At 33.1% G+C, this 115,010-nt stretch overlaps 10 protein-coding genes, 1 non-coding gene and 2 pseudogenes across 19 annotated transcripts; 3 read left to right on the top strand and 10 right to left on the bottom strand.

Moving 5' to 3' along the window:
• Positions 1-4,812: 4,812 nt before the first annotated feature.
• LOC7491380 (G-type lectin S-receptor-like serine/threonine-protein kinase CES101) lies at positions 4,813-50,995 on the bottom strand. 8 transcript variants are annotated; one of them, XM_052450882.1, is made up of 9 exons: positions 49,990-50,995; positions 38,770-39,044; positions 14,743-14,844; positions 14,474-14,652; positions 14,169-14,379; positions 13,819-14,056; positions 13,584-13,737; positions 10,223-10,533; positions 8,655-8,751 (listed from the first exon to the last, which is right to left on the bottom strand). In XM_052450882.1, exons 1-8 carry the CDS (start codon positions 50,889-50,891, stop codon positions 10,225-10,227), a joined length of 2,370 nt encoding a protein of 789 aa, XP_052306842.1. In that variant the 5' UTR covers positions 50,892-50,995; the 3' UTR covers positions 8,655-8,751; positions 10,223-10,224. The 8 variants fall into 8 exon arrangements, with proteins under 8 accessions (XP_052306523.1, XP_052306350.1, XP_052306229.1 ...); XM_052450717.1 differs by lacking the exon at positions 13,584-13,737 and adding an exon at positions 10,621-10,774 and having other exon boundaries at positions 49,990-50,994; XM_052451104.1 differs by lacking the exons at positions 8,655-8,751; positions 10,223-10,533 and adding exons at positions 10,967-11,093; positions 13,189-13,496 and having other exon boundaries at positions 49,990-50,978.
• Positions 47,761-49,433, bottom strand: LOC112328409 (G-type lectin S-receptor-like serine/threonine-protein kinase B120; annotated as a pseudogene).
• Positions 50,996-53,463: 2,468 nt separating the features above from the next.
• On the bottom strand, positions 53,464-54,579 carry LOC18095784 (uncharacterized). The gene is made up of 2 exons (XR_008059653.1): positions 54,230-54,579; positions 53,464-54,149 (listed from the first exon to the last, which is right to left on the bottom strand). It is a non-coding gene; the product is annotated as an uncharacterized LOC18095784 (transcript).
• Positions 54,580-54,830: 251 nt separating this feature from the next.
• Positions 54,831-55,975, bottom strand: LOC18095779 (G-type lectin S-receptor-like serine/threonine-protein kinase CES101; annotated as a pseudogene).
• A 169-nt stretch (positions 55,976-56,144) lies between these two features.
• Positions 56,145-58,214, bottom strand: LOC112326295 (S-locus-specific glycoprotein S13). Its single transcript, XM_024593885.1, has 2 exons — positions 57,768-58,214; positions 56,145-56,360 (listed from the first exon to the last, which is right to left on the bottom strand). The coding sequence occupies exons 1-2, from the start codon at positions 58,212-58,214 to the stop codon at positions 56,145-56,147; spliced, it is 663 nt and encodes a 220-aa protein (XP_024449653.1).
• Positions 58,215-64,657: 6,443 nt separating this feature from the next.
• On the top strand, positions 64,658-71,358 carry LOC18095778 (lysine-specific demethylase JMJ18). 2 transcript variants are annotated; one of them, XM_052449953.1, is made up of 12 exons: positions 64,659-65,137; positions 65,795-65,866; positions 66,237-66,314; positions 66,389-66,895; positions 66,992-67,216; positions 67,550-67,711; positions 68,178-68,546; positions 68,701-69,622; positions 69,863-69,979; positions 70,086-70,189; positions 70,301-70,492; positions 70,725-71,358. In XM_052449953.1, the coding sequence occupies exons 1-12, from the start codon at positions 65,096-65,098 to the stop codon at positions 71,079-71,081; spliced, it is 3,147 nt and encodes a 1,048-aa protein (XP_052305913.1). In that variant the 5' UTR covers positions 64,659-65,095; the 3' UTR covers positions 71,082-71,358. The 2 variants fall into 2 exon arrangements, with proteins under 2 accessions (XP_024454603.1, XP_052305913.1); XM_024598835.2 differs by having other exon boundaries at positions 64,658-65,137; positions 68,701-69,979.
• Positions 71,359-72,816: 1,458 nt separating this feature from the next.
• Positions 72,817-74,726, bottom strand: LOC112325871 (uncharacterized). Its single transcript, XM_024593001.2, has one exon. The coding sequence runs from the start codon at positions 74,412-74,414 to the stop codon at positions 73,203-73,205; it is 1,212 nt and encodes a 403-aa protein (XP_024448769.2). The 5' UTR covers positions 74,415-74,726; the 3' UTR covers positions 72,817-73,202.
• Positions 74,724-76,418, bottom strand: LOC18095776 (tetrahydroberberine oxidase). Its single transcript, XM_006370420.3, has one exon. The coding sequence runs from the start codon at positions 76,391-76,393 to the stop codon at positions 74,786-74,788; it is 1,608 nt and encodes a 535-aa protein (XP_006370482.2). The 5' UTR covers positions 76,394-76,418; the 3' UTR covers positions 74,724-74,785.
• Positions 76,419-77,259: 841 nt separating this feature from the next.
• Positions 77,260-81,462, bottom strand: LOC18095775 (gamma-soluble NSF attachment protein). The gene is made up of 9 exons (XM_006370419.3): positions 81,296-81,462; positions 80,839-80,906; positions 80,650-80,734; positions 80,379-80,537; positions 79,615-79,752; positions 79,426-79,504; positions 79,052-79,131; positions 78,089-78,218; positions 77,260-77,727 (listed from the first exon to the last, which is right to left on the bottom strand). The coding sequence occupies exons 1-9, from the start codon at positions 81,340-81,342 to the stop codon at positions 77,623-77,625; spliced, it is 891 nt and encodes a 296-aa protein (XP_006370481.1). The 5' UTR covers positions 81,343-81,462; the 3' UTR covers positions 77,260-77,622.
• Positions 81,463-86,809: 5,347 nt separating this feature from the next.
• LOC18095774 (uncharacterized) lies at positions 86,810-87,268 on the top strand. The gene has a single exon (XM_024593876.1). It carries the CDS (start codon positions 86,810-86,812, stop codon positions 87,266-87,268), a length of 459 nt encoding a protein of 152 aa, XP_024449644.1.
• Positions 87,269-87,768: 500 nt separating this feature from the next.
• On the bottom strand, positions 87,769-88,104 carry LOC18095773 (protein PELPK2). Its single transcript, XM_006370417.2, has one exon. The coding sequence runs from the start codon at positions 88,102-88,104 to the stop codon at positions 87,769-87,771; it is 336 nt and encodes a 111-aa protein (XP_006370479.1).
• Positions 88,105-90,834: 2,730 nt separating this feature from the next.
• LOC18095772 (subtilisin-like protease SBT2.2) lies at positions 90,835-97,355 on the bottom strand. Its single transcript, XM_006370416.3, has 10 exons — positions 96,745-97,355; positions 95,941-96,094; positions 95,345-95,742; positions 95,118-95,213; positions 94,726-94,798; positions 93,953-94,235; positions 93,438-93,769; positions 93,057-93,327; positions 92,674-92,955; positions 90,835-91,675 (listed from the first exon to the last, which is right to left on the bottom strand). Exons 1-10 carry the CDS (start codon positions 96,969-96,971, stop codon positions 91,245-91,247), a joined length of 2,547 nt encoding a protein of 848 aa, XP_006370478.1. The 5' UTR covers positions 96,972-97,355; the 3' UTR covers positions 90,835-91,244.
• Positions 97,356-108,715: 11,360 nt separating this feature from the next.
• On the top strand, positions 108,716-110,801 carry LOC18095771 (beta-amyrin 28-monooxygenase). Its single transcript, XM_006370415.3, has 3 exons — positions 108,716-109,828; positions 109,972-110,159; positions 110,264-110,801. The coding sequence occupies exons 1-3, from the start codon at positions 108,889-108,891 to the stop codon at positions 110,558-110,560; spliced, it is 1,425 nt and encodes a 474-aa protein (XP_006370477.3). The 5' UTR covers positions 108,716-108,888; the 3' UTR covers positions 110,561-110,801.
• The last annotated feature ends 4,209 nt before the right edge of the window (positions 110,802-115,010 follow it).

Here is a 115,010-nt window from a genome sequence, read left to right as displayed (position 1 = left end):
TGTAAAATCATGCAAGAATTTTGCCTTCCACGCGATGAATTTGTTGCTCAACGGACACCACGTGTCGTTATCGTGTTCTTCTAATTAAGTCTCATGTTGCAGTTTAAAAGAAACTTGACTTGTTCCCCTATATTATTTGTTTTCTTTCCTTAATTTTTCTTACACGTGGTTTGGTTTGGTAATCTTCTCTGACATTTCAGTCTTTGAATAATCCATGAATTGTATTAATCAAGATGATTTTGGCCTGCCTGTTTCTTTGGAAAATATTAATACTTGTACAGTGTCAATGTTTAGAAGTTAATTACTTGTCTGAAAATATTATCTGATCACTGCACAAAAAATTTGTTTCATTTTTTCGATTTGTTTACTGATTATGGACATGCTCACAGATAATTTATTCAAAAACAACTGTAGATGTCAATTAATATATCAGGATTTAGCGTTTCCAGAAATTTGTTGGCATGGAAAAAAAATTATAACCAGCTCTTTTACGGGTTTTGCCGAGTTTCTCGACTCATGAGGTGACCGACAGAGCAGGCCAACTACTAGAAGAAATTTGCAGCTCATCCGACCCCACGTATCGTTATCCTGTTCTTCTCATTAAGTCTCACGTTGGAGTTTAGAAGAAATTTGACTTGTTCTCCTATATTATATGTTTTGTTTCCTTAATTTTTCTTACTTGGTGGTTTGGTTTGGTGATTTCCTCTGACATTTCAGTCTTTGAATGATCCTGCATGCATGAATTGTATTAATCAAAATGTTTTTGGCCTGCCTGTTGCTTTGGAAAAGATGAATACTTGTACAGTGTCAATGTTTATAAGTTAGTTACTTGTCTGAAAATATTATCTGGCCATTATACAAGAAGTTAAAAGAGAAAAAAGGAAAGGAAACGAGCAATTTTGTAGTCGAGCAATTTTGATCTACTAGTTTCGTTATATATATATATATATATTTTTTTTTTTTCATTTTTATTAAAATAGTAATGAAAAGGGTCTGTAAATCTCAATTTCATCTCCAAAATTAAAGGAATATATCATATTGAATTGAGATTCGTTGATCACGTAGACGATTATGCAGCAACTAAAAATCAGACCAAATCTCAGCTAGCAGAAAAGACATAACAACAATCCTGAACCTTTATTTTCGATTCTATTAAATATTTTGATTTACATCATCAAATTCAACTTTTGAGTTTTGTATAGTAAATTAGTAGAAGTGATTTACTCACAGCTGTATTATAAATACTTAGACTCTGTAGACAACAAACACAACAGAAAAATAAGAAAACCATTCTACCTCTTCTGTCTCTGTTAAATTCTACATGGTATCAGAGCCAACAACTTATGTCCTTTCATAAAGATTCTTCTCAGTCCATTCCTTTCATCTCTTCCTTTTGAACTCCTTTCTCAGATTCCTCTTAGCCACCATGGCTGCCTCTCCCCATTCTTCCTTTACTTTTGACAACACTCTACCTGTCTTCAATTCTTCTTCCAGCATCAATATCACCAAACTTACCTGCATCAATTTTCCAAATTGGAAAGCGACCATGCTTCTCTGTCTCGAAGGTCAAAAAGTGTTTGGCTATGTTGATGGCGCTATTAAAATGCTCGCAAAGAAAATTCCTCATAGTGATGGCACCATGCAACCAAACCCAGCCTTTGATATATGGGAAATCCAAGACAATCTTCTTCTCAGTTGTATTAATGCCTCTCTTACCAATGATATACTGACAATGCACTACTTCTCGTTTGGACATCTCTTCACACTACTTTTGCTGCACAATCAAAAGCTAAGGCCATCCAAATTCGTTTGCTACTGCTCGTAAAACTACTCGGTCTGTTACAGAATATTTCTTGTATGTAAAAAAAGCTCTCTGATGAACTTGCTATGACAGGTCAGGCACTCAAATGTGATGAAATTATCACATACTTACTCCCTGGTCTCGGACCCGAGTATGATTCTCTTATCAACACCATTTCAATTAAAGAAAATGTCACCTTAGAAGAGGTGTACTAGATCCATGCCACTCACTTGTAAGGCATGTGTGCAGCATCATCAGCAAGCTCTCTTGTCTGTATTATAAATACTTAAGACTCTATACACAACAAACACAACAGAAAAATAAGAAAACCATTCTACCTCACCTGTCTCTGTTAAAGTCTACATATCAAAATAATGAAAAATTAAAATTAAAAAATTCATTTTAAAAGATATTTTTTCAATCATTTGACTGTTAGTACAAGAATAACATCAAGCTAAAAATAAATATAATAAGAAGATTAATATTTTATATTCAATATTAACCATCACAATTGTTGTCTATCGTACGCTTTCTCACTAGGATATCATATCTATATATTTTATTCAATTTTTCTTTTCAATTCCGAGTTGGGCAATATTTTTTATTTTCTGAATTTTTTTGAAATAGGAATATGACTCGGTTCTTAACAAAATTATAGTGATCTTTTCAAAATATATCAAGTCATATTTTAAACACAAATAGCACATAATTAGCTGATGTGTGACTTTTAGTCTCCATGAGGGGAAAAAATCAAAGAAAAACACTCCTTGCTCTTTGATTTTAAATTCTTAGTTTTGTTATTTATTATATTATATTATAAATTATCACTTTCTTTATTAAAAAAATAAAAAATATTATGGTGCTTCACAGTTTATATGAACAGTGAAGCACCTTATTTTTGTTTTTAATTTTTCAATTTTCCCCCTTTTAATTTCTTTTCAGTTTTTTTTATAAAAATTATACATTCCAATTTTTTTTTCAATTTCATGCTTTAATATTTTACTAATTTTGAATTGATCATAATAATTTGTTCTAATTTTCTTTCTATAAGGTTATTAAAGTCTCAAATAAATATCTATGTATTTGATTGATATTCAATTTTTACAAATGTCTGTTTTTGTTATCATATCATTAAATAAAAAATAATTTTTTAAAACTCAATGGAGTCCATGATCCGTATCATGGATTTTTAAAGCTAAGTTGCAAAAGCCCGGGTTAATCTAATATGTCGTTATCTCAATATTCAAAAAATAAATGTCATCTTGAAATATTTTTAAAGTCAAAACCATGTTTTTATTGATGTTTATGTTGCTTTTAGACCCATTAAGTCAACTGGATCACCCATGCAAGTTAATTTTAAACCCGAGTTTGGAAATGAGTTGGGTTGAGAAGTTTTAAAGTTAACATGTTGGGTCTGGTTTAATAACAATGCTAAATAGTTTTTTTTTAAAAAAAATTCATGAATCCTTTGTTTTTTTTTTTTTTTTTTTTTATCAATTTCATTCTTCAATATGGATTGATTTTGAATTGGTCTTCATAATTTGTTTCGATTTGCTTTCTATAAGATTATTGTAGACTCAAACAAACATTGTGATATTTGGTTGATGCTTAATTTTGTGAGCGTCTGTCTTTGTTATCATATTATTTAGTAAAACATAGTTTCAAAATACAAATTTGTTAAACTCAATGGAGTTCATTACTTGAGTCATGGGTTAACACACGAAGCCCGAGATGATCTAATATGTTGTCATCTCAATATTAAAAAAAGATATCATCTTGATTTCTTTTTAAAGCCAAACCATACTTTTTACCGATCATCCGATTTATCTTTGAACCCATCAAGTCAATTGAATCATGTTAGGAAAAATCTCATGGGGTTAATTTTAATCTCACTTGGTTAATTTTAAATCAAGTCAATTGGGGCCAAATTTTTTTTTAAGTTCAATTGTTTTTTTTTATCTAATAGTATGGTCCATAAAACTAGTTAACAAAAACTCTAAAAGGCATTAAAGAAACCTTTTAGCAAATACTATGGACACACACTAATTTATATCGGATAGCGAGGGTATTTAGGGTGCTTCCGCCATGTTGATGGAAATGTCACCATGTTCTTATCCTCCTAGTGCGGCGTGTGTTGGAGGAGATGCGATGAATTGTCATTGGCAAGCGTTTCTTTCTTCTTTTCTCTTCCTCCCACAAAAAAGCACAACTTAGTTATCTTTGTTTTTGTTATTTCAATTTAGTCCTTATTCCTTTGATTTCTAATTTTTATTCATTGATCCTATTATACAAGTTTTATTTGTTTTCAATTTAGTCATTCAATTTTAATTTGTCATGTTTTATTTTTTCCATTCAAGTTCTTATTCTTTTGATTTCTAAACTTCTTCTATGGTCTTTTTGTAAAAGTTTTATCGGTTTTCAATTTCATACTTCAATCCAAGTTTATGGTCCATTGTTTTTTTTCAATTTGGTCCTCATTCTTTTGATTTTTTTTCTTTTCAATTTAACCCTCCAATGAAAAATTTTGGTTTCCCTCTAATTTATTTTTTATTTTGATTTTAACCATCATTATTTTAATTGTCATTTTTTTTAAGCTTATATCTTTTTGTGTAATTGATTGTTTTTTTTTTCAATTTTATCCTTTAACGATGATTTTTTGACGATTGAGAAAAAAAAAACACAAATTAAGTGAAGAGGAGAGAGAGAGAGAGAGAGGGAAAAAAAAAACGTGTTCATCTGAAAGAGTTAGTAGGTGAGGGTTTTATCTATAATTTTTATAAGATATGGTCTAACGTGTTAATCTGTCTTGCTCGTATCAAAACAAGTAAGTTTTGATTGATTTTAGAGTTTAATAAAAAAATTATTTTAGTAAGTTTTGATTATAAATATTTCCATAAGGTTTTACCTATATGATATTATATATGTATGAAATATATTTTAAAAAACAACTATGATTTATAAATAAAAAAATTAAATATTATTGAAGCAATGTGATCAAACATAATTCGAGGTTTAAATTCAATCATCTACTGTGTTATTAGTATTGCATCTATCACATTAGAATTTATTATACAAAATACTGATGGAGAATGAGTCCGCTCCAAAACGACAGAAGACATGCAAAATCTGAGGAGGAATAAACCATCTAACGCTCTAACCGCTATCTCGCATCCATAGTTGACAACGAAACATAATTTATGGAACCAGTCTCTTCTGAACCACTTTCTGCAGGCTTGCTGAAGCTCTTTTCTTCCGCAATACTTCTTGCATTGGAAAATGCAGGCTGTTTGGGAAGAGGTAATTGTGCTTCACTTGTTAGCATAGATATAACATCTGACATAATCGGCCTATCCACTGCATTGTCTTCTACACATAGCAAGCCCACATGAATGCATCTCAAGACTTGGTCTTTAGAGCAAGATTCTCTTAGTATTGGATCCACCAGCTCAATTGGGCTACCTGCTTTCCATAGCTCCCATGCCTGAATCAAGTTTACGTTTAATGTTAAAATTAAAAGCTATGCAGCTAGCAATGTATAATTTATGAGGTTGCATGAAATGAACTTACATATCCCACAAGATTGAGAGGTTGGCCGTCTATGTCAAGGAGGCCTTGGATCCTTCTACCACTCACAATTTCCAGCAGTAGAACTCCAAAACTGAAGACATCAGATTTCACAGAGAAAATGCCCTTCATGAAATACTCAGGGGATATATAACCACTGTATGGACAAAGTGAATGTTATGTTATTTTTAAGCACTTAACAGAGTAATGACACATAGAACTGTAAATCTATACTTACCGCGTCCCAACAATTTGGTTTGTATTTCCTTCTAAATCATTGATCTTGAAAATTCTTGCCATGCCAAAATCAGAAATTTTGGGGTTCAAATTTCCATCAAGTAGTATGTTGCTAGCCTTCAAATCTCGGTGAATTATCCTCACTCTCGAGTACTTATGAAGGTAAAGGAGCCCTTGAGCTATCCCTTCAATGATTTCAAATCGCTTCTTCCAGTCTATGAGCTCCCTTTTTGATTGATCTGCATTTAAAACATACCAGTGAATATTCCAGCAATGTTATTCATCCAAGTCCAAACCTTTCAAGAACAGAGATCCATTCACTTTATAGTATGATGGCATAATTAACTTACCAAATATAAATGTATCCAGGCTTTTATTAGGCATGTATTCGTACACTAACATTTTCTCTTCCCCTTGAATGCAGCAGCCTAGGAGCCTGACAAGATTCATGTGTTGCAATTTAGCTATGAGTATAAGCTCGTTTTTGAATTCCACCAGCCCTTGTCCTGAACTTCTAGACAGTCTTTTTACCGCTATCTCTCGCCCATCCGGCAATTTCCCCTGAAGTAAAACAGCTCTCAATTCAATACTTGGTCTGAGATATAAGTTAATAAGTTCTTCAATCCTTTTCTTGAAGTAATTTTTAACAAACTACCTTGTAAACTGGTCCAAAACCACCTTGTCCAAGTTTATTGTCTGCAGAAAAGGAATTTGTAGCAGCCATAATTGTTGCTGCACTATATACCTTTAAATTATGGCCCTTGTTTCCGTCATTTTCGAGTTCAAGCGTATCGTTCGTTGAATCCAATGTCAGCAACTCATTGAGATACTTCTCTGCTCAGATTGATATGATAAAGTAAGCTAATCCCGGAATTCAACAAGTCTTAATGCTTGGTCTGTTCATCATCATTAAAAAAAAAAATTTAAGGCCGAACAACATGTTATTTAACCACTGTTCATCATCATTCCCAGAAAAAAACCTGAAAAGTGTGGTTGAATTGTGACCTTTCAAGAACTGTTTGACCGTCATCCAACCATCAGAATTCATTTCCTTCCCCCTAAGCCTCTCTCAATAGACAACAAAACACATACCCAACCAGCTATATCTACCAAAAATAACAGAAACAACTGGTGTCCTCCTCCCTTGCGAGCTCTCTTACAATATATGCAAAGGCTGATCCCTAGCCTCAATGAATGATTATGCTCATGGCCTCTAGATTTTTCCCAATATTGTTCTATAAAACTCCCACCAAATATTAACCAAAGTGGGGGAGGATAATTAAGCTGTGACACAAAAAAGCAAGAGCCTGAAAAGGAGGGCCGATAACCACACTGTCGTTACTTATTTCAAGCCCTAGTTCCTAATTTTGGAAAACCTTTACATCCTTCAGCACCCACTCCAGATCACTGAACACCAGTGCACACCACAGCCTCCATTGTTAGCTCCCCCTAAACACTTCACGCCATATATTTAACTTCACTCACGGGGAGGGCACTTCAGACGTATAGTCGGGACCAAAGAGAAGTTAAGTGTTAGTAACAAGGAGAAAAACGAAGTGTTGTCATTACAAAGCAGAAAACATTCATTATTTCCAGTCTCGTGAGTTTAGCAAGGGTATCAAGCTGGTCTCATGTTTTTCCATTTTTCCATTCAAACCAGAAACCTCCCTGTCAGCTGCCATAGGTATATAGTTTTTCCTTCTTCTCTTTGTTCCTGTTCGAGTTTTCCACTGTGAAGTTGGTTTTTGCATATTCTTGCATGCATCTCTGCCATTTGTCAAGATGATGGTGTAGGGAGCATGCTTTGCTTTAAATCGTATGAGACTTCCTAGGATTTGCATATGAAATATCTTCTTTTTTTCACATTGAGCAGTAGGAAATGATGTAGGTGATGGGTAAGGTTAATGTAAAATGTTGGTTTTGATCCTTGAAACGTGAAGCTCTTTTTTTGTTCTTTTGTTTATGGATTGGGTTTCTGAAATTCCTCTGTTTTGAAAGAAAAAGAAGGTTGGGCTATTTAGTTTTCTTTACACCCATTCATTTCCTTCGGACCAGGCTTCTGCTAGTTTTGGACTTGGCCAGGGAGCCCAGCTCGTGTGGCTGGGCGGAGCCTTTAAAAACCTTAAGGCTGTGTTCGGCCTACTACAAATTTACCAAACAAAAAATGTTTTTTTTGGATCTTAAGATGAGTTCGGCAAACACAATCTCAAGATAAGTTTTTAGTATGCTTTTTTTAGCCAAGGCTGTGTTTAGCAAATATATCATAACCTATTTTTTATAATTTTTACTTATTTATTTATTTTTTATGTTTTTTCAAACACATCTTATTTTAATTTTAATTATTTTTAAAATTTTGAAGAACCATTTTACAATTAATTTGGAGTTTTCCACGTTATTGTTGCAATTAAGCAGGAAAAAAACAAAAATTCAATGCAAAAGATAAACATTTACTATTATTATCAAAATATATCTTCACAATACTCCAAAAATATCTTAATAATCTTATTTGTTAACAAAGTAAAAATTAAATGAGAATAGGATAATTTCATAAAAAAAACAAATAAAAAAATAAGATAAAAAAATCAATTACTGTTAACTTTTTATACAATGACCTTGGATATAAAGCGAGAGTGACTAGAGAAATGATAAGTCAGTCTCATTCTATTCCCTGAAAGAGTACCCTCTGGCTCAGGGCAGACCAAAAGCACTATGTATTCAAAAACCGTAAGGTTAAAATAAAAAAAAAACACAAAAATATCTAAAATAAAAAAAAATCAATGTTAAAATTGCAATAAAAAATATAAATGATAAGAATAAGCATCCAATCTTAAACATCAAAACATAATTAAAAAAAAACTAAATATACAAAATTCTTTACCATGTTTTTCACACTAAAAACAACTCCTAAATGTAGATAAAAAAAATTTATATACTCATATAATTCTCTTCATTGTTTTATTGGATATCATAACGAATAATGGTACATATAATATAAAATACAACCTTGTTAATAACTTCTATGCATATTCCGAATGAAATTTGAAATTTTGAGAGCACCAAAAAAGACTAAGCATTGAAAAAGCAAAATATTGATGGAGAATGACATACAAAATGTGAGGAGAAATAAACCATTTAACGCTCTAATTAACCTAAAGCCATAATTGTATTTTGATTTTCTGACGAGTTTTACCATATGATCTTTTTGTTATGGCCTATTTGAGAAATCTTTCCATAAAAACCTAAAGCCATAATTGTACATATATTCATCCTTGTTATATTACCTCGTGTGTGTATATTGAATGTTATTTACTCACTGAGTTGTTGAATTCATCTTTTTTTATTCTTTTGTTTATGGATTGGGTTTCCGAAATTCCTTTGTTTTGAAAGAAAAAGAAGGTTGGGCTATTTAGTTTTCTTTACACCCATTCATTTCCTTCGAACCAGGCTTCTGCTAGTTTTCGACTTGGCCAGGGAGCCCAGCTTGTGTGGCTGGGCTGAGCCTTTAAAAACCTTAAGGCTGTGTTCGGCCTCATAGAGATTTACCAAACAAAAATTTTTTTTTTTTATCTTAAAGATGAGTTTGGCAAACACAATCTCAACATAAGTTTTTAGTATGTATTTTTTAGCCAAGGGTGTGTTTAGCAAATATGGCACCAACTTTTTTTCAGAATTTTTATTTATTTATTTATTTTTTATGTTTTGTCAAATACGTCTTATTTTAATTTTAATTATTTTTAAAATTTTGAAGAACTATTTTGTAATTAATTTGGAGTTTTCCATGTTATTGTTGCAATTAAGTAGGAAAAAAAAACAAAAATTCAATGTAAAAGATAAACGGCCATTATTATCAAAATATATCTTTACAATACTCTAAAAACATCTCAATGATCTTATTTGTTAACAAAATAAAAATTAAATGAGTATATAATAATTTCATAGAAAAATAAATAAAAAAATAAAACAAAAAAATCAATTACTGTTAACTTTTTAAACTATGACCTTGGTTATAAGACCAAAAGCACTATGTATGAAAAACCCATGAGGTTAAAATCATAAAAAAAACAATAAATGTTAAAATTGCAATTAAAAAATGAAAAAAAACATCCAATCCTAAACATCAAAACATAATTAAAAAAAAAAACTGAATATACAGAATTCTTTAACATGTTTTTCACACTAAAAACAACTCCTAAATGTAAATAAAAAAACTTATAATAACCTTTTATTTAGGATTATGTACATTATCTGTCAAAGAACCTTCCCAACTCAATAGCTTAAGCTATTAGGTGAAGTCCCAGGATATGGTTTATATTATTCTCTAACACACCCTCTCAAGTGAAAGCCTTTTGAGCTTGAAACTTGCACATGCCCATATTACATTGTGCTTAATTTTTTATCAAATAAATGAAGATGGTGAGATTCGAACTCGTGACTGCTTGGTCATTAAGACTCTGATACCATGTCAAAGAAACATTTCAACATAATAGCTTAAGTGCTTAAGTTGTTAGGTGAGGTCCCAGGATATTTATATTATTATGTAAGCATTGAAAAAGCAAAAAATTGATGGAGAATGTTATACAAAATATGAGGAGAAATAAATCATCTAACGCTCTAATTAACCTCTATCTCGCATCCATGGTTGACAGAGATACATAATTTATGGAAGTATCAATCTCTGCTGGCTTGCTGAGGCTCTTTTCTTCCACAATACTTCTTGCACTGGAAAATGCAGGCTGTTTGGGAAGACGTAATTGTGCTTCACTTGTTAGCATTAATATAACATCTGACATAATCGGCCTATCCACTGCATTGTCTTCTACACATAGCAAGCCCACATGAATGCATCTCAAGACTTGGTCTTTAGAGCAAGATTCTCTTAGTACTGGATCCACCAGCTCAAATGGGCTACCGGCTTTCCATAGCTCCCATGCCTGAACCAAGTTTACGTTTAATGTTAAAATTAAAAGCTTATGCAGCTAGCAATGTATAATTTATGAGGATGCATGAAATGAACTTACATATCCCACAAGATTAAGAGGGCTGCCGTCTATTTCAAGGAGGCCTTGGATCCTTCTACCACTCACAATTTCCAACAGTAGAACTCCAAAACTAAACACATCAGATTTCACAGAGAAAATGCCCTCCATGACATACTCAGGGGACATATAACCACTGTATGGACAAAGTGAATGTTATGTTACTTTTAAGCACTTAACAGGGTAATGATACATAGAATTGTAAATCTATACTTACCGCGTCCCAACAATTTGATTTGTATTTCCTTCTAAATCATTGATCTTGAAAATTCTTGCCATGCCAAAATCAGAAATTTTGGGGTTCAGATTTTCATCAAGTAGTATGTTCCCAGCCTTCAAATCTCGGTGAATTATCCTCAATCTCGAGTACTTGTGAAGGTAAAGTAGCCCTTGAGCTATCCCTTCAATGATTTCAAATCGCTTCTTCCAGTCTATGAGCTCCCTTTTTGATTGAACTGCATTTAAAACATAACAGTAAATATCCCAGCAATGTTATTCATCCAAGTCCACAACCTTTCAAGAACAGAGATCCATTCACTTTATAGCATGATGGCATAATTAACTTACCAAATATAAATGAATCCAAGCTTTTATTAGGCATGTATTCGTACACTAACATTTTCTCTTCCCCTTGAATGCGACTTGCACATGACATGGCTATCCTAGATGACTAGTTCCAAGTTACTCTGTATATTCTGCACATGTTCCTTGGGTCTGTGAGACCATTAATTATCCAAGGCCATTTTAGTATAAATATAGTCCTTGAGTATACGAGCATACAATACTTGTCTTGATAAAAAAGAGTCTCTAATCTAATAGGGGATGTAGATGTCTTCCTGCGTATACTGATCATTTTCTAGCTATTTTCCACTCCTATGCCTATAGGATTCTAGAGAGCCTGAGGTTTCTAGCATGGAGTGGCAGGATTTATAGATGGTCTCCTTCCTGTATTGGCCAAATAGACATAAAAAATATCCACTATATGCTCGAGAGTCATAAGGGTGGGTATGCTAATATTATTAAACTATTTGAAAAGAATACTTAGTAATTATAATTATGCATGTTTAAAAGATGGATACATGTTAATGTAATAATTGGTTCAATATGAATCTTTTGAGTTTATAATTGTTTGTAGTTAATGTTTTATTTGTTGATGATGTAAGGTTGAGAAAATACAATGAAATATAGTTATGTGAAATATTGTATGATGAGATGAGATATGATCCAGAATAGTTGGATCAATGTGGAAGTTTTGAGGATTGTGATTGAATGAAGTCTAGTAGATAATTTGATAACATCAGAAAACAAAGAAAACTCTGCCGAAATTAAAAACAAAATCTCATAAATCTTAGTCATATTATTCAATACTTGACATTAGTAAAAAAATATTTGAGATTTCATGACATTATAATTTGAGGGTGTTGCACCTCATGTGCTGCCCAAATGGTCTCCCACCCACACGCGCCAATTCTTTTTTTAAAATAATATTTATATTTATTAAAATATTAAATTGTCCTTTTATCAACTTGATTATAACCAAAAACCAAGTTGAAAATAAAAAAAAGCCCTTGCACGCTAGCTTATGACTAATGGATCATGTGACAAAAACCATATTACCCTATCATCAAGGTCATTGTTTTTTTATTGAGAATGGCAAAAAGGTCAAAATATTATTTCAATCCACACTATTTCGTGTTTTTATCTACAATGTTTTACTATTTAGATGGCCTACATAATAAAAATTGATAATGCAAAATCCTTTAACATGCTTTTTACACTAAAAAAACTCTTAGATGTTGAAATTTTTTTTATTTGCATCTAATTAAACAATCCAATAATCATTATATAAATAACATTTTTCTTGACTTATCTTGAATTTTAGGATATCATCAAATATATATATATATATATATATATATATATATATATATAACTAATTCTCTTCATTATTTTATTAGATATCATAGCGAATAATGTTACATATAATATGAAATACAACCTTGTTAAGAATTTCTAATCATATTCCGAATGACTTAAATTTTGAGAGCACCAAAAAAGACTAATCATTGAAAAAGCAAAATACTGATGGAGAATGTGTCTGCTCCAGTAAGACATATGACGAACAAAATTTGAGGAGAAATAAACCTTATCCAAAACGCTGTATCCACGTTCTACTCAATTAATTCTTTAAATTGATTAGCGGTAACATTCTGAATGAGGATTTTGTCTAACGTGTAAATCTGTCTTGCTCATATAAAAACAAGTGAGTTTTGATAAAAATTTTATTGATTTTAGAGTTTAATAAAAAAATATTATAGTAGGTTTTGATTATAAATTTTACCATAAGGTTTTACCTATAAGATATTATATATGATTGAAGCAATGTGATCAAACATATAGAGGTATAAACTCAATTATCTATTGTGTTATTAGTATTGTATCTATTATATTAGAATTTATTATACAAAATACTGATGGAGAATGTGTCTGCTCCAAAAAGACATAAGACATGCAAAATTTGAGAAGAAATAAACCATCTAACGCTCTAACCTCTATCTCGCATCCATTGTTGACACCGAAACATAATTTTTGGAACCAGTCTCTGCAGGATTGCTGAAGCTCTTTCCTTCCATAACACTTCTTGCACTGGAAAATGCAGGCTGTTTGGGAAGTGGTAATTGTGCTTCACTTGTTAGCATTGATATAACATCTGACATAATCGGCCTATCCACTGCATTGTCTTCTACACATAGCAAGCCCACATGAATGCATCTCAAGACTTGGTCTTTGGAGCAAGATTCTCTTAGTATTGGATCCACCAGCTCAAATGGGCTACCTGCTTTCCATAGCTCCCATGCCTGAACCAAGTTTACCTTTAATGTTAAAATTAAAAGCTTATGCAGCTAGCAATGTATAATTTATGAGGTTGCATGAAATGAACTTACATATCCCACAAGATTGAGAGGGCGGCCGTCTATTTCAAGAAGGCCTTGGATCCTTCTACCACTCACAATTTCCAGTAGTAGAACTCCAAAACTGAAGACATCAGATTTCACAGAGAAAATGCCCTCCATAACATACTCAGGGGACATATATCCACTGTAAGGACAAAGTGAATATTATGTTATTTTTAAGCACTTACCAGAGTAAAGACACATAGAACAGTAAATCTATACTTACCGCGTCCCAACAATTTGGTTTGTATTTCCTTCTAAATCATTGATCTTGAAAATTCTTGCCATGCCAAAATCAGAAATTTTGGGGTTCAGATTTTCATCAAGTAGTATGTTGCTAGCCTTCAAATCTCGGTGAATTATCCTCAATCTTGAATACTTATGAAGGTAAAGGAGCCCTTGAGCTATCCCTTCAATGATTTCAAATCGCTTCTTCCAGTCTATGAGCTCCCTTTTTGATTGATCTGCATTTAAAACATAACAGTGAATATTCCAGCAATGTTATTAATCCAAGTCCAAAACCTTTCAAGAACAGAGATCCATTCACTTTATAGTTTGATGTCATAATTAACTTACCAAATATAAATGTATCCAAGCTTTTATTAGGCATGTATTCGTACACTAACATTTTCTCTTCCCCTTGAATGCAGCAGCCTAGGAGCCTGACAAGATTCATGTGTTGCAATTTAGCTATGAGTATAAGCTCGTTTTTGAATTCCACCAGTCCTTGTCCTGAATTTCTAGACAATCTTTTTACCGCTATCTCTCGCCCATCCGGCAATTTCCCCTGAAGTAAAACAGCTCTCAATTCAATACTTGGCCTGAGATATAAGTTAATAAGTTCTTCAATCCTTTTCTTGAAGTAATTTTTAACAAACTACCTTGTAAACTGGTCCAAAGCCACCTTGTCCAAGTTTATTGTCTGCAGAAAAGGAATTTGTAGCAGCCATAATTGTTGCTGCAGTATATACCTTTAAATTATGGCCCTTGTTTCCGTCATTTTCGAGTTCAAGCGTATCGTTCGTTGAATCCAATGTCAGCAACTCATTGAGATACTTCTCTGCTAAGATTGATATGATAAAGTAAGCTAATCCCGGAATTCAACAAGTCTTAAAATCAGTAAATTTGTTTGTTATTTAGAAAATGTTACCTCTAAGTCTTCTCCTTCTCAGATACCACAAGAGTCCCGCGAGCCCCATCAGTGAAACAAATCCCACAGAAGCTAAAATAATCCATATCCAATTCCTTTTCCCTACATCCAATTGGAATTTATTTAAAATTAATTACATTGTTGGGTTATAAACTGGTAATCAGAAAACGAAAGAACAGCTTACCTGTAGAGCCTTGAACAATGATGTGGTATTGAATTGCATTTCCACTCAGGTCTTGTGTAAAGCTTCCATAATAAAACGTGCATCCAGTATCGTTGGCATTATTGCCTACGGTAGGAACACCAACACATTGACAATCTTTCCAGCAGATGTCCATGCAATCACTAATACTAAGACTAGAATTATCGTCGACCTTAATAGGAACTGTGTTAACAAAGTATCCTCGTCTCAGTTCAAAACTGTTCCTATTGCTCCTGCATGCCGGTCCTGACCACCTCTCGCAACCACCATCTGTGTTATTTCCTTTACATGTTGATCCCCCATATGTTCGACTAGTAGTGTTATCTACTATGCTCCCATCATATTCCAACTGCCACATTGAAAAATTCCTTTGACCCTGAGGAGTAAATTGATTTGCAGAAACTGTGAACATAAAGTAATCCTCGTCTGCGTTAGAATCATTAATAAAACTGAAATCAAGAACCGCTGCATCCAGAAAAGGAATTTCGAAACTAGTATTGCTCCTCAATGGTCCAGTAGTCCAATAAATTACATCTCGCCGCTTAATGACCAACTCCTTTCCATTAGTATCCCATTCAAAAGTGAAAGCACCAGCGGGAGTGGGTGCTAAGTCGCTCAACCACGACATGAGGGACCAGGTTTGGCCAGTTCTATGGTTGATCCCTAACTTCATTCCAGGCAAGAATGTGTCAGTAGGAAAGTCAAAGCTTTGCCATAAGACCTGTTGGCTGCCAGAATTTTCATCTTTGAGAACAAAATTGCCTGAATCTTCTAAAATAGCTGTTATATTGGTTGCAGAAGATTGACTTGAATAGAACTCAACAGGATCACCTCCAGAGTAGATGAGTTTCATATTTCCCGATCCATCTATTGCAAGAACCCCTGAAGTGTCTGATATGGGTTTGTCTCTGTTGGCTAGCCAAAAAGGGTGGCTTGTGTCATTGTTGTACCATATTCCCAAGTAGCTAGCATTCGACTCGGCAGAGCCGAGTCTTGTGAATCCTAAAGTGAAGAGCCCATTTTTGGAAACTAGAGTACTGGAAGAATTGAGGGAATCACCACCTTGGTACAGTGTGTCTGCTGCCAAAACGTGAGAGGCACAGAAGCAAAACAAAAGGAACCGGTAGATCCTTCTAGCCATGGAAGATAACATTCATGAACAAGGAAGAAAAAAGTAAGAAGCATTTTGTAGACGATGAGCTATGTGTCATGATCTACCTAAAATGAAATAAAAAATGTAGCCAACAATTTTGACCTGCCGGCCGTTCGTTAATCATTGAAATTGTCCAACAACTTTTCTCTTTCCTAATTTCATAAGAAAAATAAAAAATAATAAAGAAAAGAAGGCAAACAAGAAATGGTTTTGTTGTAAATGGTCAACAGAGGGAACGCGTTTGTACAATGAGAAACTATATATATATATATATATATATATCCTCGAACCATCTTTACAAATAACAGAGTCCAGTGTTCTGAATGTGATCAAAGAAAGTCTTATTAAGAACAACGCAATAAGTTTTAGGTTCTCGTAAATAAAAACTACTCTAAAAAACGTGGCAAAAATATCCTTTTCCACGCAACTGTTCAAGAGAGACAAATTATTGTAAATTACCACAGTGATTTTTATTTTTTATTCTTTTAGTCTTTTTCTTTCATGATTATACCCTTAAAGATCCAAATCGGTGGTCAATTATAACATATTTATTGAGAAAGGATAAGATACAAAAATAGGAGACTACACTCAAAAATTAGGTAAAAAGAGGTGGTTTTTTTAAACTTGGAGCTAAACATATATTTTGGTTCTCTAGCTTTTCAAATCATAAACTTTAAGTCCCTAAAAATTCATGAAATTCAATTTTGATCCCAAATTTTATTTTATTTTTATTTTTTGGTTTCTTGGTTTGATAGAGAAAAGAGAAAGTAGCTATCAGAAATTCGCTAAATAGCAACGGATTTACCGATGGAATATGTTTATCGGTAATTTGAGGTCGAAATTACCGACGGACACTATTCTGTTCGTAATTCAGTCGGTAACTACCGACGACAAATTTCCATCGGTAGTTACCGACTGAATTACAGACGAAAAAGTGTCCGTCGTAAAAAAAAGGCGGGTAGCTACGTGGAGGTTTTGGCAGGTTATTTTTTCCGACGGAATCACCGATGGATTCAAAAAGACAGCCCGTACAGCGACGTGAACGGTTCGCCGTTTAAATTGCCGACGGAATCACCGAGGGATTTGAAATGGCAGATCCGTACGGTGACATGTCGATTGTTCCGTCAAAATCACTGACGGTTCACCGATAGAGGTTCCGTCGGTGAAACCGTCGGGAAAAGTTAATATATGTCCACTCTGCCGACCCTCTCCTCCCCTATTTCTCCTTCTTCTGCCTAATCCCAACTCTCCCCATCTACAAACAACCAGCCCCCCCTCCCCCCCAAACAAAAATCTCCCTCATATCAGCACAACAAGTTATATTTCTTGAAGTTTTGTGGTCACAACATCCGTGTTCTGATTTACCGACGGATTTTATCAATTTTTGTAAGTAATTCTATCTTTTAAAATTTTAACATTTAATTAAATGTCAATTTTATTGTTTTTTTAGTATATGTATTTTATTAGTAGATGTACATGTTTTATTGTTATTTCTCAAACAAACTTGTAGTATATGAATGTATAATTCTATACCTGTTATGGTTTGTTTTAGATTTTGTAAGATTGTATTTGTTTGTAAATTGTTAAAACTTTATGGAACTACCGAAGTACATGTGCTGTTTTGAAATAATTAATAGCTTGCTTAATGGGTCCGTTTAAAGTTTTATCAATGGTATTGCAGAGTGGTAATTTCTGTAAATTTATATATTTTAATTTGTATGGACGTTGATAAATGATAATGAATATTTAATATTTATGAGAAGTTGTGATTGGTTTGTTGGATAATCTCGAGGTAAAGTAATATTTTTGCAAGTTTATTTACCTAACTTAGTTAATTAATACATGATGTCATCATAATTATGATATATAGAGGAAACAAAATTTCCTTATGAGGGCGGCTTTGATGTGGACTATCAATGATTTTCCAGCTTATGGAATGCTTTCTGGTTGGAGCACGCATGGGAAACTCGCATGTCCATACTGCATGGAAAACAACAAGGCATTCACGCTAGCAAACGAAGGTAAAGCTTCTTTTTTTGACTGTCACCGTCGCTTCTTGCCACTTAATCACAGGTACAGAAAGAACAGAAAAGATTTCTTTGTTGGCAGAGTTGAAAAAGATGTTGCATCCCCGCGTCTTTCTGGTGAAGAATTGCATGATGTTGTCTCAGAGTATGGTGACATTGTGTTTGGCCTTCAATCAGGTAAGCAAAAGTTTCCTGGTTTTGGTTTGACCCATAATTGGGTAAAGCGAAGTATGTTTTGGGAGCTTCCTTATTGGAAGACCAATATGCTCCGCCATAACCTTGACGTCATGCACATCGAAAAGAACATGTTTGAGAACATTTTCAACACCGGTATGGATGTCAAGGGGAAGACAAAGGACAACATCAAGGCTAGATTGGATATAGTGCTATACTGTAACCGTAAAAATATGGAGTTGGTTTATGATGAGTCACGAGTCGCAAAACCAAGAGCAAGCTTCGTGTTAGAGCAAAACGCACAACTGCTAGTCTACAAATGGCTTAAGAGTCTGCGTTTTCCGGATGGACATGCATCGAACATATCAAGGCTGGTTAATATAGAGGATTGCAGATTGTATGGAATGAAGAGTCATGACTGCCACGTGTTTATACAAACACTCATCCCATTAGCTTTTCGTGATTTGTTGCCAAAGGGAATATGGGATGCACTCACGGAGATCAGTCATTTCTTCAGAGATATATGCTCCAGCAAGTTGAATGTTGATCACATTGAGAGGCTTCAAACGAATATCGTCGAGACACTATGCAAACTTGAGATGATATTCCCTCCATCATTTTTTGACTCAATGGATCATCTCCCTATACATCTACCGTTCGAGGCAAAAGTTGGAGGACCGGTCCAATATAGATGGATGTACCCATTTGAACGGTTAGATATTACAGTTGCAATGTAATTCATATATAAAAGTATTTTATATGTTTTTCTTAATTGAAAATACTTGATTAATATTTCAATGCAGGTACTTGTTTAATCTCAAGAAAAAGGTTAAGAACAAGGTGCATGTTGAGGCTTCGATATGTGAGGCCTATATTGTTGAGGAGATCTCAACATTTATCTCGTACTATTTCGAACCTCATCTGAGAACGAGAATCAATTGCGTTCCACGACATGATGATGGCGGTGAAGTGCCTTCCAGTGGGAACTTGTCAATATTCTCCAATACTGGACGACCCACACCTAAAAATGCCATAAGAGGAAGATATTTGTCGGAAATAGAGTTCAAACAAGCACACAACTATGTTCTATTTAACTGTGATGAGCTGAGACCTTTTATTCAGTAAGTTTATACTAATTAAACTTTGTTAGTAATATACTGTTAATTATATATTATAATATCATACACTCAGCATCACTTGTAGGCAACATCGACAATATTTGCTCTCCAATAACTCACAACTGACCGAATTCCAGATCTTTCAATTATAAGATGAACAGTTTGCCACGTGGTTCAGAACACATGTAAGCACTATCACAAACTCATTGTAACTTGCAAAATTACTGTACGTATGCATGTCATTACGAGATTCTCGTTCATTTACTGTTTATTGATGTACATTACATACAAGGTTGATCAAATGGGAAGGAGTGCGCCTAAGTCATTGTCTTCACTAAGCCTGGGGCTTGAAAGAAAATGTAAGTGCTACAACGGGTATTTTGTCAATGGATATGTTTTCCATACTGAAGAATACGAGCAAGGAAGAAAGACATACAACAGCGGTGTTTGTGTTAAGGGATCCACTAGTAGTGAGTTAGAAGTTGACTACTATGGTAGATTAGAAGAGGTCGTCGAACTGGAATATCATAACGAGCAGAATAAAGTGTTTTTATTCAAATGCTATTGGTATGACACGACTGACAGAGAAATCAGAGTTGATCCGCACTATGGTCTGGTCGAAATCAACTTAAAAGCTAGACTTCGCAACATAAACGATGTCTTTGTTTTCGCAAAGCAATGTCAACAAGTTTATTACACATACACCCCTTCATTTAGAAAGGATCGATCAAGAGTGGATTGGTTGCCCGTTTTAAAAACAAAACCCCAGAGTTGTGTCGAGGTTGTTCAGGATGAGAACGAAGACACAAGTGTGCGAGATGAAGTCTTTCAAGTTAGTGAGTTAGTTGAACCATATCGAGTTGCGCCTTCGATTGAATTGGAAGAAAATTCAAATTTTCATGTTTTTGATGATAGTCTTGTTGATGTTGACGCAAAAGAGTTGAATTCTGACTAACTACCAAAATGAAGCCCTGTGTAAAACCCTTTTTTTCATGTAATTTAGATTATGGATGATATATTTTGTAACACAAAATCTTTATTACTTGAAATAATTACTTGAAATGCCACCACAATCACGAAATAATTATAGATCATGGATGATATATTTTGTAACACGAAATAATTACTTGAAATGCCACAATCACCGACGTCCTTACCGACGGATATAAATCCATTGGCATTTCACAGAGAATTCGAAAATAATTACTTGAAATGCCATAATCACCGACACACATACCAACGGATATACATCCGTCGGCATTTCACAGAGAGTTCGAAAATAATTACTTGAAATGCCACAATCACCAACGTCCCTCCCGACAGATATACATCTGTCGGTACTTTGTCGGCGGGTCAATTTTACCAACACAATTACCGACGGACCGTGCGAATTCCAAAGGGTTGTGCATTAAATGCATATCTGACCGCGTCAGATTGCCGACGGAATTACTGACGGACCACGAAAAAAATGGAGGGTCATTAAAAATTTTGGTGCGAAATTCAAAATTTACCGACGGATTTTTGACACTTCACCAACGGAATAAATTAAAATAATAATTAATTTTATATCCGTCGGTGAATCCGTCAGTAAAACTGCCATATAAGCCCCCCAACCGCCTCTTCAGTTTATTTTTTCTTCTCCTCAGTTTTTCACCGATACTTTTCCTCTCCATTCTTCAAAGGTTTCACCAGCAATCTCTAGCAACTTTTCTCGTGAATCTCTATCAGTTTAAAAGGTATGTGTTTCTTCTATTTCATTTTACTTTAAGGGTTTTTTTTTTGTTATGTTTTTTGTTTTGGTGTATTTTTTGTAATGTAGATAAAGTCTATAGGTTTTTTTGCATAATTCATTGCTAAAGTTTATAATTTTTTTTTGAATTTATTGAATATTTTTTATTGTTGTATTGGCATAATTATTATTAGTTAATTTGTTGAATATTTATTGTTAATGTTGAATTTACCATAGAATTAGTAATTGAATATGTTGGAATAATTATTAATTTTACTCTATTATTGCATGATTTGTGTTTAGATTTTTCCATCTATTTTGATTGTTATTCTAGAGTTTTTTTTTAATTTATTGTTTTGTTGTATTGGCATAATTATTGAATAATTTTTTGAATTGTAATTGTTAATGTTGAATTTACCTTAGTATTAGTAATTGAATATTTTGGAATAATTGTTAATTTTACTCTATTATTGCATGATTTATGTTTAATTTTTTTCATTAATTTTAATTGTTAGTCTACAATTTTGTTTTAATTTATTGAATATATTTTATTGTTGTATTGGCATAATTATTGAATAATTTGTTGAATTGTAATTCTTAATGTTGAATTTACCTTAGGATTAGTAATTGAATATGTTGGAATAATTAGTATAGATTGGGTCAATTGGTTGTGGCTTTTGTTAATATGTGCAGGTTTGTGGATTTGGGTAGTATCCAGTATAGGGCAGGTGCTGTCGAATTTTTTTTTAACATTTGAATTTAATTATATAATTATTTGTATAAAATTGTGTAGATGCGTAGAATGAAAAGCAGAGCTGGTCGCTCACATACGGTCGCAGCTAGTTCGTCTAGCAACGATGATGATATTTCCTTAAGTACCTCTCAAGAAGAGGCACCTACACCACCTGCGCCGTCAATCGATGTTGCCTCTTCCAGCGCTACTTCACAGCGCAGAGGCGGCGTACCTTCGCAGCGGAATCAATTTACCCGCAAGTACGAGGCACAGTGGAAGGACGACCTTTCAATGTAAGTTTGTTAAGGTTTAATTTTTTTTTAAAAAAATTACAACATAATTTATGAAGTAATCACTATTTAATTTATTTTACTTATTTTCAGGTTCACAAACATTGAGGCCGCTCGAGTAATATCATCGGCATTTAAATTATCGATGGAGATTCCATTGTTTCAATGGAGTCAGATATCCAAGCATCCTGAATGGATGCCTCAAATCAATGCATGGTTTGGCAGATTTCAGGTTGGTGTTAATTTATAATTTTCAGCTTATTTCTAATAAATTATTAATATAATTGTAAATAAATTATTATTTTTATTTAAACTTGTTTATTTATACACAACACAAATTCTGCTGGGACAGTGAGCATAACACTGTTGTGAGGAGGGTGTGGGAAAATCACGCGGCAACTAGGTAAGATCGAAAAAAATACAAGATTTTTTTTAGACAAAAATTTATGTTTCGAAATGTAATTTTTGGTTGCGTGATTTTTGGTATGAAGCACAAAAAGGGCAAAAAAAACTGCGAGGGATAGGGGTTTCCAAGGCTGGAATGATGTTGCGGTTTGGAGGGATTTCAAACTGATATACATCCCAGAAGATATATGGCCGCACTATCTTGAGCACGTGACGTCTGAGCGGTTCACACGACGCTCACAGTCTGGTGCTGGCAACCGGAATCGGCCAATTCATGGCGGGGTGACAACGCACACTCGCGGCTCCGTTCCGTTTGCTTCACATGCGAAACGGATGGTAAGATTAATTGAAATAAAATATATCGTTAAATTAAGTTGTTGTTAATATATCTTTTTTCATTATAGGCTGCGTCTCTTGGACGTGAGCCGAGCCCGATGGAGCTGTTTGTGGAGACGCACGTGCGGAGTCAAGACCGCCAAAAGGGGGCGCAACAGTTCGTTGATAACAGTGCTCAACATTTCGTGGTATGTTTGTTCAACCATTTTATTTTGTAAGTTATTATGTTTATTGAATTGAATATGATGATTACTTTTTTTTATTTTCAGGAGACCTATAATAATCGGTTGAGGGAGAGATACGGGGATGATATTTTGACCCATCCGGAATTCGATCCAGATTTGTGGATGGAGGTTGGATCGTCAGGTGGACCCGATAAAAAACGGGTTTACGGGCTCTCCAACACTACGGCCGACAACTTGCAGTCGACCCGTAGTGTTTCAACCGTTGGGAGCTCCCAATCAATATCGAGCTCCCAATCTAAGAAGTTCGTGGCCTTGCAGCAACACACGGCTCAGCTCACCGACAAATACGACCACCTATCAGCGGAGTACGCACAACTCAAAGCGTCTCATGCACAACAAAGAGCGGAGTCTGAGCAATTCAAAGCATCTCAAGCACAACAAAAAGCGGAGTATGAACAACAAAAAGCGGCTTATGAACAGCTTCGCGAAATGGTCATGAACATGGCAACACATAGTGGAACATATGCGCCTAATCCTTTTTGGCCGTATAACCACCAGCCTCCTCCTCCAGGATCTCTTCCTCCTCCTCCAGCTCCACCTTTATATTAATTTATAATAAATATTATTTAACTTTAAAACTTCATTTAATATTTTTTTTAAACATATTCAGTTTGTAATGAATACTATTTAACTTTGATTTTTTTTTTATGTTTAATATAAATTTTATTTGCATAATTGGTTTGTATTACCATTAATTTATATAGTTTTATATTATATATTCTAAATAATTTTTTAAAAACAAATTCAGAAAAAAAAACTATTACCAAGGGTTTTACCGACGGAATTAATACGTCGACATCTGACAGTAGCATTCACCGACGAATACATTTGGTCGGTATTTCAAACACTCATCGACAGCTTTCCCGACGGACTTAATCCGTCGGCATTTGATAGTAGCTGCCACACTTACCGACGAATTTACAGACGGATATATTCGGTCGGTATGTCATACACTCACCGACAATTTTACCGACGGAAAGTAGCCGTCGGTCAATCACGATATCACCGACGGAATTAAAATCCGTCGGTATATTCAAGCGGGAAACTTTTTTTTTGGCGCGCAAATTCCGTCTGTAAAACCATCAGCAAATGGTTTTTTTGTTTTTTCGATCGATATAGCGATGGAATGGGGAATCACCGACGAAGGGAAAGCCGACAGACGTAATCCTTCGGTGATGATGTCGGTAAAAAAATCACCGACGGACTTCTAATCACACACCGACGGAATATGTCTGTCGGTAAAACTGTGAAATCTTGTAGTATCGATATTATAATTAAAAAAACATGATTCTGGTGATAAAAAACATGCTCCAAGTAATTAATTTTTCTAATTTTATGTTTTGATTAAGGAATTGAATTATTGTGATTACGTGAAATTGTGAGTTTATGATATTAATTATGAGATTGAACCATGTTAGGATGAATTATGATTGGGTAAGTGTTTAATTTTAAATAGAAAAAATAAAATCTATTTCCCTCTTTTTATCAGAGGTTTGGATTGAAGAGAAAGATTTAAGAGATTTAAGGTTTTAATGCAATTGTGTTGGAAATTGTGGGAAAATATAGGTTTATAAATGTTAATAGATGAAATGAGTAAGGATTTTCAAAGAGAGAGGAAAAATCCTCACTTTCTTCTTTTAGGTGAATTTCGGCTAAGAAGAAGAAAATTGAGACAATTGAGTTTTAATAAAATTGTTTAAAAATCTTATCAAATTATAGATAATTGATGTTGATAAGTTAACTGAATAATAATTTTTTTAAGAAGGGAGACAACTTCTCACCTTCTTTCCTTATTGAAGTTTGGCCATAACACAAAAAAAAAAAAAATTAAAGGGAAAAAGGTTTTGATTTGGAATTCGTTAAAATATGAGGGTGGTTTTAGATGAATTGAGTAGTCAAAAAAACTAATCGATATGAACAATCAAACAAACATGCCCACATTTGAAGTGAGAGAAAAAGGATAGAAAATGTGCCATCAAAGTATAAGAAGAGGCCAAAGAGAAGGTAGCAATAGGTCTTTGCCATTTTTGTGTGAACTCTCCTTCTCTCCTCATAGTATAATCGTCGCTAATTTTGTTCTGATTCCATTAAATAATGTTATTCAAGGTAGATACAAGCTTGAATTAATTTTCAGCTTAAATTAGGGGTGAAAATAAAAAAAATCTAAATATTTTATTCATCCGATTTTAGATATTCATATTATCAGATTTAATGATATCTATTATCTATCAGATAAGATAACTGTCTAAACAAATCTATTCATTCAAGTTTATATTCATTGATTCGGATTATCAAATCCCCCCTCGCCCACAAAAGTTATTCAACTCGCTGACAAAATTGCGATTGTGCTTTTCAAAGTTGATGGACATGGATTTTGACAGGCTTAGTCTTATACCTTGTATAAAATAAACTGCCGCCTTCTAAGCTGTTTAGTACCAGTTGAGTATCTGAAAGTATGATTATTGTTATTTTTTAAAATGTATTTTATTTAAAAATATTAAAATAATATTTTTTTATTTTTTAAAAATTATTTTTGATATTAGTGTATTAAAATATATAAAAACACAAAAAATATTAATTTAAAGTAAAAATAAAAACAAAAAATTCAATTTTTTAAAAATACTTTAAAAATACAAAAACAAACAGTAAAGAAGATAAAATTCTATTACTGATGATGCAATTCTCCCACGTATTGCTCAACTCCCTTACAAAAATGCGATTATGCTTTTCAAAGTTGATAGAGCTGATGGACAAGGATTTTGACAGGCTTAGTCTCATACCTGCATAAAATATCTAACTTTATTATTATTTTAAGATTTTGTTTTTTGCCAGAGCTGATAAATGGGATTTATTAATAGAACACAAAATACAATTACTGGTGATTGAATCCGTATTTTATAAAAAAATTAATTTTTTTTTTTAAAATTAATTTTTTTTTTATTTTTAGAATGTTTTAATGGGTTGATATTAAAAAAAATATTTTAATAAATTTTCAAATAAAAAATATTTTAAGTCATACAATCTCAAACGCATGTTAAACGTTGATCTTGCTAAGCATGGTGATGTTCATTCAACTTAAGCTTGAAAGATGTTTTTGTTAGATTTACTATTTTACCTGTTTAAAAGTCTAGTCAACATTTTCGAAACTGTCATTGCTCCTCAACGATCCAGTAGCAGTCAAACTGTTATTGATTTGAATAAATTTAATAATATTATTAACTATATATAAATAAATTTAATAATATTATTAACTATATATCAATAAATTTAATAATATCAAAATAATATGAAAATATTAAAAAATTAATTTAAAATAAAAAAAATTATTATTTTTTTAAATATTTTTAAAACACAAACAAACAAGCTCTAGATCTTAATCAGAAACCCAAAGATCCGATCACTTAATCAAATCTGGATTGATAAAAAAAAAAATCAAATCCAATTTCTAAAATATTTTGCTGAAAATAGAAACTCCCTGGGATCGCCAAGTCTGTTGGTCATGGCTGGGCTAGTTTTGTCAAAAGTCGAACTCTATTCTAAAGTGTTCCTTTTCGAGGACCGGGTCCCTTTGTTCCCTTTCTTAGGCCTCATTTTTTTTTTTAACCCGATCACTTCAAACCTGTTTTTGAAGTTTGTTGCACTGTTATAAACCGGCCCAGCCGGGTAGAAACCCAACTGAACCAAGACTAGAACTAATTCAAATTAAAAAAATATTTTTTTAAAATTAATCCAATTAACTTCGTCAAAACCAGACCCTCAACCCTGGTGAGGAGTTACTTTGAGAATATAGTTGCACCTTTTATATTGTTATAGCACATTCAAATAAATTCTCTTAGATGGTGGCTTTAAAATTTAAACTCGCTATGTGGCTGCATTATTGATATTATCTATGAGGACATCAGTTATGTTGCACTGCTTAAACCCCTTATTTCATAGCTATGATGAGGGGTTTAAGTTTGGACATTATTATTTATGATCAATGTGTGTTTTTGATTTAAAATAACTTGAAAATTTTTGTTAAGTTGTGAAGTTTATTTTTAGGATTATGATTGATAATTAAACATTAAATCTTGATGCATGAATTATGCTTGGGTTTGTGTTGATTCTTTTGAATTAGTATGCGATTTGAATACAATTTGTGAAATTAACAAGATTTGATGTTTGATTATTTGATTATTGGATTATTAAGTTGGTTAGTAATTTGCGTGGAGTTTATATTGTGGTTAAAATAGCTTGATTAAACATATTTTTATGTTTTGCCGAATATGGTCTTTAGTCTAATTTTAATAAATTTTTAATTGTTTTGGAAGATTTTCTTGCAATTAATTTTGAGTTCCCCATATTTTTTACCCTCCTATATTTAATATTTGGAATTGTGACCTATCACATGAGAAGGTTTTTTGATATTAAATAAATATGTTTTCTTCCACAAAAACAAAAAAAATCTATCTTTCAAAAAATACAACTTTAGTTTAAAATTATATATGGCCAAGTTTCTAAAAAATAAATCATATTTGCATAATTTAGCATACTAAAAATTATAAAAATAGTTTCTATATTTTGTATGCATTTTAGATTTAATAACTAGTTTATTAAAGCTATAAGAATTTGATCTACATTATAAAAAACACCAAAAATTATTTTGTTAGGTGACGACTCCATTCTTTTTTACTGATAAAGGACAATAATTCATTGTTCTTTCCACCCATCATCATAAAGATCTAGGTTTAAAAAAATGATCATCGAAACGCCACACACATGCAACATATATAATACCCAACTGCTCGCATATTTAGGTGAACTTCATTTATATTTGTAGGTAATTCCCTATTAAGCAAGTATTTCCTAATTGGGGTTCTTCAATCTCCCTCAATGCTGATGGGAGCGGCAACAAGCTCGTATTCGCCTACACTTGGTTTTTCTAAGATTTCAACTTAGAGATCTAGGAGATCTATAGGATTGGAGCTTGCTAGACAGGAGATCCACTCGATGGATATCCTCACTTGGAATGCGATTGATTAAAATACTTTTGCCTCCATCTTTCTTAGAGAGATAAGATTGGACCTTTCAAAGATATTGTTGTATAGTTGGTTCTCTAGCTTTATAAATTTCTTGGCATTGACCAACCACTAACTACAAAGTAATTATGAGCTTCAAGTGGGTATGCCCTTAGAGTCTCTGCATTGCTAGGAGAGCTTTATACTCTGACATATTATTCGTGGTTGGGAACTCAAAACGAACTCCATATTTAAAAGACTTATTTACCAGGACTGACTAGCATTATCCTATCTCCACTTCCATTGACATTAGAAGAGCCATCAACATACAATTTCTGAAAAGGGATTATCAGATGTTATTCTATTAGCGCATCTAGTGTAGTAGAAGAAGTTGTGATTAAATGTGGGCATTTAGATGTATTCCTAGAACCCTCAAAAGAGTACTAAGCAATGAAATTTATTAAGATTTGACCCTTTATAACTGCTTGGTCTATACTGAAGTCCAAACTCTCCCAATTTAATAGCCGATGCAAACATCTCAAGCAATATTGTTCTATAAAACTCCCACCAAATATTAACCAAAGTGGGGGAGGATAATTAAGCTGTGACTTAAAAAAGCAAGAGCCTGAAAAGGAGGGCCGATAACCACACTGTCGTTACTTATTTCAAACCCTAGTTCCTAGTTTTGGAAAACCTTTACATCCACCATCACCCACTCCAGATCATTGAACACCAGTGCACACCACACAGCCTCCATTGTTAGCTCCCCCTAAACACTTCACGCCATATATATTTAACTTCACTCACGGGGAGGGCACTTCAGGCGTACAGTCGGGACCAAAGAGAAGTTAAGTGTTAGTAACAAGGAGAAAAACGAAGTGTTGTCATTACAAAGCAGAAACATTCATTATTTCCAGTCTCGTGAGTTTAGCGAGGGTATCAAGCTGGTCTCAAGTTTTCCATTCAAACCAGAAACCTCCCTCTCAGCTGCCATAGGTATATAGTTTTTCCTTCTTCTCTTTTTGTTCCTGTTCAAGTTTTCTACTGTAAAGTTGGTTTTTGCATATTCATGCTTGCATCTCTGCCATTTGTCAAGATGATGATGTAGGGATAATGCTTTGCTTTAAATCTTATGAGACTTCCAAGGATTTGCAAATGAAATATCATTTTTTTTACATTGAGCAGCAGGAAATGATGTAAGTGATGGGTAAGGTTCATGTAAAATGTTGGTTTTGATCCTTGTAACGTGAAGAGCTTTTTTTTGTTCGATTGGGTTTCCGAAATTCCTCTGTTTTGAAAGAAAAAGAAGGTTGGACTATTTGGTTTTCTTTACACCCATTCGTTTCCTTCGTACCAGGCTTGTGCTAGTTTAGGCCAGGAACCCAACCCATAAGGCTGTGCTGAGCCTATAAAAACCTTAAGGATGTGTTTGGCCCAACAAAAATTTACCAAATAAAAAATGATTTTTTTGAATCTTAAAACCTGTTTGGAAAACACGATCTCAAGGCAAGTCTTAAGTATGCATTTATTAGCTAAAGGTGTGTTTAGCAAACACGACATAACCTATTTTTCATAGCCTTTATTTATTTTTTATTTTTTATGTTTTGTCAAACACAGCTTATTTTAATTTTAATTATTTTTCAAATTTTGAACCATTTTGCAATTAATTTTGGATTTTCCATGTTACTTTTTTTACCCTTTAATATTTAATATTTAAAATTATGAACTTACACATAAAACTTTTTCTGGTATTAAATAAACTTTATTTTTTTAATAATAATATATATATATATATATAATTCCTTCTTTCAAAAATGTATTTATGTTTTAAATTGCATATAGCTAAGTATATCCAAAAAAATCATGTTTGCATTCTAATACAAAAAATAAAAAATAAAATACTTTGCATGATTTCGCAATTCTTGAAAATACAAAAAAAAAAAACAGTTTTTATATTTTGCACGCATTATAGATTTAATAATAAGTTTATTAAAGTCACAAGGAGTTGACCTAATTTCAAAACATCAAAAAAATTAATTTTTTTATTTTTAATATCAAGGATTATGAACTTATACGTAAGATGTATTTTCAATATTTAAGGAAACAAATGCAAAAATATGTTTCGTCTTTAGAATGGTTATGCTTAACTTGTAAAGTCATGGTCCACTGTATAGAGGTGGATCTAATTTATCCAATAAACAAACCCAACGATTAGAAAAAAAACATAATAATACCTTAGTAATAATTAAACAAATAAAAAATATAGCTTATCTTGGATAGGGTGTACTAGGGGTAATATTATCCTTTCTTTACACAACTAGTCCTCTTATTCAAGCTTTAAAGACCATTTATGGTTCTTAGTGATCAAAATACTAGGTGGCTAACTCCAAATCTTTTTAACCAATAAAGGATAAGAATTCCTTGTTCTTTCTTGTCATATAAAAAATCCTGATTAAGAAGGATGATCGCCATAATGTTGTACATGTGCAACAACTTAGGTCATTTTTTCCTTTTCTTTCCGAATTTTTTTCTACCGCGCTCGATTAGATTTTTTTTTACTTTTTTCCTTTAAATAAATGTTTTTTTTTTTATCATGAGCACTTTTTTTTTTCTTAGATTGATTGATCTGATGTCGTTACCTATTTTTTTTTGTCATCTTATTAGGTAAGACAAGTTTATTCAACCCAGCTGAGTATATGATAAAAATCATGACTTTTTTTTTTACTTTTTTAAAAAACATTTTTAGCCTCTTGACATTCTTTTTTAACACTAAATTTTTTGTACCCTCAATGTATTGTGTGCCATAAGAGTAGTTTGACAAGTAAATTTGCTTCTCATATTAATACCTTAGTAATTTATCCAATAAACAAACCCAACGATTAGAAAAAAAACATAATAATACCTTAGTAATAATTAAACAAATAAAAAATATAGCTTATCTTGGATAGGATGTATTAGGGGTAATATTATCATCTCTTTACACAACTAGTCCTCTTATTCAAGCTTTAAAGACCATTTAGGGTTCTTAATGATTAAAATACTAGGTGGCTAACTCCAAATCTTTTTAACCAATAAAGGATAAGAATTCCTTGTTCTTTCTTCTCATATAAAAAATCCTGATTAAGAAGGATGATCGCCATAATGTTGTACACGTGCAACAACTTAGGTCATTTTTTCCTTTTCTTTCCGAATTTTTTTCTACCACGCTTGATTAGATTTTTTTTTGTTTTTTTCCTTCAAATAAATGTTTTTTTTTATCATGAGCACTTTTTTTTTTCTTAGATTGATTGATCTGATGTCGTTACCTATTTTTTTTTTTGTCATCTTATTAGGTAAGACAAGTTTATTCAACCCAGCTGAGTATATGATAAAAATCATGACTTATTTTTTATACTTTTTTTAAAAACACTTTTAGCCTCTTGACATTCTTTTTTAACACTAAATTTTTTGTACCCTCAATGTATTGTGTGCCATAAGAGTAGTTTGACAAGTAAATTTGCTTCTCATATTTATAATTTTGGTTCAAATTTTATAAAATGCTGTAAAAATATTTTTTTATATAAATATATCAATAAAAATGTGAATAGCTTATTTAAGACTTGATTTAAAAAGAGCTTAGTCTAGGTATACAAAAATTAGCCTAAATAAATTTATGGTTAATTTCTAAGAAAACAAATACATCTACACACCTTAAGAAATTTAAATTTTACATGAGAAATGAAATTGTAGATGGTGACAAAAATAGAAGTATGAAATGGCCAAGTTAGATATTATTTTCAATTAAGTTTTTTTTTATAAAGCAATTAAGTTATTAAAAAGATTCAAAAGTAAAGACAAGTAAAGTCAAGAATCTTATCTTTTTAGAGTACCAAGTATAATTCATGATATGTGTTTAGCTAGTATTTTTATGTTTAGTATGTTAATAATTAGATGAGATTAGATACGTGGTATGTGTTATGTCATGCAATAGGTCAATTTTTTCTTAATATAAAAACATTACTCTGAAAATGATAGCGTTTTTAAAAGAGCAAAACAAATTTGCGACCCATGTCATTAATTCGAATGTATTCGATAATCTTGGTTAATTTCATAATATGATTGATAAAAAAGCCAATGAAAATTAAAAGAATGCTAAATTGAATGACACCCTCTAAATATTTTTAAAAGAACTCAACAATCTTATTTAATAACAAAGCATAAATTGAATGAGAATGAAATAGCCTCATAAAGAGGAAAAAAAAAAGAAGCTCAATTACCAGCAAATGAAAGGCTGAAAGACGAATTCAAAACAAATCTATTTTTAAAAAGGATAAAAAAAACTGACTTGAATCAACATGTCCAATTCACAGCCTGTTTGTGAGGTCAGGACAACTCCGTACAAAAGAAATTGAATAAAACAATGGAGTTTAACTCTCAATAAAACTAAATAATGAAACACAAAAGTAAAAAAAATCAATTAAGAAAATAAAAAAACCTCGAGTTAACGAGTTAACTCGACTAATATGTGACCTAGGATATGAGATCGAGATAATCCTATAGAAAAGAAAATGATAAAAATCACAAAGCTTAAGGCCCAACAACCTAATCTTGAATGATAAAATTTTAAAAAAAGACCGAAGTCAAATCGAGCTAATCTTCGAAACCTATGACTTGAGTCATGAGACCGGGTCACCTCATACAAGGCAAATCTGAGAAAATCACGAAGCAAAATCTTAATCATCCAAAATTTAAAAACTAGACATGACAATCAAAAGAATGAGAACCAAATTTGGTATAAAAATTAAATAAAATCAAACAATGAAGGACAATATTGAAAAATAAAATAAACTAGGAAAATGAAAAAAAAACAATCAAAAGAATGAGGACTAAAACTGGTATGAAAATTAAATGAAATAAAAAAAAAGAGGGATGAAATTGAAACATAAGATAAATCAAGTAAATGATTAAAAAACAAAAAAATAACAATCAAAAGAATTGGGGACCAAATATTATCGATTAAAAAAATTGGAGGATAAAATTAAAACAATTAATTTTAATTATAAATTATTTCCAATAAAATAAATATTAATAAAAATATTGAGGATAAAATTTGAAAAAAAACCAAGTTGAATAATTGCTTTGAAAAATTAAAGGGGCAGACATAAAAATCAAGAGGGAAAAAAAAGGGGAAAAAAAGAGAAAAAGTTGTCGACGCCAAACTAAAAGTCTGATTTTCACACGCACCACCTAGGAATAGAGGAGCATCCAAGATGATTCAAATGCCGCCTGGGAAGCCACCATTCGGCCACTAGAAGATGCCTAATGTGCCCGCTCGAATGGTGCAGGGGTCTCCCACCCGCACGCGCCAATCATTTTTTTTAAATAATATTTATATTTATTAAAATACCAAATTTTTCCTCTTTCAATTTGATTATAACCAAAAACCAAGTTGAAAATTAAAAAAAGCCCTTGCATGCTAGCTTAATAATTTTTTTATTCTAAAGGTTATTTTGTCATTTAATTGTGCTTAAAAAAGAAAAAGATGAAGTCCTCGATGTCAATTTGATATTTTTTTTCTTTTAAGAATAACTAAGTAATTTTATTGTGTTAAATTTTTTTCCTTATCAATGGATGTAATTAAATGTGTAAAAACCAATTTATCCCGATCAATTTGGTATTGATCAATGGATCATGTGGGAAAAACCATATTACCCCATCATCGAGGCCATTATTTTTTATTGAGAATGGCAAAAAGGTCAACATTATTTCAATCCACACTATTTCGTGTCTTTCTCTACAATGTTTTACTATCTTATTTAGTGTTTATACTAGTTAGGTAGCCTGCACTACGCCACGGTCCCATCTTTGTTTTGGCATAAAAAATATTAAAAAATGATAAATATTTTTTAAAAATTAAAAAATATAATATTCAGGTAATTGGCTCATGTGAGTTTAATAAACTCTGTTAATTTAATAATATCATTAGAAAATAATATATTGAAAAAAAACAAAGCGAAAAAAAAACAATAATTTAATTCAAAAGACGAACGCTTGCTAATATTATGAAAATATATCTTCACAATATTCCAAAAACATCTCAATGATCTTATTTGTTAACAAAGTAAAAATTAAATGAGAATAGGATAATTTCATAGAAAGAAAAATTAAAAAAATGAAAATAAAAAAATAAGACAAAAAAAAATTCAATTATTGTTAACTTTTTAAACCATGACGTAGGTTATAAGACTTGTTGCGATGTCGCGGTCGCACAAATTAATTACCCTAGCTTCAAACACAACACACAAGATAGTATAGAGCAAGCAAGAGGTCGATCCCACGAGGAAGTTCAAGTCAGATTTTTATGCTAGATGATATGCAATTTGGGGGGGGGGGTTTGGACGTTATCTAGGTTAAAGCAAAAGAAAACAGAAAACTATCAAACAAAATTTAATAAAATCAGAAAATTATCAAGAGAACAAACCTTGGTCACAAGTACACATCCACCTACAGAAATCAGAACTGATCATGGAAACGAAATATCAATTTATATTCTGAATATTTATCTCTTCTTAACATTGGTTAGTTAACGGATCCGCCGTATAACTAACCCTAACCATCAAACAACCACAGTGTCCGCACTAGTAATTTAATTTAATAGCAGCCTTAAGAACTAGATAAGTTGATTAATCAAAAAAACATTACTGTATGCAGTCTATGTTTGATTTGATTGAATGTTCTCCCTAAGATTAATAACGTAGATCCGCCACAATTATTAAACTCAGTTGCTTCACAAGTTCATATACCACAACTCCGGTTTTGATATCAAACTTAGCAATAGATTGTCTACAATAATAACTTAGAGTCCGCTCTAGCAATTAAAATAAACAATCATAGGAAAAATAAGCATAGGAGAACAAACATATTCATCATATAAACTGAAAAGAAAAGGTAAAATAAATCTCACAGTTCTTGAAATCCGAAGGTTTCCGTGTTCTTGCAACCAAGAAAAAGTGTTTAGCCTTGCATGTTTGTTGAACAACTAATAAAAAAAAAGGAAAAATGCATAATTTAGGGTTTCTTAGAGGAAGGGAGTGTTTTTCTCTTCTTGGCTGGCTGCCTCCTTTCTCTTCTCTCATTCTTTTTATATCTTAGGAAACCCTAGGTCTCTATTTTACAAAATAGTCCTCCATTAAGTAGACTGTTTACATTTAAATACTTCAATAACTATTTTCCTAAAAAAGGAGAAATAACCTTGCATGAAATCTTCAAGATTTGACTTAGAGGAGCTAAATTACTGAAATAAAAACTTGGATATTGGTTTAGATGCATCGGAACGTAATTTGGACTCGTTTCTTCACGAAACCTGTTTGCTGGCAGAATTCAGATGTCATCTTTGAAAACTCATATCTCCCTCATATGACATCGGTTTTGGCTGAAATTTGGAGCGTTTATAGATATTTGAGTCATGAATCCAAAAAAATTGCGTTTGCATCAATTGGACTTCTGTAGCTCTAGATATTCAAGTTGGAATGACTGAAGGTCAACACTGGCAGATTGTGAGATTTGACTTTGAAGGATGCGATTTCCAAGCTCTTCCTTATTTTATTTTCTTGCCTTAGATGTACAGAAAGGTATGGATGTTAGCTTTTTAATGCCACTGGAATCACTTCATTTCAACCTCTAGAGCTCATGCTCTGTACAAAACATCGACTGAAGGTCAAATCTGCTAATTATCTCCAATTTACTTCTTTTTGCATCTTTCATCCAAAAGTGCCTTCAAAACATAAAACAAATAATATCAAGGCATTTTATATATAAAACATAGGCAAAACACTAGTTAAATATGGGTGAAACTATTGAATAATATGGTTGCATCAAGACTGAAGGCACTATATATGAAAACATCGTAAGGGTTAAAATAAAAAGGATAAAAACATTAACAAAAGGATAAAAATCAAAACAACAAAGACAAAAAAAAAAAAAAAAAAACACTATAAATTTGGATTGAAGGGTGAAACTAAAAACAATAAAACTTTCATAAAAGATTCAAGGAAAAAAATAAAAAAATCATAAGAATAAGCATCCAATCTTAAACTTCAAAACATAATAAAAAAACTGAATATACAGAATTTTTCAATGTGTTCATTGTGTAAATAGCCTTTTTTTTTTAACATATTTTTCATTTTGGGATATCATCTATGTCAAAGAACCAAGAACTTCATATAATTAATTGGTTCTAATTAATTGAATTGGATTTTTTGGATTGTTTCATCAATGATATTGGACAAAATCTTTTTTTTTTACTCTGCACTGACGATACTAATATTATTATTAGTGACTATTATTATTATTATTAGTGAAAAATAATGGAAAAAGTCCTCTTTTTTAACATATTTTTCATTTTGGGATATTATCAATGTCAAAGAACCAATTCAATCCAAAAGCTTAAGCTGTTAAGTGAGGTTCCAACATATGATTTATATTATTCTCTAACACACCCCTCAAGTGAAAGCACTTTGGGCTTGAAACTTGCACAAGCCATGTCTGTGCTTAATTTTTATCAAATAAAATAGGAGTTGTAAGATTTGAACTCGTGACCAATTGGTTATTAAGGCTCTGATAACATGTCAAATAACCAATTCAACTCAAAAACTTAAACTGTTAGGTGAAGTCCTAAAATATGATTTATATTATTCTCTAACAATTAATATATATACACGCTAGCTAATTCTCTTCATTATTTTATTAGATATCATAACAAATAATGGTACATATAATATGAAATACAACCTTGTTTGTTAAGAATTTCTAAGCATATTCCGAATGAAACTTAAATTTTGAGAGCACCAAAAAAGACTAATCATTGAAAAAGCAAAATACTGATGTTGAATGTGTCTGCTCCAATAAGACATGACAAACAAAATTTGAGGAGAAATAAACCATCTAACGCTCTAATTAACCTCTATCTCGCATCCATGGTTGACAGAGATACATAATTTATGGAAGTACCAATCTCTGCCCGCTTGCTGAGGCTCTTTTCTTCCACAATACTTCTTGCACTGGAAAATGCAGGCTGTTTGGGAAGAGTTAATTGTGCTTCACTTGTTAGCATTGATATAACATCTGACATAATCGGCCTATCCACTGCATTGTCTTCTACACATAGCAAGCCCACATGAATGCATCTCAATAATTGGTCTTTAGAGCAAAATTCTTTTAGTATTGGAACCAAGTTTACGTTTAATGTTAAAATTAAGCTTATGCAGCTAGCAATGTATAATTTTTGAGGTTGCATGAAATGAACTTACATATCCCACAAGATTAAGAGGGCGGCCGTCTATTTGAAGGTGGCCATGGATCTTTCTACCACTCACAATTTCCAGCAGTAAAACTCCAAAACTGAAGACATCGGATTTCACAGAGAAGATGCCCTCCATGACATACTCAGGGGACATATATCCACTGGATGGAAAAACTTAATGTTATGTTATTTTTAAGCACTTAAAGAGTAATGAATCATAGAACTGTAAATGTATACGCACGTGTTCCAACAATTTGGTTTGTATTTGCTTGTAAATCATTAATCTTAAAAATTCTTGCCATGCCAAAATCAGAAATTTTGGGGTTCAGATTTTCATCAAGTAGTATGTTGCCAGCCTTCAAATCTCTATGAATTATCCTCAATCTCGAGTACTTATGAAGGTAAAGTAGGCCTTGAGCAATGCCTTCGATAATCTCGAAACGTTTCTTCCAGTCTAGCAGCTCCCTTTTTTATTCATCTGCATTCAAAACAGAACAGAACAGTGAATATGCCAGCAATGTTATTCATCCGAGTCCAAAACCTTGCAAAAACCGAGATCCATTCACTTTATAGTATGATGGCATAATTAACTTACCGAATATAAATGAATCTAAGCTTTTATTAGGCATGTATTCGTACACTAACATTTTCTCTTCCCCTTGAATGCAGCATCCTACGAGTCTGACAAGATTCATGTGTTGCAATTTAGCTATGAGTATAAGCTCGTTTTTGAATTCCACCAGCCCTTGTCCTGAACTTTTTGACAGTCTTTTTACAGCTATCTCTCGCCCATCCGGCAATGTCCCCTGAAGTAAAACAGCTCTCAACTCAATACTTGGTCTGAGATACAAAATTAACAAGGTTCGTTAAGTAATTTTTAACTAGACTACCTTGTAAACTGGTCCAAAACCACCTTGTCCAAGCTTATTCTCTGCAGAAAAGGAATTTGTAGCAGCCATGATTGTTGCAGCACTGAATACCTTCAAATTATGGCCCTTGTTTCCGTCATTTTCGAGTTCAAGCGTGTCGTTCGTTGCATCCATTGTCAGCAACTCAAATAGGTACTTCTCTGCTCAGATTGATATGATTAAGTAAATCACAGAATTCAACAAGTCTTAGTGCATATAAAAAATATGTTATTTCGAAAATGTTACCTCCATGTCTTCTCCTTCTCCGATACAACAAGAGTCCCGCGAGCCCCGTCAATGAAACAACTCCCACGGAAGCTAAAATAATCCATATCCAATTCATTTTCCGTACATCCAATGGCAATTTATTTAAAATTAATTACGTTGTTGGGTTATAAATTGGTAACCAGAAAACGAAAGAACACCTAACCTGAAGAGCCTTGATCAACAATGATGTAGTGTTGAATGTTATTTCCAGTCAGGCCTTGTGTAAAGCTTCCATACCAAAACACGCATCCAGTATTGTTGGCATTATTGGCTATGGGAGTAACACCAACACATGTACAATTTTTCCAGCAGATGTCCTTGCAATCACTAGTGCTAAGACTAGAATTATAGTCGACCTTCCTAGGAACTGTTTCAAAAAAGTAACCTGATCTCAATTCAAAACTGTTCCAATTGCTCCTGCATGTCGGTCCTGACCACCTCTCGCAACCAGCATCTGTGTTATTTCCTTTACATTCTGGGCCCCCAAATGTTCGACTAGTAGTTAGATCTACTACGCTCCCATCAGATCTCAACTGCCACATTGAAAAATTCCTTTGATCCTGAGGAGCATATTGATTTGCAGAAACTGTGAACATAAAGTAATCCTCTTCTGCCTTAGAAACATTAATAAAACTGAAATCAACTTCTTTCCCTAAATTCAGATAAAAGTTTTCGAAACTAGTATTGCTCCTCAATGGTCAACTAGTCCAATAAATTACATCTCGCCGCTTAATGACCAGCTCCGTTCCATTAGTATCCCATTCAAAAGTGAAAGCACCAGCTGGTGTTGGGACTATGTCGCTCAACCACGACACGAGGGACCAGTTTTGGCCAGTCCTACGATCGATCCCTAACTTCATTCCAGGCAAAAATGTGTCAGTAGGAAAGTCAAAGCTTTGCCATAAGAACTGTTGGCTGCTAGAATTTTCATCTTTGAGAACAAAATTGCCTGAATCTTCTAAAATAGCTGTTATATTGGCTGTAGAAGATTGACTTGAATAGAACTCAACAGGATCACCTCCAGAGTAGGTGAGTTTCATATTTCCTGATCCATCTTGTCGCACATCCCCGCGCGCAGCGATTCGGTAATTTTCAGTTATGTTTGCTTAATTTGTTCTTTAAAAATCATCATTTAGTATATCACTGAAAGTTATTAGAAAAGTATATCACTGAAAGTTATTAGAAAACCTGAATTTACTAGTCGTTATAAGAAAATCAAAAACAAAAATAAAAGATTAATTGTAGCTAGCAAAGATATTTGCACTCTATCTGAAATAAACTACTTTGTAGTTTAATATAATTTGCAAATTTAAAATATTAATTAAATTTTTAAAGCTTTAATAAATTAATTATTAAATCTTAAAATATAAATAAAAACGTGTTTTTATATTCTTATATTTTCATAAGAAATACAATATGATTTTATTTCTCCTACAAATATTTAACCATATTCAAGTTAATTAAAACACTTAATGTAAAAAAAGAAAATACAAAAAAAAACACACACCCTCACACAATACTTTTTACTATGCTCACCTCATTCATCATTTTTTACATGTTCTAAAATACAATTCAAAAATTACAACATAAACCCCAAAACTCCTGGAATTGCTGGGAACATCTTCTGGGATCCGCCGGAACAGTGGCAGCAGGTTTCTGGGCGCGGGGACAGTGGCGGCGCGTCTTCTCCACACGCCACCGCCACTGGCGGCGCGTGGTTTCACGCGCCACCGCGAAAACAAACCATTAGACAGGGGAGGTCTGTAACAGCTTAATCCCTCCTTCTTTTTCCTGCCGGCGGTGAGGAAATCTGTCACCTACAACCAAAAGAAAACGCACAAACAGCAATGGGTTTTAACCGTTTCCTTCCTTTAGATCGGACCATCCTGTCCTCTTTCTTCCTCCCGGTTCGTTTCCCTCTGCTGGTGGCAGACCCGGCCGTTGGCTCTAGGTCCAGATCTGCTACATGGGGTTGAACCGATGAAGAAGAGTCGGATGGTGAGGAAGGGGATGATCTGTGAGTTCACCCATGTGTGGGTTGCCGCTGTGTTCGGGCTGCTCCGGGTTGGTTTCGGTGGATACCGATCTGCGCCGATGATGGATTGTGGGGCTGGTTTGTTGTGGTCTGCTGGTGTTGTGGCCGGCCGAGGCTGGCTTCGGGTTTGTCGGGTGGAGAAGCTGGGAGACGGCGCTGCTGCTGTTCGGCCGCCGCTGGAGGAAGACGGCGAAGCCAAAGGGCAAAAGTTGAGGGACGACCGACTTTGGCTTGCTTTTGATAGAGGGCCAAAGGAAAGCTGGTCACCGAGAGCGGGTGAAGAGGATGGTTGATTTGGGTGAAGGCTGAGGAAGAAGAAAAGTCCAAGCCGGGGGGGTGCGGCCTTGGTTTTTTGGATGAGGGGAGATGGCTCTCTGTGGCCGGCTGGGAGAAGGAATGGCCGAGAGAGGGGAGAGGATGATGGCTCTGAAATGGCCAGCCTCAGGGGAGAAAAGCAGAGGAAGAGGGGGGACTTTTGCTCTCTCGTTCTCTTTTGGCCAAGGGAAGGGAGGGGTGGCTGGCGGCTCAGTGTGAGAGTGTGAGGTTTAGGGTTTTTTGTTTTTCTATTCCCGCAAAATGTTCTCCGCCTCCATGCCTGTGCCTTTTTTCTTTTTTTTACCATTTCACTGTAGCACGGTATTTATAGAAGAAATATTGCTTAGGTTTCCAAACTGGTCCTCAACTTTTCTTTTTCTTTTCTTTTCTTTTTTTTTTTTGTAATTTTTATTTTTTTCATTTTTTTGTACTTTTTAAAGCAAGCAATATCAACATGAACTCAACAAGGAAAGTCAATGATTATAAAATTAACGCGTTCAAAATACATTTGAAAATTTAAATTCTTCTGAGATGACATTGAAAATGCTAAAAACAATGCAAATATATCAAAAATGCATTTTTTGGGGTTTTCATTGTTTTTTTGCTATTTTTGATTTTTTTCTCAAAATTTATCAAAAACATGGGTCAAAAATTGAATAGCAACAGATGCCCCTCTTTACAATGCTTACGAAGCAAAAATTCATCAATGTTTTGCATATTAAGCTTGTAAAGAAAATAAAAAGTCTTCTTGGCTTGCTGAGTAATCCACTCATCCAAGGACTTTGCTTTTCAAAAGAAAATGGTTTCATTATCTTGGGTGACCTGCCCCTTTTGAAGAAAAGTGGTCTATTTTCACGGGCGATTTGCCCACATACTCACACTGGTCTATTTTCACGGGCGACCTGCCCACACATACTCATTGTGGTTTATTTTCACGGGCGACCTGCCTACACATACTCACACTGGTCTATTTTCACGGGCAACCTGCCCACACATACTCATTGTGGTCTATTTTCAGGGGCGACATGCCCACACATACATACACTAGTCTATTTTCATGAGCGACCTGCCCACACACTCACACTGGTCTATTTTCAAGGGCGACTTGCCTACACATACTCATTGTGGTTTATTTTCATGGGCGACCTACCCACACATACTCACACTAGTCTATTTTCACGGGCGACCTGCCCACACACTCACATTGGTCTATTTTCACGGGCGACCTGCCCACACATACTCACGCTGGTCTATTTTCAAGGGCGACCTGCCCACACACTCACACTGGTCTATTTTCACGGGCGACCTGCCCACACATACTCGTTGTGGTCTATTTTCAGGGGTGACCTGCCCACACACTCACACTGGTCTATTTTCAGGGGTGACCTGCCCACGCATACTCACCCGGTCTATTTTCACGGGCAACTTGCCCTTTTGATTGGGTTAATTTGAGATCCCATCTGGTGATCTCCTTTAACCAGAACCTAAATCGGTATGTAGCTCGGTCAGCCTGAAATCCCATCTGGCGATTCCCTTTAACCAAAGCTAAACTCTGTGTGTGGTTGGGCTAACCTGAGATCCCATCTGGCGATCTCCTTTAACCAGAACCGATACAAAGATGTGTGTGTGGTCTCATTGTAATGGGTGACCTACCAAGAAGAAATGATGGTCTCATTATGATGGGTGACTTGCCCAAGACGGAAGATGATGGTCTCATTATGATGGGTGACCTACCCAGATAGAAGGTGATGGTCTCATTATGATGGGTGACCTACCTAGATGGAAGATGATGGTTTCATTATGATGGGTGACCTACCCAAATGCAAGATGATCAAAATGTGAATTGGTCTCATTGTTATGGGTGACTTACCCAAAGAAAAGATGATGGTCTCATTATGATGGGTGACCTACCCAGAGAAAGATGGTCTCATTATGATGGGTGACCTACCCAAAATGAAAGATGATGGTCTCATTATGATGGGTGACCTACCCAGAAAAATAATGATCTCATTGTGATGGGTGACCTACCTAGAGAAAAAATGATAAGCGGTCTCATTATAATGGGTGACCTACCCAGGTAAAAAATAGAGAATAGTCTTATTGTAATGGGTGACCTACCCAGAAAAAGATGATGGTCTCATTATGATGGGTGACCTACCCAGATGAAAGGTGGTGGTCTCATTATGATGGGTGACCTACCCAAAGAAAAAATAATGGAAGGTGGTCCCATTGTTATAGGTGACCTACCTAGAAAAAAATGAAAAGCGGTCTCATTATAATGGGTGACCTTCCCAGGCAAAAACATGGAGAATGGTCTCATTGTAATGGGTGACCTACCCAGAAAAAGATAATGGTCTCATTATGATGGGTGACCTACCCAGATGAAAGGTGATGGTCTCATTGTGATGGGCAACCTACCCAGATGGAAAACAAATGATGGTCTCATTGTGATGGGTGACCTACCCATATGACAGATGAAAGGTGGTCTCATTATAATGGGCGACCTACCTAGATGAAAAACAAAAAACGGTCTCATTATAATGGATGACCTACCCAAATGATAGAATGTGACTTACCTGGCAAAAAGACTTGGCTGGAGAAGTCTTGATAGGATAAGGTTGACAAACTTGGCGCTTCCTGATGGCAGGGTTGATTTCCTCATTTCTTTGAGATTTTCCTACTGGCAGGGTTCATCTCATTCTTTTCTCATTCCAGGATCTAAACTGATTCTTTGTTATTATCGACTCAATGATTCTTTCTATCCACAATCTTGCTGGACTTCATTGAGGATTTTCCTATAACAATTCAAAAATCTGTGCAATTTTTTTTTTAGGTTAGATGATATGCATGTATCCTTACCTGATTTGAAATATAGGTCCCCCCCCTCTTTGATGTCCATCGTCATAGGGTGCCTTTGTTTACTTTCCAAAGCTTTCTTTGTTCTTTCCATGCATTGGATCATTCATGTGATAACCATCACTCAGCTGTAAATGCAGTGCCCATCTTAGGCTGTCTTTGACGGTTACTACTCCTGTTGTTTATCAAGCTTGACTCTGCCCCCAAGTGTGGTGTTGCTTGATTCATCATGAAGAATTTTATCTCCTGGATTCTCTTAAGAATTGTTCTGTGATTGAATGTGTGCATTGTGCCAACACCCGTCAAAATTGTCAATCAGTCATGAACTTGCCTCCAGTGGAAACATACCCTTCAAGTATATGCAGTCATCAACCTTCATGGAACTGTCAAGTCATCCAGACATGGATCTCATACCTTGCAGTAAAAGGCTCATCATTGTAAGCTCAATGTTCTTCTCCATGGATTCCTCTTAGCTTGTCAAATCAGATCATGAAAGGAAATGCATTGGCATCATCAATGATGTTCATCACCCATATTCATGTGATGAAGTGCTCATTTGAGCTTCAAAACAAATGGTCCCACAGTCAGTCTTAGTGGGTGCATCCTTCCAACATTCATTCAAATGCAACAATGTGATAACATCGCTCAAAAGTCATAGCCATGTTGGAGATGATATGTCATAACCTATTTTTCATAGTCTTTATTTTTTATGTTTTGTCAAACACGTCTTATTTTAATTTTAATTATTTTTCAAAATTTGAACCATTTTGCAATTAATTTTGGGTTTTCCATGTTATTTTTTTTACCCTTTGATATTTAATATTTAAAATTATAAACTTACACATGAAGCGTTTTCTGGTATTAAATAAACTTGTTTTTTGTAATAATAATAATATAAAAACAAAAAAAAATCCCTATTTCAAAAATACATTTATGTTTTAAATTGCATATGGCTAAGTATATCCAAAAAAATCATGTTTTTATTCTAATACAAAAAATAAAAAATAAAATACATTGCATGATTTAGCAATTCTTGAAAATACAAAAAAAAAAAAAAAACAGTTTCTATATTTTGCATGCATCATAGATTTAATAATAAGTTTATTAAAGTCATAAGGAGTTGACCTAATTTCAAAGTGTATTCTCAGTATTCGAAGATAAGAATTTCTTGTTCTTTCTTCTCAGTATTAATTTTTTTAGTTTTAATATCATGGATTATGAACTTATACATAAGATGTATTCTCAGTATTCAAAGAAACAAATGCAAAAATATGTTTCGTCTCTAGAATGGTTATGCTTAACCCGTAAAGCCATATTCCACTCTATAGGGGTGGATCTGCTTTATCCAATAAACAAACCCAACGATTAGAAACAAAAAACACAATAATACCTTAGTACTAATCAAACAAATAAAAAATATGGCTTATTTTAGATAGGGTGTACTAGGGGGTGATATTATCCTCTCTTTACACAATTAGTCCTCTTATTCAAACTCTAAAGACCATTTAGGGTTCTTAGTGATCAAAATACTAGGTGACTAACTCCAAATCTTTTTAACCAGTAAAGGATAAGAATTCCTTGTTCTTTCTTCTCATATGAAAAATCCTGATCCAGAAGGATGATCGCCACAATGCTGCACACGTTCAATAACTTAGGTCATTTTTTCCTTTTCTTTCTGAATTTTTTTCTATCGCGCTCGATTAGATTGATTTTTTTTTGTTTTTTCCTTTTAATAAACACTTTTTTTTTTTATCATGAACACTCTTTTTTTCTTAGTTTGATTGATCTGATGTCGTTACCTATTTTTTTTATCATCTTGTTATTGACAAGTAAATTTGCTTCTCATATTTAGAATTTTGGTTCAGATTTTATAAAATGCTATAATTTTTTTTTATAAATATATCAATAAAAATGTGAATAACTTATTTAAGACTTGATTTAAAAAGAGCTTAGTCTAGGTATACAAAAATTAGCCTAAATAAATTTATGGTTAATTTCTAAGAAAAAAAATACATCTACACATCTTAAGAAATTTAAATTTTGCATGAGAAAAGAAATTGTAGATGGTGACAAAAATAGATGTATGAAATGGCCAAGTTATAAATTATTTTCAATTAAGTTATTAAAAAGATTCAAAAGTAAAGTCAAGAATCTTATCTTTTTAGAGTACCAAGTATCATTCATGATATGTGTTTAGCTAGTATTTTTATGTTTAGTATGTGAATAATTAGATGATATTAGATAGGTGGCAAGCGTTATGCTGTGCAACAGGTCAAATTTTTCCTAATATAAAAACATTACTCAGAAAATGATAGTGTTTTTAAAGGAGCAAAACAAATTTGGGACCCATGTCATTAATTCGAATTTATTCAATAATCTTGGTTAATTTCATAATATGATTGATGAAAAGCCAATGACAATTAAAAGAATCATAAATTGAATGATACCCTTTAAATATTTTAAAAAGAACTCAACAATCTTATTTAATAACAAAGCAAAAATTGATTGAGAATAGGATAGCCTCATAAAGAGGGGAAAAAAAAGAAGCTCAATTACCAGCAAATGAAAGACTGAAGGACGAATTCAAAACAAATCCATTTTAAAAAAGGATAAAAAAACTGACTCGAATCAACATGTCTAATTCACAGCCCGTTTGTGAGGTCAGGACAACCCCGTACAAAAGAAATTGAATAAAACAATGGAGTTTAACTCTCAATCAAACTAAATAATGAAACACAAAAGTGAAAAACATCAATTAAGAAAATAAAAAAAACCCGAGTTAAAATAATATTTATATTTATTAAAATACGAAATTGTTCATCTTTTAATTTAATTATAACCAAAAATCAAGTTGAAAATAAAAAAAAAGCCCTTGCACGCTAGCTTAATAATGTTTTTATTCTAAAGGTTATTTTGTCATTTAATTGTGCTTAAAAAAGGAAAAGATGAAGAAGTCCTCGATGCCAATTTGATATTTTTAGCTTTTTAGAATAACAAGTAATTTTATTGTGTTAACATTTTTTCTTTGACAATGGATGTAATTAAATGTGTAAAAATCAATTTATCTTGATGAATTTGGTATTGACGAATGGATCATATGGGGAAAACCATATTACCCCATCATCGAGGCCATTGTTTTTTTTATTGAGAATGGCAAAAAGGTCAACATTATTTCAATCCACACTATTTCGTGTCTTTATCTACAATGTTTTACTATCTTATTTAGTGTTTATACTAGTTAGGTGGCTCGCACTACACCACGGACTAATCTTTGTTAACTTTTTAAACCATGACCTAGGTTATAAGACCGAATGCACTATATATGAAAACATCGTAAGGGTTAAAATAAAAATAAAACAACACAAAAAAATCCAAAATAAAAAAATACAATAAAAATAATGAATGTTAAAATTGCAACAAAAAATAAATCAAAAGGCAACAACAAAATTTTAAATTCAAGAGTTAATTGAAAAGAATAAAAACATTAACAAAAGGATAAAAATCAAAAAAACAAAGACAAAAAAAAAACACTATAAACTTGGATTGAAGGGTGAAATTAAAAACAATAAAACCTTTATAAAATATTCGAGTAAAAAAATCATAAGAATAAACATCCAATCCTGAACATCAAAACATAATAAAAAAACTGAATATACAGAATTCTTCAACGTATTTTTATAGACTAAAAAATACTTTTAGATGTAAATTGAAAAAATTATATACGCATCTAATTAAACAACTAAAAAATAAGCATCCAATCGTAAACATCAAAAGATTATAAAAAAACTGAATATACATAATTCTTTAACGTGTTTTTTTAGACTAAAAAAACTTTTAGATGTAAATTGAAAAACTTATGTACGCATCTAATTAAACAATCCAAATATCACTGTGTAAATAGCCTCTTTTTCTTTACATATTTTGCATTTTGGGATATCATCATATATATGGGTGCAAATTCTCCTCATTATTTTATTAGATATCATAACAAATAATGGTACATATAATATGAAATACAACCTTGTTAAGAATTTCTAAGCATATTCCGAATGAAACTTAAATTTTGAGAGCACCAAAAAAGACTAATCATTGAAAAAGCAAAATACGGATGGAGAATGTGTCTGCTCCAAATAGACACATGACAAACAAAATTTAAGGACAAAGAAACCATCTAACGCTCTAATTATCCTCTATCTCGCATACATGGTTGACATAGAAACATCATTTATGGAACCACTCTCTGCAGGCTTTTCTTCCACAATACTTCTTGCATTGGAAAATGCAGGCTGTTTGGGAAGTGGTAATTGTGCTTCGCTTGTTAGCATTGATATAACATCTGACATAATCGGCCTATCCACTGCATTGTCTTCTACACATAGCAAGCCCACATGAATGCATCTCAAGACTTGGTCTTTCGAGCAAGATTCTCTTAGTATTGCATCCACCAGCTCAAACGGGCTACCTGCTTTCCATAGCTCCCATGCCTGAACCAAGTTTACGTTTAATGATAAAATTAAAAGCTTATGCAGCTAGCAATGTATAATTTATGAGGTTGCATGAAATGAACTTACATATCCCACAAGATTAAGAGGGCGGCCGTCTATTTGAAGGTGGCCATGGATCTTTCTACCACTCACAATTTCCAGCAGTAAACTCCAAAACTGAAGACATCGGATTTCACAGAGAAGATGCCCTCCATGACATACTCAGGGGACATATATCCACTGTATGGACAAATTGATTGTTTTGTTATTTTTAAGCATTTAGCAGAGTAATGACATATAGAACTGTAAATCTATGCTTACCGCGTCCCAACAATTTGGTTTGTATTTCCTTCTAAATCATTGATCTTGAAAATTCTTGCCATGCCAAAATCAGAAATTTTGGGGTTCAGATTTTCATCAAGTAGTATGTTGCCAGCCTTCAAATCTCGGTGAATTATCCTCAATCTCGAGTACTTATGAAGGTAAAGTAGTCCTTGAGCAATGCCTTCGATAATCTCGAAACGTTTCTTCCAGTCTAGCAGCTCCCTTTTTGATTCATCTGCATTCGAAACAGAACAGTGAATATTATTCGAGCAATGTTATTCATCCAAGTCCAAAACCTTTCAAGAACAGAGATCCATTCACTTTATAGTATGATGGCATAATTAACTTACCAAATATAAATGTATCCAAGCTTTTATTAGGCATGTATTCGTACACCAACATTTTCTCTTCCCCTTGAATGCAGCAGCCTAGGAGCCTGACAAGATTCATGTGTTGCAATTTAGCTATGAGTATAAGCTCGTTTTTGAATTCCACCAGCCCTTGTCCTGAACTTTTTGACAGTCTTTTTACAGCTGTCTCACGCCCATCCGGCAATGTCCCCTGAAGTAAAACAGCTCTCAACTCAATACTTGGTCTGAGATACAAAATTAACGGGTTTCGTTAAGTAATTTTTAACTAGACTACCTTCTAAACTGGTCCAAAACCACCTTGTCCAAGCTTATTCTCTGCAGAGAAGGAATTTGTAGCGGCCATGATTGTTGCAGCACTATAGACGTTCAAATTATGGCCCTTGTTTCCGTCATTTTCGAGTTCAAGCATGTCGTTCGTTGCATCCATTGTCAGCAATTCAAACAGGTACTTCTCTGCTCAGATTGATATGATTAAGTAAGTAAATCACTGTATTCAACAAGTCTTAGTGCATATAAAAAAAATATTATTTCCAAAATGTTACCTCCAAGTCTTCTCCTTCTCAGATACCACAAGAGTCCCGCGAGCCCCATCAATGAAACAAATCCCACGGAAGCTAAAATAATCCATATCCATTTGCTTTTCCTTTTCCCTACATCCACTGGGAATTTATTTAAAAGTAATTACATTGTTGGGTTATAAATTGGTAACCAGAAAACGAAAGAACAGCTAACCTGAAGAGCCTTGATCAACAATGATGTAGTGTTGAAAGTTATTTCCAGTCAGGCTTTGTGTAAAGCTTCCATACCAAAACACGCATCCAGTATTGTTGACATTATTGGCCATGGGAGTAACACCAACACATTGACAATCTTTCCAGCAGATGTCCTTGCAATCACTAATGCCAAGACCAGAATTATCGTCGTACTTCCTAGGAACTGTGTAATTAAAGGAACCTGATCTCAATTCAAAACTGTTCCTATTGCTCCTGCATGTCCACCTCTCGCAACCAGCATCTGCGTTATTTCCTTTACATATTGGGCCCCCAAATGCTTGACTAGTAGTTAGATCTACTATGCTCCCATCAGATCTCAACTGCCACATTGAAAAATTCCTTTGATCCCGAGAAGCATATTCATTTGCAGAAACTTTGAACATAAAGTAATCCTCGTCTGCGTTAGAATCATTAATAAAACTGAAATCAACTTCTTTCCCTGAATTCAGATAAAAGTTTTCGAAACTAGTATTGCTCCTCAATGGTCCACTAGTCCAATAAAATACACCGCGCCGCTTAATGACCAACTTCTTTCCATTAGTATCCCATTCAAAAGTGAAAGCACCAGCGGGGGTGGGTACTAAGTCGCTCAACCACGACAAGAGGGACCAGTTTTGGCCAGTTCTATGGTTGATCCCTAACTTCATTCCAGGCAAGAATGTGTCAGTAGGAGAGTCAAAGCTTTGCCATAAGACCTGTTGGCTGCCAGAATTTTCATCTTTGAGAACAAAATTGCCTGAATCTTCTAAAATAGCTGTTATATTGGTTGTAGAAGATTGACTTGAATAGAACTCAACAGGATCACCTCCAGAGTAGGTGAGTTTCATATTTCCTGATCCATCTATTGCAAGAACCCCTGAATTGTCTGCTATGGGTTTGCCTCTGTTGGCTAGCCAAAAAGGGTGGCTTGTGTCATTGTTGTACCATATTCCCAAGTAGCTAGCATTCGACTCGGCAGAGCCGAGTCCTGTGAATCCTAAAGTGAAGAGCCCATTTTTGGAAACTAGAGTATTGGGAGAACTGAGGGAATCATCACCTTGGTACAGTGTGTCTGCTGCCAAAGCGTGAGAGGCACAGAAGCAGAACAGAAGGAACCGGTAGATCCAGCTAGCCATGCAAGGTAACATTCATGAACAAGGAAGAAAAAAATAAGAAACATTTAATAGATGACGAGCTATAATTCTAGATTTACCGGAAAGAAAATAAAAAGGTAGCCAACAAGTTTGACCTGCCGATTTTTTTTTCTTTTCTAATTTATCAAAAAACTGAAAGAAGGATAAAAAATAATTAAGAAACCAAGCTTAAGGACTTGCTAATTCAGAAAACTTTCGAAGTTTACGGTTGCAAGACGATTCGGTTATTTTAAGCCTTGGTTTTCCTAGCTAAGAAAGTTTGAGCCATTTGCCTTAGTTATTGCTGAACAAGTCCATAATATTCCCAGTATGTGCCTTGTTATGGTCCCAGATGGGCAATGTTTGACAGACTAGCAGATTTACAGGGAAAAAATTGTATGTATTTAAAGGGAAGTTATTGCTGCACAAAAATCTACGAATTGAAAGTATAATTCATAAGGAAAATCTGAAAAATTGCTTCTTGAAATCTGTTATCCTAGAGAAAATAACATGCTCAACAATTGAATTTTGAAAAAATATGTTTTTTTTTTTTTTTAATTTCAAGGGGATGTTAGAGTAAAAAAATTATAAAAGAATCTCTAAATAATTGGTGATTCAAATCCAAATACAAGTGCACCACATTTTTCCGTTGTCCATTCATCATTAATCCGTGGCAATAGTCTCACGAACCCATCTCACACTGCAAATTCCTATCCATCTTACTTGTTGACTGTGTTATAAAAAATAGACTAATAACAACTTTAAAAAGAAAAAAAAGGAGAAGATTTATTTTCATGACAATGATATGAAGTATTTTACAAATATTATCATTTGTGGTTCTGTTTGATTATGCCATCATCATCAAAATTAAGGCATGATTTTTCCACACGTTATTTCCATAAAGAAAGTAGCCAGTCTTCTGTATCCACCATTGTCATGCAAAGTGAGCTTCCTAGCGTTAACCTTTTATTCACATTTTTCCATAAAAAAACCGACATGGGTTCAACTTTATAAGAAGGAATACAAGTTTTCGGTTAATTACTTTTATGCAATTCAATTTTTTTTTTCCATATAAAATGATTTTAATCAGCGTTATTAAATTTGATTTAAGCCTAACAATTTAATCTAGAACTAGCCCAGCTCAGGTTTAGAAAAAACCAAATGAGAGTTAACTTAATCAAACCTAATCAAACATGAAAAGATAGAAAATCATGAACACATGGAATTTATTAAAAACATAATACATGTCAACATGGTTTGCAATTCAAAATTTAACAAAATAAATCACAAAAAATGTTCGAAACATAAATAAATTATATATGGGATTAAGATTGACCTTTTAGAGTCATTAGAGTAGGTTGGAATTGGATCAGAGAAGCTAAAACATGAAAAGAAAATAGTGTTGGAGGAATGGCATAATCAAAGAACCGTAGTTTATGCCACACGGCACCTTGAATATCTAGCAACCTCTTAGACGCTTCAAGGTGATGTATGGTGTCAAAAAACCATTTCAATCCAATAGTTTAAGCTGTTAGGTGAGGTCTCAGGATATGATTTATATTATTCTCAAACACACCCCCTCAAGTGAAAGTTCTTTGGGCTTGAAACTTGCAAAGGTCCACTTTACTTTGTGCTTAATTTTTATCAAATAAATAGGGATGGTGAGATTCGAACTTGTGACCGCTTGGTCATCAAGGCTCTGATACCATGTCAAATAATCATCTCAACCCAATAGCTTAAGCTGTTAGGTGAGGTCTCAGGATATGATTTATATTATTCTCAAACACACCCCCTCAAGTGAAAGTTCTTTGGGCTTGAAACTTGCAAAGGTCCACTTTACTTTGTGCTTAATTTTTATCAAATAAATAGGGATGGTGAGATTCGAACTTGTGACCGCTTGGTCATCAAGGCTCTGATACCATGTCAAATAATCATCTCAACCCAATAGCTTAAGCTGTTAGGTGAGGTCTCAGGATATGATTTATATTATTCTCAAACATGTGGCCTGTACTGGCGTACTTAAAAGATTTTATTTTATCAGTATATTAAAATAATTTAAAAATATTAAAAATATATTAATTTAAAATAAATAAAAAATTAATTTTTTAAAAAACAACTTTTAAACACAAAAATAAATAGGATTTAAATCTTTCTTTTCCTGTGAGTGCTAGCGGTGATGATAAAAATAAAGAATTATTGTTTTTTATTAATTTTTTAGTTTTGTTTGATCCTCCTAATAATTATTATTATTATTTTTTTTGCATATTCTCTTATTATTGTTTTTTGTTTGCTAATCACATTATTCCCTTTATTCTCTCTTTCTTTTATTTCATTCTCTAAACTCTTTTTTTCTTTTTTTAATTTTTATCATCACAATAAGAATAAATTAAATACCAAAAATTATAATCTACCCTGGCATCGTCATATCATATATACTTGTGTGCACGTATAATCTTTGTTCTCTAACATAGATATGCAAAACTTCTTTAGCTAACCGAGACTCGACCTTTACGAGCTACAAAGTTTAATTGAAAGGAACTGTCAAAATCCCAGAGAGTTTCGCAGGGGATGCGCTGATCAATGGAAAGAAGAGAACCATCCACGTTGCCTGTATATTCCAAGGCCAATTTGAAGCCAACATTCACATCAATGCAGAGAAGTCAAAAAAACTACTTTTCTTCTTCGCAAGAGAAGGTCCTTGAGGACTCGAGTTTTGAAAATATCAAATAACTATCGTCCATACATAATTGAAGTGGATAAGTAATTCCTGGAACTACTTTCTGGATTCCTTAAACTCATTGCTGCGTCGTCTATGGCAGTTCTTGGATTTGAAAACGCACGCTGTTTGGGCAACGGTAACTGTGCTTCACTTGTTAACATCGATACAACATCTGACATGGTTGGCCTATCTATGGCGGTGTCTTCCACGCATAGCAAGCCAACGTTAATGCATCTCAAGACTTGGTCCTTAAAGCAAGATTCTCTTAGTATTGGATCCATCATCTCAAATGAGGTACCTGCTTTCCATAGCTCCCATGCCTGAATCAAATTCACGCTCAACCTTAAAAGTAAGCTTATGCATCTAGAAATGTTATCATTTATGAGATAGCATGAAATGAACATAAATATCCCACAAGTATAAGGGGGTGACCGTCTATTTCAAGGAGGCCTTGGATCCTTCTACCACTCACAATTTCCAGCAGAACTCCAAAACTGAAGACATTATACACAGAGAAGATGCCCTCCATGACATATTCAGGGGACATATATCCACTGGATGGAAAAACTTAATGTTATGTTATTTTGAAGCACTTGAAGAGTAATGAATCATAGAACTATAAATGTAGACGCACCGTGTTCCAACAATTTGGTTTGTATTTGCTTGTAAATCATTAATCTTGAAAATTCTTGCCATGCCAAAATCAGAAATTTTGGGGTTCAGATTTTCATCAAGTAGTATGTTGCCAGCCTTCAAATCTCTATGAATTATCCTCGATCTGAGTACTTATGGTGGTAAAGTAGGCCTTGAGCTATCCCTTCAATAATCTCGAAACGTTTCTTCCAGCAATGTTATTCATCCAAGTCCAAAACCTTGCAAAAACAGAGATCCATTCGATTTTTAGTATGATGGCATAATTAACTTACCAAATATAAATAAATTTAAGCTTTTATTAGGCATGTATACGTACACTAGCATTTTCTCTTCCCCTTGAATGCAGCAACCTAGGAGCCTGACAAGATTCATGTGTTGCAATTTAGCTATGAGTATAAGCTCGTTTTTGAATTCCACCAGCCCTTGTCCTGAACTTCTAGACAGTCTTTTTACAGCTATCTCTCGCCCCTCTGGCAATTTTCCCTGAAATGAAGCTACTTATTAGTCATTACAGATACAAAATGGTATGTTAATTGTTTACTTGAGATGTTTTTCCAAGACTACCTTGTAAACAAGTCCAAAACCACCCTGTCCGAGTTTATTTTCTGATGCAAAATTACTTGTCGAAGCCATGATCTTTGCAGCACTATATACTTTTAAATTGTGACCTTTGTTTCCATCATTCTCAAGTTCATATATGTCATTTGTTGTATCCATGGTCATCAAGTCATGTAGAAACTTTTCTGCTCATATTGATATGAAAAGTTTAAGCTTGGAATTCAATAAGATCATGAAAATAATGATGCTTACCGAGGATTCTACTACTACTACAATTATTATTAGCATATAAAAGATGTTACCTCAGAGCCTGCGTCTTCTCAAGTACATCAAGATACCAGTGAGTACCATGGTTAGAACAGTTCCCACAGCTGCTAAAATCCATACCCAACTTTTATCTGAATTCAGTCATCGGAGGCAATTCACCAATGATAATGCAATGAATCTCAAAGAACTAGAAAAAAAATATAATAGAGCAAATTGAGTTGATTAAGTAGAAGTGGATTGACCTTTTATATCAGGACCTGAAGGATTTGTCTGTTGTTTAATTACGTACAGTCCAGCCGATCTTCCGCTCGGGTCTGCCTTAAAGCTTCAGTTTTTCCAGCATCTGCCCATGCAATCACTAATGCTAATACTAGCATTATCGTCGACTGTAATGGGAAAGTTAAAGTCAAAGTGACCTGAAAGGAGCTCGTATCTGTGCCTGTTACTCCTCTTGCACGCAGGTCCTGCATTCCATCTCACACAACCTCTTCCTAAGCTATTTCCATTACAGGCTGCGCCTCCAAATAAGCCTCCATTATATTCCCTATTATGCCCCCATCAGAGCTCAAGTTCCATCTTGAAAATATCATCTCATCCTCCTGGGTGCTGAATATATCTAATTTGTCAGCCGTGAACGTAAAGTAATCCTCGTCAGCTTTAGAAACATTAAGAAAACTGTAGACAAGTCCTGACATCCAGTCAAGATTTCGAAACTGCCATTACTCCTCAATGATCCACTAGTCCAAAAAAGCTCGCCTCGCAGCTCAATAACCAGTTGCTGTCCATTGGGCTCCCACTCAAACGTAAAAGCACCCGAAGCTGGCACCATGTTACTCAACCAGGACGTAAGGTACCAGGATTGGCCAGTCCTACGATTGATCCCTAACTTCATTCCTAGCAAGAATACTGTTAAGTAATATTTATCTAGTTTTATTTATTAAGGGTAGTATTTTCAGTTTAACCTATATATAATTCATTTGTATTTAGGTTAACTTAAGCACTCATAATAAATATATTATTGAGAATTCTAGCCTCCTTTTATGTTTGATCTGAATTACTTTAACATGGTATCAGAGCCTAGTTGATCGAACCCTTGGCTTGCTAATTTTAGGGAACTCGCTGCCCTTGTAGAAATCATGTTCACCAATGTCAGAGCCACTGCTCGTATCAAAATCGTTATCATCATCCACTTCATTCCCTTTAGGATGTTCCAGCACGCTCAATGCATTCCTTTGAAGCTTAACTTCATATCCATTTTTCAAAACATCAAACATGGGTTGTTTGACCTATTAAAAGATGGAGGATGAAGATTAAGTTTTGTGCTTGCGGCTAAAGAATTAATATCTGAAACTTTATTTTAGATTCTTTAGCTTCTGCAATTTGGTATTTTCGTTCTGTCTTTGCAATTGTTTTGATATTTTTTCTTCTCTTCAGTTTCTGCAATTTGGTATTTGCGTTCAGTTTCTACAAAAAAAAAATTGGAGTGATATTTTGTCTTTCGCTTCTACAAAATCTGGTCTTTCGACTGTCCTTCAACTTCTGCAATTTGGTATTTTTGTTCTGTCTATGCAATTGTTTTGGTATTTCTTCTTCTCTTCAGTTTCTGCAATTTGATATTTGAGTTAAGTTTCTGCAAAAAAAAAAAAAATTGGAGTGATATTTTGTCTTCTGCTTCTGCAAAATCTGGTATTTCGACTTTCCTTCAACTTCTGCAATTTGGTATTTCTGTTCTATCTTTGCAATTGTTTAGGTATTTCTTCTTCTCTTCAATTTCTGTAATTTGGTATTTGCGTTCAATTTCTGCAAAAAAAATAATAATTTGGAGTGATATTTTGTCTTCCGCTTCTGCAAAATCTGGTATTTCGACTGTCCTTCAGCTTCTACAATTTGGTATTTCTGTCTGTCTCTGCAATTGTTTTGGTATTTCATCTTCTCTTCAGTTTCTGCAATTTGGTATCAGCTTCTGCAATTTGGTATTTATGTTCTGTCTCTGGAATTATTTTGGTATTTCGTCTTCTCTTCAGTTTCTGCAATTTGGTATTTGAGTTAAGTTTCTGCAAAAAAAATTTGGAGTGATATTTTGTCTTCCGCTTCTGCAAAATCTGGTATTTTGACTTTCCTGAACAACGCCATAGCCATCTACAACTTTCCCAAAAACAACATGTTTCCCATCAAGCCAGCTTCTGTCATGGCATCTACTACCAAAGAGATTGTTTGGTTACGTTGGTTACTTGCTGATATGAGAGTTTTCTTTTCTCATCCTACTCCTATGTATTGTGACAACCAGAGTTCTATTCAGATTGCTCACAACTCGGTTTTTCATGAGCGAACTAAATACATTGAGATCGATTGTCATCTTACTCGTCATCATCTCAAGCATGACACCATTACTTTGCCTTTTGTTCATTCTTCCTTGCAGATTGCAGATTTCTTTACCAAGGCGCATTCCATATCTCATTTTTGTTTTCTAGTTGGCAAACTCTTGATGCTTGTAGATGCCCATCGTGAGTTTGAGGGGAAATGTTAAGTAATATTTATCTAGTTTTATTTATTAAGGGTAGAATAGTATTTTCAGTTTAACCTATATATAATTCCTTTGTATTTAGGTTAACTTAAGCACTCATAATAAACATATTATTGAGAATTCTAGCCTCCTTTTATGTTTGATTTGAATTAATTACTTTAACAAATACGTCAGTAGGATGATCAAAGCTTTGCCATAAAATCTGATTCGAATTTGCATCTTTCAGAACAACATTGCCCGAGTCTTCTAAAACAGCTGTTAAATTGGTGGTGGAGGATCGACTCGAGTAAAAATCAACAAGATCACCACCAGAGTAGGTGAGTTTCATATTTCCTGATCCATCTATTCCAAGAACCCCTGAATTGTCTGCTATGGATTTGTCTCTGTTGGCAAGCCAAAAAGGGTGGCTCATGTCATTGGTGTACCATATTCCCAAGTAGCTAACATTCGACTCGGCAGAGCCAAGTCTAGTGAATCCTAAAGTGAATAGCCCATTTTTGGAAACTAGAGTGGTGGAAGAATTGAGGGAATCGCCACCTTGGTACAGTGAGCCTGCTGCTAAAGCGTGGGAGGCACAGAAGTAGAACAAATAGAATCGGTTGATCCTGCTAGCCATGGAAGGTAACATTCATGAACAAGGAAGCAAAAACAAAGAAGCATTTAGTAGATGATGAGCTATGAAAGGGAATAAAAAGAAAATGTAGCCAACAATTTTGACCTGCCGGTTCCAATACTTCGTTAATATTAAAATGACCTCTCTTGGGCTTTCTTCTTTTCTAATTTACTAAGAAACTGAAAGACTAAATAAGAAACCAATCAAGAAAAGAAGGCAAACAAGAAATGGTTTTGCTGGCAATGGTAAAAACAGAGGGAACACGTCTGTACAATGAGAAAATAGTTGTGAAATTGTTCCGAAAAGATCATGCCTCCTTGCTGATAATTTATACTCACCGCGTATCAATGTCTTGGAAGAACCCCTGAATTGTCTGCTACAGGTTTGTCTCTATTGGCTAGCCAAAAAGGGTTTCTTGTGTCATTGCTGTGTCGTATCCCCGAGTAGCTGGCATTGTATTCATCAGAGCCAATCCTTGCGAATCCTAAAGTGATGGAGACTGGTATAGTGGTAGAATTGAGGGCATTTCCTCCTTGGTAAAGTGTGTCTGTTGCTAAAGAATGAGATATGTTTCTGAATATTGAATGTTGGAGAACGAATACCTATCTGTCTTTACATGCATGTTCTTGGAAGGAACATTGAAGCCTGGTAGCAGCTATAGTCCTACTTGTCGATTTTTCCAGTATTATAATAACAGTTTCGTTTTAGAAGTATTTTAAAAAGAATTTAAATTTTTTTATTTTTTTCTTATTTTAAATTTATTTTTTATATATTTTTTGATATATACTAATATCCAAATAAATTTTAAAATATATATATATATATATATTATTTTAATATATTTTCAAAGTAAAAAATACTATGAAAAATAACCACTATCACAATACCAAACATAATCTAAATTTGACTTGTCTTAATTTTTTTCATTGTGTTTTTTAAAATTTTAAATATTTTATAATTTTATATCATTTTGTAATTTTATATTTTTTTGACGTAGTATTATTAAAAATAATTTTTTAAAAATAAAAAATTATTATTTTGATATATTTTGAAGCGAAAAACACTTTAAAAATATTCGTTATAGTACTCTCAAACACTCTATAAATTCTATACTTTGATTGGAGTTAAATTTAAAAGTGAAAAAAAATCTTATTAAATCAAAAAAATCAAAAAATAACTAAAAAATTATGAATTAACTAATTAGAAAACTGTATAAAAAAAATTGTTCTCGTTCGATTTCAATTTCAAAATTTTGAAACATGTTGAACGGGACTCATTGCTGAATTTTTCACTTTTTTCTGTTTTTTCCCCTTTTCTTTTTACACTATGAAAAAATTTTATCAATTCACTAACTCTTTAATTTTAACATAATTTTTAATTATTATTATAAATTTTTATTTATGTTTAAATATTTTTTTTACAATTATTATTTATCTGATCTAAAAATGCAAATAATAATAATAAAATTTTCACCAAAACTCCATTGAAATTGGTGTTTTGTTATTAAAATATTTAAATAGATTTTAAAACGGTTTATCACATTTATTATTTGCTTAGCTTTCAATCACATAAAAATAAACATGTTATTTTGATATTTTTGTTAACTTGTTTTAATAATCATAAAATATTTAAAGGAAAAAAAAAGAAATATTCCAGTTATAAATATTATGTTAGCTAAGATAAATAAGAGATTTATTAATAGAAATCTATTTTTATAAAAAAAAAACTCAAAATAACTGTATTTTCTAATAATGCCAAACAATCTCCTAAGACTTAAAATTCTTTTTCAGTTAAAAAAAAATCTACAAATATTGTGAATTGCTACAATATCTTCTCTATTGATTTTTTTTCCTTGCTTGAACACATGTTTTTTTCCTTTTCCTTTCCTTTTTGGTTTTTCTTTTTTGTTATGATTTTTTACAAAATTGCTTTTTGTCAAAAAAAATTTCTTTTTATTTTGTCTTTCTATGAGGTTAGTGTGGTTTGCGAGTTTGTCAATATAACTCAAGTTACCTCAATTGCCCCAGTTTATGGGTTTGGTAGGGTTTCTTTTTTTCTTTTCTTTTCTCTTTTTTTAATTGAATTTGGCTTTTTTATAGTTTATTTTTTTCTTATATAATTAAAAAAATATAGTTTTAGAAAAAAACCATGTTATTAAACTTTATATATATATATGGGGAAACCATTGTTCACCCAACACTCATTGATAATCCACAGTGCTTTCTTCTCTTTTTCTTTTTCTTTTTTCTTTTTCTTTTCTTTTTTTGTGGAATTTTTGTTATGATTTTTTTTTCAAATTTTTTTTTTGTCAATTTCATCTTTTAAAATTTTTAAAATTGAGATTGTTGAGAATTTAGTTTCGTAATTTACTTCCCTTTATTTTCTCTTTATATGAGGTTAGCGTGGTTTACGGGTTTGCCAAAATAACCCAGGTTGTCCCGGTTTACAAGTTTGGTGGGTTGTCTTTTTTTTTTTTAATTGAACTTGACTTTTCTTATAGTCTATTTTTTCTCGTACAGTTAAAAAACTAGTCTTAGAGAAAAATCATGTTATTAAACTTTATAAAGTAACAAATTAAAGGGTGTGAGGAAACCATTATTCATCCACACACATTGCATTGTGAATGATAATAGCAATCCACAATGTTTTGCTTTTTTTATTATTATTTTTTTATTTTTTTGAGTTTTTGTTATGATTTTTTTTCAAATTTGTTTTTGCATATTTCATCTTTTAATATTGGAATGCTTGAGAATTTGGCTTTATAATTTATTTTACCTTTCTATAAGATTAGCATGGTTTGCAGGTTTGCCCTGGTTTACGAGTTTGGTGGGGTGTTTTTTTTTTAATTGAACTTGACTTTTTTATCATTTATTTTTTCTCATATAGTTAAAAAAATAATTTCAGAAAAGTTATGTTATTAAACTTTATAAAGTTGATGGACTTATTCACAAATTTGGTTGGTTGACTTGGTTCGTGGATCTCGCAAGTTTAACTTTTTTAATTAGTTTTTTTTTATTTTATTCTCAGATACAAGGTCAATTCGGAATTCAATTTCATATTGGTTTTGTTTCGCCTTTTAAAAGGTTATCATGATCTAAAATAAACATCTCGATATTGGGTTGGTGTTTGATTTCACAATCGTCTATTTTTGTTATCATATAGTTAAATAAAAAATAGTTAAAAAAAATTATAATACCAGTAGAGTTCATAACCCAATTCACAGGTTTGACGTACTAGCCCGGCTTACCCGATTCACAAGTTTAATGAGTTTACCCACTGATAGGATATGTTTTTTTTTTTTGTTTTTGGTCTTTTAATTGTTTTTAATGTATTTTTTTTTTATTTCATCATTTGATATTGGATTGGTTAGAAAATAGATTGCATTATGGATTTTTGTTTGCTTTCTATAGGGATAATTGTCTCAAATAAGTGTCTATTTTTAAGTTGATGCTCAATTTTGTGAGTATCTATTTTTATCATCTAATTAAATAAAAAAAAATTTATTAAACCTAATAGAGTCCATGACCTGGATCGTAGAGGGACTAAGATCAATCCAATCTGTCATTGTCTTAATATTTTTTTAAATGTCATCTTGAAGTTTTTTTAAAAGTTAAGTCATATTTTTATCGATCATCAAGGTTGTATTTGAACCTATAAAATTGATCAATTTAAATTGATCTAACTCTCACATGGTTTAATTGAAAACTTGAGTTAGATAAAGAGTTGAATCGAAAAATTTTAAAATTAACTTACTTGGTCAAATTTAATAACACAATTAAAAAAAATTTCATACTCTTAATAATTTTTTACATTTAAATAAAATTAATTCGACCCGTGACGAATCACGTGATAATATACTGTTTATTTACAATGCTATTTGATGAGGGATACGTATACGTCCTCGGCTAATGATGTTTCACCTCACCTCTATATAATGCTCGACCTCGCTTTTATATGGGATGTCCGGATTAGAGGGTGTTTGGGAGTGTGGTAGTGGTTGCTTTTCAAATAGCTTTTCGTGCCGAAATACATGCCAATGATGTTTTTTTATTTTTTAAAAATTATTTTTGATATCAGCACATCAAAACGATCCAAAAGGTACAAACCGCACTCAATTTTAGCAAAAAAAAAAATTTGAAATTCACCGAAAAGCAGGTTGAACAGCAGAGCCAAACGCTCCCTTAACCTCCCTCCTCAACCTATCCAGACCAACTTCGTGTCCCCTTCCTTGATGGTGTAGACAATAAACAAGGTTTGAGAGTGAATTTTAATTTATTTTTTTTTAAAATTAAATTAATTTTTTGAGTTTTTTTGGATAATATACTAATATTAAAAATAAATTTTTAAAAATAAAAAATATATTATTTTAATATATTTTTTAAATAAAAAATATTTTAAAAAACAACTAGTATGATTCTCACGCCATGAACTCTAAAAATACATCTTCTGAAAAAACCAAACATGAAAAAATTTTATCATTCCGCTTTAGCAAAAGTCAAAACAAATCTATAATCTAATTATAAGATTGAGATAATTCTGTAAAAAGTAAACTTAACAAAATTATGAAGCTCAATTCTCAAACTAATCTAATATTGAAAGGTCAAACTAAAAAAATAATTAAAAAGCAATGAAAAAAAATTCTGAGCCAAATCTGGTAAACCTGTTGAAAAAAATCATGTCACCCAGGATATGATATAAAGATAACTTTATAGAAAGAAAAAGGTAAAAAAACAAAGAACATTAATTTCCAATAAACACAATGATGATTGATAAAACTAAAAAAAAAATATTAAAAATAACTGAAGCCAGTCCGGTCTAACTTTCAGAACTTATGACACAGATCATGCGGTTGGATCATTGCATAAAAGGCAAATAAAAAAAATAACAATGTAAAATTCTTAACCAACCAAAATAACTAGGGATAAATTTGAGAAAAAAAAAGGATATAAAAAAATATATAGATTTGAAAAGAATAAGAACTAAATTTGACATATAAAGCTCATAAGAGATAAAATTGAAAAACAATTTCAATTAAAAAAAGAATAAGAAAAACTAAAAATAACAATAAAAAACATGAACCAAAATGGATATGAAAATCTCAAGAGATGAAATTGAAAAAAATAGCAATTTAATAAAGAATTCAAAACTAAATATATTATAATTAAAAGAATGGATATCAAACTTGATGCAATTTTTTTTCAATGGCCATGATATTTTTCTAGGAGAGGAGAGAGGCAAGGGGGAGGGAAGAGATATACTTTCCAAAAAAACAAGTAAATATGTTATTAAGATGTTATTTGGTATTGTGGTAGTAATTGCTTTTTAAAATAATTTTTGCTTGTAAATACATTAAAATAATATATTTTTTATTTTTAAAAAATTTATTTTTAATACCAATACATCAAAACGATTTAAAAAGATTAATTTGAAACATAAAAAAATTTTAATTTCATTAATTTGAGACACACACTCCAATCAACTAAACTACAACATGAAATTTATATCAAAATAATTAAAAATATATATATTAACTTGGTTTATTATTCATATAAATCCTTACACAGACCTAGATTTTTTTAACCATGTTTATAAATTATAAAAACCAAAACTAAGATACCACCCAATAAAAAAATTAATAAATAAACAAAAACAAAACAACTGTTTTATGAAGACTTGTAACCATAAATATTGAATATCAACTAGATTTTAATATTATATTAAGATCATCTTATAACAATAATTTTCAATAATATTGGTCCATCTACTCATATCAACTTATATTTTAATATATGTTTTTATATATTAAATATATATGTTGTTTATATTGCTGATATGAGTTGTTGTTTATATTGCTGATCTGAGTTTATAAATCAAGTGATATTTTTATTGAGTTTTAAATTAGAAATTTTATTTCTATTAAAAAAAAGTCCAAGCATACATATAAATATGATAACGTATTAAAAAATTAAAAGTTAAATTAGATATTTATTGAGTTTGATTTTATTCATCTGGGATAGATTACTCTGATTAACTTAGATTATATCAAATTAATTTTTATTTAAATTAATTTAAGACTCAGCTGAAATTAAAGATTTGGTCAACAAACTACTTAGATCACCGACCGACCGACCTCCCTCATAACACTGGCGCAATGTGCTAATCCCTACTGAAGAAAGAAAGAAAAACAGGTGGCAGACTTCGTCGGTTTTGGCATGAATTTCGTTAAAACTGCGTGCATTTTAGCGGGTAACATAACTTCCTTTTCTTGAGGACGTGACCTTCTCTTCCCCCCTCTCTCTCTAAGACTTAACGGCTTTCTCTCTCTACACGACAATATCCTACCAATTGCGTGCCAATAGAGTCTCTCTCTGACCCCACCTTTTTTATTTTATTATTATTTTATTACTTAATTACATAAAATAAAACGTATAATCTGAATTAATTGGATTACCAAATTAGAGTAGGAGACTGATTCCGTATTTCCTCATCACATTCAAACCTCTTCCAATCCTTTTCAACCTTAACCGTTCTTAAATAAAATTATTATTTTATTCTATTTTTAATAAAGAAATAAAAATTCTGTTTTGATTTCGCCTGCTTTGTCATTCTTTTAATTATTATTATTCTCTTTCTGCCAATCAAATCAAATCACATAAAAGAAAACCCAAGTCATTCCTATTGCTTCTTTCAATAAAATCTTAGTATTGGATTTTATGAGAGAAAGAAACCGTTTCTTACTTGCACAATTGGGTTAGAAGGAAATTAAGGGTTAGAAGGAAATTAAGGGTTAGGTTTCTTCTTGTTGGAGAAGAAGAGAAGGACATAGTTTTTCTTTCTGGGTTTTGATTTTTGGTTAGGTTAGTTCTTTCATTTTTTATTAGTCAATGGAACAGTTCAAATCTCCTGCATATTCTCATGTCAAAGAGGTTAGTTTGATTCTGTCCCATGATTTTATTTGCTCTAAAGTTGTGATCTTTATGTGTTTTGTTTCTCATTGATTGAATTGTTTTAGTGTTAGATTGGCGTTATTGGTTTTGAATATAGTTATTATCTGCGTTGTACCAATCTGGGTTGTTGAAAAGACTGGATCTTTGATCATATGCCTGTCATTTAATCAGAATATTAGTCATAAAGTTTTGATCTTTTGATATTCATGTTTTTTTACCTGAAACAAATCATTGAGAATACAATGTGTATTGATTATTTGCTGTTAATGAATCGAGGAATTCAATTGTAGAAGGATTATGGAATTTGTTTTATGATCTTATAAGTGATTCTTGCAAATTCTTTGGTTTCTTGCTCAATCGGATTGTGATAGCCAATTATGATGTTCTATGTTCTTTTGTATTCCGTTGATTGTTTTTTTAGATTGTTTTATCGATATCAAGTGGGTGTGCCCAGCTATTCCTGATTAGTGCTCTGACCATGTGGCTAAGACTATGTTTAGGGTTTGCATACAAAACAATAACTTGGTTGTATAATAGGATCTGGTTTTGTATAACAGCTTGAGTGCCTGGATGAGGCATATGAATTTGAATTTGAGTTTTAATAAGATAAGTAATTGAATAAATAATGTTTTGCAGGATCATTCTATTAAGCAATCTTGGAGAAGTGACAATACCCCTAAGGGCCCAAGAAGTCCCCAAAATCAAAAGGTATAGACAGTTGAATTGGTTTTCAATTGTGGCAGTTGTGTGTGTACTCTTTTCAAATTCAAATTATTAAACATTTGTCTTCAATGGCTTTCGGAGTATCTAATGTAATAGTGTTTGTTCTTGAAGTTTGATTTTTGTAGTGTGAACAACTGAAATATATTTTTGCAATACCATACATTGCTGGTATTTTATTTTATTATTTAGATTGACAAATATATCGTCTGATTTTTCTTTTTCATGGAGCAAAATCCAATCCTTGAAACAGACTGAACTAGATTAGTTGTTGTGGGATATCCAAATATCGTCATGTCATTCCCCATTTAATTCCTGATGGTTATTTTAGTAAGATATTATTATTCATGTGGTACAGGTAACAGCCAGATGGGATCCAGTCGAAGCTTGTAGGCCTCTCATTGATGATGCTCCAGTGTTTTATCCAACTGTTGAGGTATTCCTTTGGTGCATTTGATGATAGTGTTATCTTATATTTCATTTATAACATTAGCATACCTCTTTATTTAGGAATTTGAAGATACACTTGGTTATATATCAAAGATCCGTGCGAAAGCAGAGTTGTATGGTATATGCCGGATTGTCCCTCCACCTTCTTGGAGTCCACCTTGCCGCCTCAAAGAGAAAGATATATGGGAACATGCTAAATTTTCTACAAGAATTCAGTATGTTGAGTTGCTTCAAAATAGGGAGCCAATGAGAAAAAAATCTAAAAGTCGGAAACGGAAAAGGAGATTTTCGAGGATGGGAACAACGAGGAGACGCAAGAGGAGACTTACCAATTCTAGTTCAGAAGGAAATGTTGCCTCTGAGACTGATGAGACATTTGGATTCCACTCTGGTTCTGATTTCACACTTGAAGAGTTTGAGAAAGAAGCTGCTTATTTCAAAGAGTGCTACTTTGGAACGAAGGATCTAATGGATGATGGGAATGAAACCCAAAAATGGGAGCCTTCTGTCGAGGATATTGAAGGTGAATACTGGCGGATTGTTGAAAAACCAACTGACGAGGTTAAGGTATGAAAATATGGCTCTCTATATGACTGGTTCTCCTGTATCTTGATTTATATTTATGTTTAACTTCAACAATATTCCTCTCTTATCATATTGCAGGTACTCTATGGAGCTGATTTGGAAACAGCAACATTTGGAAGTGGGTTCCCTAAGGCTTCAGCCTTGATGACTGAAGGTGATTCAGATCAGTATGTGGTATCTGGGTGGAATCTAAACAACTTACCACGCCTGCCAGGTTCTGTGCTGTGTTTTGAAGGATGTGATATCTCAGGAGTTTTAGTTCCATGGCTGTATGTTGGAATGTGTTTCTCATCATTTTGTTGGGTAAGTAACTAGAACTACTATTTTCAAAGATCTAGAGGAATAAAGTGATAAATACAAGTGGGCTCCGCTAGGTTTAGTTTAATTAACTTCAACATTAGAGAGGCATACATCAAGTTTTCTCGGCCTATTTCACTAGTTATTGATGCTTTTAGGCTCATTGTCTATCTAGCATTATCAGCTTAGTACTATAAATCGATCAATATTATTCTTTACATTCAAGCTAATATCAATTGTTTGTACTGCATCTATGCCTGTGTAGTTGGATTTACCTTTTTCCCATTTTTTTACTGATTTGTTCTTCCCTTTTCACCATTTCAACTGGTGTTCAAACAGCATGTTGAGGACCACCACTTATATTCGCTAAACTATTTACATTGGGGTGATCCAAAGATATGGTACGGAGTACCTGAAAGCCATGCTTCCAATTTGGAGGATGCAATGAGAAAACATTTACCTGATTTGTTCGAAGAACAGCCTGATCTACTTCATGGACTGGTAAGAAGATGACTATTTTGTATTTTAATATTCAGATCTTAAATGAGTTGTTTAAGAGGTTATTTGTTGATAAAAGCTGCAAAAGTTCCGGAGATGTCTGAAGAATGAAGATGAAAGAGCACAAATCAAACAAGAAGGAAATGGCATTAAATAGCTGTCCAATATATGAACCTTGAAAATGATTTGTTCTGCCAATGCTTCCAGCCTGTTTGCCATACTACTAAATCATTTAACTGTAGTCTTTACAAATTTTGAGCTAATAATGGCCCCTGTAAACAATGCATCAGTGGCTAGCTTTCTGTAAATTTCTTAGCTCAATGATTAAGTTGATCCATTGTGATGGCTCTATCATATTATGTAAAGAATCCATAAGGATTAAAGGCTTTTGACCTTTTGTTTTGACCTTGCTTCGCTTCCAATTTTTGTAAGAAGTTATCTAACATGGTAATTCCTTTTTTGGGTACAGGTAACTCAACTATCTCCTTCAGTTTTAAAAGCTGAGGGTGTACCAGTTTATCGGGTGGTCCAACACTCTGGGGAGTTTGTTCTAACCTTTCCTAGAGCATACCACTCTGGCTTTAATTGTGGCTTCAACTGTGCAGAGGCAGTGAATGTAGCCCCTGTTGATTGGTTAGCACATGGACAGCATGCAGTTGAGCTTTACAGTGAGCAACGGCGCAAAACATCTATATCCCATGACAAGCTACTGATGGGAGCAGCTCAGGAAGCAAACCATGCCCTTAGGGAGCTATTACTTCTTGGAAAGGAAACTCCTGAAAATTTAAGGTGGATGAGTGTCTGTGGGAAGGATGGAGTGCTTACTGCAGCAGTTAAGGTACTCTCTCTCTCTCTCTCTCTCTCTCTCTCTCTCTCGTTTGTGTTGAGATGCATACATGATAAATGCTTGTATATTCAGATACTTACATTATTGAAAGTCTACTCGAGTACCATCTAGAGTACTGATTCTTTCAAGATGATACTATTGACAGACAAGGGTAAAGATGGAGGAGGAAAGAATAAAGAGCCTTCCGACTAATTTAAAACTGCAAAAGATGGAAAAGGACTTTGATTTGCAAAAAGAGAGAGAATGTTTCTCATGCTTCTATGACTTGCATTTATCCTCTGCCAGCTGTAAGTGCTCCCCTGAACGATTTGCATGCCTTCAACACGCAAGCCATTTTTGTTCATGTGAAATAGACCACAGATATGTCCTTCTCCGCTACACTATGGATGAATTGAACACTCTGGTTGATGGGCTGGAGGGAGAATCATATGGTCTGAAAGACTGCCCTGATGAACAGGGATTAGTTTCTCTTGGTGATAATGGCACTCGTGTTCCTGAGCTGGAACTTAAGGGTGAGGAATTCCAAACCAACTATTCTAAGAGGAAGGAAAGTCCACGTTGTTCTAAAAAAACAGAAGAAAAATTGAGCACCAAAGGCTCTTGCAGTTTTAATAGCAATACTTCTTCAGAAGTAATCCAGTCAGAGAGTTATCACAACAGCTTTCCAGTAATGAAAAACAAAGATAAGGTGAAGCAAGAGGGATGCATTGATTTGAATATTGATGTTATGTCTATTGATCAGGAAAGTAAGCATCTGCTTGAATCTGATGGCTGTGATAACAAAGCAATCTCATATGTGAAGGAGACACATGGTTCACCATGTATGCAAGAGACGCCTGGCAGTTCAGATGCGGCAAAAGAACAAGACAGGGAACAAGCTGTTGGAGATTGTGAAGCTAAGTTACAGGAATTGTCAAATAAAAATGACCCTTCTTATCCAATGTTTACTCAAGATACTTGTGCATCTCGTAATAAGTTGTTTGGGGTTGATCTTTCACGTTCACATTCAGTGAGGCCAGCAAAGAGCTTCAAAACTGAAATGAATAAGGGTGGCTTAGATGTAAGACCTGCAACTAATGGCAGTTCAGATGCGGCAAAAGAACAAGACAGGGAACAAGCTGTTGGAGATTGTGAAGCTAAGTTACAGGAATTGTCAAATAAAAATGACCCTTCTTATCCCATGTTTACTCAGGACACTTGTGCATCTCGTAATAAGTTGTTTGGGGTTGATCTTTCACGTTCACATGCAGTGAGGCCAGCAAAGAGCTTCAAAACTGAAATGAATAAGGGTGGCTTAGATGTAAGACCTGCAACTAATCAAAGCATTCCAGTAAAGAAATTGAATCCTTGTGTAGAACCAATAAATGTAGGATCCGTCATGTTTGGAAAGTTTTGGTGCTGTAAGCAGGCCATTTTCCCTAAAGGTACACTGTTGTATGATGTTTGCGTGGATTTTCTTATTCATGTTTCTGTTTATGCTATTCATTTTATGTATTGATATTTTCTTTCAATTTTGGTTGATTTTTGCAGGATTTAAAAGCCGGGTTAAGTTCTTTAATGTGCATGATCCCATAAAAAAATGTTCCTATATTTCAGAAGTACGGGATGCTGGGCCTCTTGGCCCTCTTTTCAAGGTTGGTTTTTTTCTTTATGTGTCTTCTTGTGTTTAGGATAGATGAAAAATATTGATTTATAGTTTAAGAGTTGAACCTGTCTGGCCTTCGAAATGACACTCTGAATTTCAGGTATCTTTAGAAAAATTCCCGGGTGAGACATTAGCAGCAGATGTTTCAATTCAGAAGTGCTGGGAGATGGTGGTGCAAAGACTAAATGATGAAATTGGAAGACGAAACAGCCTAGGAGAAAGAAACCTTCCCCCTTCGCAGAGTATTAATGGGATTGAAATGTTTGGATTCCTCTCCCCACCAATTGTTCAGGTATACTTCTACATGTCATATTTAATCAGTGGCTTCTGTTACATAGAATTATTGAATCTAATAGCATTCGCTTGATAAGACTTTTGTAATATTTTCTAAATTGGAATTACATAATATATTTGAGATAATATATTTGAGTTTGCAGCACACATGCTGTAGAGGCACGTTGTGTTGCCCACATCTGATTGTAGTATCTGAATTCAAATGTTGACTCTGACAAAATTACTTCCAGGCTATCGAGGCTCTTGACCCTGATCATCGTTGCGTGGAATACTGGAATCACAGGCTTGTTAATTTGAGGAATACAAGGGAAGCCAAGCAGCCCCCGTTTGGATCAAGTTGCTGTCTCACAAAAATGAAGGAAAAAATTGACATTAACCTTTTGACACAGGAACCTGGTAGCTTATTCATAGGAGGTCATCGCTCAGTTGACGAAGATGTGCAGCACGTGCTGCGAGGCTTATTCAAGAAAGCTAGTCAGGAAGAGTTGAAAACAATGCACAGAATACTCCACAGTGACGCACAAAGTGCTGAGCGAAGAGAAGCTTTCACAACACTGATGGAGGAGATTCAGAAAACAAGTAGATAAATAAAAAGAACATGTTTAGGTTCCATCATTCTTTCTCATTGAGAGTAGCTTACTTTCTCATAATTCAGGCCCATTTTTTTCAAAAGTTTATAAAAGGGAAAGAGTTCCCAGGCACGAGTCACGCTCAAATATTTTGCAGCGTGCCTGCTCGTAATGTAGATACAGTATCTTGATTGCTGATGCCAACTGACCACAAGGGTGATTTTGTACATTAGGAACCCTTGTTCCCACCATGTTCCTTTCTAAATTTCATTGAGTTCTAACTTGGTTTCCTTTCTGTATTGCCTTTGATTTATAGATGAATATGTCTATAAGAATAAACTGAGTTCCAAATTTTGCAGTAGATGCAATTAGGACTGACACAGAGGGAACTCATAGCTGTCCAGAATCCAACAGGTTTCTAAAGGCTATATTCTCAGGCATGGTTGGAGCTTTCTGCTCCAAGTATATCATCTTATGACATGTTTGGGATCCCAAGATAATAATGGAAACATTATTCTGAAAGTACAAAAAAATTCTTGATTCCATTTTTTTAAATTTTTTAATGGCATTTTGTTTGTTTTACAATGTTTTAAAATAGAAAAAAAATTATATATTTGATAATGATTAATATGCTTCATGAATAAATATCAATGTAAACCGTGAAAACAATGTTTTTACACACAATTTACGGTGTTTCCCTTTAGTTTTTGTTAATCTTGAATTTTTATTTTAAATTTTAGGATTAGAACAATAATTTAATTTTTTTTAATTAAAAAAACCAATTAAACCCACAAATATAGATAAGGAGAGATTCTGAAACACCAAAAGAGACGACACACTTGAATATTTGAAGATGCCGCATTTTAGTGGAGAGAGAACTACATTCCAATTAGAGAATAATAAATATATATATATTTTTCAAATAAAATTAGAGATTTTTATAGCAACATCAACAATTACTTTATAAATAATTATATATAAACCTCCAAAAAAAATACTTTTAAAAATATGTTCATATATATTCAATGAGAATAAAATAAATACTTTATTATTTATTAACTATAAATTTCTATATAATTCTATCAATTTAATTATTCATTTATTTTCACATATAAACACATAAAGATTATCAAGATATATATTTTTTAATTAAAATTTATTTTTCATATCATGATTAGATTTTATTAAAAGAATTTGTTATTAATAAAAAAACATGTTTTTATTAAAAAAAAATACATAAACAAGGAAAGGGAATTTTAACTAAAGACATTTTTGGCAAGTTTTAACCAAAGATTTTTTTTTATAAAAAATCAAAAATCTCTCTTCTTATTCCCTCTCTCTCTAGAAATACAACTGAGGACCAATTTTTGTTACAAATGAAATTCGAGGACCAATGTATACAAACCTCAAACAACAATGATCAAAATGCTTATATATATATATATATATATATATATATATATATATATATATATATATATATATCACTTTTTTCAAGAAAAAGATGTTGTTTTATACCTTAAACATTCTAAACGGCATAATTTTGATCATGATGAATAATATAGAATAGTGTCAAACCCACAATGCATATTTGTCTAGAGCTACAATTTATTTATAATAAAATATATTCTTTTATTTTTTTAATTGTTAATTTTATTTTTTCTTCTGACATAAATAGATGTGAATAAATAAATAAAAACGATCTTACAACTATGATATGAGTTTAAGGGAAACCATATGAACTTATAGCAACTAAAAAGCAAAATGACACCTGAAATTAACAAGGAGTTTTCAGCCAATTAAAGCCATAGGTTCATGAATTCTGCATCAGATTTACATTTAAACGATCTTACAAATGCCATGAAAGATCATTGAACAGACCTCAAATCTCTGCCCCTAATCTGTTAACAATCCGGCCCTCCATTTGTCAACTCTGCTAAAGCCCATTTACAAGAACAAATCCTTCCCTGTCTAATGAATTACAACATTAACAAAGAAAGGAGAAGAAATCTCATCTTTGAAATTGGAAATGACCCAATTGATTGTTTTGATGCTGACTCTTAACAAGCACGAGCCTAAAGCTGATCCAACTAGCAATACAGTACTTCTTGATTGTCTTAGTTCTTTAGCAAGAACCCATCAATGGACAAGAATCATTCTTTGAAACTTGGATGCCAAAGCCACACAAAGAACCAAGAAAACAGTCCACACCTCAGTGCACAAGCAAGCCGCATCTGACTCTCCATGCTGATGAACAGTAAACTCTTCATCATCTGCAGTGCTTGGAACAAATGTTCTTGGAGTAGGACGAGGAGGAGAAGCAGGAGTTGGTGGCGGGCCAACCGCGTCTGGTTTTGAAGAGTTCTTCCCAGATTCAGTACCATAAACTGAGTGATCAAGAAGGTTATCTATGCAATGAACTGTAATGGCAGCATTGGTGTAGATATCAGGATGAGTGAGGCGAGAGCCATCAAGGGTGAAATTTGATGCAGAATTGTTGGTGATAAGTATGGACTTGTCAAAAAGGAGAGTTGGGAGGCGAGAGAAGGTCTTAAATTGCTGGAGATCAGCGAAAGAGAGGCGTTGAGGGACAATGTGGTAAGGGAAGATGTCAGGGTCAGCGGAGGTGGTAGTAGGAGAAAGAGAGTTGTCAGACGGGATAAAGAAAGTGGCGGAGATAGGGAAGGTGGTAGAGTCAGCCATGCCGAGGGCATTGGCCCAGTTCTTGAAATCTCCTGTACCAAGTATCGCATCAATGATGTTGTAGATTTGTTCTTGAAAGACGAATTTGAGGTCATCTTGTTGCCGTGTAAATGTTGATGGTGGTGTTGGTGGTAGTGAGAAGGTGGCGGTGAAGATGGAACTGTTGGTTGGAGTTGGGGCAGGACTGGGGCCAAATGTGGGTGTGGTGGTGAAGGCGGAACTGCTGATTGGAGTTGGGGCTGGACTGGGGCCCAATATGGGGGTGATGATGGTGGGAGTTGGGGCCGGACTGGGGGCAAATGTGGGGGTGAGGGTGATTTTGTTAGTGGGAATTGGAGTACGGGCAGTCGAGGGTGTGGTTGTAGGAGTGAGGGTGGTGGAGGTGGTGGTGGTGGTGGTGGTGGTATTATTGATGGGAGTTGGAGCAGAAGAGGGTGCAGGAGTGGGGATGGTGATGATGGGAGATGGTGCAAATGTGGGGGAGAGGGCGATGTTGGTGTTGGAATTGGTGATGGGAGCAGGAGTGGTGGCAGAGGTGGGTGAGGGTGTGGGGCTAAAGGTACAGATGGGATTGAAGGTGGAGGTGGCTGTGGTGGTGGTGAGGAGGAGGAGGAGGAGGAGGAGGAAAGAGAAGAGGTATTTGGCCATTAAGAGAGAGGTTCTTGATTTTCTTGAATTTGGTTACCTTCAGTTGAGATCTTCGCGAGTTCTTCTAGGTTTGTGTGTTAAAGAGGAGAAAATCTAATAGAGATGAGAGAGTCTTATTGGCTTCATGGTTCCTTTAGGTGGAGAGATTGTGTCCAACTTATAACTAACTCTTCCCGCCAAAAACTGTTGAAGAAAAGGGGGGGTTTTCATGTAATTATGATAGATTGTTAGTGGCATTTGGAATTTCTCAAGGCAATTCTGTTAAAATCATAGTCCAGCATATCATAAGAAAAAAATATTGATGTCTAAGTACAGAAAAACACATTTATTGAAATATTTTCCATCTGGTCTTTTAAATGATCTCTCCTATATCACCAAGAAGATAGAGGTGGGATACTTTGTTCATTTCTGAAGAAATTAGCAGGATCAACAGCAGTCTTCACACGCACCAATCTGTCAAAATTATTCTTGAAATATTTGAGGCCCCAGATGCTTGCTTGTCTATAACTTGTGTTGCCTGCATGATTATTTATCCCTATGTCAAGATCTCTGTAATTGACATAAGCAGCTCTAGGAGTTTTTGAAACGTAAGGGGCCAAGTAACTGTAGAGTCTTCTGATCCAGCTTATATGCCTCTTAGTTGCCACAATCCCCTCTTCATCCCAATATATTAGGTGTTGAATCTTGTATATGTTCCCTGCTCTATGTGGAAAAGGGATGCTAGACTCTGAAATCTCACTCATTTTTCCTCCGTAAGGGCTGAAGATCAGTATTGGTGTGTTGATGTCTTTGTCGAAGAACCTTTCCCATATCCCCTCCAATCCAAGTTCGGGTATAGGTTCCTTGACATAGTCTGATTTCGCTTTGAAATTCCTTCTAGTTGAAGGAGTTCTATCAAGCAAAACATCCAAGGATGAGTTGCTTGGGAATCCGTCGAAGTAGAGGACAGACTGAATCCAACTCATTTCAATGCAATCTTCTTTTACCAAACCGAGCTCGGGAAAGCTGTCTTGTATCAATGGAAGAAGCCTATCAATCCCACCAAGAAACAATGAATTGAATGAGGCTTGTATTGTTGTGTTGGACTTTCCTTCTTCAGTGGAATTGACTCTATTCAGAATAATTCTGATGAAGAGATCTTCATGAAGCTTATCCGCTACGAACTGCCACCGATGGACAAGCTTGGAAGCATTTTGTTCCAGTGTTCTTTGAACATTGAAAACAGTCACAGTAGGTGGAGCTGAGACTAGACTTATTTTCCAAGCAATAACCACACCAAAAGTATTTCCTCCACCACCTCGGATGGCCCAAAAAAGATCTTCTCCCATTGATTCTCTGTCGAGAATTCTACCTTTAACATCAACTAATTGTGCATCAATTATGTGATCTGCGGCAAGGCCATATTTACGCATCAACATGCCATACCCTCCTCCACTGAAGTGTCCACCAACACCTACAGTAGGGCAAACACTTGCTGGGAAAGCAAGAGTTCTGCTTTTCTCAGCAATTCTATAGTAAACCTCGCCTATTGTCACCCCAGATTGAACCCATGCAGTTTTATTCTCCGCGTTAACGTTGATTGTTCGAAGATTGATTAGATCAATTACCACAAATGAGAACGTAGAAACATAAGAAAGACCTTCATAATCATGGCCACCACTTCGAATTCTTATTTGCATGCCATGCTTCTGGGAACAAATAATGGCAGCTTGAATGTGGGATATGTTGGTGGGAGTAACAATAACTAGAGGTTTTGGGGTGGAACTTGTGTTGAACCTGAGATTTTGAATAGAAAACTGCAAGATTGATGAATATGATGAGTTGATTGGGGTGTAAATGAGCTTAGAAATGGAGTGGGAGTTTTGGGAATCAAGGCATTGAAGAAAACTCTCGTGAGTGTGAGCTGAAGTTACCCACGAGAATGAAAAAATAAGGAAAAACAGGAATGACAACATTGGAAAAAAGCTTAGAGAAGTCATGTCCAGTATTTTCTTCTTTGTAGAAGCCTAGAAGGGACTCTATTTATAGCAATACAGGCTAGGTCTTGCTGCTCAAGAGAGAACAAGAAACTGAAAATAATTGAATGTGAATGTTGAAAAACACTGTTTCGCCATCTAGTAACCAGAGCAACATGGGAACAATTCAAGAAATGAATGGTCAATTTGCATGCAAGACAACATGAAGTTTGACCATTTAACATTTGTTCACAGGCAAACTCTACAACATATGCCTTTGACAGGTCACAAAGGTCACAAATTTCACTTTAGTTTTGCAAAATATTTAACCATTCTACAATTAGACGGGATCCATTCCCATATAGTTGGTGAAAATGATCTATCATTCCCTCTTCTTCCATTTTCCATCTTGGCAAATTCAATAGCATTATTTGTTGGCTTATTGCACTAAGTTAAAACGTTTTCTTTACCAGGATTAGACTTTTCTAATATTTGAACTAGCCGTTGTAGAAAAGTTCTGATTAATCCATTTCCGAACTCCTGACTTTTTTTCCACAGTAATTAATGAAATGAAATAGCCTGCAAATCTCCAAGCATAATGGATACTCTATCATTCTTACTCTGAAGGAAGTTCAAATGAATGAGCTTATTCATCCTTAACAAGCTAAGAAATTCTAGCAGCAGTAACTTCTCATCTTCTTATGTTGACCATGTCAAAACTATATCCTCGTGTCTTCCTTATCTGTAGTTTATACTTTATGCATTGTTAGAATCATTCAGTGCTTGAACAATGTATTCAGCTCGGCTTAATTTAAGCCTTGGAACATGAATGAATAACAAATATTTTATGAGAAAAATTCAACACCGCAGCACAGATGTATCAACTAAGATTTTGAAAGTTATGAGAGCACTCTTTATTATCACATGAATGGGGTGAAAATGCACATCACAGATATTTGAAATCTACAAGCGTACATGTAAGACACGCAGTTAAGAGTTTCTGAATTTGTTTTGGAAGGCGTCAAAAACCACCTCACGGTATCTTGAGACTGCTGTGTCAATACTCACAAAGACCGAAATTTAAGTACCAGAAGATTTTACATATTAAACACGCTTTCAAGCACAAAAAGCAACAATTACAGAGTCCGAATATCATATTAGACTACTGTATGCTTTATACATGCTGTATATGACACCAAAAACCGCCCATTTTGAAACAAATGTTACGTATAAATCATCTTTTAGACGAGAAATTATGTGAGGTCATTCTCATCCAATGGTTCTTCCTCCTCTTTGCCAACATCAGTCTTCAATGCACTAACATCACCAGTAGGTAGCTTTCTTGCTAGCTTGATTACCTGAAGCCATGTAATTCAATTTAATAAATGCAATCGGCTGAAGAAGTTATTAATTTAGTGGTAGAGGCCTGGGGTGATGGTACATTAAGTTCTCAATTCTCAAATGACTACCAAAGCCCTAAGGTGTTGATGACATCATATCAAATGAAATTTCATAGTCTATAATCTCTCCTGTAAGCATGTCGCATAATTATAGAATGAAAAGGTTGCCAATTAGTATGCATCCAAGAAGCCTGAATAAGTTTCTTGTAGATATGTGAGTAAATCCAAGACCAACAATCAAAACGCAACAGAGTACTGTCAATGTGAGATGAGCAGATGCATTTTCAACTAGCAGAGTGAAAACAGATTAAAGATTTACCACATGGTCAAGATTTGAAACTGTGCTGGACTGAACCACACGTTTGATTTCTTCAATATCACCTTCTGTATAAGCCGAAAGCAGTTTACTAGCACAGCGGTTCTGGTCACTTCTCAGAAAAGCATCAACCCTGCAAAAACCCAAGCAGTAAATCTAAGTGTTATCAATTACTTCAAGCAAGGCAATGACAAAATGGGTAAAGGGTGAAAACACTAGTACCAGTCATATTAAGAAAAGAAAAAAAAAAAAGTTCTTTCAAGTATTAAACTGTGTTCTCTGAGTGTTATTGCACTTTAATCTGTGTCCCCAAAAAGAAAAGTGTACAAGCTGGTAGATACACAGTTCCACGAATAGTTCTTAAAAGGTACTGGACTTGTTATCAGCAAGAAAAAATCAAATCACTCAGGAGAAGTTCCTTGGAACTCCAATTCTATATCTTCATGTGACTACAAAACATTTTGCAGAAATGTCCACCAGAGATTGATGTTGTCGGGGAAAGAAGACTTCTTACTATTTTTTTGCTGCACCTCATGATGATTGCAATCAATAATGAAAACTACAAGGACTTACAATTTAGAGGTTTCATTGACTCTGAAAAAATATAGAGTACTGCTTTAATATTTTGTCATGTCAGATATTGAAGATGCAAGATGAAGGTGATTTCAGACAGCAACAACTTTAATTTTAATCTCATCATTCAACAATGCACTAACTAGTACCAATTATTATTGTTGTTGTTATTGTTTATTTTTGTTGTTGTTGTTGTTGTTGTTGTTGTTTTAAGACTGCTACAACTTTGATTTTAATCTCATCATTCAACAATGCACTAACTAGTACGATCACCACCACCACCATCATCATCACATTGTCAGGAAATCAAAAGAACCTACTTGGCAAAACCAAAACCATCATATTGATAGAACATCAAGCAACTACAGCATACTGTCAGAAAAGTGTGCATACTGTGAGCAATCATTGTAGCATTTCTCTGCTTGCTTGAAGTCATGAGCGTAAAGGTATACAATAATTGCACCAAGATATGCCTGTGATAAATAAGGATAATGTAAGATGAGCAAAGTTTCGTGGACATGAAAAAGATAAAATGACAAAAAAAACAAAGGAAAACTAAATCATACTGCAAAGTGCAAAGAGAGTAAATATGTCCTAAAAGCATGAATGCCATGTTGAAGAAACAAAAGAGAAGAAACTGAGGTGTCTCAGAGCATGATTAGCACTAGGTGTCTTTGTTGATGTAGTTTTATATACAAATTTGAATGAAGGGAAACAATAAACGGAATAGGAAATATATAAATAGATAAACCAACTTAAAGTTACACCTTGCACTGGCTATTGGTGGCATTGCATTTATCCGCTGCTAGACCCAATTGCAACAAAGAAGATGCAGCATCACTATACCTGCAGGCAGTAAAACCACCACAAGACTTAGAAATTAGAATTGTCTAATAGCATCCTCGATTGAACATTTTGCAGTTAATGCATACTGCTAATACATAATAAACCCTTACTTTTCAAGCTTTACATACACACTAGTGGCAGCACGGTATAGATCAAAGGCCATCTGTTCTTTGCCATCTTCTTCAAGAATAGCAGAAGCATCATTGTACATCTGAACAGCAGCTTCAGGCATAGCATCTTCCAGAGCACTATGAGAGGGGAAAGAAAATACTTTTCAAAGATTGTCCAATTTGTTAAGCTACACTGAATATTTTGTGCCACAAGGAGAAAGCATGCATGTCAGCTGGAGTGGCAAAAGAAACTAAAATGAAAATTCTCCTAGTGTTGAAGGATGAAGTTACTAAGTGCAACTATGAATTGAGAAAGGATAAAAAGCACAAAAATCAAAGTAAATTATTACACTATAAAAACACATGCTTGGAAAGAAGGGCAGGGGGGAGCAAATCATTTGTGATCATGGAATAACCATGCTACACGCAGACGCCAGTGATGTAGCATGCAAGGTGGACATACCCTAAAGGCCTAAATTCGAGTTATTAGTTTACAAAGCATTTTGAAGTTAAACTGATATCCAGATTGAGCCATGGAAGAAATGAGAATATGACAGACATTAGGATCTTGACAGGCTAAAGGATGTGAATAGAAAATCACATCTAAACTTTGTGAACCATTAAAATCTTTAATGGCACTTCCAATAACTCTCTGAAGTTTTCTGATTTCTCCATGCCATAAATGAGTTCCCAAGTGCTTGACCGAAACAGCTACGTAGAAATGGTAAATTTTAAATACGAAAACAGGTAAACTAAATCTTTACCGAGCAGCCTTAGCTAGAGCATCTGATGCTGGCTGTGGTCTCCCACACTCCATGTACAACTCAGACGCTCTTCTATAAAAGTCAGTGACTTCATTCCAGTTGCCTAGTTCCTTTGCTAGAGCAGCAGCAGACTCCATGTGTTTAGCAGCATCCCAAGGTCTGATTTTCTCATTAAGAAAATAACTAAATGCAAATTTATGCACATTAAAACCAAAAAATATTAATACTTTATGAATCACCCCTAGACTAATGTCAACTAGAACAAGGATACGAAGAGAGCATCTCTTGTCCTTTGGAAGCCTTCTCAAATGCTTCTTTTGCTTTCTCATTTTTCTTGGCGACCCTAAACAAGCTAGCTATAACAAAAAAATCAATAATAAAAATAAAAATAAAAAACCCACCATAATTCGTGCATTATGCATATAAAACAATACACAAACACATAATCTCAATCACTAACCAGCTTCTTCATACAAAAGAGTGGCATTTCTCCAATCGGCACTCCATCTTGTAAGACTCAGTTTAGTTCTAACAACAAAAGAAAGGTAAATTAAAACAATGAAAATTACTCCGATCCAAGAAATGGGTCACCTTCAAATTTTCGTAACATTGAAGAATCTCAAAAACCCAACATTCTTTCTCTAAAAAAAAATAGCAAAATCACCAAAATATTCAAATGGGCAGATTGGAATTCACATTAACAATTAAACCATTTGAGCTTTTCCTGTCCTAATAAAAAAAAGTAGAGTTCTTTTTGCATTTCTGAGTAATCTACGACTTCAAAAATCCAGTCTTTAATGCCATATCCAAGAAAGGAAAACCAAGTAACATCATCAATACTAAATCATTTAGAACCATGAAAAAAAGCAGATTGGATCCTTTCACGTAGAGAGAAAGAGGGGAGAGGGGGAGCTTACAACTTATCGGCCTTGGTAATTAGCTTATCGGGATCGGAAACGGGCATGATGATGATGGTGGTGGACTAGTTTTCTCTGTTTTTTTCCTTCTCTTTTTTCCTGATGTACATGTACGAGCACACAGACAGGTCAAGCAAAGCAAGTATGCAGTCTTGCTGGATTTTGCTTTCTTTATGCTATTTTTTTAATTGTTTTTGATAAATACCCAATTTTTACGAAATACATTTCGAAAAATATTTTCTCTTTGGTAGTTAAAAAATAGTTTATAAAAATAATTATTTTTAAAATATTAAAAAAAAATAAGTCTAAATAGTTCAAACACTCACATTTTCCCAATAAAATTACTATTTTACTATTAAAAAAATCATTTAATTTAATATTAAATCTCTAAAAAACATTATGGGGTCTGTTAGTTATTATTATTTTAAATATAATAATTAATTTTGTTTATATTTTAAATAAAATATAATGATTTAAGTATTTTTAAAAATTTATAAAAAAAAATGAGGAGAAGAGCTTTCTAATCTTCTTGCATTGCATAGTAAAAGCATTATTTGCCCGTTAAAATAATAGACTTATATTTGAGGGCACTTTAATCTTTTTAACATGATTATTTTGTAATTATATTTTTTAGATGGATAATTAAGTTTTTCATTATATATAAAATTAATTTAAAAAATAGTTGGTGCATGTGTGAGAGACATGAATGTTATTTGAATAGTGCGTGCGACACCTTTTAATAATCAAATGTTATCGTTCGTAATAACATTAGAAGTAATATGTTTTCCCTTAGCGGTGGTGGAGCACATATTCATGGTGAAGAGACAATTGAGCTCTGATAAACCTTTGTTTTTTTTTTCTCTCTCTCTCTGTTGGCCTTGAAATTTATATCAGCTCTTTCAAAAATTAATTTTGTCTTCAAGTTTGTATTGTAATCAATTTTGATCTTTATTTTTTTAATTGCTATTTGTTTTACTTTTTGATTATTTCTTTTAATTTCATCCCTAAGTATTTTATTTATTTATTTATTTATCCAATTTGGTTCTTATTTTTTTATTGTTATTTTTATGTTTTTTATTTTTTTTCTTTCTTTATTTTTTTTTAATTTCATCCCTCATAATTTTATTTTATTTAATTTTTATATCCAATTTTGGTTCTTATTCTTTGATTTATATTTTTATATTTTTTTCTTAATTTATTTTAGTTTTCAATTTAGTTTCTCATTATTTTCATTCTTTTAGGTTTTTTTATGAAAATTTGGTCTTTATTGTTTTGATTATTATTTTTTTTATTTTTTTTATTTTGGATGATTGAAGACTTTGCTTGGTAATATTTTAATGTGTGTCTTCTATGGTAGTTTTCCAAGATTAGTTTAATTTAATTTTGGTTTTTTTTATGTTTTTTAATATTATTTTTCAATTTCTTCTTTTGATTTTTTTTATTTGATTCATTATGTTTAGGACATTTTAAATTTTAAAAAGTTTAGATTAACTAAATTTTTATTTCTCTAACCCACCTTAATTAAAAAGAGAATTTCCATTTTTACTCAATCTGACAAAGTTACATGCACGGTAGAAAAGTTCTAATCCCAATCCCAGAGTAGGAGTTTTTATAATTATAATTATAATTATAAATATAACTATGTTATATATATATATTTGAAACAAAATTGAAATAATTTTTATCTGATTTGATAAAGTCAGAAAAAACTTCATAAAGAAATTAAACTTTTCATTGTCAGTGAAACATGTAAGTTGAGAGTATTTTTTTTAAATAAATATTTTATTTACTATAACTCAAAATATTTATACTTCATGGTTATATTGGTTTGCTTAGAATATGGTCTTCGAGAATTTTTCTTTTGCTGATGTGGCAGTTTGGGTTCGGCCCAAACGGTGCGGGTGCTGCCGTTTGGGCCATGTAGCCCAAACTGCAACAAATTAATTTGTTGCTCACGATTACTATTGATTTAAATATTTTCCTATCAGATAATAAGTTTTAAAAGTTTAATTAAAAACTAATTGGTTAAATTAAGCAAGGAAAATTATTGAGTGTTCCAAGGCCCAATCACACAAAAACAAAATACCTATATGAGGCCTTGCATAGACCTTGTATGAGGTTTTATTTATAAAACCCCAAAGACATACTTTATATGAACATCTTGTGCTTAGTTTCAAGCTTTCAAATTATTATTTTTTATTTTAAATTTATTTTGGATTTTTTTAATATATTTATATCAAAATTAAATTTTAAATAATAAAAAATATATATTATTTTAATATATTTCTAAATAAAAAATAATTTAAAAAACAACCATTACTATTATATCAAACATCCACCGCCTAATCAATCACCACATCCTCCATCAATTCCCATTGCTTCCACCAACTATTAAACTCTCACTACTTCTCTTTGAGACTTGCAAAGATTCTGTTAATCATACTCATTTTTTATTTGAATGGACAAGTTTAACCTCAATTGCAATTACAACTTATTTAATCAAATATCTAAATAATATTTAATGCATGAAGTGAAAAAAATTAAACATGACAACTTTATTACTTAAAAATTAAAACATGTAGGGTGAACACTATGCAAGACATTGTTCATCCCTTCACAAAACATTGTAGATAACCTTGTTTATTTTTTTTTAAATTCATTTTGGTTTTCAAAGACTTATTTTAGGCGATTTGATTCTAATTCAAGGTAATTGATTTGGATTTTTTTTGCAAGGATGAAATTGGAAGAATAAAAACCAAAATTAAAATGCGCTAAACATGGGTGGCGTGCTAGAAGTTTCAGTAAAGAGATGTTTTGGTCTTCTAACTTTAAAAATAACGTAAATTATATGATTTCGATGCCTCATTTTTTTTTTCAAATTCAATTTTGATACAAAAAGGAGAGAGAGATCGCTGAATTCTGACAGTTGTTAGACAAAAATATCATTGACTCTGATTTAAGGCATCAAAATGATCGATATTTATTTCAAATAGTTTTATTTGATGAAGGGAGTTCATATTAGGTTTTTTTACCTTTAAAGTTCGTAAAAAAACGTATTTGAGCTCGATTTGATTTTGGTTTCGAGTTGATTTCGGTTTTGTGGATGATTTTTTAATTTTTTTAGGCTATATATAAATTTATCATGATTCTTGTCATAACTCATTTATGGGTTATTCCCCAAATTCACCTCTTTCTCTAAAATAAAGATAAAAAAATAAAAAATAAATAAAAATAGCAAGAAGATTGACATTTTGAAAAAAACAAGCTGAGAGGATTTCACAGGTAAAAAAAAATCAGTTTGCAATTTTGGATGGAATCGGGAGCCTAATTGTACCCTACTTTACCAAAAACTAAAGAAACAATGCAGATTCAAGTTAAATTAAATCATTATTAGATAATCTGTATAAAAATTAAGCATAAAGATATAATTAGATTTTTAATAGGTCAATTTGATTTAATCATGAGTCAAATTAAAGTTTTATTATGTTTAAGAATTAATTTTGGTTCAATTAAAGGATTTAATTTGGTGCAAGTACTTAAATATACTTTAAATGGGTCAAATTAATTTTATTAAGTGCTTAGTTGGTAAAAATTAAGTTTGGGAGCCCAATTTAGGCTTAATTGAGAAGATTGAAATTTTAGAAGACCGAATTTAATTTTTACCAAGTCAATTAATTAAAATTAAGAGTAAATTTGCAAGAAAATCAAAGTTTTAGGGCCAGTTAATGGCCAAAATAAAGAAATTCGTAGTCAATGACCATTTTGAACAAGGCGACAAACTATGGAGACCCAATTGATTGAAATAATGGGTGAAATTGAAGAGAATTGAAAATTTAATATTCAATTAAGGGTCAAATTGCATAAATCTAAAACCAATGACCAAAATGAAAAAGGCGTTGGAATCTGGGGCTGAGATTAAAGTTTGTCAGGGGTAAAATTGAACAAAATTGAAAGTTTGAAACCAATCAGGAGTGTAATTGAGAGACATCAGAAATCAAAGGCTTAAAATGCACTTTGCCAAAACGACGTCGTTTTGAGGTTGAATGTTTATCTTCTTCTCTAGAGAAGCTGGTCGAGTGGCCTCATTCTTAAAGCATTTTATGCTTCATCTCTCCACCAAATTGGACAAAACTTACACGAAAATGATCACCTGACACCTGACTACACGTTAGTGTGATCTGTTGTGGCTGATTGCTGCCATAACAGCTGTGGCACCGGCCCAAAGTTGCCAACCCGACCAACCTTTTTCTTGAAACAAATCTAACAGTCCATGATAGCTACTTTGAGCCAATAATTGGGATCCTTCTAGATCGAATCAAAGGCCAAGATTTGACACCAATAAAGACAAAACATCCCTTTTCCACCTTCTATAAATAGAGATGGATTTCATGGCCTGATGAAAAAGAAATCAAGTTCAAAATTGGTCACAAATCAACCCCCTCCTCGGTTTTTTTTTCTTCCATTCAATAGTTCTCTCTTTCCTTTATCTCTTTCCGCCGCCTCTTCATTCACTTCCACCTAAGCAATGTCATGACTAAGAGAGGCCTAACCTTCTCCATCAACCCAGCTCCTCACCGGCGATATAATAGCCACTGCAAACCTCTCTCTCTCTTCATGAACATAAACTTTTTTATTTTCAGTTAATTTTTTTAACTACAAAAACGTGTTGAAAAAAAATGTGTATACGCGAGTCATGTATCTAGTTTGTATTAATGTTTGATGTGTATATAAAAATTGACAAAATACATATATATTTTTTATTTAACATGGTCACATAAAACCATTTATCATAGCCAATCAAATTTAAACTTATTTAATTTTTATAAACAAATGCATATTCTAAATTTAAGGTATATTTGTTTTGCATAAAATATTTTTCAATGATGGTAGTGGAAGAAGAGGTGATTGTGGCGGTGAAAAGATAGTGATAGTGAAAGAGGTGATGGTGAGATAGTAATGATGGTGATGAAAGATAAAGTAGTGGTTGAAATAGTTGGATCATAATATATGTAGATTATTATTCGTAAAATATTTTATTGAATTTCATAAGTTGAAAATATTTTTCAACAAATGAACTAAGTTTGAAAATTAATTATAAAATATTTTTTATTGATCAATTTTTTTATAAAATATTTTATGAAAAATAAACACAGAAAAAATATAAAATTAAAAATTAAAAATATTTTTTTGTAAAATATTTTACGCAAAATAAACCAAAAACTTAATGTCAACTCGATACTCATCCTTATAAAATATATAAGATCTTCTCCTTTTCATCCAAATACTCATGATTTATGAAAGTCTCCATTGTTTTGCACACACAAAACTTGACTCAACTAAATTAGGTTTAGTGTAGAACCTCCACACAACCCATGAACACTAACCACCATGCACCCATACAATAACCAATACTCTCATTTCTCCTCCCATAAAAGACCATTTTGACTTTCACTTTTTCACAACAACTTTCAAACCCCATTTCACCGCTTAATTTGCTTGTTGAGCAATCTTACAATGGCTTCCAAACATGGTCTCTTGCTTGTTTCCCTTGCTTTCTTGCTCCTTTGCAGCTCCCATTACTGCTCAGCCTCCGGCAGGTTACTAAATCCGATGAAGCCAACCTCCATAGAATTTGGAATTGACCCACCTTACCTTCTAAAGCCAACTTTTCCATTGCCTGAAGATCAAGAAACACAAACACCTCCTGGTTCCATACTACCAGCACTTCCAATGCCACTTCAACAGCCAATAATGACACCACCTCCACCTGCTCCTTTTCCTCCTGGCCAAGATGAGGCCGGTTTGATTCCGGCTTTCCCATTCCCTCACTTGCCTTCTCTACCGAAATTCCCTCCTTTTCCATTTATTCCTGGCATGCCATCAGTCCCTGCACTCCCCTCAGTTCCTTTGGCTCCACAGTTTGTGGACTCAGGCTTTACTTCACCAGGGATTGGAGATGAAGGCAGCCCATGAAGCTAGCATTTTTTTTTCAAGTATCTTGCAAATGTAATAGAACTAGCCAGTTTGCAAAATAACTACATCATCTGGTGTATTGAGTAGGTTGGTAGCGAATGTTATGTGTCATGCTCATCTTGTAGCTGGTTTCCTTTTCCATACAAATAATATGGGATTATACCATTGTTGTTAATTAGTGAAAATTAATGATAACATGATTAATGCTAATGCCTGCAAATTGTCATGACCATACTACTATATTTCCCCGAACATTCATCAAAATAATCCCATCAACAATTACACAAAGGTAATGATAGGAAGATTAAGGAAAACACAGTAATAATTAGATACAAAAACAAAATTAAGAAAAGAAAAAAACAGCAGAAGGAGAGACAGAAGCAAAACATGCCCCTTACATATGACTTGGTACGATCACACAAACTCAATACTTATTGTTATGTAATTATTTATTTTTCCTCCCCTTCTTTTCTCTTGTTTTTTAAGAGGTAAGAAACTGATCATGCTGGAGGAGATTGGAGAAAAGGGAAGGGAGGGAAAAGGAAGGGAGTCAAAGGGAAGTCAGGAAGTGGAGGAACATTAGGAATGTCAAATGGAGGTGGAAATGGAAATGGAGGAAATGGGATTCCTGGAATTGGTATGTTTGGAAATGGTGGCAAGTTCTTCATCTCTCCCAAGCCCATCTTGGCATTGATTTTATCAATCTTGGTAGGCTTCTCATTTTCCTCCTTAAGTAGGCGAGCATCAATCTTTGGTGCAAGACAGGTGATCAACAGAAGCAACCCTAACAAGAATATAGGGTTCAAGACCACTTTTGAGGAAGTTTTGGTAGCCATGACTAGGCAAAGTTTTCATGTCTAGCTCTCACCCTTGTGGGTTCATTTATATAGAGTTGCAAGTCACGCTAATGAGTTAGCCCTCTCAATCTCTATCTCTTTGTTTGTGTGAAAACTTGTTGAAACTCAAAACCTCTTGATCGTTGTGCCAATAAGAGCAGTCATAGAGGGGAGAGCAAAGGACTACAGAAATTAAATGCAGCTGAAAAGGAATTGGAAAGAGTGCCAAGAAACATAAATTCATTGATCTTTCTGCTAAAACTTCATATATTCATGGCATTATTGTACCTAAAAAATTAGAAGAAAAAATGTTTTGGAAGTGTATGTGCATGACAAGTAGATACTCCTGTATGAAACCATTGCATGTGTCTATATCACCACCAGCTATTATGGCCTACAATTGTCTTTTGTAGAATCTGAAGATTGATCCCACAAAACAAAAATTGTAGCTTACCATCTAGCTCGTCTTTTTTGTTAAACTAGTGTGTGAAAAATACACTTGGAGAAAGAAGCTCTTGCCTCACCTCTCCATCTCTGCCTCCTTAAATGTCCTCTTTTGAGAACTTATGAATTCTTTTCCAGGTTGTCTACGGCCCTTCATGATGTGCACTATGATATTCAAGAACATTTTGAATTTTTGATCATGTATTGTAGAGAGGAAGAATCTCCCGAAACTAATTGCCCTTAGAAAAGGCGCGTCTCCATCTCTGCCTCCTCAAAATGTCCTCTTTTGAGAACTTATCAATTCTTTTCCAGGTTGTCTACGGTTTAGGGTGATAAAAAAACTCGAAAAACTGATTAAATTAAAAAAAAATTAATTAAAATAATCAAACCAAGAAAAAAAAATAAATTAATTAATTAGAAAACCCAAAATAATTTCCGGTTTGGTTTCAGTTTCAAATTCCTGAAACCGATTGAACCGGAATGAGCTGAAGTACTAGTTCAACCATAACTCTAAAAAAACAAAAAAAAAACTATAAATAATCTAATCTAAACCAACAGCAGCACCCCCCCTCCCCCTTTTCTCTCTGCCTCTCATCTCTCCAAGTTCATCCCTGCATCTTATCTTCTCCATCATATTCTTTTCTTTTCCTGGCAACAAATTCATGAACTTTACCATGACCTCGTTTGTTTGACGGAAAAAGGTTTTCTGGAAATTACTTTCTAAACTTTCCTGTGTTTGTTTATCATTAGAAAAGTTGATCAACGGAAAATACTTTCCAGTCAAAGAAAAATTTGGCTTGGTTCCCAGCAAAGTGTTTTCCTTTTATTTTAGGCGGAAAACACTTTACAGAAGTTGTGAAAAATTTAGAAATATTATATTATTTGTTGATTATATTAAATTTGGTTCTCAAACTTTTGAATGCTATATATATTTTGTTTTGAATATTTTTTTTTTAATTTCATCCCTTAGAATTTGATTTTTATATTAACTTTGGTTTTTATTTTTATGATTGTTATTTGCTTTTCTCTTATTATTTTTTTAATTGAAATTTTTTATCTATCAAATTTGATCATCATTGTTTTGATTGTTACTTATTTTATTTGAAATAATTTATGAAATTGTAATTATTATTATTTTATGTAAGATCCCACATCGGACGACATCGGAAGCGAGCGTCCAGAGCCAGGGCCTTATAAGTGCATGCTCACCTTGACTAGTAAGACGCGTTTTGGGGCCATGCGTGGCTGCCACGAACAAAACCGTGAGGGGGACCTGGGTGGAAGCCCTGAATTTGGGTGGACTGGGAGGCACAAAGCGGACAATATCTTGCTAGTGAGGTGGGGTGTTACATTTTAATTTCTTCATCTTTCAATTTTTTTATCTGTTAGATTTGATCTCTATTATTTTAATTATTATTTATTTTATTTGAGATAATTATATGAAATTATAATTTGTAAGATTTGTTCCTTATTATTTTAATAAACTTGAAAAAAATAAAATATTAATAAGTTATTTTCCATCTCATTTTCCATAACATAACCAAACACTGGAAAGTGTTTTCCAACTTACATTACTAAATATCGAAAAATAATTTACTTTCTTGAAATTCACTTTTCAAAAGAAAACTACTTTCCAACAAACAAACGGGACCTTAATTCAGTCAAACTATATCATTATGGACAAATCTGTTTTCCTTTCAATCTTAAGCTCTCATTTGGTCCAATCAGTTTCTATTTTCCTTGATATTTTGTAGGTTTTTTCTTTTTTATTATGTTATAATTTGCTACTCTAGTTTTACTTGTATTTTAACTAAAATTCAATCATGTTTTGATCATGTAAATTGGAACAAGTTCCTAAACAACAAAAACAGAATTTGCTTCTCGGTTTTACCAGTTTTTGAACAACAAAAACCAAACCAAACCAAAACCAATCAGTTTGAACTAGTTTCAGTTTTAAATTTTTAAAAGTAATAATATCGGTTTGGTTAATTTTTTCATGTGAAAACCAAACCAAACCAAAAATAATCACCCCTATCTACTGCCCTTCATGATGTGCACTATGATATTCAAGAACATTTTGAATTTTTTATAATGTATTATTGTAGAGAGGAAAAATCTCCCGAAATTAATTGCCCTTACAAAAGGCCATTACTTGCAAAAATGCTGTAAAGTAAGAGTTATTTCTCTAAATTGTGTTTCTCAGCCTCTTCAAAATAGTGCTAATGAGCCTGTCAAGATCTCCCATAAGACCATTCGATCACAAAATCTTAAATCGGTAAGACAAAATACAAAAAGGCCAAGAGAATTACTAATCAATCGGTGTATCTACATATGGAAAATGTTTTTACATTTACATGATACAGAATGAATCAAAAAATTTGTTATGACATCTCACAAGCAAAAGGGAATGATACAAAAAGCTAACAAAGCAGATAGCATGATACGAAGAAGGATAAAAGAAGGCCCCAGTTTCTCAATCCTCAGACGTTAGTTGTGGTATTATGTGAGACTTTGACAATGACCGACAATGGAGTGTTGAGAACACGAACCTGATCTTCAAAAAGTCCTATCGTTCCATAGCTGGAAGTAAAACTATTCATTGTCATGTCAAAGAACACACCTGCCTTTCCCCACTGGCAATAGAGAAGCAGGTCGGAGCCACTCTTATGGCCACTCCATAAGGTGCACTCCAGTCCTCAGATGTTAGTTGTGGTATTATATGTGACTTTGACAATGACTGACAATGGAATGTTGACAACATGACCCTGATCTCCAAAAAGTCCTATCCTTCCATAGCTGGCAGTAGAACTATTCATTTTCGCGTCAAAGAACACACTCAAGGTTTGCCTTTCCCCACTGGCAATACAGAAGCGGGTTGGTGCCACCTTTATGGTTACTCCATAAGGCGCACTCCAGCCAACTTTATATGTTTCACCGCCAGCAATGTTAGTCACTGATCTTTGGACTGTTTTAGACTGATATAGTTTAGCGATTGTGATGGAGGGAAGATTCAGGTCAGTGCCATTGATGGTTGAGTTATAAGACAAACAATTTTGACCTGTGTAGTTCAATACCACAGGACTAGATCCATTAATTCCACAAAGAAATGACATATAGTCATCATAACCTGCAGAAGCACGAAGTATGAAGTTAGAATGAGATGCATGAAGTTCACAAGTAAATTAATGGACCAGAGGTACCAAATGCACAACTAAAAGCCAGATTGTCTCTTGCAACAATTTAAGCAGAATTTACAATATGACACCTATCATATCAATTGTAAGAAGTTGATCTGCTTAAGGCATTCTTTTTTGTTTTACATTTCTGGGAGGATAATATGAGACATGGATTAGGGAAAGTTAAATTGATCATGCAATTGACAAGCATAAAGAGTAGGCAACAAAAGCCTAGTCACTTGCAGCAATTACATTGATTACCAATCCGGGAAATGACATTAATCCAGGACAACGTCCATCCATGTGGGTTACTGGCTTCTTTCTGAACAGCTGTAACAGTGCTGTATTTAACACTCCCTCTCATGTGGGGACCCCTCATCCTACACCTTAAATGAGGCCAACTCTATTCATGCGCAATTTGTTCTGCAGCAACCCGCTTGACATTGCACAAACACATTCTAACAAGTGGCAAACCAGAACTAGACTTAGCTAATGTGCGGCTTCCACTTACAAAATATGGTACCAGATAAAGTTCAAGGACATAAAAGAGTTCACGCTGTGGGCTACATGAGTTTGAGCATCCAAGAAATTTTTTTTAATTCAAATGAGCCCTTTACTCATAAAAAATGAACTAATTAAAATGAATATTTGGGGGAAAAAATTATAAGGGAAAAGAAAAATTTTGATACTCAGCTGTATCATTAATATTTCATACCCAACCTCATCCAAAACCTAAAATTAAGTCGATATTCTAACATGTTTATTCTCATGGAAGCAAGGACAATTTAGGTGGATAAATATTTTCTACAATGACTAGGTAACATAGGTACCATTATCAGATTTGTGTGTACTAGATAGAGTAACTCCAACATCCTAGGTAAAGGAGCACATGTAAAAATTACTAAATAACTAGTGAAAGAGTTTGTATGATACAAGTGGAATAACTTACCTGAATCAAAAATCAAACCCGGATCCAGAGCTGCAGTTGCATTTACAAAACCACTTCCCATGTCGAAAGGCGTAGCTGGAGACTGATTTATATCTGGGTTGGAATAAGCACGCTGAGCCATTATTGGCCCACCATTATTGTCATATAAAGAAGCTGTTGTGGATAGTGCAGAGGCAATTGCCGCAGGGCTGAAACTGGGAAACTTTTGCTTGATCAGCGCAGCAAGCCCGGCAATATGAGGAGCAGCCATACTCGTTCCAGACATCAATGCAAAGTTCTCACCTGGAGGGTTCGGTTGACAGAGTAAGACACCATTACCACTTGTGTAAACCTTATAACATTAAATCACAATTGGACTATTCCTACTGTATTTATATTCCTACCTTGAAATTCAACCGAGTCTGTGCCAAGTGAACTCCATGCAGCCCATATTAGATTTCCAGGAGCTATCAAATTGGGTTTCAAAATGTCAGCATCATCGAGAAAATTGTCTTCTGGATCTGGTCCTCTAGCAGAGTAAAACATAACTTTGGGAGCAGAATTAGAGTAGTTTGCTTTTAGTCCACCTAAAATGCTTGCAACAGAACCAAATCTAGTAATTTTCTTCGTAGTTTCATTTCTCTCCAAAGAAGAATTGTAGTATTGGAGTAGAACCTGCCATAAGGATCATTCAAGACTAAGATTTCATATAAGTGACAACTTTTTTTGAAGGACAAGAAAAGAAATGTCATTTGTCAGCAAATGCTAACACAAATAACCTTCACCTTCGAATCATCTGGGGATGGAATTATGATCCCAGGCACTCTCATTGGAATTGGATTAAGCTGAAAGCCAATAACAAACGGATCCATGTAGAACACAACACCAGCTGCACTGAGGTTTTTGGCTGTTGCTATAGCTTGTTTGATTGTTGAGAGTCCAAGCACAAAGCGAATTGAATAGCTGCAGATCAAGAGGTTTCCTTTGACCAAATCCTGATTGAAGTTACTAGAATCTTGACATTCACCCACATACATATCAGTAGCAACTGTTGTCTCGTTGTTCAAAGCATGAAGTGCAGAAATGAGGGTCAACATGGTATTTTTATGTGTTCCAGCTGAAGGAAAACAATGTATATTATTAGACTCTATCTCAATGAAAAGTAGAAAACCATTCGTTACAAAGCAAATGATAACATTGATTGTTGTTGTGCTTTCTGCTCTTATTTTGTTTGTTGCAAGTTCATCTGAGATTGCCTGGGCAGAGAAATTAAGAAATGGAGCAGTGATGATAAACTTACGAGCAAGCCCAACTCCATGAATGGTTACATTGTTGCCAAGTATTATAGAGTTACTGTAGGCTCTGTCATGAGAAGCTGCACCAACAGTGAAGATCCATGGACTGAAGGAAGACATGCTCTTAGGCGATGGTCCAGTATTGCCTGCTGCTTGCACAGCAAAAATGCCAGCCTTCACAGCTGAGAGCAATGCCATGTCTATGGGATTAAAAAATGTTGCAATACCAGGAGGACGCCTGTTGGGTGTGATTGATAAACTTAAAACATCAACCCCATCCTGAGCTGCCTGCAAATACATAATGGGTGATAAACATTAATACGATGACCATATGAAAAGATACGTTTAGCAATGCAATCTCCAGAAATTGTCTCATTTTTCCTCTCTCTTCTATATTTTTGCAGAGTTGAGTTGTCGACTCAATCCCAACTAGTTCAAAAGGAACCTTCTCTTGCTTGTTGTTTAGAAAAACTGCTCTACTTGGAAAGACAGAACAGTTTCCCAGGCAATTTGAACCTATAAAATCTGGCCAGAATGAGGCAAACAACAAATTGGGTGGAACTGAAGAGAAGAGGCAACAACCTTTGATTGGCTCAAATTGTCTAGACAAAGGCCAAATTCAGTCACGGTCCATGAAAGAGTGAGGCATATTGATAAACAAAAGTGTATAAATCGATCAAATGCCCCAGGTAGTTTCAAATTTCAAAGTTCTTTCGGTTTTTGAAAAGTTGTGTAACAGAATTATTTGCAGAAAACAGACCAAGTTAAATATATGTACCTGGTCTATAGCAGCAACAACATCGGCAGCGAAACCTCCAAAACTCTTGTATAATGCCTTGTAAACAGCAACACTGGAAAAGATGAAAATGCAATTAATACAAAAGTAGCGTTATTGCAGGCAAAAACTTAATGAAACTGATTTTTTCAATATATGCTTTTTAGCAAGGAATAATATCAAAAAGGTTTTTTTTTCCTATTGTTCTTGCCACAATATACCGAAAAGGAGCTCTGTAGGAAGCACTGCACTTTGATAAAAACAGGACCTACACATAATCATGGTACCTAGTGAATGCTACTGATTTTATACCTTTACTTCTACCAAGAAGTATTTGTTATTTAACATAGAAGTGTGTTCATAGAAAAAAAATGACAATAATGATTAGCAATTACTGTGCACGAGGAGCCATCCCACTGGCATTTCCAAAATGATGCCTGGCAACTATAACTGGAATCCCATGGTTTCCTGCAGCAACAGAGGCTGTATGCCTGAAAAAGAAGATAAGATTCATTAGCCGCCTCTTAAAGAACTGGATGAATACTTTACTGTGTTACATAACATGGAATCACAAGAAATGCACACAAACAGTACAATGAACATGAAATGCGCACACACTTACGTTCCATGGCCATCACCATCAAACGGTGAAGCATAGTCCTGGCTCGAATTGAAAATTCCCCTGGTAATAGCTGATGCAGCAAAATGACGAGCCCCGATGAGCTTCCTATTGCAGGAACCAGAAGGAAAATCCCGAGTAACCTCACAAATGCCTGAGAAGTGGCTAGGAACAGGATACGAGTTCAAAGATGAGTCATCAGAAAAGCTGGGATGACTTGGATCAATGCCTGTGTCAATGAAGCCGATCACGATTCCTTCACCAGCAGTTTCATATCCACCTGCTTTGGGCCAAGCCCCTTGTGGTAGACCCAAAAACTGTGGAGTATGCGTGGTTGCAGTTCTAACAGAGAAATCCAAAGCCACATTTGCCACTTCTTTCCTCCTCGAAAGCTTGTTGGCCTAAGAAATTGACCAATGTATCCAAATTAAGATTTCCAATTTTTTCCCAACTAAGAACAGAAATTCCGATCACAAAAAAAAAGAAGAAGCTTGCAGGGACTTTAAAAAAAAAAAAACCACTAGTAATAGATTAGAAGCACCACCAAACCAGCACAATTATGGTGACATAATGATGACGAATGATGATTTTGTACACACCTGTTCTGGGGTAACAAGAACAGCGAACCCATTAATCAAGTAGTGATAGCTGTACAGCTTGAGATATTTCTCCCCTCTCAACACCCTCCTCAATAATGAATCATGAACACGAGCAATGTACGAACTAGAACTCTGATTGGATCTCGAATCATTCCTAAGAACACAACAAAGTCATTCAAAAACATTATTAATTAATTACGTTTAACTCAACTTCTTCATCTTCGCCAAAAGGATTAAAACTCAAGGGAGAAACTGTTAAGGGAGAAGCATAGATTTCAAGCACAATCATTGATTCTGTTAGGTGAACTACGGACAAATGATTAAACAAAAAAACAACGTAAAATCTAGTTAAGAACTCATTAATTCACTCTATATGATCCTATCTATTCCCATCATCAATAAATGGAGGCAGTGGTCAATTCCTCATCTAGTAATGAGAGAAAAGTTCATGAAAAAAAATGTAAAACTAAAAGGGGAGAAAAATTAAGTCAAGCTTGGTAAATAAATCCTTATCCAATGAGGTATGAAACACACAAACTTGCACAATTTCCATAGAAAACCTTCAGAAAGGAACAAGAGGACCCCATTAAATGAGATTGGTATGGATTGCTAAGAAGGCAACATTAGCACATACAACAAAAAGACAAACAAAATTACCTAAATTTTCTTCACTAGACAAGAAAACAACATAAAAGTACAGCAATTTAACAAAAACAAACCATAAAATGCAACCAATTTAACTAACCAAGACAAGCCAAACACTGAAATGAAAAGAAACACAAAATGGAGCAAGAAATTTAGTACCTTGGGTTGTGAGATTGCTTTGGATTCCTAGGAACGCCATGCTTAAAAACATTAGTATTCTTTCTAAGCTCTCCATAGTAATGAGAAGCAGGAGCTTGTTTAAGAGTAACAATGTAAACAGCTGTAGTTCCATTTTCTGAACCATCATCAACTTGACACAAAGTGCCTGCTAATACCCCTAAACTAAGCACCATTACCACTAAATGCACCAAGTACACACCTCCCATTTTAAAACTTAAACGAAAAAAAAAATCTAAAACACAACAAGATGAACACAGAAACAACAAAAGCTCAACTCTTTAACAACACATGATGTGCTTTACTTTTCAAGAACCAAACTTTACTTCAAGAAACTAAAGAAACCCCACGGAAGTAAAAACCCTGATTTGGAATGATGAGGAAACAGCTTTGAAGAAGTGGAAGCAGAGAAAAACCCCATTAAGCTTCTTCCATTGGCAAAGAAGCTAAGCAAGGGTGAAATGTTAAGAGAAGAAAGAAGAGAAAGTACCCTTTTGTTAACTTTTGAGATGGAGAGAGTGTGCAGTCTAACAACGGAATTAATATAGTATAGAAAAAGAAGCTACTGTTCAGGCTTTACTTGGGGACTGTGAATATGAACGTTTTGTTTAATAAAAAGTTGGAAAAATATTGGATTGATGATGAACTGTTTCTTTTGTTTTTTTCTTCTTTTTTGGAGTTTCTGTGTTCTTTGCTGTCCTTCTGGTGGGTGGGAATTAATTTCTTGATTCCCTATACACTATTGGTCAAACTGTTAAATCTATACTTAATTAATTAATATACTTAGGTTGATACTTGAAAAATATGCTGGGAATGAATTTTCTCTACTTTAATTAAATTTAATTATAATATTAAATTTAAATTTAAATAATAAATAATAAATAAATTTAATTAATATTTTAAAAGATATTTATTTTATTTTATTTATTTTATTTTTAAATTTTTTTTTAAAGATGAGCTGATGAATATTTTAAAAAATAGTTTTAGTATTAATTTTTAATATAGGAAATCAAAAGGAGTTGACCTTTTATTTATTTTTATAAATTAAATTCTATTTAAAATTTAATTTTAATACTCAAAATAGTTCTAAGCATAAAATTTTATTAAAATCTTTAAATTGAATTTAATTTAGAAGATTCCAAGTAACCTGGAAAAAAAAAAGACTAGAATTGCAAAATTAAATTAAGTGATAATTTCTTATCCGTGGAGCAATAAGCCTAATTTTCACATTTTTAGCATCTAGTTTCACACATAGTTATACGAGGATTGATATGGAAAACAGCTTAAATTATAATGTTATTAGGTCAATTTATGGGTTATTAGATTAATATTTTTTATTAAAATAATATTATTTTATTTTTGTTAGCTTAAATCATTAAAAAAATCAACTAAATTAATTAAATTTTATAAAATTAATATTTAATTTAAATTCAACAAAAAAAAACTTAACCCAAATAAAGCTTAAAATTCTAAAATTTTCAAATTCATTCCATCAAGCTAGGCTAGGCCAGATTAAATAGCTATAAGTGATGCTCAATATTAAAATTTTGTTTGGAAATGTGATAATTTTTTATTTTTTATATATTTTTTAAAAGTATGTTTGTCTTGAAAAAATATTAAATTAATTTTTTTATTTTTTAATGATTTTGATGTATTAATAATAAAAATAAAAAAATATTTTAATATATTTTAAAAAAAATATATATTTCAACGCAATAAATCTAGATATGATAGGAAAAAAATGTCATGTACGGAGAGGATTTTTGGGGAACAGAAAATAGGGGAAAGGAATAGAGGAAGACAGAAATGAGATAGGGAAATATGGGAAAAAAGTGGGGCATATATGAAAATGATAGCAGGTGTAGGGTCAGCTTTTAATTTTTAATTTTTGGCTTCATTCTTTCTTCGTGGCTGTCCATTATTCCCAACGTTCCAATTTCACAAGTTTCTTTTGTCTTTGCCTTTGCCCGTGACACCCCTCTGTATCCTCTCAGAAATATGCAACTACGCTTTTCATGCATTGGAAAAGAAAAAGGAATAAGCCATATTTCACTTTGGTCCCTCTAAATTAAAATCTTCCAAAGTTAATTCTACTGTTTACCTAAAGTTTCAATATGAACATTTCTCGTTAAATACTTGATCATAGTTTATGAATGGTCATCTTTTCCAACTTTCTTTTTAACCTTATTCGAGGTTATCTCTCGTATGATTAATGATCTACAGCCCTGTTTGTTTTTGTATTTTAAAAGTATTTTTAAAAAAATTTAAAATTTTTTATTTTTTTCTTGTTTTTAAATTAATATTTTTTGATGTTTTTAGATCATTTTGATGTGCTTATGTCAAAAATAATTTTTTTTTTAAAAAAATATTATTTTAATACATTTTCGAGTGAAAAAACACTTTGAAAAGCAACCGCAACCACACTCAAACACGCTAGCATTGTTTTGCATAAAATTATTTATAAAAAAATTACTTTTTACTGTTATTTTTGTTTGTAAGATATTTTTTTTCAAAAATATTAAACTGTGTAAAATATTTTATGATCAATCTTTACATTTAATTCATTTGTTATAGTCAATACTATATATTAAAATACTTTATAAACATTAAACGACTCACGATATTATCCAACTATTTTAACTATTATTATTATTGTGTTATCACTTCACCACTATTATCTCCACCTTTATCTCTATCACTATTATTATTATTATTATTATTATTATCTCATCATTATTATTTTATTATCACCATATTATTCACATAATTATTTATCATATATTGTAAAATTGTGTTTTACATTTTAATTCACAAGATATTCTAGGCAGAACAAATGCCAAGCAATGGATTAGTAGAGGTAAATTGCATTGAAGGGTTGATGGAACAAACTATAGTAGAATATTCACAAATCTGATTTGAACGTTGGGAGTATAAATAAATAGTACATTCGATATAATATTAAATGCTCAATAGAATGAGAAGAAAACACAAAATATTTCTTATGATAATAAATAAACAATTGTGAATGTTTGATGTGCGGAGTGTATTTGTGGTTGTTTTTCAAAGTATTATTCATGCCGAAATGCATTAAAATGGTGTTTTTTTTTTAAATTATTTTTGAGATCAGCACATCAAAACAATCCAAAACATACAAAAAAATTAAATTTTATCAAAAAAAAAAAAAAATTGAATTTTTTGGGAACGCGGTTTGCACCGCATTCCCAAACGGAAATGTTGTAATGTGTTATTTTTTTATTTTAAAATTATTTTTTATTTTAAATTAATTTTTTATATTTTATCTTGATGTATTGATTTTAAAAATAATTTTTTTAAAAAATAATTTTTTATTTTAATATATTTTCAAACAAAATTATTTTTAAAAAAATAATCATACCGCTGAATCCTCGTTACTGAAAGGAACATGAGTGTGCAAAATTTTGGTATAGGATTCCAAATTCTACTTGTATGGAATCTAACTAGCATTGCTTTCTTTAGATGATCATAATTTTCTTTAGTAAAAGTGGTGGGTCATCATCTTCCACTCTCGAAGACCATTTTGTTAAAATATAGTCGTTAGGGGACCCTTGTGTGCCCTAAAGAGCCCGGTTCTACTATCATTAGGATCACTTTCTCTTTGATTTCAATCAATGACCGCCTCCATGTGAGTTCTTGAGAAAAAGGGTCAGCTTGACCATGCCCATGTTTTATGCGATAAAACCAAGAATTGGAAATGCAAGCCTTTTTTTTTTTTTTGCTTCCAATTAATATGAAACTCTTAAATTAATTTTATGATTTGAGCTCAAATGATTAAGAAAAAGGGTGCAAATTAATATTCCTAGCCGCTGAATTTATCCAATGTAATTTACTTGGTAAAGAAAAAATATTTGTTTTGTAGTGTGGCCCATCATTATTTGTTGTGGTTAGTGGCCTTAAAAGAGGAATAATTGGATTAATGTCGTTAATTAGAATGTCCTTTTCTATAGATAATCTCATAGCCGTTGGACCTACTAACTTGTTATTTGTAAATCTATAATGAACAGGGGTAATAAAAAAATTAAAAAACTGATTAAATTGAGAAAATAAAAAAAAATAACTGAAAAAACCGAACCGTGAAAAAACCCGATTAAACCGATTAAAATTTAAAAAAACCAACCGGTTCGGTTCGGTTTCGATTTTATAAGCTTGAAACCAAAAAAACCGAACCGAACCTAAACCGAAAAAACCCGAGCCAAACCCCAAAAAACCGAGCCAAACTGGTTTGAACCATTTTTTGTCCTAAAAAACCGAACCGAACTGAACCCGGTCGGTTTGAACCAGTTTCGGTTTTTTTTTTAATTTTGATTTGGTTTTTTTTATATAAAAACCGAACGGAACCGAAAATGATCACCCCTAGTAATGAGATGGGTTAGTTACATTTTATTTTTGTATTTAAATTATATTTAAATGTATTTGATATTAATACTTTTTAGTGTTTTTATGATAATTTTAATGTGTTGATGTTAAAAATAAAAAAAATTATTTTAATATATTTTTAAATAAAAAATACTATATTTCAAAATGCCGTTGAAAATTAAGGAAAACTGGCTAGAGATGGAAGTTGAAAAACAGCATGGGAATTAAGAATGAAGATCCCTTAGCACAATAATACAGGGAATATTGGCATATTCCTTTGTAGGGTAGAAAGCGTTGGACAATAAAGAAATTAATTATAGGATAATGTTTCATTGTAGAAACTCTGTTCATCATCTCACGTTTATAACCGTTAACTCCACTATTTATAACGAATATTTTCTTTTTTTTAAGTCCTTGATTTTTTTTTATTGCCCTTCCATTATTGAAATTTATTTATTTTTATTTTTATATTTTTTAAGTTATGTTGACATGACTTAATGTGTTGAGATTTATTTATATTTACATGTTCATGGATATTTGATGTATCATAGAATATTACTGCATAAATAGTTCACGCTATGTTGTGGAATTGTGGAATGGGTTAATTTTTATCAATGTAAAATAAATATTTATGTGATATTAATGTTTTAGAATAAGTAAAAATATATATAAGATTTTGATAATTGAAAGAGGTCACATGTATGATTCTGGTAGTGATCTGAAAAGTAAATAAAAATAAAAAAATGAATTGAGCATAAAATGGTCAAGTAAAAAAAAAAATCATAAGAATAAGGATTAAATCTTAAACATCAAAATATAATAAAAAAAAATCAAACATGCAAAATTTTTCAACGTCTTTTTTTACATAAAAAAATCTTAGATATAATCGAAAAACTTATGCACGCATCTAACTAAACAAATCAATAATCATTGCGTAAAGAAATGAAAAAATAAATCATCAACAATAAATAAAAATGAAACTGAAAAAACTAAAAGACAAATATAGATCAATATATTTAATATAGCAACACGAGTAATTTACTCAATTATATTTAATGAATTTATTAATTAAAATAAATTTATAATAGAAATCGTCATGCATAAAGTTTCTTGAATAAAATAAAAGAAAAAATATTATGTAAGGTTGCACATATTAAAAACCTCATGAAAAATTAATATATTTTTTTTAAAAATCAAATTTAACATATATATTTTTTTAAATTATAAATGAATCATACCAACCTCTTTAAAAATCAAACACATCCAATATCATTAAAAAATAATTACAATATAAAGAAACTAAATAAACAAAAAAATTCACGCAAAGGTATTAATTAAAACATAAAAAAATTATTTTAAAAAATAAATAGAAAATAAGGCATTAATTAAAAAAACTAAAAAAAAATTAAGAATTAGGTCAAAATCCGGAGATTTAAAAAAAAAAGACGTATTGCTTGTATCAGGAGACGACGTATCATCTGGGAATCCCAAAAAAATATGCGGTAAAAAAATGACGCTGTTTTGTCTTTAATTTTCCAGAAATTTTGAGCTTAAAAAACGCGTATAGAAAAGCTGCTCTTTCACTCATATTTGGCCTTAATTTCAGATCATAATTGATTTCCCAAGCAGATATAAAGCACACGTTGATAATCTTCAGCATATCACCTATCATCCAAAGGCAAGAAAGCATGTTTTTAGCCATGATTTTATCTCCACAAATCAAGCAAAAAGGGGTCGGTGGCCAGCATCTAATCAATTTTTCAGCCCGGGTTCATCTGCTCTAAAAAGGCTGGAAATCATGAAAGATTGGCAGCTATTATGGAGGAAGATTCAAGATGAAATCCTCTCCTTCAAAGGCTGAAATCATGAAAGATTGATAGCTATTATGGAGGAAGATTCAAGTTGAAATCCTCTCCTATAAATAGTGGCTAGAAGATGGCATTAATGGAGAAACCGGGGGCGACGGCCAAGAATATCAAGAATTCTGGAAATAAAAACCAGCACCATCCAGTAGCCAAAGTTTTCCTGACCATACCAGACCCAACAGCCAACAAAGCTCTCTCCCAAATCAAGCAAGCCCCCACAAAAACAAACCCCACTGTCTTCCTCAAATCACCCATCCATTCACCATCTGCAAACAAATCATGTAGCCTCCTTTTCACTATTGTTCACGGCAACTCTCAAGGTGACAGCCTCTCATTAACCCAGAATAGGAACAACAGTGGGGGAGAATTTCAGGGAACAAGACAAGGAGGATACACAAGCTTGCAGCCAACAAAGGGGCAATCCAGATCAGTCAAGGAAAAACCGTTGCTCTTGGAAAATTTAATTGTTTTTCTTGTTTTGTTTCAATCAAAGCACTGAAGGTAATTTGTTTTGTTTCCATCAAGTACGTAGAAAACATTACATTACTTGCAAGACTCTGAAGGACCAATAGCCTTTATTGGGTTTTATATCATGAAATCACTTTGGAACCCTTTCTCTGTCTTGTGTTCCCAGCTAAATTTTTTTTTGCTCAGTCTTTATAATCTCAATTGTTTTATGCGAATTATTCATGGACCAAAGACATAAGGTTTGTGTCTGTTGAAAAGGAAGATTGGGTCACTTTGGCAAGCCCATATGTTGTCTTTTGTTATTGCAGGGGGTTATGAGATGTTTGGGCTTTGACCAATTCCTTTTGCTTGGATTCTCTTGGATGAATATGGCTATAGCTCTATTAATCTTGACTAAATTCTTTGGGTTGTATCCATGGGTTTGATGTGTTCGAGTCAAGTATATACATGATCAAACAAGAATGTGAGTGTATATTTTAGTAAGGAATTTTTTTTTTTGTATATTTTTGAAATTTCTAATACCAAGTTAGTATTTATGGAGAACATGTTGAAGAAATCAAAAATGGGTTATATCTCTATTAATCTTGGCTAAATTCTTTGGGTTGTATCCATGAGTTTAATGTGTGCGAGTCAAGTATATACGTGTTCGAACAAGTGTATTTCAATAAGGATTTTTTTTGTATATTTTTGAAATTTCTAATACCGGGTTAGTATCTATGGAGAACATGTTGAAGAACTCAAATATGGGTCATAGCTTTATTAATCTTGGCTAAATTCTTTGGGTTGTATCCATGGGTTTAATGTGTGCACTGTGCAGGTCAAGTATATACATGTTTGAACAAGTGTGTATTTCAATAAGGAATTTTTTTTTGTATATTTTTGAAATTTCTAATACTGGGTTAGTATCTATGGAGAACATGTTGAAGAACTCAACAACATGAATCTCATTTCAGACTCAATTATATCAAATTGAGAGCATTAAGACATGTAAAAACAATGTTCAAACAAGATTTTAAGGTTAGATTAACACGATAATCAACCTTATATCATGATTATTTGATTTTTTGTTAAGAACAAAATGAAAGAACCGAAGATCAAATGCTTCTATTTTAAACCCCCCAGGATTCTAGATTAATGATCAAGAGCTAAAACGCATGTGTAATAGTCAACAATCGATCAAAAGGACAACTATCTTTTATTCTAGATTAACGATCAACAAGCAAGAGTTGTGTTTTTTTAACAACTTTTTTATCTAAAAAAAATATTATAACAGTTACAAATACGCTTTAATTATGTTATTTATTTTCTTATTTGTTGTTACAAGCTAACAACCTATATAAGGACCATGCATTCTTTGATTAAAGAAATAAGAACCCGAGCTAAAACTTTTTTCACTTGAACTTGCTGATGTTTCATTTCACTCATTCTTTTGTTGTTTATGCACCTCTCATTATTTTTTTAAGGAAGAATCTGTTGAATCCTAGGGGATAGTTTTTTATTGAGGAAATATCCTTAAGGACAATATCTATACACGTCTTGGACTTTATTTGTTGTTTTATTTTGTTTATGTTCTTCATTTGTGATTTTATTACCAACATAAAGACCATGGATACATACCAGATAGCCCCACCTTTACTTCAACAAGATGGTTCGTTTACATGACATTTCTAGATCCATCACTTCGGATAAAGATGTGAAGTTTATGAGTAAATTTTAGAAGAGTTTGTAGGGTAAGATGAGAACTCAACTGAATTTTATTAATACATATTATCCTCAAACAAATAGGTAGATGGAGGTGGTTAATCAAAGACTTGGCAACTTGCCGTGGAGTTTAGAGGGAGATAAGCTGAAATAGTGAGATTTGACTTTGCTGCAAGCATATAACAAATCTTGTAATCAGACTATCTATCTGAGTCCATTCGAGATCGTTTATGGAAAGAATCCTTTTGGAGTGCTGAAGTTGATGCTTGTTTCTCATATCGAAGGACTGAGTGTTTAAGTTGATGATATGGTATATTACTTGCATGGTCTTCATAAGCAGGTCACAAAGACAATCACTAGCAGTAATGCCAAGTATAAAGCCCCGGCTGATACTTATCATAAAAGAGTGGTGGCTAAGTTTGGTGATCTAGTATGGGTCATATTTACCCATGAAAAATTTCAATAGGCGACTACAACAAGAAAATTATTAGATGAAGGTTCTGAACATTTGTGTGAGGATCTAACACTACTAGATGAAGATCTGATCTATGTAAATTATATGAATGACCTAACAGTTGCTTTTATGAACTAGTAGAATATGTTTAGGTTTAAGAAGATATATAGTTGTGCTAGATCAGGTTAACACCTTAAAACTACGTTAACAAGAGATCTGACTGCTGAATCAGGCTCAAATTGTTTTAGGTGATTTTACAGAAAGTTTTCCTAAAGGAAGCCATTGTGTTACTTATTGGATTGTTGGATTTTCAGAAATTAGCCCTATAAGTTGGTGTTTGAGTAATTTATTTTTTTAGATTTTACGTTTTATTTAAATTTTTATATTATACACTTATAGGTTAAATGCAGAATCTACGTGATACAACTAAGGTTATAGAAATTAAAGATTTTAAGTATTTGAGTGAGAATTTGACACAATTAGATGGGAATTTAAACTAAATAGATTATATAAATGATTTAATAGATATTTTTATAGATAATTGGAATACATCTGCATCAAAAAATAAATAAATTATGGCCACTCTATATTGGATTAGCAACTTAAGATAAAGATATAAAAAAAAATCCAAGTATTGGGTTAATGGGTATTTAACCGAGCATATTCTTCTTCCAGAAAGTCTTTGTACATGTTTCTTACTTTCTGTTGAAATTCAGTTTAAAAATGTGAATATTGTACAGAGAAAAAAAATTTGTAAAGAAAGTACCTAAACTGTAGGCCACGGCTAAAAAATAACTACTAGTGTGAAATTTTATTAAATCATAGATCATAAGAGAGAAAATGAGTAGATATATTTCAAGCTAAATTTCTGCTATTACTTACCTTAAGAAAAGAAGGGGAAGCTCCTAATTGAGAAAACAATTTATTTTCTTCATTAATTAAACATGGAATTAAGATGTTCACTTTGGCCTTTTCTTTTATAACTTTCTCCCTTCTCTAATTGCCATATCAACATATAAACTTGTGTTCTGTCTGTGTATATATATATATATATATTAATGTGGGTGTTTGGGCTAGTTTGCACGCACCTCGACTAATCCCACAAGTCCTGAAATTAACAACCATGTAAGCTTTCAGTAGCTCTAAGATTTGTGAGACTTGAACTAGTGATCTCTAAAAAGTAAATTTAGAATCTGACCAATTGAGCTACACCCCCACATAATTAAATTATATACTTTTTTGAAATTATATGCTATGGCTTGTTTAGTACGTTATTTCCCCATCTAGAAGAGGTTTGAACTTTGAACTGCCATTTTGGGTTTACTATTATTCTTGAGCTTCCTAGCAGGTACTTTAAAAACAAAAGGAGAAAGGAGAAAGGAGAAAGGAGAAAGGTTTACACAGTAGATTATCTCTTTTAGATCTCTTTCACATTGGATTTCTAATATAATGATCAAGACTAGAATATTCTAGAGGCATGTTGAACTCCAATACAAATAAAATAAAATAAAATAAATTGTCTTGTCTTGTCTTGTCCGGTCTGGACTCATATGCCAACAACTACTTATGCAATAACAAAAATAAAAGATTATGAAATTAAATAAATGTTGGATGAATTCCTTAAAAATTATGGTTGATTAATATACTTTTAATACAATTTTGATATCGTAGAATATCTCAAATACTAATGTATAAATATAAATTCCTCCTCACTTCTACGCAAGAAAAAAAATAATATTGAAGGAATTCTTAAAAAATAAATTATTAAAAACTAGAAATATTTTAGTCCCCTTTTTTTTCATTATTTTCCTATTTATTAACCACATCAAACCTTCAATATAAAAAAGCGTCATATATAGTATATTATTAGCATTTTATTTTGCCTATGAAAACTCTACAACACTATCAGAAAATTATTAAAGATGAAATATATAATTGACATTTATGTTTAAGTTTATTTTCATCATTGTCAACTTCATTATCTTTTCTTTTTTTAATTGAATTTCGATTAATTTCATCAGCTTCATCTATTTCTTTATATCTATACGTAATTAATAATATATTTAACTTATCAATATCAACTTTAACGTAAGTATTCTGAGTAACATAAAAAATTAGATTTTTTAACTTGGTAAACGAATGATATGTATATATCAACTAATGATTTCATTTGAAATACATCATCTCCCCAATGACTTCATCATCGTTACTATCTTCAATAACTTTGACACAACTCTTACATTTAGTTTTCACAATGGATAATTAATTAAATCTATTATGATTATTTATAAACAAAGAGTGTATGTATAATATACTTGTTGGTATTATTTGGTGAAAACAAAACTGTTGTTGATGCTGCAAAGAAAAAAATGGTACGAGAGAAAACTGTCAGTTATAATACTTTTAAATTTGCTGATGGAATTGCCAATAAAATTTGATGATGAAATATTTTTGTCAACAATTCCATTGGAAAATACTGACTTGACATATTGTTGATAAAAATTTATTGATTTTTATTTTTATTTTTATTCCATACAAAATTTTTGTCAGAAATTACTAGCAAAACATATTCCATTGCTATTTCCATTAGATATTACCAATGGAATATTTTATGTCAATGATTTTGTTGTTATTTGCTAATTTTTTTTGTAGTGGAAATAATTTAAACAAAATATAAAAATCCAATAATATTAAAAATACTATAACTAAATCAAAGTTAACTAAATTAGTAAATTAGATTTGTATTTTTAGTAGATTTTTTTTAAAAAGATCTTACGTTACTTTTTTCTTCTTTGGAGAAAATTACATCTAAGTTCATCATGCACATATTAAATGAGATTCTTATTTTTTTTATAGGAATCTTGTATTATTCTCTTCTATTACTTTTTACTTATTTGGAGAAAATTATCCATAAAACTTTTATTATTGCTTTTGGCTGATTTATATTAAAAACATCTGTTAAAATAAAGGTTATTAAAACCTTTATTGATGCATATATTGTTTATAAGCTCTATTCACATAATATATAATTAAAATCAACTCTTTCAAATAAAAAAGACTCATCCTGGATTTTTTTTGTTGACATTTGACTACTCGGTCTTCGTCTTGGCAAGTAATACTTTAGACTAGCACAGTACACTTCTTTGGTTTGCCTACATAAATCTGCCATTCCATCCTGCTTCACCTCAAATCTTCACAAATTTCTCTCACAGCTACTGAACACATTCTTTAGCATCAACAATAGTCATGGAGCTAACATTTCTATTGTTATCTCTAGCTCCATTGGTCCTACTACTTGTTATTAGCATCTTTGCTTTCAAGTACTCATCCCGTAGTGCCAAAAACCTGCCACCAGGGAGCCTGGGCTGGCCTATCTTTGGCGAAACACTCGAATTCTTGTTTGGTAAGCCCGAAGAGTTTGTGTTTCACAGGATGAAGAAGTACTCTTCTGATATCTTCAAGACCAAGATTCTTGGAGAGGAGACTGTGGTGATGTGTGGTCCTGATGGACACAAATATCTCTTCACCAACGAGCAGAAACTTTTCACTGTATTTCGAACTCATTCGATGCAGAAGCTCTTTCTTTCCGATGAAGCTTCTGCTCCGATTGAAATTACACGCGAAGCTGAGTCTAAAATCATAAGATCACCTGGGTTCTTGAAGCCTGAGGCATTGGTCAGGTACTTGGGGAAAATGGACTCCATTACACAGCAGAAAATGCAAGCTTATTGGGAAGGAAAAGATGAAGTCAAGGTCTTTCCTTTCGCGAAGACACTGACTCTGTCTCTTGCCTGCCGCTTTTTCTTGGGCTCTGATGATCCTGAACGTATAGCCAGGCTTGTCAGCAATTTTGATGATGTAACCCTAGGGATGCATTCCATTCCTTTGAATTTCCCTGGAACAACTTTTTACAGGGCTAACAAGGCTGCAGCTGCAATCCGCGAGGAGCTACGATTAGTCATCAGTGAGAAAAGAGCCATTATGGCCGAAGGAGCACAGGTGCAGGATGTACTATGCCATATGATCTTGGCCACGGACCCTTCAGGCAAACACATGGCAGAAGCTGAGATTGCTGGCATGATGATGGGTTTACTAGTTGCAGGATATAGTACAGTGGCTACTGCTATGACATTCTTTATGAAATATGTTGGACAGAGGCCTGACATTTATGCTAAGATCCTAGCTGGTAAATAAATCATTCTCTTCCACGCTCTCCATTCCGATCGTTTGAGTACCTATACATATATATATGTGTGTGTGTGTGTGTGTGTGTGTGTGTGGTTTTCATGTTAATTGATCTCATCAATAGCCTGTCTTCTTGAAATCCAGAGCAAACAGAGATTGCAACAGCTAAAAAGGCAGGAGAGGTACTAGACTGGAATGACATTCAGAAGATGAAGTACTCATGGAATGTAGTCTATGAAGTGATGAGGCTCACACCTCCAATCCAGGGAACTTTCAGAGAGGCCTTGACTGATGTTACTTATGCAGGATACACCATTCCAAAGGGATGGAAAGTATGCAATCTTTCCTTTTCCTTTTCTTTTTCACAAGTTTCAAAATTCTCTAGTCTCCAAAATTAAAGTTGCTTTTTAAACCCTACTTTCGGTGACACTTGTAGATATACTGGACAGTCAGCACAACAAACAAGAATCCAAAGTACTTCCCAGATCCTGAAAAGCTTGACCCATCTAGACACGAAGACGGAAAGGCCTTTCCTCCGTTCACGTTCGTGCCTTTCGGAGCTGGACCTAGAATGTGCCCTGGAAAAGAGTATGCTCGACTAGCAATTCTGACTTTTGTTCACAACGTCGTCAAGAGGTATAAGTGGGAGGTCGTGTTTCCTGAAGAAAAGATCGTTGGTGATATGATGCCAAGTCCTGAAAAGGGACTTCCAATTCGCCTTCAATCGCACTGATGCCGAAAGGCTAGCTTGCTTCGATCTGGCTCGGGGTAATTAGGCTTTGGATTGTAGAATAAACCAGCTAGACTGGGCATGATTTTAATAAAATGTGATTTTATCCATCACCTTTCCTTGTTGGTGATCATGTCATCTTGTCACTTGTAATTCATTACGAGAACATTTCCTTGTTGCTTCTCGCCTCCTCGTACTGTATCTGCACGGTAGTCAGCAAAGACTTGAGCAAAGTTTTCATGAACAGTTAGCTTCATGTATAGCAGATTGTTAAAGGTTTAAGTTAATATGGAATTCAATATTTCAAGGAATTTGAAATTTGATCCAATAAGTAATTAATTTCTGGGTGTAGCTCAACTTGTCAGGTTATGAATTTGTTTTCTAGAGGTCACCAGTTTGAATCCCACAAATTTTTGTGGATGAATGAATTATTTTTTTATCTATTTTCATAATTATGTTAACAGATTATATCTGTTTTGGATTTTTCAGTGTTGAATTAATTTATTGATTATGTTTATCTGCCCTAAGTATTATGTTCCCAAATTGAATTGATGATCGCCTTGAGTACTTGATATATGGCTTAGAAATTTGGTTTATGGCCAAATGAGTTTCGATGATAACCATATATGAACATGCCCAGTAGCAAAAGAATAAATTGAAATCCAACCTCTCAAAATATTTCTTATTTTTCATTAAAAAATTATTATTCTTCTAAAAATATTTTAAAATTAAAAAAAAATCATCAAAAATCTAGTATCATAAAAAACCAATAACATGAAAGCAAAATCTTCCTTTTTCTACGACTTTATATCTATTTCTCTAGTGTGTGTGTGTCTATATATATATATATATATATATATATATATATATATATATTGAAAATCTTTTATATCAATTTCTGATTTATTAGTTGGTTGAATTTGAGTCTTCTTGACCGAATAGTTCATAAACAACATGTTAATCCTCCAGTTATTCATAGAGATTTTAATCCTCCAGTTAGATATTTGAAACTTTAAATTTGATTTTTATTTTGAATATTGAAATTATATTTGTCAATCTTACCTAAACTTTTTAAATTGTTATTTATTTTTTAGAGTAATTAAATATCATGTCAAAACTGGAGCTAGGAGCTATGTTTAAATTGAGGGCATATGGTGACCAATAAATTAAATCGACGGCCTAATAGCCTAGATTTTTTCCAGAATATTGATATGTGTGTGTGCGTGGAAGGAGAGATGATAATGTTGTTAATGAAAAGAAGAAAAAAGAAAGTGAAAAGAGCGCACCCAGAAATATCATGCTATCCGAATCAGACCATCATTTTTTCAAGTCTTGTAATTGACTCAACACACCCCTGGTCTTAGATTCCGTGGGTACCTTTTTTTTTTATATATATATATATAACTCGGGGTGTCCGGGTCAGCTTACATGCAGAACGACTAATTCTCGGATCCACTGAACACCCCGCAAGCCTAATGAACAGGTAAGACACCGTGGGGGTGACAGACATGCACATAAAAGATCGAACTCAGGTGTAAAGAAAGGGAACAAGACCCTTCCCCCGCTGGGCCACGACCTCAAGTGCGTACCTCTTCTTTTCTTTGTATGCCTGCTTGTGGCCTTCTTTTCCTTTTTATTTCAACCGTGGTTTTATAAGATACAATAATCTTCCAAGAAAAATGTGTATGAAATTGGTTCAACACACCCAGAAAGAACACATTTGATTATACTTTATCCTTCAAAATCAATTACGTACGAGTACCTTTTATATCAATTTATATAAAAGAAATGAATTTCACAAGACAACAATCAATGCTCCACATCTTACATTATCTATTAAGATTTATTTTTAGTTGATGATAGCAGTAATATCGGACGAGCTTGCATGTAAACTAAAATTAAGTTTCTTGATATACCTTTTTACAACAAACTAGTGTATTTTAAAGAATTTATTCCTCTCTAAACATTTTATCAATTGCGGTCTTTCTTTTAGATGATTTTCTCAAGCTCATTTGCTATCCCCGATATTTGAAGGTTTATAATGTTGAGGAATATGAGATGAGGTTATATTTAAAGGTTTATAATGTTGAGGAATATATATGAGATGAGGTTCAAAAGATGATTTATAATACTTTTTATTATATATATTCAAGTGAAAGTTTTTAAATTTAAAATTTACATAAACTCATATTATATTATACTTCATTTCTATTAAATAAAATGAAAGTGATAAGATTCGAATTTGTAACCGCTTGATAAACAAGACTATGATACCCTGTTAAAGAATCATCTTACCCAAAGCTTAATTAAGATGTTATTAGATGAAGTCTCGTGATATGGTTTATATTATTTTCTAACATATGATGTATGTTGTAGTCGCTATCTTGTAAAAATAATCTTTGTATGCAACTTAATTGAAATAGAAAATGTGTTGAATTATTTTTTGATTTTAAGGGTTTTATGATCTGTTTGGATTTGCAATGTGCATAATTTAAATAATTTTATATTTAATTGTTAAAAGTAGAAAAGGTTTGATAAAAAGCTTATTTAAGAAATAGACAAGTTATCTTAGAATAATAGGTGAAAACTTATACCCAGAGAAACATATAATCCCTAATGCTTTACATAAAAGTACATTAAGTTCAAACATGCAGTTAGAAAAAGCCATTCATATGTGCGTTTATGGAGATATTATTTTCTCACAGCTTCTTAACTTTGTTTGAAGGACCATTCTTTTTAAGGATTACATAGCTTGTTTGGCAGTGTGGTTGCAGTTGCTTTTCAGATAATTTTTTGTGCCAAAATACATGCCAATGATGTTTTTTTATTTTTTAAAAATTATTTTTGATATCAGCATATCAAAATGATTTGAAAACACTAAAAACATATTAATTTGAAGTAAATAAAAAAATAAAAAAAATTTAAATTTTTTCAAAAGCGTTTATGGAGATATTATTTTCTCACAACTTTTTAACTTTGTTTGAAGGACCATTCTTTTTAAGGATTACTACGTTATTTCCTTTATTCTTACTGTTGTGTTGACCAATATTGTTTTTAACATAAAAAAATAATATCTATATCATAAAAAATTATTTAATCATCATTAAATTTGATATAATAATTTAAATTTTAAGACTTTGGATCCAATTCTTTACTTAAACTCGATTTTAAATTAAATCAAAGAAAAAAAAAAGTTAAGGTAACCTAAATCAACCTTGACCTGAATTTTAAATTTCATCATAAATTAATTTATTATTAACTCAATACTAAATGATAAATTCAATAATAATCTTATATTAAAGAAAAAATTAAAAAAATCAAATAACCAATAAAAAAACCCTAGGTGCTTGGGTAGAGAACTGCACGTCTGAACCAATATTTGTTTTCTTCATTTTCCTTTTCTTTAAAAGATAAAATAATAATAATAATACATAGAAGACAAACCATGTTGCACGTGTGCGGCGTCGCGACGATCATCCACCACTCAAGGAAAATGTAAAGGTCTAACTGGTAAGTATGGAGAGACAAGGAATTCTTGTTTTTTATCAGTGAAAAATTTGAATGGGAGTCGCCACCTAGTATTCTGATCACTAGGAACCTTAACTGGTCTCAGAGATGAGGTACGGAGACTGGTTGCGTAAAAAGAAGGTATTAGTACCCAAAATACGCCCTACCTAAGGTAAGCTGCATTGTTTTATTGTCTAATCAAATCTAAGGTCTTGTTGTGGTTTCTAATCGTTGGTCTTGTCTGCTTGAGATTTTAAAAAAACTCTTCTCTGTAAGGAGGTTCTTATCTTAATGAGGTAAAACCTAACTGTTTTATGTTGTCAACAAAAAAAAAATACCTTTTTAATATCGGGAATACGTTTTACGTATAAATTCGTAATCTCTGATACTAAAACAAAGCAAAATAAAATTTTTGTTGTTTTTGAAATTTTAATCAATGTTCTCTTGACTTTAATAAACTGGTTATTAAAGTCAAAATGCATGCTAAAACATTGTTTTTTGGTGCATGAAAAACACAATATGATTTTTTAGCTTTGAGACACTTGGCCGTATGCACAAAAACATTTTTCTTTTTTTCAATTTTTTTTTGTATTTTGGAAGTTTTGACGAAAACCGGGCATTTTAATACCGGATTTTGTATTTTTACGGTGTAAAATATAGACTGATATTAAGCAAAATTTAGTAAAAAAACACGGAAAGAAAAAAATTACAATATTCGAAAGGAAATTTTTTTATTTTGGGTCGGACCTAGCTATTTGGGTTGGGCCCGACCATTCGGGCTGGGCCAATTCAATGGTTCTCCACTGTTCACATGCTATGTGAACACTGGAGGCTGGCAGCGAAGGAGAAGAAGGAAGGAAGACTAACCTGTGGTGGCATCGAGGCGGTGCTGCTGGCGGTGGTGGTTGCATGGCGCTGCTAGTGGTGGCTGGGGGCTGGAGTGGCC

This window comes from Populus trichocarpa, chromosome 1, assembly GCF_000002775.5.
Source record: "Populus trichocarpa isolate Nisqually-1 chromosome 1, P.trichocarpa_v4.1, whole genome shotgun sequence".
NCBI classification, from domain to species: Eukaryota; Viridiplantae; Streptophyta; class Magnoliopsida; order Malpighiales; family Salicaceae; genus Populus; species Populus trichocarpa.
The sequence above is the reverse complement of the archived record's forward strand: the minus strand, read 5'-3'. Positions and strand labels throughout refer to the sequence as shown.

Excerpts from the sequence above, each read along its gene's own strand:
- LOC7491380 (XM_052450563.1), bottom strand. The coding sequence starts at position 50,891 with ATGTTACCTTGCATGGCTAGCTGGATCTACCGGTTCCTTCTGTTCTGC. Across the intron at positions 14,057-14,168 it reads CTTGGATACATTTATATTTG|ATCAATCAAAAAGGGAGCTC; the intron begins GTAAGTTAATTA and ends TTTTAAATGCAG. Across the intron at positions 10,775-13,818 it reads AACCAAATTGTTGGGACGCG|TGGTTATATGTCCCCTGAGT; the intron begins GTAAGTATAGAT and ends TTGTCCATACAG.
- LOC112326295 (XM_024593885.1), bottom strand. The coding sequence starts at position 58,214 with ATGGCTAGCAGGATCAACCGATTCTATTTGTTCTACTTCTGTGCCTCC. Across the intron at positions 56,361-57,767 it reads GCTTTGATCATCCTACTGAC|GTCAAACAACCCATGTTTGA; the intron begins GTATTTGTTAAA and ends ATCTTTTAATAG.
- LOC18095778 (XM_024598835.2), top strand. The coding sequence starts at position 65,096 with ATGGAACAGTTCAAATCTCCTGCATATTCTCATGTCAAAGAG. Across the intron at positions 65,867-66,236 it reads GAAGTCCCCAAAATCAAAAG|GTAACAGCCAGATGGGATCC; the intron begins GTATAGACAGTT and ends CATGTGGTACAG. Across the intron at positions 70,190-70,300 it reads CTCTTGGCCCTCTTTTCAAG|GTATCTTTAGAAAAATTCCC; the intron begins GTTGGTTTTTTT and ends TCTGAATTTCAG.
- LOC112325871 (XM_024593001.2), bottom strand. The coding sequence starts at position 74,414 with ATGGCCAAATACCTCTTCTCTTTCCTCCTCCTCCTCCTCCTCCTCCTC.
- LOC18095776 (XM_006370420.3), bottom strand. The coding sequence starts at position 76,393 with ATGACTTCTCTAAGCTTTTTTCCAATGTTGTCATTCCTGTTTTTCCTT.
- LOC18095775 (XM_006370419.3), bottom strand. The coding sequence starts at position 81,342 with ATGCCCGTTTCCGATCCCGATAAGCTAATTACCAAGGCCGATAAGTT. Across the intron at positions 79,132-79,425 it reads CCACCAATAGCCAGTGCAAG|GCATATCTTGGTGCAATTAT; the intron begins GTGTAACTTTAA and ends TATTTATCACAG. Across the intron at positions 78,219-79,051 it reads TGCTACAATGATTGCTCACA|GGTTGATGCTTTTCTGAGAA; the intron begins GTATGCACACTT and ends GGGTTTTTGCAG.
- LOC18095774 (XM_024593876.1), top strand. The coding sequence starts at position 86,810 with ATGGCTTCCAAACATGGTCTCTTGCTTGTTTCCCTTGCTTTCTTGCTC.
- LOC18095773 (XM_006370417.2), bottom strand. The coding sequence starts at position 88,104 with ATGGCTACCAAAACTTCCTCAAAAGTGGTCTTGAACCCTATATTCTTG.
- LOC18095772 (XM_006370416.3), bottom strand. The coding sequence starts at position 96,971 with ATGGGAGGTGTGTACTTGGTGCATTTAGTGGTAATGGTGCTTAGTTTA. Across the intron at positions 93,770-93,952 it reads TCATGGAGTTGGGCTTGCTC|CTGGAACACATAAAAATACC; the intron begins GTAAGTTTATCA and ends GTTTTCCTTCAG. Across the intron at positions 93,328-93,437 it reads CATCCCCAGATGATTCGAAG|GTTCTACTCCAATACTACAA; the intron begins GTGAAGGTTATT and ends TCCTTATGGCAG.
- LOC18095771 (XM_006370415.3), top strand. The coding sequence starts at position 108,889 with ATGGAGCTAACATTTCTATTGTTATCTCTAGCTCCATTGGTCCTACTA. Across the intron at positions 109,829-109,971 it reads TTATGCTAAGATCCTAGCTG|AGCAAACAGAGATTGCAACA; the intron begins GTAAATAAATCA and ends CTTGAAATCCAG. Across the intron at positions 110,160-110,263 it reads CCATTCCAAAGGGATGGAAA|ATATACTGGACAGTCAGCAC; the intron begins GTATGCAATCTT and ends TGACACTTGTAG.